Source organism: Rhipicephalus microplus, chromosome 2, assembly GCF_043290135.1.
Source record: "Rhipicephalus microplus isolate Deutch F79 chromosome 2, USDA_Rmic, whole genome shotgun sequence".
NCBI lineage: Eukaryota > Metazoa > Arthropoda > Arachnida > Ixodida > Ixodidae > Rhipicephalus > Rhipicephalus microplus.
This window is the reverse complement of record NC_134701.1, coordinates 288,858,176-289,002,354: the sequence shown is the minus strand read 5'-3', so window position 1 is coordinate 289,002,354 and position 144,179 is coordinate 288,858,176. Positions and strand designations below refer to the sequence as shown.

The window sequence follows — 144,179 nt, the reverse complement described above, 5'->3', positions numbered from 1 at the left end:
GGGTTTCCGCCATTATGTGCTGGTTTTTATTTTCTGGCTATTCTCACGTCTTGATCGTCAGGCGAGCCTCGACCAATCCTGTGCGATTCCCTCCTGTCGTCCTCTAGTTTCGTCCCTGCCCCGTTCGGTGACAGGACGCGTACAAAACAGCCCCCCCCCTCCGTTCTCATTGTGCACTCAAGCTTATCAGACAATTCAAAAACGATCTCAATGGTTCCTGAATACTTTGGAGTGCTTTGCGCAAGAAAGTGATCACACGTGTAACGAACCAGTCACGTAAAAATATAGAGAGAAGCGCACGCAGTGTTATCTAGGTTTACAAGAAGCAAACGTCAGTCAATTTTTAAAGGGGCCATGAAACACAATTTTAAAGTAACCATGGAATAAATTCACTAAAAAGCTTATTGCCTCATGAATTCAACAACGCAGAAATTTTAAAAATTCGTCCAGTACGAGCGAAGTTGCTAGGATTCATCGCACGCTGCAATCGCATTTGTTCTTCTCTCGTCCCGATGAAAGCGCTGAAAGCTAAGGAGGGAGGGATGTCATGGGCAGAGAAAATACGTCACGCACGCATCGTGACCTCCAGCATTTTTTTAATTTTCTTTCTTCGAATACGCGGCTTTTCAGTGTGATTTTGCGCGTATAGACAAGTCACGACCTCTCGCGGTGATCCCTGTAATGACCGAGCACACCATGTTTAAATCCGCCAATGAATGGTAGATGGCCTTCTGCGAGTAGTTTTTGAGCTTCCCGCGTCATTTGTCGAGAGAAGAGAAAGCAATTTTAGCTTACTTCGATAATTTATTGTGAATTCCAGGTCACGCGCTGCGCTGTAACATTCGGCTTGCATGTTCTCGGGAGTTTCTGCAACTGATCAGCAGCGTTTTCTGACCATGCGCAAGAAGTGTTGCATGGTCCTTTTAATCATTATTCAGTGTGTTGACTCGCATAAGCGCATGCGCCAAGCGCAGCGTAGAAGTAGGGAGGAACGACGCAGCAGCAACTTCCACCGGGGAAAATCACACCGCCTTCGGACTTTTTCGAGAGAAGGTAAAGAAATATGAGACTACGAAAGCCGCGACCAAATGAGACGTGCGGTGTTGTAATACTTACCTGAAAAGTCTTTGCCTGCACTTTTCAGTACTCCAGGTATTTCAACCCCCCTCTGGAAAGAATAAGAAAAAAAAGAACGAAAATGAGCCAAACGCATACGGTCATTGAGGTTTTCGAATGTGCTTCGCTGTTCACGCTTTTTTTTTGTTCGTTATTGTTGACAACTATTGCAGTAGAGCCACTTGCGTTGAAGCTCCTTCGACTAAGCTAGACCTCTTTGTTCTGAGAATGAAAGCAGTTGAAAGCTGCTATAGTCTGCCCAGCTCTCCTGTGCAGTGTGACAAAAGAAAAAAAAAATGATGCTTCACCGAGGGCACTTCAACTGCACTCCTCTTTCAACTGTCTCAAATGCGTGTCTTTTCTCCTGCTGAAGCAAGGTACGTCCTGCAGTCTTACGGGTGGAACTTCGTTGTTGCACCTTTTGTCGTCTTGAAGGCGTTTTACGTGTGATTGCACTGTTTCAATTTCTACACCGTGCTTCTTCCCGTTATTTTCTGTGGTAGAGTGGTCCCCAGCACGCCAAAATACTGTCAGCAAGAAGCGCTTTCTTTTATAAGTTTATTATGGCCTTCCTACCCGTCTAGGAATAGTGCACGTGTGTCCATTCGCGGGAAATTCAATCTAACGTGGCATTGAATGCAACGGAGAATTGAAAGACACGCTGGGAGCTTCGTAAACTCGCGGAGTGGCGTACTGGAAGCATCTCTATCCAGAGAGGAACAGAAACACTGTTGGTTCTTCTTCTTCCACTTCACATTTCATTAAGGAAGAACTTTTGCACAAACATTCTTTCATTTATTTTTTGGTGTCTTCAGAGTAGGCTGGTAAGAAAACTTCAAGCGTCTTCTTTTGCAAAGCACACATCCTGGCATGGATTAGTGGCTTTTGTGAGTCGTATAGCTCACCCACTCTTCTTGTGGAAACCAGTATATAGCTTCTTTTCAGATGATTGAAACTCGTCCTAGGAAAGATAATATCCTTTAAGTGTGTGTGCGTGAAGCAGAGCTAGGCATGCCTCAGCACGTGGAGATATTTTATTCATACATCAGGAAGAAAAAAAAAGCACTGACTCCTCGGGACATGTAGTATAGGCAAACATTCCTTGACTTGGAACTCCAATGATCGTTTTCGGGAACATTAAAACGCAAAACTAAAGAACGAGAGACAAAGGCCTATCAAACAAAACTGAGGTAGCTTCGCACTAATGGTGTCAAGCCTGAAGGAAGCGCGGTGGTGGCCATGTTCTTTTTTCTTCTATTTCTTTTTTGTTGTCTATTTTTTATTTATTTCTTCTCTATCTATTTATGTTTCTTTCTCTCGCTATTTGTACCTCTCTCTCTATCTCTCTGTGTCTATTTTTTTTCTGTTTCTCTGTGCATTGCCATCTGCGGTAATAGACAGAGGTCAAGAGCAGCTCTCGCCCTAGAAAGAACGAGACACGCGCGCTTCTTCTACGTTTTTTTCAAAAGCCATCGCCTCGGCGATACATTGAAAGAACCTATAGTACTTCCAACGACTCGGGACGATATATATTTCTCGCTTCCTCATCCTTTTTATCTCACTCACTATTGCCCTAAATCTCAATGTTGCTTTCTTTTCCTATCTTTTTGTTTCACTTTTTTCATATTTCCTACTGGTGAATGTTTCTTTCTATCTTAAATTCACTCTGTGTCTGTTTCCTGCTCTGCTTTTATATGTTTTCTCGCATTTCGTCTTTCTTTAACGCGGAAGTGTTTTATACCGAGATCCACCACGGCTCCGCTCACGTACTTCCATCACGGAAGTTACGTTAAGAAATATGTGCTGAGAGATTGCTTAGAAGAAATCAGAAGACAAACATTTGTCGCGCAGAATCTAGCCGACAACTTCTCGATTCTCAGCGCGCGGCACTAACCACTACGCCACAAAGCGTGCGTTGTCCAGAGTGCTGACGGCAAGCCATTTATATACGCCACACACCGTTTGGCAGTCCTCGAAGTTTCGAAACTTTAGCGCGTTTTCGTTATCAGTTGTCTGTCCTGCACGCGCGCTTATCAGACTCGTATTAGGTGGATAGCAAGATCATGGCTCACGCAAATGATTGTGGGCTATGGCACCCGCCTGCATCCACTTGTGATTCGAAGTGGCGTGCCGCCGCATGGGCATTCTTGCCAGCGCTGCCAGTTTCGGTGAGTTCCACCCCGCACTTGCAGGGTGCACTTTTCCCGCAAATTTGAAGTGCTATGTGGTTTAGATGAATAACGAATGCCACCACAAAAAAATCGTTATGTGATCATGTGAGTGGTCATATCTTCATTCAAATGACACGCATTTCCAGACACATGCTTGTTTTGCAGCATGCAAAAATTTTTCGGCACGTCATGAACTTACGAAATATCCGCTCATTTCTTTTCATGTGGCTCACACGTAAAACAATTACTTACTTCTGTGTGGCAAAGATACCATCCCGGGTTCGATAGAGTGAATGACAATAACTGTTTATTAGACAAAAATGTAAATGTGCGCTTGTGGCTTTCTGGCTGTTTGTACGCCCCACCATCTCCCTTTACATGAAATGTCGATCCCTCACACACGCAAACATTATGTTTCAATGCAATGCATGTGAAATATTCGAAGTCAACATGCATAACACAGCCTATCAGCACTTGGAAGTATGGCATTATAGAGACACCATTCCGTGCAACTCATTCCTTCAAAACTGACTTCGATCGTTTTACGTCCCATGATACCATTACTGAGCGGTCGTTTTGTCCCAAGGGCCTTTTACGCACTCAGATGTTTCCATGAGTGTTACGGACAGTTGGCGAAGCAGACTATTCAATGCAAATACACTATATCGTTGTACATTATCGGGCAGAGTACGCGTACTTATGTTGTCATCCTACGTATGTTAAGATTTGACAGCACGTACTCATACGTGTGACTTAATTGGAAGTGGTCAGCGTTTGTGCTCGAAAATACTGAATCGAGGTGTATCTGCACAAGATTACCGGAAGCTTCAAAGTATAACCACATGCTGCGCTCGAAACTCACCTCTTACCATTCTTCGTGTCTGCCCATTTCCACTGCTCGCTTCATTCTCTGAAATGCGTGAAATATTATCTCTTTATTCGCCAAAACGATTGACAAACACAATCAATGAGCAAGCGGGCACAAGCACGTCACAGAATTGTACGTGTTCCCTTCCTGATTACACGGCGCACCAACAGTAAGCACCTTGAAGCAGCGAAAAGATGGGCCTCGAACCGGGAGTACCGTAGCAGACGATGTGCCGTTTTGCTATCTACCTATTCGGGACGGGACGAAAGTCACTTCACAAGTTACCACGGCCGTGTTTACGAAAGTAAACAACTGACACACGACGGCAACTGACGCACGACGGAGAAAAAATTGTGGCAGTTTTTAGTCTGCGCTCGTCCTGTGTATGCTAATTTCATGCATGCTTTCTGCTGGAGGTGCACGCTGCAAGTTTTGAGCTGCTGCTTGTCGTTCGTAACGCGAGTTATAAACTGGTTGCTGTTTCTGAAACATTGCACAATAAATGCTCAACTACTTTTCTAAAGACACGTTTCACTTTCGTGGCATACCCATTCCTATGCTGGGGGATCAGCCACCTTTAATTTTTTTTTGCTTTTTAAATGCGAAGCATTTCTTAGCGATCTATCTATCTATCTATCTATCTATCTATCTATCTATCTATCTATCTATCTATCTATCTATCTATCTATCTATCTATCTATCTATCTATCTATCTATCTATCTATCTATCTATCTATCTATCTATCTATCTATCTATCTATCTATCTATCTATCTATCTATCTATCTATCTATCTATCTATCTATCTATCTATCTATCTATCTATCTATCTATCTATCTATCTATCTATCTATCTATCTATCTATCTATCTATCTATCTATCTATCTATCTATCTATCTATCTATCTATCTATCTATCTATCTATCTATCTATCTATCTATCTATCTATCTATCTATCTATCTATCTATCTATCTATCTATCTATCTATCTATCTATCTATCTATCTATCTATCTATCTATCTATCTATCTATCTATCTATCTAGCCGCCTACAACATTTAGCTCTCCTGGCCGTTTCGATAATGGTATTGGTACCATATTTGGTATGGCATAACATGACTGTATGAAGAACATATTTCATGAGTCATAACATGCAAATCATGACATGTATGCCATGAATGTCATGTTTTACATTCCATGGTCCTACAGCTCTTCCGGTGATTTCATTCACATGGCATGTTGCAAAACTGGTATGGTATGGCATGATTGCATGGCAAACACAAGCGACAAACTCTAACATGAAAGTCATGACATGCGTGCCATGTAACAACATGGTTACATGCCATGCTCATGATGCGCTCGCGGTCATTTCGCTAGCTTCACTTATACCAAATTTGGTTTTACGGGATGTGAATGGATGACAAAGGTATAATACTGGTGCCAAAATGATAAACATGAGATGCGCGTCATGTAACAACATGACTACATGCTACGCTCATGATGAGGTAAATCACACATCCAAACATGATAATCACGACATGCGTCTTATGTAACATGACTAAATGCCACACTCATGATGCTCTCGCTGCCGTTTCCGTTGCTTCACATATGCCAAATTCGGTATTACGTGACGACAATGGATGACGAAGGTATGTGACTGGTGCAAACATGATAATCATGAGATGCGTGTCATGAGAGAACATGACCACATTCCACTGTCAAAACGCCAATACATTTCGACGTGACGCGGTGCGCGTGCTCACCGGCGTTCATTTCGTCGCGTCACGCCGACGTTGCCACGCCAGGCGACGGTCCTGCCATTCACTCGCAGGCGTGCGCCGCGCTGCGTTGCTTTGATGCATGCGCGTTTCAGCGCGTCCAGGCGTCTCTTCGTCACGAAAAGAGAGAGACGCAGTGTTGTCTGGGTAACGGATCGACATAGAGTAATGTTACTCTATGGCATCGGCGCGAAATGCAGCATGTCGCATTTCGCGCCGGTGGCCGTCTGGCCGCGCCGACGAAAGCTGGTCGCGCCTGGCGTCAGACTATAGAGTGCTCACGTTTTGCTAACTTAGCGTCACTGTGCCCAACGTGCGCGCACGTCAACGCTCCATTGGAGTATATTGGGCCCTTCATGATGCGCTCGCGGCCGTTTTGCTAGCTCCACACATACCAAACTTGGTGTTACGTGACGTCAATGGATGACGAATTATATGACTACTGCAAACATGATAACCCTGACACGCGTGTCATGTAAGAACGTGACAACATACCACGCTCATAGCGGGCTCATGGCCGTTTCGCTAGCTGCACATATACTAAATTTGGTATCACGTGACGTGAATAGATGACGAAAGTAAACGATACATCTCAACATGATAATCATGACACAGAATTCATGCACGGCATCATTTACCTTCACCTCGTAAGTTTGTGCTTATTTTAAAGTGACATATCAACATTTCTCATTCATGCTTCGCATATCATCGATTCCCACTGTACGTGGGATCTGCCAATTTTTTTTCTATCAATTTCTCTTGCCCTTCCTCTGTCTTTTAATGTATTTCTTTCCCTGTCTCTCTCTCTCTCTCTGTATGTTCTCCTTCACTCGTCCATCAGAGTTAGTGCATCCCATTCCGGACATATTGGCGCACGTCTTTTGAGAGCGAAGCAACAGCGTAAGATGAGCACGAAGACAGCGTCTGTCAGTTCGTGAAGATCATAACTTATGTTCGCAGTCCCTGGTGCAACAAAAAAAACCTTAACAGCAATAAACAGCTTAAGCAGCCTGCTAGACCCATCAGACATTTTTTTGAATGCACAGTGAAAACTCCACGACGAAGGTGGAGCGACCAAAGAGCCGAAGTAGATTTTCAAAGCGGCGGGATGGCGAATGCACGCCTCGCCTCGCCTGAAAACCCGAACCATGCGGCGAGGAAGCAGGGCATACCGCGCTTTCGCGAACGCGTCGCCATCTCGTGGCGCTGCTTGTCCACCCGAGCCACCTCCGGTGGTGTGGTGCATGGTGTGGTGTCATTTCAGGGTCAACCTTACGTTTGCTCCGAAGTTACACCAGCTCCACCGCCGCATGGCGTTTTGACTGACAGCGGCAACGCGGAACGATTCAAAGAGTGCTAAACATCAGTCCCCAAGCGACGCGGCTCACCGCTATACGTTGTCGCACAGCCTTGTTTTCGGCCCATTTCAGCTGCTCGCCGAAGAGGATTCCTCCGCTTTCGACACGTCCACTTTTGTCGCACTGCCTAAGGGGTGAACGAGCCTTGAAATACGAACTATATATGGTCGGGTACAACTTAAGAAATGCGTTTGGTTGAGCTATATAGTTGTTCAAACACGGTAAAAGGTTGAAACAGCGCAAACCAGAAGAGGCGAAGTACGAAGAAATAACAGACAGGACGAGCGCTCGTCCTGTCGGTTATTTCTTCGTACTCCCTCTCGTACAGTTCCTGTCTTCCTCTCTTCAGCTGCTTAGGCCCCGCCCACATGGCTGAAGCGCGGCAGCCGATCACTTCAGCGACTAAAGAAGTGGCCTCACTCTTGCTCTCAGCAACGTTGTCCGCAGGCGCGGTCAACGGCCATCCGGCTCATCACGTCACTCTGAAGTACACGCCTATTGGGGCTGGATTGTGTGTGTCCGCCTTTGAGGAGGACCTTACAAGGCAGGAGCCCCTGCCTTGTAAAGTTGTAACTCATTATAGATGTTTAACATTTGCTAGTCTACACCAGAATTGTTATTTGTGCTTATGATAAGGGGGATTTCAGCTTCTTTTTCCGTCAAGTCGCTTGCCGCATAATTTGGGATTATTTCCGTTTTTTTCTAGCAACTACAGTTATATCCATGCTTGTCACGCTCAATAATAGTGCGTTTGTCCATGACTTGGAGTAGTCGAGTGTTTAAGTCAGGAATGCACTGAAGGAATCAAAAGTAACGTTTATTATGCACTGGCAAACGTACATTACACCGAATGGAAAATATCGTGGAGACAATGCTAAAAAGTGGTAATGTGTTTTTGCCCATAGTTTCGCATGTTTTCACTATGCGTATTAATTAAAGATATTATTTCAACTTCCCTTCGCACTTCGGTGATTTCTTTAATATAATTAAAGTGTTTTCAAGAATTAGAAAAATCAATAATTTTCCGCGTTTTGGGGTTTCTTTCGGGGATGATTATTTATTTGATTGTCAGCTCAGCAGAACCTGGAAGCTTTGGTCGGTGCTTAATTTTTGCTCTTTATTTCTTAACAGGTGTACTGCTTGCTGTGCGTGTCTTCTCTGTACCAGGAATACCGGCATAACCGAGGCAGAACGGTACGCTTTCTTGGACAGGTAGGCATGCCAAAGCGCGCCGGCAACAAACGTGGCCGCAAAGCGGGCCTATCGCGGTTGTGCTCAATTGTCCGCTTGGAACATGAATTTCAGATGAATGCCGTGTCGCTCCGCACGTTAGTCATTGAATGCATGCCCAGGACCCTTATAAGCACAGGTATTCACGTTGAAACTTTGTCATTGTGGATAGGAAAAAGAAAAACGCTTGCTGAAATGTCGCCGTGCTGGTATACCCAGTTTATCACTGCTTCGGTTATAGCTTATGTATCATTGCTTCATTGAAAAATTGATCGCTATTCATTAGTCCGTTCATTACCGTTTTCTTTTTCATACATAGTTTTAGTAGATTCATAATTAAAAGCAATTTTCAATTGTCGTGGTTTCGATTACTTTATTGTTGGTTTCACTGCAGTCTTGTAATTATTTTGTTTCAAAATCTGAATATAGACGCGTAGAATACTTTTCAATAGTGGCATTTAATTGCATTTTTGCTTTGAAGTTCAATCACTTTTGTTTACAAATGGTTGTTTAAAAGACATGTAATTACATAAAAAGTTACGAACTCCAAAAACATCGCTGATCAAACATCGCTGATTGTGTTTTCTTATGGAAAGCCTTATCAACACTTACAAGAAGTGGATGAAGGAAACACGGTGCTTACCAAAGTTGAAATATATTCTTATAAAGACGGTTCGGCCCCCGATTCAGAACACGGCTACCATGTGGGAGCCACAACACTTTTCTAAGAATATATTTTTACTTTAGTCAGCACTGAGATTTTCTCCCCTCATGACTTTCCCCGGCCAGGAGAGATTTCGCCAAACTCTTGACATCAATTACGAAAAGCCGTGTGGAACTGGTTGTCACAAAATGGGACAGGTTAGTTATGAATTCATAGGCGTGAGCCTAACTGGTTTTACTGTACCCGAACGATCACACAGAAACAAGTTGGCTATTTACCTCGGGTCTCACTTCCTAAAACCACGGCATTATCATGAAAAGTGGCATAAAGAAAAAAAAACTTCTGTTTTCATTCTGGCTGCCTGAGGTTCGGTAACATTCATTTGAATGTAATTACACGTTTTTTTCCTCTATCTAGAAGCGGTCACCATGTCCAGTAAACCTGTAGGTCAGTTTAGTTACGCAACCTTCTACAGGCGCAACTCCGGCGAGTTAAAGAAACACCAAAGGAAAAACGATGATTTTTCTGCAAATTAGTAAATCACAAATTCACTTAAAAATATACCGAAAACACCTTATTACCGCTAAAATACCCTTGGTAAGTGAGAAAATGCGGGAAAAGAACATTCAAATTCCTGCACCACGTGCTCTAACTTCATAGATTTTGAGGACGTCTCAATAGGCCATAGCCGAGTCCTTCAATGCTTTTCTCCTCATGAAACTCTGCCCGTAGTTTCATGCAGGGACGGAAGCCGCTGCTAGGGTCGCTGCGATCAACAGGTGGGGGGGGGGGGGGGAGGGCATGCGTGCGCGCACGTTGCTCTTGCCTGAATGTTTTGCCGGTTCGATGCAATGGTTAATCTTGCACCAAACTACACTATTTCAACTACCACTGATGCTTCGCCTGACATACAATAGAGTTGTTTCATTCACGTGTGAAAACTTATTTTCGCAAGTTTTTTTTTTTTAAGACATCAAGGCTGCGATAAATCCGTGTTGGATGCAGTAATATTCGCTGGATATATGTTGTTCCAGTGCGGTTACTTACCCTCAGGTGGAGCATGCGAGTACTTATTCCGAGATACATTATTTACTTAATTATCTGTCACTGTACAAGCCGTGTAAAGCCACCAACTCGCAAAATGACGTCTCACAGTGAGAATTGAACCAGTGTCAACCGCGCCAACCTACGGCGCGGTGCGGGACCACACTTCATAAAATAAATGTTCTACATCCCTGTGTTTCGAGTTTATAAAAGCTAAGCTGCTGCCTAACACACATAAATTTGGCAACACTTGAAATTAAGAATGACGAATCTTTCCCAAGGTAACGACCATGTGCAGCGACACAGGCTAAGTTCTAGGGTCTATAGCCAAACCTTAACTCCAAGGTTGCAGCCACGTACTAATCAATTCCGACGTGTAACTTGATTTGACAACGGCATGTTACGCGTACAGTATGGCATGAGCGAAACTGTGTCGCACTTTACATTGCGCCACGTAGCAAAGGCAGTAGAGTATGGTGGCACGTTCACAAATCACAAACTGTGTTAGTCTGACTGCTTTGAACTGCGTCTGCACAGTGATGCAACGAAATTAGTGATGAAGACTGCTCACAGGGTAGAGTTGATTGAATGATAGCAAGTCATGCTTCTCTAACCCAGAGAAATTAAGCACATGTGTTTACTAGCAAGGCTCTGTCGCGCTTTTCATATTATTCAGAACGTCAAAAACGCAACACGAGCAAAGTACTCACAAATGTACCCGGCTGAGAAAGCGCAGAGTCCACCAAGTCCACACTTTTGTAAAACTGCTTATTATTTCAATGCATAAGTTTAGGAACTTTACACTGTCTAGCCACCAATTTAAAGCAAACAAAACAAGAAGGCTACGATTGAAAAGGAAACATAAAAAATACTGAAAAATAACATAATAAATTGGATAGCTATGAAAGACAGTTTCTAGTGTAGAATAGTTTTGTGCAAGGCCAGTAAATGAAGGTAGCAAGCTAATGAAAAAAAAAAAGACAGACTGAACTAATGTACATTAAAAAAACCATTATTTTTTTGCTGAGACATAGAAAGAAAAAGAAAACTTTTAACAACTGCAAACAAGAAAAAAATGCAAAACACCCGATAAACTGTTAAGGCACAAAAAAACTAGGAAGCTACGACAGAAGCAGCTACGGCCTGCAACTGGCCTTTTCGCGTTACAAAGGGACCTTCTCCATTCACTACAAGGTCATCAGTTCGAACAAAATCGGTGGCATCAAAACGTTTTTGCACATTATAAAGTTTTCAGAATCGACGGTAAATCTATACTTCCTGTCGCAGTATTGAACGTTTCCATTCGTCCTTTTCGTCACCACCCCTCGTCAAACTGAACAACAACTTTTCACTCGCACCTCTGTTGCCGGAGTGACAACGCCGCACACAGCAAGTCTTTGGCATCATGGCTCATGTACAACACGCAGTTCCGACAGCCATCAGTCGCACAAATGTGTGTGTGTGGGGGGGGGGGGGATGCGGAAAACTGAATGCCGATTCCACCTAAGTCATCGAGTACTCAGCTCTCCTTATGCAGCGAAGCTCTACTCAATGCCCTCTGCACGCTCGTGGCGCCACCTCATGGCCGCAGCAGTGACATAGCAAGCTCTACCCATAGCGTTGCGGAGGAGTTTCATGACCCAAAAAAGCATTGAAGGACTCTGATCATACGCAGTTGCTAATCGGTAAAAAATCACACACATTGAACTGTGAGCTAAGGGGCCATATATATGACATATTAGGTTCCAGAAATTTATTTGAGCCAATAGACTCAAAAAACGTGGCTAATCCCCCTGTATAAAATTCGGTATAACACGAAAGTGAAACATATTTTTACAGGGGTCGTTGAGCCTTCATTGTACATTGTTTCAGCAACAGCCACAAATTGATAAATCATCTTGAGAACGGCAAGCAGCTCGAAACTTGCAGCGCACACCTCAAGCAGAAAGTACGCACAAAATTAGCGTACAGAATACGAGCGTGGTCTAACAACTGTCACAGCTCGACGCTCAATTAAAGCACGCTGTTCAAAAAGACGCTCGAAACGAGCGCACAAGTGTACACAGGACAAGCGTGAACAACTGTCTGAATTATTTCTGCATCGTGTGTCAACAGCGCGCTCTTTTTGTGCACGTGGCCGCGGCAGCGTACAAAGTGACCTTCGTCCTCTCCCGAATTACGAGTCTGATAAATGCTCGCGCAGGAGAAACCACGCTTCGTGCAGGTGACGACCTTTAGAGCGAGCTCAACGTGTGTCCGTCACGCCACCTTACCACTGTTAACGAAAACGCGCTAAAGTTTCGAAGCTCTGAGGACTGCCAAACGGTGTAAAGTGTATATAAATGGCTTGTTAACATTTCAGGCAACGTACGCTTCGTGGCGAAGTGGTTAGCGCCTCGCTCTGGGAATCGAGAGGTTGCTGGTACGATTCCGTGCTACAAATGCTTGAATTCTGTTTTTTTTTCTTTGCAATTTCTTAGTATATACTAACACAAAAGTGTTTTATGGCGGGGTCCACCACGGCTAGCTGACGTACTTCTGCCACGGAAGGGATATTGAAAAATATACACACCATACACCATTTGGTAGTCCTCAGAGCTTTAAAACCTAATCGCGTTTTCGTTATCAATGGCGAGATGGCGCGACGGTCTTGCGTTCGACGTGCTCTCAAGGTCGCCGCCTCCACGAAGTGCCACCCCGACGGTCCCACGGAGCGTGGTCTTTCATGCTCGGGCGTTTGTCAGACGTCGCAATTCGGGAGAGGACGAAGGTCACTTCGCACTCGGCCACGGCTGCGTTTACGAAACGAGCACGCTGCTCACGCACGACGCAGGAAGAATCGTGATGGTGTTAGTCTGCGCTCCTCCAGTGTATGCTATTTTCGTGCGTGTTTTTTTCTTGAGGTGTGCGCTGCAAGTTTCGAGCTGCTTGACGTTTTTAGCGTGACTGCAATTTGTTTCTGTTGCTGAAACAACGAACAATAAACGCTCAACTACCTCCTTAAAGAGACGTTTCACTGTCGTTTTATACTGATTTCTATATACAATTTTCCGCCACTTGTTTGCTCATTCAGATTCAGATAGCGCCACAACACTATAGACTTCTCCTTAACATGACCATTTTTCTGCTGTGACTTTCTGCAGCACTGCTCAACAACCGCTCCACGTCGTCTGCTCGGCGTTGCCGTAGCGTCTGCATGCACGTGAGTAAAAGCAAAGCAGACGCCTTGAGGACGTCGAGCAGATGACGCGACGTGGATCTTCAGAAGTGCTGCAGAAGGCCGCGGCAGAAAGAGGGCTACGGAAGAGAAAGTCAACATGGCAGCATTTTCGGGTGCAGTTTTCTTCCGCCTCGAACTTATCATGTCGTCGTTCTGCGCTTTGTGGCCTGTAATTTCGCAACGCAAGTGTTTATTTGTTTATTTGCTGTTTACGTCCTGAAGCTTCGAGATTATTGTATTTGTCGGTCTTTGTAGTGTTTCCCATATTCATTCTCGAATTCAGAGACAAGGCTTAGCAGGCATGACTGAACAAACACAGCCAATCTTCTTCATAAGGACAGTACACGCCTGATGTCTTGTCCCCAGCGTGGGATGACACGAAGCGGTAGCTGATTTCTCCATTTATTTACTGCTTGGACGACGGTAGGCGAGTAGAAAGCGTGAGTTTGGATCGAAGCGTGTGGTCACGTCTTCACGGGTGCCGCCATGTTGGCTTATAAACCCAGCCACCGGCGCTTACTGCCACGGCCGCTTCACTGGTCCACTGCATTCGCTTGGGCAAGGGGCTGGGAGAAGGCCAGTTCATGGTCACGGGATCAAACATGGCATCGCGCAGGCGCCGCTGCGGAAAGTCGTTTATATCAGGTGATCACCGACGTTTTTATTTTTCAGAATCACTTGCGTTACGGAAAAACGTCAGCGGAGCCGTGGTGGACCCCGGCATAAAACACTTTGGTGTTAAAATATGAAAAATACATTTGAAGCACGTGATATCACGCGTGGGGATTTCGGTGCAAAATTTAAAAATGAAATTTTGGCCTTGATTTTTGTCCTCTTTTAGGGAGAATATGATGGTTAAATTAATATCATTAGGGTTCTCGGTGTACGAATTTATCAGTCGAAGTTGATTCATTGTTTCTCTGTAGTCTACTTACTTTAAACAGCCTAGCTGTCTCTGTTTCACAACGAGATGCGCTGTAGCTTGACCAATCAGAGCATAATTGTGAGTGAATAACTTAGTGCTGCTTTAAGCGTTGTGTATTTGTCTTATCGATGAAATAACCTTAGAATTGAACTGTTCAGGATAGCTCAGTCTGTTACAGTTCGGGATTCTGAAATAATAACGTTGATAGACGACGCGTGACGTGGGGCCTACTTCAGAAAGCAGTGTCCATGGGCCAACTCTGCTAAAAGTTGAAAGTCGTGCTTTGTCCACAAACGCGCCCGTATCGAAATCTTACTTTTGTGGACGTGGTGGACCAACTGCTTCGGCAATCATGGCAATATCATTGATATTAGTATCCTTACATAAACACAGATAGCATTTTCATGATTTGACAAATCTGTGTTGCAGTATCTATTCGACGGTAGCGTCACTGCTTTGATTTACGGAATCATTTGCTTATTTGTTTTTGTTGGTTTTTATTTTCTTTAGGACTTCTCATGGTGTTGATTTTAATCGATATTTGATGGACACTCTGCATGCAAAAATACCTATGGTTCAGCTGTGGTCCCGTTTGAGCACGCGCAGGTCATATGCATGCGATGTTTCAATAGGTCACTTTGTAGTCTAGTAGAGACTTAGCGGACGTTCTTCGGAGGTAGTGGACTGGCGAACGTGACAGCCGTGATTTCGTACCTCCAGCAGTATCCCGACAACATGAAAAGGTCTACCTGCCGGAAGCGCGCCGACGCTGAGGGCAAGTTCTCTCCGACGAAGCCATCTGTGTTCATCGCCGATGACATGGTCTCGTCGTCAATCACAAAGCTGAGCACAAGTACAACTCGTCGATCTTCGGGTAAGTCAAGGTCGTGTGAGAATAGTGCGCCACTCGCTTGGTTGCACTGTTGGCATCAAAAACGAAAAACAAAAAAGCATGTTTGATCCCTCCTTCATAGGGATCGGTTATCACACGAAAGTAAAACGTGTCTTCAGTTATGTAGTTGAATGCTTACATCACACTGATATAAGACAGATTTCGATATATCTTTCTCTGTATAACGTGGATACACTCACGTTGGCGCTTGGTGGTACATCTTGAAAGAAAGAGAGAGAGTCTTTATCATAAAAGCAGATTTTTGCCAGCCTGTATAAATTGCCGGTTTGCTGTACAGGCATGGGGAAAGGAACTAAAAGGTTTGAGAAGACAGAACAAAAATGTTTAAAAAATATTAAGAGAAATATGTAGTGACCAAGTGAACTTGAAAAAATAACTATTTACAACTAGGGTATAATGTCGATTAAGGCTTTCTGCTTAGGACGTACCACAAGTCCTTGTTGTCATAACTATATGTGGTAGCATTTGCACACACATCTTCAAGCAGGTAACACAAACCTATGCTGAAAGACTAAATGATTAAACAGAAATTTCGTGTAGCTGTAGCAGTTTTCGGTGAAAGTGGAACCAGAGACAGCGGCGTGACAGCTGGGAGAGCGTCACTGATTGTCCGCAGAGCTAAGCTCGCGTACTCACGGAATACGGAACACCACAGCTCGACCCGAGGGAAATGCAACACGCGCCATGTCGCTCTTGTCGGGCTGCCGGATTTTTTTCTTGGGGCGAGCGTAAAAGGCGGACGTGGTGTTAAAGCTATGACATGCACACCACACTTAGATCTTGAAGGCGGTTCTTCGTTCTACCGCGTCCTTGGTCATGGATGCCATTCTTCTCCTGTTTTCTACAGCTTTTAAACCTTCACCCCGTTCCCCTACAAGCGCTGAGCCGTGATCCCAACTAGGGCTGCAGAAGTTGCATCTTTTCATTTGCCCAATCTCTCTCTCTCTCTCGTCGTATAGGTCGCTATTTTTCGTGTGGGACTAGGTTAAGACTTTGAGCTAAGCTGACGCTTACGCTGAGGTCGCCATCTGCCGTTCTTTAAAGCATCGGCAAATTGTATTTTTCCTACTAAAAACGCGTCGAATGATACGGACGCATTGCAACGATGCTTTGAAGATGCTAATCGTGGAAGTCGCCGTCTTCATCAGTTCCGACCCCGCCAGCCAACAGCACTCCTAGCGGGCAGTTAGATATAAAAGGCGCGTTTGTACGACCTTCACAGTATGTGATCATGACGCAGTGGCAAGAAAAAAAAAGATCTTGGCGCAATGGCCAGCGTGCAAGGCTTCTGCTGTGGCGGACGAAGAGGTCGTGGATTCCCCTCCCATTCACCCAAATCTTTTTTTTCTTTTCTATTTGATCGTTTACGTTTTTAGTCGTCATTTCTATGACAGAAATACGTCACTGAAATCTTGGTGAACGCGGCATAAAACGCCTTCATGTTACAAAACTCACCTGCTCCCTAGTGCATTCACCTAAGTCGACTCGAAGGTGAGAGCCATTGAGAGCCATCCTCTCTTGCTTCTCAGTCGATGCGTTGATCCTCCACCGCTTCCCTATGAGAGCTTTCTGCACTCAGCCTGGTTCTCCGCTGTCGCCAGTGTCGGAGGCAAGGCAGCTTTCTTCATGTGAATTTTTCAGTGCCTCCGCGCCCTTTGCTAAAGCGACGATGCCCGTGATGGCGTCATCCTGAGAAGTCGGGTTATGTTACGTCATTGGGACTTCATGGTGACGTCACACATCTTGATAATCTGTCAAATCATGATGACGTCATACGGTGACATCTTCCTATGGCGGGGATATTTAGCGTCACTTGAGTTGACACCGCCTACGTGAGACGCTGACACCGCCGGTCTATATCAGTATTTGACGAGACTTCTAAGGATGTCCCCATAAAAAAAAGCAGAAAGGCAGAAGTGGGCATAGCCAAAGGTTCAGTTCAAGTTTTAAAGGAAATGTAATACATTTCGGTCAGAACTGGCATTTTATGGGAGCTATTTAAATCGCGCCAAAAGTAACGAAGCAAAGCAGAGAACTATAGGTGCTGCGACGAATTTAGGTATCCTGTAGGTGTGGGATGAGGTAAGCTCGAGCAACGCATTGGTGTTTGCCGACCTTCATATCTTGAAAGGCTACTCGGTTCGTACTTAGTAAAACAGAACATTTGGCGAGTTGTTTAGGATCCATCTAGAAAGCAGTAAAAGCGATACAAGGCCGACCGGGACGGGCGCTGCTTCTCAGTTCGCTGCCTACTTGGTTCCTTATGGATAAATATCCGAATCGAGAAACAGTGCAACACGTGACAAGAGACAGACAGAAGCACCAAATGCACACTCCAACGGGTTTACTGCGCATCATCATCATCATAATCATTATCATCATCATCAATTCTGGTGTTCATTGCAGGACGAATTATCTTCGACCCGCCCTGCCATGCGTATGCTGCAGCCCAAATTCACAGGCGCGTGAAATCAAAAGGAAACTAAATACGGCGATATACCATTCCACCACGTGCCCTCAGAAGTGCCAGGTGCATATGACACTTCCAATAAAGCCATTTATGAACTAAGTTACGAAACCAGCGTGTTATTACCACTGGCGTCGTTTTTTTTTCATTATATGTATAAAGAGCGCTTACAAAGTCTCTGGGGCACGTGCGTTGTTGCTTCTTCATAGTGTCTTCGTAAAATGAAATTATGGTTCACAGCTAAAGATAGCGTCCTGAGCGAACTAATCAGCCTTTTTGTTATGTTTGACGGTTTTGTTAAGCAGATCGAATTTTTTTATTTTTTTATTTTTTGGTGGTGCTATGCATCACGTTCTGTTGGATTTGAGGAGACGGTATCCTTCTTTTGATCCGCATAAACCTTCGCATTAGAGCTGTAGTGCACACGTGTGATATACTGAGCTTGATGTTTCAATAAGTCGGCTGCGCAGTCGATCTCTATCCCTCTCTGTCTCACCGTCTCTTCTTAAGTAGTGGAGTGTTTCCTCACTTACGTATTTTGAAGAAGTCGATAAGATTTGAGAGCACTGGCTGAAACATTCGTCTAAATGAACATGGTGCTATTCGGGACTGCTGGATGTAACGTGCACGTCTGCGTGCTTTGCTAAAAACATGTGTCTGGAATTCGTTAGACAGTAAGCTTGCGCCATCGTTAAGTGACGATACTGTATTGCACGCTTCGTGGAACGATATCCAATGGGCTCTCAGTCTGATCGAGGAGCTTGCCTTCCTGTGGTATTTGCAGACCCGCTTTCAGTGAGGAATACGGGCTCTCCTGGGCGTATTGACTTAGTGGTGGCAAAGGAAGCACATCTCTCTGCCACTGAGAGCTAATAAAAGAGCTGCACTGGCGCGTCGCACCGGCAATGGCTGCTGCGTGCAATACTTGGTCAATGTTAGCGCACTGCCTCTCAACTTTGTCGCAGTTGCCTATACACAACGAATAACTTGTAAGCGGTCGAAGCACAACTTTCATGACGAATGAACTTTGTACAAAGTACACAAAATTACACCCATTTGAGCATGCGGTGTCATGCGTGAATGAAAATTGGAGGTATAATATTCTATTCAGCTCTTTATTTCCGACGAGAATGCCCTAGATACAAGGGCAAAAGGCAAATTTGCACGGCCTGATGGGTTTTCATAGCACCGGAATGCACACATTCAGAACATGGGCAAACAGAAATAACGTTATGCATTTATGATACAAAAAAAGCGCAGTTTTATACTATAGGAGAAATATGACAGCTTGATTTTTCTTTCCTTTCATTTCAATTAAGATTTAAAGGTGCCTGCAGTGTTAGCTTGAGCCGAAAATTGGGAATCAATGACAGTTTTAGCGCATTAACCATGTTTCATATTTCTGAGGTGATACATCATCCTCGCCTTTAACTCACTCTGCGTGGCATCGTCTCATTGTGACCCATAATTTTCGCGCGCTTAGGCGTCGGAGTTTGCCATAGTTACACGCAGAAATGGCTTGTTTGTGTGATTAAGCCGCCGCGAGCCACCCTTCAAATTTAATGTTGGAAAACAGGAGGCAATGATTCATCTCTTTAGTAAAGATGATGTTTTTTCCAAGCAATCAAACCGGCGCTGTGAATGCACGTTGCATTCGAATGCATCCATCTTGTAGAAGAATGCTTAATGGGCGTTAATATGAAGTTATGTTTTCATTTGAACGCATCTATAAAAAAATTGGCACCAATCACTATATGTTGCACGATTCTTACCTATATATTACAAGCGCTAAAACGACAGAGACAAAGGCTCATGCCATCGGTCTTAAATGTTGTGCTTTGGCAAACGGTGCACATGAGTGGCTAATAGGCAGGGATTTTAAGATTTCAGTAGACACTTTTTTTTGAAGCAATAAATCGTTCAGTTGCGAGTGAATGCTTGTGGTGTTGCCTTTCTTGTCTTTGCCGCTTGCGATTAGTAAGTACGAATCAGTATCAGCTCACTAAAAGGCTTGGACAGTTGTGTGGGTCTTAATTTTTTTTATTGTTCTTTCTTTGGTGCAGTTCATTTTCACCACTAAAACGAGAGCATTTCATTACCACCCTCCGTTTATTTGCTATATGTTTTCAAAACGTTGCTGGAAATCACCTGCACACTTAACAGAACTGCTAGCTTTGAGCCTGTAGCGCTTGCGACTCTTTCTGAGTGACGGTTCTACTGACAATGTTATCGATGCACTGACAAAGAATTTGTCGCATGAGAGTAAAACCAAGAATTCTAAGACTAATACTCTGTGAAAACCACCGTCATTATTATAAATTATATGTGAAGCTTGATTGAGAACGCAAGAAAACTGTGGGCTTTTTTACCGTGTTTGGATGGCTATCCGGTAAATTTGTGTATCAGTATAGGCTAATCTGGGTCTACTATGCCAGCTGGTAACCATTTTAAGTGCGGCATATAGAGGGCTGTCTGGAAACGGGTTCTATTTACGCAACATTATTTAAAGGCACTCTGTATTTTATGGGGACAAATATGAGCTTAACATTGATTTATTTGTTTTATTCTAAATCTCAATTACGTTGCAATTAAATAATATATCCTGAGGTCATTCAAGTTGTCAAAATGAGGTTATCATTAAAGTTGTCATTCAAAATGAAGAATGAGATCTTAAACTAGAAGCAGAGATCGATTTCGTTGTCGATCATGGTAATTTCGTGCAAAGAAAATTTTACTCCAAATGTGGGTCGGGCAAAGTGGCACGTCGCATGACTTCGAACATGGCACTTTCAAAATCAAATGTTTCAAAATCATATTGCCACGCGTATGAGCCAGTGGAGGCGACAACGAATCAGTGCGAGTGTGCTTGGCCGAGCGCAGAGACGAAGACGTTGCACTCTTTTCCATTTTCTATAGACGTTGCAGTCTTTTCTTTGATATCAATCATTTACTGCTCCATTAGTAGAAACTAATTGATCCAAATTTTCGTCAGGAATAACTTACAAAAAAATCAATATTTCTGTTAATATTCCTTGAGTTATATATATATATATATATATATATATATATATATATATATATATATATATATATATATATATATATATATATATATATATATATATATATATATATATATATATATATATATATATATATATTCCTTTTTGTTAAGCTACCCGATTCTTGACCAATCCCCAACGGTGGGTGTGAGCCACAAATTCAGGATCTACATCTTCATCTACATCTACATCTTCGTGTGCTTGTCGATCTCGCGTCGCAACACTGCTGGAGGGGCTGGGTTGTCTCCATACTTAGCACCCCTTCGCATAGCCGACAATAGATCCTGGGATGGCTACGACGGGTTGACAAACCGGTCCATCGTTTAAGTAGCCATCTGCTATGGCGTCCACGAGCTCAACCCCCTGCAAGAAAGTGCCAGCAATCGCTTGCCTCCTTCATCCACTATGGCCACTGCAACTCCATCGCACATGAAACTTCAGAATCCGATGATTCCTCATTGTTTTCGTGGTTAGGTTATGAACAGGTCCAAAACTGGCTAGACCAGTTCGAACGCTGTGTGAAGTACAACCAGTGGGTCACCTTAGAATAAAAACTTGCGAATTTGTACTTCTATCTGAAAGACAACGCCCAGACGTGGTACATCAACAGGGAAAAAAAAGCTTGGCTACAGGGGACGGCTTCCGCAAAGCGCTGTTTGACACCTTTACTAGTCTAGGCAAAAAGAGAATACTCTATGTCTCCAAAAAGCTCGAATTCACAAACCAAACAAGAGCGTCGCTATGTTCGCCAAGAACATGGCCCGTCTTTTCTGCTGGGCAGATCCCGAGATGCCGGAAGACATGAAGCTACGGTATCTCATGCGAGGCGTGAAGGAGCAACTGTTTGCTAGGCTTGTGAAAAAAACTACCAACCACCGTAGCTGAGTTCACGAAAGAAGACACAGCGATTGAACGGGCCCTTCAGCAAGAGTACCGCCATCATAACCTGGTCAACTTTGTAGCGAATATTCTCGTTACGGCTGCGGCGAGCCTCTGCGACAACGACAGTTCTCTGCAGGAAGTCATCCGGCAGATTCTGAGGGAGGCGTTTGAGCAGCTTGATTTAATTCCAGCAACCGAACCAACGCCGGCATTATCTTTTGTCGTCGATATTGCCCGGGATGAGGTCCGTCAGGCTGTCTCTTCATCCGGCTATGGTGTTGTGCCATGACATCTTACTTGCGCTTATGCAGACCAATTCTCCGTCCTCGCACCTTTGGCACCGCGTACTCCAATGACTGGACAACCACCAACCCTGCAAACACAGCCACTCAAAGCACCGGCGGCTTTCCCAGCCTCGCCGATTTTGCCGATAAAACGAACGCCGTATGGCCAACACGTGAACCCCACAACGTGGTTTAGAAGTCCCCGCTGACCTCCCAGCGTCGGAAAACAGATATGTAGCGTACCGCTGATCGTTGACCGTTATACTTTTATTGTGGTGAAGCTGGGCACGTCTACAGAGTTCGCCGTTATCGTGATGCTCAGTACTCGAGATTTTCTCGCCACCCTGATTACACTACGTAGGACAGTCGACTCAGGTATAACGACGCTCTTGTGAGCACACCACCGAAGAATCCAGTGACGCCCGGATCACGTTCTCCATCTCCTCCGTGGGGCACTTCACCTAATATTCGCAGTTTTGCTGACGTCATCATGGGCAGGTCACCTAGACCGCAAAGGGGAAACTAGACGCAGCGACTTCGGGGGGTGGGGTTGCCAATATTGAAAATTCTGAACAGCCCTCATTACATACAAACGACAGCTCGAAGCCACCGATGCCAAAGACGACGACAGCAACGACTAATTCGACGAATTAGACAACTGCCGACGTAACCGACGTTATCAGCGCTTGACCTCGTCGTTCACATTGACGGCCACCAAGTGACGGCTCTTGTGGACTCCGGCTCTCACTTTTCTATAATAAGCCTGTCTACAGATGGCCAACTGACTAAGGTATACGTGAAGATGCCATGGCACGGGCCCACTGTAAGAACTGCTGGAGGTCAGCTGATGACAGCGGTTGGAAAGTGAACGGCCTGACTCTTTATCGCTCGTTCCACCTTTTTCACCATCGTCGTCATTCCTCACGAGTGCTGTAAACAGCTTATATTGAGAACGAAGTTCTTGCGTGAATCCACGACAGAAGCGTAACGCTTGCTATGAACTCGGACACTGCTACTGGTGAGGAACACCAGCCACCTCGCTTCCGTATTGCCGGTGACGACGTCATAATACCACCACGAAGCTGCTTTCTCGTATCCGTGCACTGCGACATCTTGCGAAATGGTACTGATGTCACTGAACACAGCAAGGAGCTCGCATTCACTTGCGGTATTTCGGTTGCCAGGGCCTTCATAACTGTTATTGATGGATGGGCTGAGCTCTTGTGGACAAATTTCAGCAGAGAACTCTTACACATTGTTAATGGCGTAGTTATTGCCTATTTCGATGGACTCGCTCCCATAGAAGATTGCCATTTAATGGAGGAGACAGCAGCATATACTATCGCTACACCAACACATTTCAACGTTAGTCCGACGTTATTTACCATTGAGCGAGACTGCCATTTCACGCTGATCTACAAGTTCAACGGCTGCTTCTCATCCACTTCAAGAGTTGGTCAAACGCCACCGACAAAACGCCGCATCATCACGAATTCTGACGTCAGACCCATCCGGCAAGGTCCTCATCACGTCGCACCAAATGAGCGTGAGGCAATTCAAAAACAAGTGGAAACGATGCTAGAAGGTGGCGTTATTCGGCCATCTAACAATCCTTGGGCATCACCTGCAGTACTGGTCCAAGAAAAGGACGGCATGTTGCCTTTCTGCGTCGACTGCCGGAAGCTCAATCAGATCACCAATAGAGACGTCTATCCTCTGCCACGCATTGATGGTTCATTGGATAGACTACGAAACGCACGCTTCTTTTCGCCTATGGACTTGAAAAGCGGCTACTGGCAAATTTAAGTGGATGAGAGAGATCGTGAGAAGACCGCCTTTGTTACGCCCGATGGACTTTATGAATTTCAGTTACTTCCTTTCGGTCTGTATTCAGCGCCAGCAACATTCCAGCCTCTAATGGAAACGGTACTGGCAGGACTTGAGTGGCAAACCTGCTTGGTGTTCCTCGGTGACGTGATTACTTTTTCTGCAACTTTAGAGGAACACTTACGAAAACTCGAAGCAGTTTTTGAAGTGGGTCTTGCACTAAAACATTAAAAAGGCCCATTCGGCTGCACGAACTTCAATTCCTCGGTCACGTCGTGAGCATCCAAGGAATCCGACCGGACCCGGATAAAATTGCTTCTGTGGCGAATTCCCCGATGCCGTCAAATGAAAAATCAGTGGGACGTTTTTGTTTTTGGGACTCTGTATTTATTACGGGTGGTTTATTGCCGATTCTTCGTGCATGGCATTGTCATTGACACAGCTCACTAGAGAAGATATCCCCTTCACATGTGGCAAAGACCAGCAGCAGGCATTCTACGAAATTCGTGAAGTCTGCAAGTCGGGAAAACGGCACACCAATGCCGACTGCCTTTCTCGGTCCTCTGTTGAGACAGCACCCCAGGACGACGACGACGACGACACAACCTTTTTGCGAATTGTGGACAATGCCACCTTTTCTCAACAGCAGCGGGACGATCGCTGAACTGCTACCACTTGTAAATTACATAGAAGGACGAACGAATAGCGCGCCGAAGTTATTTTCTAGAGGGCTGGCGTCGTATTGCTTGCGCAATGACGCCCTTTATAAGAAGATCTTTTCACCCGCTGGCAGCAGCTACTTGCTCGTCATTCCTTCTTCGCTTCGAATCGAGGTACTGCAAGCCTGCCGCGACGAAGCTACCACTGGTCGCCTTGGCTCCACAAGAACATTGGCGAGGATTAGGCAAAACTATTTACTGGTCGAGACTTGCCGTGGTTGTCAAAATTAACGTGCAGTAATGCCAGTGTCGCAAGCCACCATCCATCAAGCCAGCTGGCTTGCTGCAGCCTGTTCCGAGTGCCGACGACGCAATTTGCCCAAATCAGCGTGTTTTTTTAAAAGAAATATGCTATCTTGCTGCGCAGGCAACGTTTCAGAGGACAGATCTATCTGTCTTCTTTTCGAAACGTTTCCTGCGCACTAAGAAAGTATTTTTTTTTGAAGAATGCAATACCGACTAGCCCAAGTAGCCATTCTTTTGCAATTGGCATGGATATGCTGTGTCTCTTCCTAACGTCTGCCATTGGAAACAGACGGATAATCGTCGTCACAGATTACCTAACCCGATACGTGGAGACAGGCGCTCTGCCACGGGTAACGGCATCTAAAGCAGCACAATTTTTTTTTATCGAAGCCATTGTTTTAAGACACGGTGATCCCGCAATAGTCATCACCAACAGAAATAATGCGTTAATGGCCGACCTTTTGGACACCATTTTCCAACTAATTGGTACAGCTTACAGGAAGACAACGGCGTATCATTCCCAAACCAACGGGCTCATCGAACGTCTCAACAAGACCCAGGCTGACATAAGCATGTCCATAGATGTAGAGCACAACAACTGGGATGACACCCTGCCCTATGTCACATTCGCGTACAACACATCAGGAGACCACTCAGAAGACACCCTTGAGTATCGTTTACGAACGTGACGACAACGTTAGACGCGATGCTTCCTCATGAAAATCATGGCAATGAGACGGGTGCCGAAGAGTTTACGCAGCGAGCAGAAGAAGCCAGACAGCTTGTCGGGTTGCGAATCACCAAACAACAAGACGATCATGCGAAACGTTACAACCTCCGGCACAGACCCGTCATATACAACGTGGGCGATAAATTGTAGGTCTGGACACCCATTCATCGGCGTGGGCTCTACGAAAAGTTGTTGCGAAGATACTTTGGACCCTACACGGTTCTGCGACGCATCAGGGACGTCAACTCTGGACAGCATTCAGTGTTCGAAGCGCCTCAGATGTTCACCCGAAATTGTCCATGTGTTTTCGATGAAGCCTTACTTTCTGTGACGTTTTTGTTTTACTTTGCTTCCCGAACGTTTAAGATCAGGGCAATGTTTTATTTTAAAGGGGGAGTAATGCTACGCGTATGTGCTAGTGGCGACGACAACAGAGCAGCGCGAATGTCCTTGCCCGAGCGCAGAGACGAAAAAGACGTTGGACTCTTTTCCTGTGATCATAAAACGTATTTGTTCATGGTTCTGTTGTGATCGGCTTCCCTGGCATGGCACCGCTTAGGCTGGACAGCGCTCCCAGAGCTGAACCAAAAGCGACAACGACACGCTAACCATACTTGGAATATTGAGGCGCAGACGCCTCCCCTCGAAGAACCCTTTTGAACGTATATACCCGCCTGAGTGACAGCCTATGAAGGGCTGCTTACAATCAAAGCGGCTTAAAAAATGTGGTTATCTTTGTACGTCTTTGCTCATAGGAGTGCCGCGGACAATGGGCCAAGTCACTAAGGTCCATGTTCGAGTGCGTTCTCAAGTTTTCTGTGGCGCCACCATGCCACCGTTTCTACAAACCGCGGCTTGCCTGGCACCGTTGACTCCTCACTGCAACGAATTACGCACTTGATTTCTACATAGAACCCAACATCTTCGCGCTGTGCTGTATCGTGCGCCTGGTGCAATGTTTGTGCAGTGTTTTCTTCCTCACCATTGTACGAACTGGGCGTGCCTCTCCCCTCTTTTCTTGAATTGGGAAGGAGGTCGTGTTTCGCCCTCCCATTTCGAGGGCGGAGGTGAAGAGGACAATTTGATTGGACCATCCTAGGTTTCATTGCTTCCCCTGCAAGGGATCATGGGAAGACATGGACTTTAAAAACACGAGCACAGAGACGCTCGAGGTATGCTAAAAAAAAAAACATTGTAGTATCACGCTATACCTTGAACTTGTATATAATGTAAATACACGCTCCAGTTGACCGCACGGGCTCTCTCCTCGACATCTCACTGGGACTTTAGCTGGCTCCGGTCTTATGGGCAGATTCCCGAATAAATCAGTTCTTCAGGTACTCGTCCATCCCGCGTCGTCATAATATGTTTCAACAGTTATCCCTCAAGTAGACCCCCACGCGTGCCAGATATGTATATATAATTTGGCATAATGCATGGGCATGCGCAGATACGTTTTCATGCCTTTATTTTCTACTGTTGTGCGGACCTTCATTTGTTAGTGGTGATTTGCATCGTCTTCACTCATTTCTTGCGTCGGTGTTTGCACGCCCCGTCTTTAGGATGAATATCGTAGCCTTATGGTTTTCGCGTTCTCGCAGCACTCAGTTCCTGCCGGCTCACTCCGATCAAAGAGGAGAGCCAGGCTCGGCCCACTGCACCCGCTGACACGCTGCACCAGAGCCTGGGCGCCACAGGCAGCGGCGAGAACCTATCGCACGTGTACCTGGTGTCTCCGAGGCCCAGTCCCGTCGAGAAAGAAGACGACGAGGATGACGAAGATGAGGAGGAAGCTGAAGAAGACGTTCAGCGGGACGCCATCGAGAGCCAGCAACGAGGACCTCTGCCTGTCACGGAGGTAGTCAGTGAGAGCGTCTACAAGTGGGCCATCTGACGGTAGGCGTGACTGGTTCGGATAAATGTTCATCAGGCTCGCATTCTCGTGCAACGTGATTTGCGGTGCACTACGATCCTTGAATATTTTACGCTTTAGCTTAACGATCGATCAGTTGTCAGTTAGACAGCATAGCAAAGACTTGCATGCTTTATATGGTCACGTTGTTTTAGCAGTGAGGAACATGACTGTGCCGTAGGTGTTGCTCGCGAACTCAGATAGAACAAAACAAAATAAGCTAAACTAGGAGATTTAATGCTCCTAAATAATTAGTTCTTTTAGTCGCACTAAAATGGAGGAATGGCCACTCGTGGCTTTGTGCTAACAACCTGTTTCATTTTTTCTTACTATATATATATATATATATATATATATATATATATATATATATATATATATATATATATATATATATATATATATATATATATATGTGTGTGTGTGTGTGTCACCACGCATTTTGCTACGTTGCTCCTACAAGGGCGACGCACGGATGATTACTATTAGTAGGTTGGCTGCTTGAAAGAAGTAAGAAAATTACATGCAGTGTGGAAAAAAATGTGAGCCGCCGTCCCCGTAGCAAAGTCCACCGTCGACCTCGAGGTGGGCTTTGTTACAACACTCTGATATGATCCTTACGATTATGACAGTGGCCACTCCTCGTCTTCTATACAATTTTCAGCATGCAGCGAAATGCCAGAGCAACTGAGCATCCAAAACATTTCGAATTACTGCGGCCATGCGAGAACGTTTGCAAATTAGAAGTTACTCATGAGTAATATTGACGGGTTCTTCGTGCATTTCTGACTTGATCCTTTTGCGATAGTGTTCGAAAGACTTCCTGCATTTTTGAGATAGCTAATGAGACATTTCGCACGATGCTCTTGTTCACTGCAGAATATTCCGCAATACTTAAGCAGTAAACCTTTGTTAAGTGTGAATGGGACAACTCACACTTAAACAGGAACGGTTATGGTGTTGCTAAGTTGCTACTGCATGGACGAGCACAGGGTATCCGGCAAAAGTTGTCGCAGCTTCCTGTTAAGTCGATATATAGGGCACACTTTGGGGTGACGGGACCATGAGGGGCGGTCACCCCGCTGCCTCCTAAATGTGTGCTATCTCACTTGCTGTATGCAATTACAAGCCCTGGCTACTGTTCTTGACCTAAGTTTGGTGCTATTATGGGTCATTCTCCTATTTTTACCTTTCACAGGTTGTTCCGGTGCTAGACAGTTGCACGGACGGAGAAACAGCTATCGCATCAATGACAGCCGTCTTGCAGCAAAAGAGGAAAATTAAAGTATAACAAGCAACAGTGGAAGCATATGTCTCGAAGGAATGCCAAATGCGAAGCAAGAAGATAGCCACGCCGTGCCTTATATGATTCCTCGAAAGACATGGTCTCGTAATCCTGCCGACGAAATCATCTCGAAGATTGCGTGCCACCTCCTGCGAACGACTGGTCAGCATGGGTAGCAAGTAGTGATGGGGTCATCCTTATTAGTGATGGGGTGATTCTTATTATAATGTCGCCGAAGCCGGCAACGTTGTTGTTTATTGTTGTACTGTGTGTCATATAAGCGTTTCAAGCGGAGCTCCTCTTTCATGCGAGTTCTCGTAATGTGCTTGAATGTCCTACCAGAATTTATTATTGCATTTCGATATAAAAAGGCGAATGAAATAAGACGTTCTGGTAGGAATTCTCTTGCTTAATTTTATACTATATGTTTGACAAAGAAAATAGGTTACCGTTTGCCAGCCTGCAGCATCATCGCATTGACATTTGAATTCCCCGAGAGTTGAAGGAGTGAGGATCTCTGACTGTACAAGTTAGCATCATATGTATGAGCATCGACATGATGTAGTCTTGAGGGTGTGAACCCGTGTTGAATCACGGTGGGGAATGTGGACGGGGAGTGTCCATTTAGCGTATGCTTCTCCACCCCCTGCCACCTAGAAGACGCCAACGATCATCGGCTACATCGACCTTTTTCACTTCAAGTTGCCACAAGGAATTAGTGTTGCGTGGAAGCAGATCGGCCGAATCACTTACCCGCAGCTGTATACCGACAAGCCACGTGCTCTTGTTGTACAACTAGTACTGTGTTATAGATGCAATATGCGCAGGCTCCTCGTGTTGATATACCAGAAAAACGTGCCAAAAGCGAACGAAGTTTACTACGACGAGTTTACCGCGAGAAACAGCCTTGTGTTGCAGATTCGCGTGTAAATAAGCGATTCACGGATGATATACGTTTCCTGTAAAGTAGAAAGCTTCTGGTGTTATGGGCCCATTGTCGTATTGTATGACCTCTACTCAAGACTGATACCAATAAAGTGAATGACGTTAACCTTTCACTTATTTCTGACATTTGCCTATAATTTCAAAGGGCTGAGCTTGTTGGTTAGCAGTCATTATAAAAGACTGGGTGTCCAAAGACGGACACAAGGAAGAAATCGACACAACACAAATCGAATAACTGATAACGCGCACAATGGCAAAGAGAAAAGAAAGCATAAGTACTTATCTGTTCATATACGTGCAATAGGCGAGCCTATCAATCCGGCATGCGTAGGGGTCTGCATGAAAATTGACTGTTAAGGCATTGAATTTCATTTTATGCAAGTTAATTGATGGTCGGCTCAAGATGCGCTACCACTATAATCGATACGCCGTGCCTCAATAATCAGCCTCATTCATCTTGACTTCTTTCTCCTGTCCGTGCCTGCAAGCCCTGTCTTTAATGATGACATCTGGTTATGTAGTTGTTTGTTCCATCAAATAAGCCAAGACTACGTTTTGTCACGCGGATTCAAGGCTCGTTTCGGGTTACGTCGGACCGGTTTAATATTCTTTACACGACAGCTACTCGGCATGACTGGTAAGCACACAATATTCGCATATCTGCTCAGTTTAGACGAAGACGTCGAACCACCTCGTAATGCATTGCATGTATTCGCAATCGCGAAATCCAGGTGACATGCTACTCACTGACGACTTCACATGAAATAGTATAAGCTCATACTTCGGGGAGGTCGGCCGGAATTTCCCTTAAGCGGTACGAAATCATTCTTTGTTTGAGTCATGATACAAACTGCTTATGAACATGTTATTTTTTCCACTGTAAACATGCCAAGAGATTGTAATATCTGTAGATCTACGTATGCGTACTTCAATAAAGGGCAGTTCACTTTTTGCCTGAATTTCACCTTTTAGTAGAAGCACCTCATGCCCTCGCTACAAAAATGCAATTAGAGATCTCGTGCGACGACAGGGTCTTATCTAAGAGGGATAAAGTAAGCCCCGCACTACGCTTTGCTTTCGTGAACTTATATTTGTACAAACACGACATAATTAATATACACGGGCCAGCTAGAACAACGAAATGTCATAAACCACTCGAGTAAGCTGGAGCACAGTTAAGTAATAGCAAGCTAAAGAAACTTTTTAGTGCTTAACTTCATAATTCTTTGGTATTACATCCTCGCAAACATGAACAATGAAAAATAGAAGTAGAGAGCAACGCAAGCATTCGAAAACTTGCAAGTTGCGTCGGCTGAGACGCGACTCAGTGCTGAGCCGTTTTTTATTAGGAAGACTTGCACTATCCGTGGCGAGTCCTCGTAATTAATCACCCCCATGAGAGAAGACAGGTGGTCCGAACGTTTAATTACGCACGTGGTTTGGCCGACTTCGCTTCATTCATGCAATGCTCTCTGGTGCCCTAGAGATTTTCGTTCATATTAAGATCAGACCTCCACCTACATGTATGGCTATACTCACGCCCTCTTGCGTATATTAATTTCGTTTGTGCGACCTTGAAAGTATCGAAAGTAAAGCCAGAGACCTTTTATGTTTTTCTGGCCACGAAACTCCTCCGTACCGCTATGGTGACTACTTGCTATGGCGCTACGGTTTCCCGCGTGGCGGCACTAGGAGCGCGTTGGGGGCTTGCAGGATAGCTTCGCTGCGTAGAGAGAGCTGGGAATCTGAAGAATCCGGCACCATCAATGTTCAGTTTTCATTGTTTCTCTAAGCTTGTGCGGCCGACGACTGGGCGAAGTTTATGTGAGGACACGGACCATGCACGTAAGAGACGATTCCGAATACATGCTGCGTACCGGGCTGCCGATTCGGCTACATAAACACGAGCGGAAAGCTGTAGTTCTGTTTACCGAGAGACGGCGATGATGGAGAGAAATAGAAACGTGTGATACCGCTACAGGAAGCTGGTTGATTTAACTTCGAATTTGAGCTCGTTAGAGCATGACAAACATTTTGACCACATGCTTGTTATTAGAATGGACAACTTCGTAGTGAATGGGGAAAATATGTTGTTCGAATGCGAGAAGGCTAAGGTGTGGTCTGGCACCGTTCCTCGCCTGTTCCAAGGATCGCTGGCGTAACACGAGCAAGCCGAGTCTGCGATTCTGGTCAGCGAGAATAAAGCTAGTTGCTGAAGGGTGTCGATTGTCCTCACCTGACTCTCAAAGAGTAGACATTCTATCGTTTCCAAGCACGGCCACATCCAATACAACCGCAGCTGGTGAGCAGGTAAGCTAAGTATCCTTGCATAACCTTGCTGCTCGTTTTGTCCATCTCTTTGCTGCTCCCAAAGGCCTTGGGTAAACAAATCGTGTTTTGTATCGCCACCTCAGATGCGACAGAGGACGTCGAACTGTGCACCACAGCCTGCCTAACAGATGAAGTCGTCTGCTCTTTTTCGGAGTTGCAGGCTGTGAAAGGCCAGCTCCGGAATGTGACAGTGCCGAATGAAACTATTGAATTCATTGAATAAAATTAATTTATTGAATTATGCCACGCAAACGTAGCCCATCCAAGCAGGCGGAGTAACTCATGTTGTGATTTGTGAAAGTGCCATCAGTGCATAGATGGCAGATGCCCGAGTGCCCTTGCGTATCTGCCCAATGTGAAGTGCGACACACTCTTGCTCGTGCAACGGCTATGTAACATTAACTTGTCAGACTAGGGTGTAGCAAATGAACAGAACGAAAATTCACGCGGCACACAGACGTTACCTTGCGAAAGTTTTGACATTCCTGATTGGAAGTGTCGCCGAAGCTCTGTGAGGTAGGCTGCAGCAAAGTCGATGAAGTTTTTTCAACTGTTTACATGAATACAAAGTTTTTTTTTAGCTGTGAGGTCGTATCAAACTTCCGCGGTGCATGCGGTCAGCCCTCGCTGTGAAATTTCATTTTGTGCAATTGCGGGGGTTTACAGGACTTGCCAAGTGTCATACATTTATGTGAATATAGTTTGCCTCAACAAATACTCTCGCGCTTCATTTCCTCAGGTAGCAAACTACGCCGGAACGACATATATAGCAAATATTGCTTCATTGGCACGACTTGATCCACTGCAGCCTTGCTATCTTTGAAAAATACGTGAAAATAAGTTTTTCATGTGCTTATGCATTAATCATAAAGTATGTCAGGTGAAGTATTAAAGGTAGTTCAATTATCACAGCTTCATGGAAGATAAGCTGTTGCCTCGAACCAGCAAGATATTTAGCTGAATGGAGCGCACACGCACGGAGGCCTCCTCGCTGACTACTGCGACCCTAGCGGGAGATTTTTTCCTTGTATGAAACTGCGGGCAGAGTTTCGTGACCAGAAAAGCATTGACGGACACTGGTGAAGCTAAATGACAACTTGTGTTATAGACAAGCTTCTTTGTCAATAGAGCGCTCTATTTTTATTGCTGAATGATCAAACTTGCTCATTTACTTTTAAGGTAGAAGGAGAACAGAAAAGGAGGTCAGCAAGACGCGTGCCCGGTTTGCTAACCTGCACTGCGAAGTATATCAGGGGAAGAAAAGATACGCAGATAATAAAAGTGATAAACACACGTAAGATGCCCGTCAAGTTGAGCCAAAGCACTGCGTTCCATGCACGCTGAAAAGTTACGCGACTGTCGAAACACAGAGTTGCCTCTATCAAGGTCTCGCAAAACAGGACAAGTTTTCATATAGTTTATTGGGCTCTATTTTATGTCCCCATACTCTTGTCAACGATCATAGCGCTGGTATAGATATCGATTTACGATGTTAAGCTGCCTGCAGACTTCAATGTGGGCATGACTCCACTGACATTTGGGGCAACGATGTTATCGCATACAAACTTGCACAGTCCCACACGATGAGGTTCTGCAATAGTTATGCACATTTCATAATGACAACACTATAAATAGCATATTATATGACTTTTTAGATAACTCGTGAAATTTTGGCTCAGCCGTCGTCTAAACGACAATAAAGATACCTCCATAAAACGATAACCGAGGAACAACTGCTGCTGCCCAAGAACACTTTCGCTGGATACTCGCTTCGCTGCCTAAAGGACATCCCCTCACCCAACGCCTGGTTGTGTGCAAGTGCAAATATATATATATATATATATATATATATATATATATATATATATATATATATATATATATATATATATATATATATATATATATATATATATATATATATATATATATATATATATATATATATATATATATATATATATATATGGTTCACAACTCTGTACTTGTACTTAGGTACAATCAAAGTGAATGGCGATGCATAGTGCGCCAAAATAATCGACTGATGTCCTTTCAAAATAAAGGTGCAAAGAAGAATAATACATATATAGAAAGGCACGAGAAAGCAAATTTATCGAGTTACAAAAAAAAGTGGTGCATAGTGACAAAGAAAAAAAACGTTAAGGTAAAGACCTGTACAAAAATAGCTGGTAAGGAAACAATAAAATCTAATTGCAGTGCGTTTTTAATGCAGTTGTGAGCATGATGCAGCTTTATAAGCCCCGAGAACAAACACTGGCGTCGCTGCAGTCGCGGCAAAGTGACGTCACGGCAAAGACTCGCCTGCTCCACCACCAACGCATGCCGACTAACGCTTTTTGCTGAGCTCACTGGGTATCCGCTCTTGAGCGATATGAGGGTGATTACTTCTCAATTTCAAGTAGTAAATCACTAAAGGTAAAAGACAAAGGTATTTTGATGTTTAGAGTTAACTGAGCAGCACAAAGTGCGAATCCGCTTCGAAAATGAAGGTGCAGGACATAAAGACATCGTTTGTTTTCACCAAGCACGTACTCGACGCAATCAATGCTAAAAAGATATTCGTGCTAAATGAGCCTGACTACATTTAAACTTGGCATAAACTGCGCGATTGAACGTTTGTATCGAAGTATTACAAATGATATTAGGACGTTGTCAGTTTAGGTCTGCCTCTGGAAATAATGTAGCTCATTAGACGGAATTCCGCTTTACGATGCAGGAGATTTAAGATGGATTTGTCTTTCTTTCATGGGTTCCGAAATTTTTAGACGTCGGTATACTCGGATCTCTCGTACGGATTTCTTCTCAACAGCCGTCAAAATTACGTAGTCACATAACCTGACTTACGCGAACAGCTGACTCGATCTACCACCACGTCATAAACAGTGATGTTCACTTGACGTCGGAGCACTGCTGATAGCCATCGTTTGCAAAACAAACGACAGAAAGTTAAAATGAACTGTTTCTATGACACACTATGCTTCGTGGCCCACGGGATAATAAAACGCCCGTTGCATCCCTGAAGAAACGATTGGTCTCGAACGTCATGTTCGTATACATATTGATGCTGTTCTGGGGTAATCAGCCGCGGGGAAAATTTATTCATCTGGCTATCTAAACGGGCATTTACAAGCGTGACTGCACAGTTGCTAGGATGTTGGACGTAGACACTATCTAAAATAAGTTGCAGTTTCGGCAACTAACTGCAGCTTGTTTTTTGAGCGAAACAGGGCACCAATATCAATCCCCCCCAAAAAATGAAGCAAAATAACGTCATGAAATATGAGAGACTACACACAAGAAAATTTAACGGAACAGCTGCGGCGGTATTCTTGCATGAGCGCATTCAAGATATTTTGTGACACTCGATCCTAACTAGAGCACGCACCCACAGGAAAAAAACAACAACTTTGCCCGCAGTTATTCTGATGCGTCCGATACAGATACTCATTGTGGAAGACAAGCGATCACATCTTTTCAAGGGAATTGCCCGTGAACAAAGCAACCCGAAATGCAAGTACGCTGTCGTATACGTTTCAGAAGCGAGACATGATTCTGAGGCACGCTGCAGAGTAGTTGTGAGCACCTTGCACTTTCTAACCTGCTTCACGTGCATTGTCTCGCTGTTTGTCCCCGTCGGAGTGCGGTTTCCGTGGCCGAGAAGCAAACCCATCTTCGAGGTAAGCAGCGTGACACCAGAACAAACGTCGTGAAAGCGTGTACCCTGGAGCGCAGGCACCGTTGGCAATTCTACTGAAAGAAATAGTTTTTCATTGTTTTACCAGGAAAATCATGGTTGCTGCTTTTGTCATTTATTTTAAGCGTGAAAAAAGCAAAAAAAAGTCTACGCTGGCAGCACAGCGGCGTTCAAAGCGATCTCTTGTTAAGTCTAGGCGTGCCACAGCAAGATTCGAGGAGTCCGTGCCGTGACGTCATGCAAGCCTCCCACCAAGTGGCGCCACTCCAAGTTCTCTGGGCTAATAGCGTGTTTGTTAATGCTTGACGGAAACGGTCTGTACCTCTGATGGCGACTAGTGACGGAGGCAAGCGATTCCACTCATGACATGTTTTTGGTAATAATGAATATTTGTGGTGACTGTGCACCGTGAAGGTAAGTGAACTTTCAAATAGGTGTTCGACACGTGGGGAGATATAAGATGCGGGTGCGATGTATCGGGATTCCCACTCATTGTTATGACAATACAGTGTATGAAAAAGCAAAGATGGGATAACCCCCTACGAGAAGAAAGAAGGGGAATGCCCAGTGTTTGTTTCTTGTCAGTGACGCAAGCAGTTCGTTCTCTCTACAAGTTGTGATGCATAAAGGTTTCTTAAAGTAGGCTCCGCCGCAATTTTGCTACAATAGTGGCAAAGCTACAGTTAGAGCCTTGTAAAAGCTATATAACCGACGTTTACCGCTTACTTTCACTGGATCCATAATAAGTCTTGAATAATACCGTCTAGTGTATATATATATCTTTTTATGAAGTTGTCATAGGCAATGTCACAATGTCAAGGCAATGTCATAACCAATATGTAAATATGGATAGGATAGTCGAGATGGCGGAGGAGTTCTACAGAGTGCTGTACAGTACTCAAAAGAATCAGGATGGTATAGTGAGAAACTATATTTGTCCAAGAAAATTCGACATCTTACCAGTAACGACAGGAAAAGTAAAGAAAGCCCTAGAAGGAATTCAAAGAGGCAAATCCGCTGGGAAGGATAAAGTAACAACAGACCTCCTGAAAGATGGCGGAAAAATTATGTTAGAAAAATTAGCCTCCTTATATACAGTCTCTCTTGACGAGAAAAGTACCAGAATCTTAGAAGGACGCCAATATCATCTTAATTCATAAGAAAGGAAACGCCAAGGGCTTGAAAAATTACAGGCCGACCAGCTTACTCTCCATTCTCTACAAACTATTCACAAAAAAATAATAATAGCATTCCTAACCCTGCCACGGTGGTCTAGTGGCTAAGGTACTCGGCTGTGGACCCGCTGGTCGCGGGATCGAATCCTGGCTGTGGCGGCTGCATTTCCGATGGAGGCGGAAATGTTTTAGGCCCGTGTGCTCAGATTTGGGTGCACGTTAAAGAACCCCAGGCGGTCGAAATTTCCGGAGCCCTTCTCTACGGTGCTTTTCATAATCATATGGTGGCTTTGGGACGTTAAACGACACAAATCAATCAATCGAAAATAATACTAACAAAATTAAGACAACATTACAGTTTAATGAGCCAAAGAATCAAGGAGGATTTCGTACCGGCTACTCCACAATAGACCATATTCATACTATAAATCAGGTAATCAAGAAATGCGCTGAATACAACCAACTCCCATACATAGTTTTCATAGATTACGTGAAGGCGTGTGACTTAGTCAAGATATCAGCAGTAATGCAGGCACTTACGGAATCAGGGCATCGAAAAACCCTACATAAATATACTGAAAGAAATCTACAGAGGATAGACAGCCCCCATAGTTCTCCATAAAGCAAGTGAAAGAATTCCAATAAAGAAGGGTGTAAGACAGCGAGACACGATCTCTCCATTGCTATTCACCGTGTGTTTACAGGCGATATTCAGGACAATAGACTGGGAAGAGTTAAGGGTAAGAGTTCATGGAGAGTATCTTAGTAAAGTGCGACTCGCTGATGACATTGTCTTGATGAGTAACTTTGGGGACGAATTACAGTTCATGATTACTGAACTGGACACGGAAAGCAGAAAGGTAGGTCTGATAAGTAATATGCACAAAACTATAGCAATGTGCAACAATCTCGGCAGAAAACAGCACTTTGTGATACGTGGAGAGACGCTAGTAGTTGTAAAGGAATATGTCTACTTAGGACAGGTAATAACCGCGGAGCCGAACCACGAGATTAAAGTAACTAGAAGAATAAGAATGGGGTGGAGGAAATTTGGCAAGCACTCTCAAATTATGACTGGTAGATTGCCACTATCCCTCAACAGGAAGGTATACAACAGCTGTATCTTGCCAGTACTTGCCTACGAAGCAGAAACCTGGAGGCTTACAAAGAGGGTTGAGCTTAAATTGAGGACGCCGCAGCGAGCAATGGAAAGAAAAATCATAGTATAACCTTAAGAAACAAGAAGAGAGCAGAGTGGATTATAGAACAAACCAGGGTTAAGGATATCGCTGTTGAAATCAAGAAGAGGAAATGGAAATAGGCTGGGCATGTAGCATGCACACAGGATAACGGCTGGTCGTTAAGGGTAACTAACTGGATTCCTAGAGAAGGCAATCGGGTGAGGGGGATACAGATAGTTAGGTGGGCAGATGAGATTAAAAAGGGTGCGGGTGTAACGTGGCAACGGAAAGCACAAGACCGGGTTGATTGGCGGATCATGGTAGAGGGTTTTGCCCTGCAGTGGGCGTAGTCTCGATGATGATGATGATGATGACGATGATGATTTAGCTGTAAGTGTAGCTTTGCCACTACAATACCACAATTGCGGCAGAGCCTACTTTAAAAATGCCTTCACGATATATATTTCTGTGTGTGTGTGTGTGTGTGTGTGTGTGTGTGTGTGTGTGTGTGTGTGTGTGTGTGTGTGTGTGTGTGTGTGTGTGTGTGTGTGTGTGTGTGTGTGTTGGGAAGAGGGGGAGGGTAAAACAGCTACATCTGGCCCCACCGCGGTGGTTAAATGCTAGCGTACCCGGACGCTGACCCACAAGTCATGGGATCGAATGCCGGCTGCGGCGGCTGCATTTTCGATGGAGGCGAAAATGCTGTGGTCCTGTCTGCTGAGATTTGGGTGCACGTTAAAAAGAACCCAAGGTGATCAAAACTTTTGGAGCCCTCCGCTACCGTGTCTTTCATAATCATAGGGTGGTTTTTGGCGCGTTAAATCCCACATATCAAACAGCTTTACCTGTCATTTTCTTTCAACACACTGTTGAAGCATTGCACAATCATGGTTGGTAGCCCATCGTTTACATAAACGACCTATTCCGCGACATTTATTTAGTAATACCCCCCCCCCCCCCCAAAAAAAAAATGGATAGAGCTGAGGACACTCTAAGAATCATGCTAACAAACATCAGCACAGCACCAGTACAGTGTCATGGGAGCGATAAAGAGTTTGTGTGTTAGTTCCCGGATCTGTCAAGTGACTCTTGCGAAGCAGGCCGATTCGTCTCTCATTAATTACAGCCTAGAATCATGAGTGTCTTATGTAGAGTTTTCGCTTTGACAGCACGTGGCAATGCCCAGCTTGATATTATGGCGCCACCTAATGGTCCGTTGAAGAATTGAGTGTGGCGTCATTCGTTAAAAGGATTCAAGGCGGCGCAAGATAACCGAGTCAGGTCTTGCACAGCGCATCAAGAAGTAATGTTTCTTTTAAGCCCTTCAGCAGGTACCTTGCTACAGTTTCACGAAGGTAGAAATTCAAGAAATTATTAACAAAAATGTGTGGCAAGACACATCACCGTATCACCAGTTCATAGAGCTAGGTCCATGCGCTTGAAAGAACAGCAGTTGTTTTAAATTTTTGGAGCCCAATCCTAAGTCGTGCTTCATAACAACATCATAGTTTTTGCATATAAAACCCAAATAATTATTAATGTAATGTAATGTTGTTATGATTGCGATTATTTCTATTATTGATGATGAATGTTATCACAATAACGCTGCCGTACCCGCGACTACATGGTCATAAGGGGCATAACCGTGTCATTAAAACGTAACTGTCTTGACGGCAGTGGGATGACCACAATGTGTAACGAGTACAAGAAAGATCATGATTACTCATGGTGAGTGAAACTTGTTTGCTTCAAATTTCTGGCGCTTTATGTTTTGCACTAAAGCTGCCATACCAACGGATCCACTTGTGCATCCTATGACAATGCCTAGGAGATATCTCAGTCATAGGTGTACCCAGGGATCTCTAACGCGGGAGGACGGCATGGTATCTCTCAGTCAATTAAGACCCCATGAAACAAGTCATGCTATCGATTGATCACCATAAGCTTTACAAAGATGTCTTCAGCTAGCCGAGATTTGAACGCATTAGGCTGCGTTTTAAGTACGTGATTTAAAAAAAAAATTGCTGATTTGCAAAAGTAAACCACTTTCACTTCTCCGTCTAACTTACTGAATTGTTTGATCAAGAGTACATAAGTTAATAAAGAAAATTTGGGATGATGTAGTTTTGAGCACGAGCGTACGTTTGATTTAGAAATATTAACTCCGTACTTTTAGTGCCTCTATATTCGTAATATAATAAATTTTCGAGAAGCAAAAAACAATAACATGCACACAAATATGCCTGCGCACTGATGTTGCAGTGTTATCAAACGATCCACGTAAGAAATGGAGCTCTTCTGCGTGTGCCTTGAGTATCCAAGTAAATTTCGCATTTTTGAAGAACACACATTGTCGACCTAAATAATCAGGAAATAAAGGAAGTATGAGCAAGTGATGAAAAAAAAAAAAACCTTGTATGTGGATACTGCTGACATGATGCTTGCTTTTGATAAACACAGCGCAGGTAAAAATTGAAAAGTGGCGTTGTTTTCTCCTTTCTCACCCTCTGTGTCTTAATGCTCAGGCTGTATTTACAATACAGCGTGCTCTACACGTTTCAATACTTCCCTTCTTTCAGCGTACAAAGCAACGTACGATGTGTATCGAAGCCTTAGAACTGTGTAATGAGTGGCGCTCCACATCACGCCTTCCAGTGAATCGCTCTGTTCGGCTCCTTCCTGAAAGAACGCTGCTCGCGTTGGCAACCCATGCCTTCACTTGACTTTTGCCTTGACTTTAGTGATTACGTATTGTCGCTGAGGGCCGCCAAGTAAGCGACTTAACAGATGTATTGTCGAAAAAGGTGGAAACTCGGACCTTAGTAGAGCAATGTGAAGGACGCTGTGCATGACACTTCAGATATTACGGTGACTACACGTCATACCTGATGCTGCTCTCTTGGCGAAAAACTTGTTAGGTGTATTCCTCGTATCACCAATACCGCAAAATAGACATCCGCAATTGTTTCGATCTTGGCAACATGATATTTGCAAAAATACGCTCGCAGCAAGACGTCATAACACAAGCCACAACACACACGCCTGCGCGCCGTTCTATTGATAGCGGAGCACGCGTCAGACGGTGTGCGCATAATCTCCCTCAAGCGCTCATGGGTATTCACGCAATTGCGTTGAAGAGCTCCTTTCGCACAAGTTCTGGGTGTCGGCGTAGTTGGCTGTGAGCGGCCTTCTCCGTAGACTTCTGTGTAAGAAGCAGGTGTAGTCACACTGTTGCATGAAACTGCATGAAAGGGCATGTACAACACGGTGTATTTTTAAAGGGGCCCTCTAATGCTTGAAAACATCGGTGCTGACTGCATAACTCGTAGTGGTGCTTGCCAGAACTATTGCGAGCGGAAATGACGCCGGATGATTGGTGCCTTATGATTGGATAAATGTAACCTTAAACGTGATCGCGGCATTGTATCAAAATAGGGATTACTATTGGATTTGTTTTTTCTTTAGCAAGGTTTTTCGCAGAGCGCAGAAGAAAATAAAGCTCTCGGACTTTTTCAGCTTGAAAACTGCAAAGCTGATCAAAAAATGCGCCGAACGCTATGGTGCTAGAGGAAACACACCGCGGACTTTCCGGACACTGTTGTTTGAAGAAAATAAAGAGAATAAATGTAAGAGACTTGATATGTAGACGCATCACAAAAATAAAGATCAGCAAAGCTACAAAACATTATAGAAGCGTTCGGGAGCTGCCTCATTTTACACGTGTCATGCGAGTTACTTGTACAGGGTACAAGTAACAGGGTACAGGCTGGCGGTAGGGTACCTGTACGGTAGAACGTCACAGGATGAGAAAAACACGGTAAGATGAGCTCGCGAAAATCGAGTTGAGGGTAAGCATTCATTTCATTGTGTTTGATATCTCTGCACTGAACAACTTTGCCCTGCGTGACCCTATCACGGCCATTCTTGCGGCACTTATCTCTTAAGCCTTCAGTGTATGCAACCAGCTAGAAAAACAGAAGATTATGAAATGTGTTAGAGGGCCCCTTGAATGCATCATATATTGCGTAGTAGACGCGTAAAATTGTGCCAGGTGTAAAAACATGTGAATAGCGCAATGAGTGGGTGTTAAAAAGGCCACCCATCACAAAGAGCTCAGACACAATTTATCATTTTCAAGGGCGAAACCTCAACTAAAGGAGCACCTGGGAAGGTTCGCGCGTTGCCTTACGGACGTGTTGTGGGCACTTCACTGGTTTGCAGAACGATAAATTATGGCACCGTGGGCTCTTAATATTAGCAGTAGGCAATGTAGGATAGTTTGAAACGGCCAATTTCAGGCGCACAGTCGTTCATTTCTTCACAGCACGGTTTAGGCATGCACCGAGTACCGAAGCCAGGCTAGCAAATCAGAAGGTGACGCGCACTGCGCCTGATTAACCTATCCCGTTCTGCTCTTCAAGGTGAAGCCGTCCTCCACGTTTTTTCTACACTTTAACCATGCCATGATATAGAGCTGGATCTGGCATCAACGTAGAAGATAGTTCTCTCTATACGATCATCTGGAGGTAGTGGCCCTCGCCACGGCTGCTTTCAAACGCCGCCGCACAGCTCCACATCTGCTATTCGCAATACCATGCTTCTGAGAGTTCGCCGCTCCGTGTGCTCAGATTTGGGTGCACGTTAAAGAACCCCAGGTGGTCGAAATTTCCAGAGCCCTCCAATACGGCATCTCTGATAATCAAATGGTGGTTTTGGGACGTTAAACCCCACATATCAATCATATCAGAGTTCGCCGCTGATCAAAGTGATGCAACAAGCTTAGAAGCAATCGTCGCCTTCTGTTCGAGGCATTTTCCAACCCTTATTTTGCTTCAACAGGCGTAGTACGCGTCAGTGCTGAAGATAGCACTAGTTTGCCACTTGTTGTGAAGGCGTGCCATCATGTATGCGCAGGCCCAAATAAAACACTGAAACACGCCACAATTCAAAAGTTTAGTGAAGCTGTAAAACTAAAAAGTAACTTCATCAGCATCCACAAAAGTTCACGTTAAAGCACATTACGCTAAGCCTTTAAAATGTATCACATCGGCGTCACGTTTAGAAAACAATGAACGAGTTGCGTGACATCACAAGTACTTTTTGTGATCAAACTGACGCGCCAAGCGAGCGAGCGCGGTTGATGCGCAAACATTTCAAGGGGATAAAAAGGGAGGAGTACCTCGCATCGAACTATTGGATGGATGGATGGATGCTATGAGCGTCCCCTTTATAACGGGGTGGTGACAAGTATGCCACCAGGCTCGACCAAAAAAAAAAAAAAAACCTTTTTTCCCTTTTTTTTTTATGTTGGCCTAATGCCTCTACTTCGATAAATTCTATCTTAATGGAAAAAAGGTAAATTTTCAGCTTAAGTTCTCTGCCATTTACGGCACACTGTCCATATTTTATTTTTCCAATATTTATTTTTGTCCTTTCTCTCTAATTTTCTGCCACCAATACTCTAACCTTCTCTTACTTATTTCAATCGCGGGTGTGTTCAGCTTTCCATTGTTGTCCCTAAAACCCAAGGCTTCCTGTAGGCTCGTGCCCAAACGTACACCTGGGTGGATATCTCCACATTCAATCAGAACATGCTCCGCCGTTTCCTTATCTTTCCCGCAGCATGTGCATTGTTCTTCTTCTTTACTGAATCTTGCTTTATAACTACGCGTTCTAAGGCAACCCGATCTCGCTTCAAACAGTAAAGCGCTTCCCCTTGAATTATCGTAAAATGCCTCCCTCCTTATTTCATTTTTGCCCTTTCGGTAGTTACTCAAAGCCGTTTTTTTCTCCATAGCTGCCATCCAGTAAATCCTCTCCGCCTCCCTGACTTTTCCCTTAACGCTCTTTGTTGACATATGGCTCACAATACCAGCCGTATATTTACTAGTGAGTCTTCTAGTTCTTTTTCTCCACTGTGTGTCCACGCTCTTCCTATACAAATAACGGAACACCTTCTCTGCCCATCTACTCTCCTTCATATTTCTTAGCCTTTCTTCGAACCTTATTTTGCTCTGCGCTTCCCTCGCCTCAAAACCTGCCCACCCCATATCGCCCTTTACAGCCTCGTTTGTCCCATGGCGACCAAGCGACCCCTATCGGCGATGGCAGCGCCACAGTTCGTCATTTTCACCGCGCCGCGGTGCGACTTCGATGCGAAGCACTCCGGAGAAAAAGCGGGTCGTGTCCCGTTCGCCCCGAAAGCTGGCTTCGCTCGGCGCGTTCCGACAGCGCTGCGGGCTGCACCGCATCCCGAGCCTGGCTCGCCTCCCTCGGGCATGCTGGCCCGCACACCGGGCTGACGACGGCTCGCTTCCGTCGCCCACCCTGATCCGTCAGCGGTGCGAGGTGCGTGCGACGGCGATTTTTGCGTCTTCGGGCATCGTTTTCCGGGAGCCTGAAACGGTCACGAAGCCTTATGTGGCGCCGTGGCGGTTGCGTTGGAACCGGGAGCAGGACGCCGCTGCTTGGAGAATTCGGAGGTGAGTGTACGTCGTAGCACAGCGCAGCGCGCGGACGCTTGCCGCCCGCTGAGCTACGTGAGACCCCTCTTGTGAGCAGCTCCTCCGTGTTCCAAGCATTCGCGGTTGCTGGTGGTCCCTGAGTCCTCTGCAAAAACCCAGACGCAGGACGCAATCTGCTTTAGTTAAAAATGAAAGAAGAAAATATCCTGAAATAGTTTGCCTTGCACCGACGGTACGCACTGTGAAGGCTTTCAGGAAAAAAATGTGCGTCCTATTATATGTCGAGACGTGGCCAAACCTATTTCCATGAATATCGAGATGTATATTACTTTTTGTAGGAAGCAATGTGCCACAATTGTGATGACTGGTAAAAATAAACAAAACAAAACAGGGCAACACTTTTGTGCGCAGCTTCAGGGCTCCCAATGCCTTGACCAGCACTTAGGTTGATAGCCATTTCACTTCTATCTTTTACGAGTCCTTTTAAAAGCCTTGCTGAAAACGCATAAACGTTAAATTGCTGAAGAGAAGGGCGCAAAAACCATAAGGAGGGACTACTACAGCAACAGTTGTGGTTTTATATTGGTTGTTACACATTTTGCACGTAATTAAGTCAACGCGCCAGTGTGGTACTTGTTTTAGATTAAATGAAGTGAAACTTATCACTGCATATAATAAACAAGAGTGTAAATGGAATAATTAAGTGTGTGGTAGAATTCATTGCGAAATTGTCAAGTTATTTCCTCTCGTAAACACCTCTTTCTCTCTCTCATGGTTGTCGACAGAGAACAATATGCCTCGAATGACTTCTCCATTAAAAAAAAAAAACTGGTGTTAAAAATCACACAGTCGTGTATCAAATCCTTGCCGTGCGGAAGACTAGGAAAAAAGTGTTATTTTCTACTGCATTATCCCTGGAATGTAAAATGGTACAAGCTACCACAAGCTAGCTCGATTATAAAGAGCACTCTGATATCAGTTAATAGTTAATCGGAAAACTGTGTTTCCCATTCGAGCTAGCGACGCCTCAACTCAAATCCATGCAGTACGTATGCAGCCGAAGACAATTCACTTAATTGTATAACCTTTGTCTCTGAGCTTGTGCGTGTGATAACTCCTGCTGCAAAGGTTGGGCCGCTTAGTTGTTATGCCGAGTTCACTACCAACACGTGTGTAAATTGATAGCACGATACATTCTGTCTTTATAAACCGAGCGGCATGCTATTACGAGTCATGTATTTTCTTGTTTCTTTTTTTAATGTGAACTACTGCGAAAATATCAAAGAAGGAAGCGGGAGTTCAAGAGAAGAAACTAAAATGCAGAAATCTCTTCATGGAAGCTCACCACCGTATTCAAGCAGCCGCACCAAGCACGTGTTGTCACGTTCACGGTCGTCACGTTCATGACCCTCTAACAGAGCTGCTGTTGGTAATTTCTTTCTGTCGCGTTCGTATACTGGCTGGCCAGGTGACCAACATGACTGCCCGTATTTCGTTTTTTTTGTTGTTGTTGTTTTCGTGTTCGCTTTCTTCTGAAAAGAAAAAAAAATAGTAACGGGTGCCTCTGCACCGCGCACATTTCACAGCAGGATGCCCTCAACGCCACTGTGTCTGCGTTTCCCGACCGTATTTAATGTGACGCCAACCGTGGAAGGGGCATATCTGCGACCACGAAAAGACAAGGAAAAAAGAAGTAACGAAATGTAGTGACCGCCGCATTTCGTTTCATAGGAAAAACCGTGCAGCGCTGCGGAGCCTATGAGAGTGGCTTAGAGGAGTAGTGACATGAACTTGAAGGATTTTCCCGTGTTCGCTGAAAAAAAAAAGACTGGTTTCAAGAACCCTAAAAAAAGAAAAATCGACGCAGCTTCGCACTATGGGGTGCCAAGCCTATAAGAACGGCGGAGTTGGGCAGCCTTCTTTGCTTCTCTTTTCGTTTTGTTTCCTTCTATCTTGCTTTCTTTTTCTTCGCTTTTTGTCTCTTTATTTCAATTTATTTCTTCCTCTCTATTTATGTATTTCTCTTTCTTGCTCCTTCTTTTTTCTTTCTACTTTCCCATTTTTTAAATTTTCATTTCGCAGTCGCTTCCTTTTTCTTTTGCTTTTACACATGCTTTCGCCTGCGCTATCCATGCGAACTAGTGAAAGTAATAAGTGATCATCATGAAGGGGCTGGAAAAACAATATGAACATTTTTTTCTTGGCCCGAGCACGTGCTAAATATGCTACGCGCGGAGGGTTATGCCAAACGACGACGAATGCACACAACAACATACAACAACCCGGCTTCATAAAATGCTCTGCATCGGAAGCACGGGTGTCGAGGACCTTGAAGAAAGTATTTCAATGCTTGGGACTGTAGCAAATATATCTTTAATACCGCTACCTTAAAAAAAAAAACACTTTTGGTATTGAGGGGGTGGCTTTTAAGTGACGTTTTATTCCGGTGTGACGTCACGGAGAGACAGCAACTCGCGACGTACTAGCGGCAGATGTGTCATCTTCCCGTGGTGCACGTAAACAGCAATGAACGAATTGTCGTTCAGGGACCCCGAAAGTGATTTATGCCTGCTTTGGCTTCATGCAGGCAAACTCAATGAACTGCGTTGATAATGTTCATTCATTTGAAGCTGGCTTGCTGGCGCTGATTGATCGATATGTGGGGTTTAACGTCCCAAAACCACTATGCCATTATGAGAGACGCCGTAGTGGAGGACTCTGGAAGTTTTGACCACCTGTGGCTCTTTAACGTGCACACAAATCTGAGCACACGGGCCTACAGCATTTTCGCCTCCACCGAAAATGCAGCTGCCACAGGCGGGATTTGATCCCGCAACCAGCGGGTCAGCCGAGCACCTTAGCCACTAGACCACCGCAGCGGGCATTGCTGACGCTCAGCGGCAAACACTTAAAAAAAAATCAAAGTAAAATGTTTTTATGCATGTTGTTCGATTCAGGTGTATAAAGACGTTCACATTGGATGCCAAGGAAACGAAATGAGTTCTTTTACGACGTCTATATATCGCAGGTCGCGGGATCGAATCCCGGCTGCGGCGGCTGCATTTCCAAAGGAGGCCCGTGTGGAAATGTTGTAGGCCCGTGTGCTCAGATTTGGGTGCACGTTAAAGAACCCCATGTGGTCAAAATTTCCGGAGCCCTCCACTACGGCGTCTCTCATAATTATATGGTGGTTTTGGGACGTTAAGCCACACATATCAATCGACGTCTAAATATCGTGTCCGCAATATTTTAATCTATAACTGAAAGCTAATATTGCGAAACGGCTGACTACTAAAGTTTATTTTAAGTTGATGCGATCTTTGCGAACTTTCGAAAGAAAGTTCCCGATGAAAAAATGGTATATCTGCATCCTAATGACTCGCGTTCTACCTGATGAAATCCGTTTCGAAGATCTGTGCTCCAATTCAGCTTCAGTTCCACAACGTGGCGTGTCATTGATTAGGTATGAATGGGCTTTGTTGTCACTTCTCACCTACTTTGTTTCACTCACTCTTGCTTGCGAGGGTTTTTTCCAGTTGAAAGTCTCGCATATTTTGTGACTGAAAAAAAGTAAGATTTATAGTCGATGCCTTCACGAGTAGTCCAAAGAGCTGGTAAACTTACGCCAAAAGTTACAGGTTCCTCCATTGAATGAATGTGTATCGGTCGGCACAGCAAAAGTCACATGACCTCATTGTCATCTGACGTCACCATGTCGTCACGCTTGTCATGTCAACACGCTTACACCTCCCCTACCGCTAAAGCCATGCCATCATATAGTAGAAGAGGTGTGAGCGTTTGGTCGCTACTGGTATTTGACAGAATTAAGTTTGTTGTGATGAAAAAGCATACACGTTGTGACAGCATTCTACACCGTTCCTTTACCTCGGCTGACATATTTAGGTATCCGACTGAAGCCCTCGTTTATTTCAATAAATGTAATGCCTAATATTTTCCCATGCGTTATTAAAAATATGTTTTTGATGTCATTACAGGAAATGTTTTTTTTTTTAGGTAGACACACCATTATAAATATATTATAACGTCAGAGAGAAGGAATTTGAACAGAAACTACATCGCTTCAGAGTCGCAGAGCTGATCTAGTTCAAAAGTACTCATTCTAAAATACAGGGCGTGCAAACACGCACACAAGAAGGCAGTCAAGGCACCATAAACGCCTACTAGCAACTAAAGATGCGCAGAGCAGCGGGAAAAAGGGCATGTCAGCTTATTTGCGCACGCCCATACGCAGATAAAGCTTGTAGTGTCTTGCCTTCCTTCTTGTGTCCGTACTTGCACGCCCTGTTTTTTAGAAACTCTGTCACGTATTGGTTGGGGATCGCCTTCACAAAAGCATATAAAACCCTCATCGGATTGACCGACAATGCGGAATGCGGCGTCTGCTGCACCGAAGAAGACATCGGCCGTCTGTTATGCCGTTGCCCTCGATTTGCCTATGAAAGACAGAAGCTTTCGGACGCATTGCGACAATAGGACGATCGGCAACTCTCTATGCAGATGCTACTGGAACACCATCCTCGCCTTTCGTCAGCTCAAAAAGCAGTCAAAGCCGTCTTGTGCTTTTTGAGGACTACAGGCCTATGTGAACACCTTTAACGTTTGTGTAGTGCCACCGCTGCATACGCATCAGCCCATTGACGGACAATTCTTTTTTTTCTCTCTTTCGCTTCTCTTTCCTCTCTCTCTCTCATCTCTATGCCCCCTTCTCATTCCCCTAGCGTAGGGTAGCAAACCGGGCATGTGCCTGGTTAACCTCACTGCCCTCTCGTTGTTCTTGTCCCTCCTCCTATCGCGTATTGTTATTGCAAACAGTAACGGCAAGAGCTGTTCCCAGTTTTATAGCTAACGCTATCTTTAGTTGGACGCTCGCATGGTCAGATGGTATGCTTCAAGGCATTTCTACAACATCACACTGCGTTTTTATCGCTTTTTCCAAATTCCGCGAATTACAACAATGTGCACTTTGTAATGCAATCCACCACAAGAAAAAGGGTATCCCATCCACCACAAGTTTTGGTTCATGACCCTGGTGTCATCGTCTGGGTTGTAGTCGTACAGCACTATAATATTAAACTTCATCTGTTGTGAAAAATCAACAAAAACTTTAGTTTTTCTAGCTGTACCTAAAAAAGAAAGATAAAAAGCGCAAAAATAATTACTTGGGTAAAAACAGACTGAATTTTTCGAAAAGTTTACCGAAATATGTGTGCGCATTTTCTTTTAATAATGGAGTTAGTTGTGCCCAGCCATGCAAGCTGGCCACCAGAAAACACGTACCTTAATTACACAGGCTTCGAGAGATTTAATATATGTAAATGAGCGAGTGAAATTACCCAAGTGGAGTGGAATGCAAGTCATAACAGCTAACGCTAAAATATTCTTTAATTTTTTTTCTTCCGAAACATTATGCAGATGGTGCGTCATTCCCGCGAGAACTGCAGAGTCATTCCGCAAATTATCCACTCGCCTTGAAGTAAACAAGAGTGGTTCTTCTAGGCTGCATGCAGCTTTTCTGGCTTTATAGTCTTTAATAGAGCTGAAACTTCTACTACACCGAAAAAGGAAATGCTCAGAAGCTACCTCTATTTATCAAAACTACTTGTTAAAGGGCCCTTTAACCACGCAGAGTTCGAAGGCGAGACGATCATTTTCTTTCTCGCAAAAGTGATATCGTCCCTTATTTCTTCATAAAACACGTGGAGTGTCCACACTAAGCGTTGAGTCATTATAGGATTTCGACTAGACTCTGCTATCTCCCCTTGCGCAGTCGCAAACGCACATCAAGTGGAATCAGTTTACAACGCACAATATATTCACGCAAGGCAAGCGGAACGGCAGTCATTGCCTGACCTAACAAGGCAGGCGACAATTCCCAGACGATACCTCTTGTATCTGGGGAACGGGGAAGGCGCGCTGCGAAAAAACCACGAAGCGATGGAGGGCCTACGCGAATGAAGGCGTGCCTATAGATCTCTGAGAGGGGCGAACGCTCGCTTCTATCGTAATTTTCTGTCTCTGTAGTATGGACATTCACCTCGTGTCTGCGTTTCAACTCGGGCCTCTCTTCGCTGGGAACCAACGCATAAACCAATCATCTCCTAGCTAAAGCCTAGTGACGACGTAGAAGCAAGTTATAAACAAGCTTCATCACCTTTCTAGAAACAACCGAGAAGGAAACGAGGCTATAGTATTCAGAATCATCCAGCTTCACTGTTTCAAGCCTTGCGTTACTTTATGCAAGCTTCGCCAATTTGCTCCAGCACCTGTGTTTATTAGCTTGCCTTCATTTCCCTTGCATCGAAGTTTACGCCGTTAATGTACTGCCGGTACGTGGTCACACTCATTATGAAGGGCTCAATGACGAGATTTTTGTTCACTGTTTTGTGATATAGCTGGTACGAGAATTTCCAGCGTTTATGCGATGCGTCGACACGCATAAAGTTTCTGAAGGTTTGCTCTGCGCAGCAATGCCGCAGCTGACTGCGCCCTCTGTTGCGTGTTATAATTGATTGATATGTGGGGTTTAACGTCCCAAAAACTACCATATGATTATGAGAGACGCTGTAGTGGAGGGCTCCGGAAATTTCGACCACCTGGGGTTCTTTTTACCTGCACCCAAATATGAGCACACGGGCCTACAACATTTCCGCCTCCATCGGAAATGCAGACGCCGCAGCCGTGATTAGATCCCGCAACCTGTAGCCAAGCACATTAGCCGCTAGACCCCCGCGGTGGGCCGTTGTGTGTTATAACATGAGTGACTGGAAAGATGTCACATACAAGTGCCCTACGTAAGGCTCTCGGCCCATTTAATTAGTAAATTGTGCATCTTTGTCAAAGTGAAATTCAGCTGTCTCCAGAACAAGAGTTTCTTGACACCTTGGCTGCCCAATGAGTACATCTTCAAGCCAGTGGTAATGCGGTGTATCGAAGCTCAAGTTCGTTGAAAGTATTAGCTCCATGTCACATAAAAAATTGCTCATCGAATATGTGGCTGCTGAAAAAATAAATTGTAGCATCGTCCATAGTACCAAAAGCTCTGCTGTCATGTAACTCTTCGTGCAGTATGCATCAATCTTAATGGCAACGGACTTCGCCAGCGAAAACTAATCTTGTCAAACTAGATCATTTACCAGAATCAACCAAAGAAACACAATGCTGGCTAAACAGCACGTCGTTCCATAGTTGTTACGTTGCTTATTTTACCAATGGCCACTACATTCAATTTTTATTTAAAGCCACATACAGTTGCGATGGTTATGAATACACACACAGAAGAAATAAGTCAATTGCAGTCGTTTAGCAGGTGCAATACTTGCCACTATTTAGTCGTGAGCCGGAATATCTCAGTGTTGTTTGCTAAAATGGTGTCTGACACGAAAGTCTTCAGTTGTTGTTTTTGTGCGTCAAATGAAAGGCCAAGCATTCAACAGCCTAGAAAATGTGCTGCTAATTGTGAGTCCATCATATAAAAAGTAATTTCAGGGTGTTTTTGAAAGCTAGTCTTGGTTTATACTGTACCCTGACGTCACAAGAGGGCATGAGCTTCTCGCCATGAGCTAGCGCAAGATGTCATCTGCACCGTGGCTCCGTTTGTGACACATAAGGGGTCATTTTGAGCGTTTTGGTGTATACGCAAGCGGCCATAATTGAAGTTTTGATACTTGACATCATCAGAACTATAACCAGACTGCTGCATAGTCAGCAGAATCACTACTACAGCCTAATGTGTAGCTAGGGTCGATGTCTGTATGTACTCCATGTGAAAAAAGACTCGAGTATCAAAATAAAGTATCTTATCAGCATTTGCTGCGATTCAAACTTGGTGAGGGCCGTTTCTATAAATGCAGGATATTTATATGTCGAAACAACCTCGCCTCCGAAAAGTGGTGTTTGCACTCCTTCAAGAAAAATGCACTAGCGGACATCCCTTATGATGCGAACACGTCCTACACCTACACCTATTCCAACATATGTCACGTCATCTGTCAAGTTACGTAAATATTACACCTGTGTGAGGAATGAAATGAGACAGAAAAAGAGAGACAAGCCGAGGAGAAATGCAGGCAGGTTAACCAAACACTGGCTTGGTTAGCTATCCTACACGTGGGCCTTGGGAAAGCCGGAATGTCAGATAATATAGGAATAACACGACAGAGGACAGCAAATGAGTTCTGAATTCCATGGTCATCAATAACTACTTAAGAAAATAAATTTAAAGAAGATTGTAACTTTAAATTGAGAGAGAGAGAGAGAAAGAGAGCTTAATTGAAAAGAAGGGAGGTAAACCAAGGTACGGTATATTACTATGCGAAAATATTTCCGGCAGCTTCTTTCGCGTTTCCATACCGCCTGCTTTTTGGTTCGTTTTTTGTAGATGCACGCAATAGTAAACAACACAATTTCTGATAAACTTGTAGGGGGGACAGAGAGGGAGAGCTAATTTTCAAAATGTGGATTCAGTCGCATACGAATTGAACAAAGTACCATAGGTGCGAAAAAAAGCGGAGTGATATATGAAATTTATATATTTATATACAAGCACTATTTTTGTATTTATTCTTTGTATTGCTCGTTACTTTCTTTTAACGCTTAAAGAAAACTGCTCGAAAGCTTAGCGATGTGCTCAGAAAGTTCGAATTTGCATCCCGAAAATCGCACTTGAATATCAGTTAATCGGGACCGCATATAATTTCGAAATCTGTTCTGTCCTGTTTCAACTACATGTTGCGGTGCAGAGTAATTGCCGCAGAATCCTCATGTTTTTTTTTTATTCATTTCCTCGCGATTTGGCGCCACGCGTCTCTAACCTTTCGCCTAAAATGAAGGCGGCCCAGAATCGAAGAGAGTAAAAAGCGACCCCCCAGTGATTAATTTCTCGCGTTGAGTCGGTGGTGCGACGGGGCGATTTTGGACAGACTCCTCCGCGCTTTGCGTGGCCGTGGCAAAAATATAAAGGAGCCCAAGCGTTCGAGGCATCTGTCGAGAGCACCGACTTCCTGTGACGTCATCTCTGACGTCAGAGACGTGGCGCCGTAATTGTTGGGCGCACGTCTCGACAACGGCATTCAAAATGGTCCGCTGCTCTCGCCCGTGTCAGCTGACGCGTAAGTGAAGGACGTTAGTTCTTTCCCTTTCAGCGTCGCAGCTAGCGTTAATAGGCCAGTACTATGACTCTTGGCCATTTCATAGGCCCACGTTGACATTGGCTGCACTTTTTTCCGCCCATTCACAGCCTCCTTATACCGAAGAGTGCATCAGACTGAGCATTATTTTATCAAAAAAGAGTGAGAAGAAGCCTAAACAATGCCCAGCAGTTGTTCGGAAAACCGCTCACTGCAGTGCCTTGCTAGTGATCGCAACATTAGGACCATCGACGCAGCTAAATAACGCCGTAAGTTGTTGCTGAATTGTGTCGTCCACAAGCTTTTTTGTTTGTCAGTGAATCGTACTCGCACTTTTCTAAGATCCCACACTTTTGAAACATATTTGGGCATGAAAATTAAGGCATCACCATTACTATTGCGAATAATATCTATAGCCTTTAACGTCCCAAAACCACGATACGATAGTGAGGCACGCTGCAGTGGAAGACTTCGCGAATTTTGACCACCTGGTGATATTTAACGTGCACTGCAGGTCCCAACTGCAGCAGTTTGCCGCTGCAGTTGGCACCCCTCGCACCTCTAGCAGTTGGCTGAAAGGCAGCTCTTCGAGCTTTCGCTGCGACTGTATACGCCGCGCAGGCCTGGCGTTTTTTTTTAAGATTTTGGGAACCTTCGACGCGAAAAGTTTGGTCTGTCTGTCTATCTGTACATTTGTCTGTTTGTCCGTGCTTAATGATACCTTAAACGGCACCAAAGTGACCAAACGATACTCTAAACGGCCGGCCCCGTCCGCAGTGCCCACCAATATTGGTCAAGATTCAGCTCATGCTTGTGCAGTTATCAATTAAAAATCAATTATTGCGCATATCTGAGACACCATAACAACACATATTCTGTCAGTGTGTATTTTTACTAGCAAAGGCATACATTAGTAATTCTAAGGGCTGTAGCATTTATGACGCTGCGCTGGCCATGCAACGCTTGAACTAAACGGCAAGTGTTTCCAACGCTTTGCTAAGACGACAAGGTGGTGGCATCTACCCGTCGCCTTGCGTTTTACACCTTATCACCTCAGAGACGGGGGCACACGCCGCGCGCTTAGTTTTCCAGGATGACTGCCAGATAGCGCTCATGTTTCACGCGTGACGTGACTTGATGCGCTCGTTCGCCTCCTCTGCACGCTCGAGGCTCTCTAACGCAGTGCCTGCAGTATACCATTCACCGATTTTCTTACGCAGAACATCAAATAAACGTTTTGTTCGATCTCTCCAGACGAAGACTGCCGTCTTTCGACGACATTTGCTATGTAACATGCAGATACGGGGCCAATTTTTTCTCTAGAGTTCACCATGGTTTTGACTCTGGCTCATCATGTGATACACAGTTGAGAGAATCAAGTGTATTCTTTTTTTTTTCAGGAAATGTTTGACACCATTCCCCTACGACTGCTAAAGTTGTTTTTTACAGCGATAGCGGTTACGAGATCACAACACGAGTCACGCCTTAGCTATCCATCGCCGCCGGGGTCCGTAACCATAATCGCACGAAATAAGAAAAAACAAACACGAATTACATAGTGAGATTCGAACTCGGGTATACTGCTTGCCAGCCCAGTATTCTGCTGCTGAGCCGCTCAAGTGAGTAGGACTCAATCGCAAACTTGCCTTAGGCAGGCCTGATGTCGGGAAAGCAACCAGGTTAATATGAGTGATATAACGTTTTCAGGACACACAATGCGAATTGCGTAACGACTGGGTCGTTCAATGCTCCAACATGTTACAAAAGCTTGTTTTTTGTGACCTATTAACTGTGGTACAGACCCACTTCAAGCGTATTCTTCATCACCATCAGCCACTGCATGAAAAACTAAATTTCCATAAATTTCGTTGCCAGTGTTTAACGGATACCACGCTTCTACGAAAAATGGTGAAGGTTGGCATAGTGAATGCCGGCCTATTAAACAATGATTAATGGCGTAGTAGGTACCGTGCAAGTGTGCTTGCAGCAGATGTCCAAAGAGTGTTAAAAAGGGCTGTTAGAAGCCGCTCTTCTAGCTTTCAATGTGACAGTGCTGAGCGTTCAGTGAAGGCCTGGGGGTTTTCTATTGTTCTTGGTTGATTGAGAGATTATTTGCCTCAAGAAATAGTGGATTTCTGTAAGTGTTTATTCTTTTTTGTGTGCCGACGTAACTTACGGGGCGCCTCAAGGTTCGATGTTAAGCCTTTATTATGCAGGTCTTTATTATTGAGATTTGTCAATGACATCGAACGTGAGGCTTTTCGTGAAATATTGCGCTATTTACAGATAAATACAGATAATACAGAATATATAGGCACATAGTTTGTTACTGCTGAGGCCAATGGGGCATTAAATTTTATTAAACGTAAATTTTGCTCTGCGCCAAGAAATTCCTAAAGAAGCTTTGGATGGCCCCGCCGCGGTGGTCTAGTGGCTAAGGTACTCGGCTGCTGACCCACAGGTCGCGGGTTCGATTCCCGGCTGCGGCGGCTGCATTTCCGATGGAGGCGGAAATGCTGTAGGCCCGTGTGCTCAGATTTGGGCGCACGTTAAAGAACCCCAGGTGGTCGAAATTTCCGGAGCCCTCCACTACGGCATCTCTCATAATCATATGGTGGTTTTGGGACGTTAAACCCCACAAATCAATCAAGAAGCTTTGGATGTCACTAATCCGCGTATTGTCCTTGAATAAGCCTGTATGTTGTGGGATTTCCATTCCCAAACTCTAATCTGTAATCGTGATCGCGTGCGAGAACGTGTTGCGCTTCGTCTACAACCATTGCAATTTTGATTCCAGTAAATTCGCCGTCAAGAGTGACTGAAGTTAGAAATTTCTTCAGCAGCGAAGAAAATTCTTTGAACTAAAGGATTTGTATTCTTTTTTTTGTTATAGTCATAATTATAAATGTTTATAAATGATGACCCTATAAAAACCGTGCTGTCCTTTGTGAGCGCCAATTACAATTTTAACTGCAGTATTAATCGCATTAAGAGTGACTTCGATGAGAAGCTTTATCGGCAGCGTAAAATATTCTAGAAAATAATGCTTTTATATTCCTTTTTTTCTGTTGAATTTCGTGTTAACAATAGTTTGCGAATGATGGGCACCTAGTATACGTATTGCATAGAAAGGATCACTTGAAAGGAAACCTGTGAAGTGAGCTACCGCACGGTTTTTCCGGTTCCCCTTGTTTACTTTTTTGTTTTGTTTTTCATTCGTGAATACAACAAGTTGGATACTGTCGATTTTCCGCAGACACATTTTATTTTTCATTGCAAGATACGCGCCTAGAGTGAATGAGCAGCAAGAATGTACGTCATCGTTGCGATTGTACAACTGATCGATATTTTCGAATCGCATACGATGATGCCCTCTTGGGCGATGTCGGCTACATTAATCAATAAAATATTCTAATGTAATGACAAATATTACCCTCCTTTTACATGAGCCGGATAATACAAGGTCCACAGTGATTTATTGTGAATAATTGTAGAGAATCCGGCTTGGGCTGACGTGGCCTTCAAGTGAATAATAATTATCTCTGGTGGTTTACGTGCCACAACCACGCTTGTACATTTATGAAGCACACCGTTTACACATAAAGGAGCGCTGTTCTTTAACGTGCACTGAAATCACTCCGTATAAAGAGGCTTCTAGCATTTGGTCTCTATCGGAGTGCGACCACCGAGACCAGAATCAAGCCCATGACCTTCGGTTCAGCAGCCGCGTACCATAACCGCGACACCGCCACTGTGGACATTCAAACGAATTGTATTGTCTTCAATGAAAATTGTCTGTGTATTCGCACTCAGCTCGCAGTTTTCCGGAAAGCTTATCTACAAGGAATGTTAAATAAATCTGTTACAGTCCTTATTCGGTTTTGCGTATTTACAATATATAAATGCTACCTACGTAGCCGACACGATGGGACTGATTTTCTGTCATGCTATTCTCTCACGTAGGTCCAATGTGCCCTTACGGATACGTGAGCTCAGAGTAACGAAAGAATCTTGTCCAAAATAACGCGAAAAGATCGTTTGAAGTCCCTGAGAAAGCTGCAGGCCACTCGCCAAAGTGCAAGGAAATCCGATCAACCGAAATAAAGATCAGAGTTTTCTGGTTCCCCTTATAAGGAAGACAAATCTATCAACTTGCCAAGAGGATACATAAACACCGTGCTCTGATCTCGACTAGGGTGACATAAAAACACCCAAATTCACCTCAATGGAGCGGCAGAGCTGCTGGCCGAGCATTCTGCAACAGCAATTTTGTGACTAAAAAAACTAATGAACGTGTGACTGGATAACTAAAATTCTAAAAGCTTACGTAGTTGATATACCAGACATCATTTAGACCTTCATTCAAATAGTACGCATTTTGTACATTCTTTGTCACGTCAGCCGAGTGCGTGAGCAGGCGCTGCCTTGACGTGGTTGTGCGTGGTTACTCAACCCGCTTTGCGAGCAGGAGCAGCGGGCCTGTTAATAACGCATACGAGAGCAGAGACATTCAATTGCAGATTGGGTGTAGTGGTTACAGTGCTCGGCTGCTGACCTGAAGGCCGCGGGTTCGACCCTGGCCGTGGCAGTTGCATTTCATTGGAGACTAAATGGTAGAGGCCCATGTACTGTAAACGCTCGGAAAAGAACACCAGATGGTCAAGATCTTTGAAGCACTTCACAATGGCGTCCCTCATAATCATGTCTTTGGGGTGTTGAATTTCGGATATTATAGCATACTGGCTGAAAACGTTTAACAGCAGAGCTTTTTTAGATCGAGCGATGGTCCGCGATGGCTTAACAGAAATGATCGTCACGAACCTGCACGCGCTCTCATCTCCGTCGCCTTCTTTTGCTCTGCTGCCAGAACGCAAGCGCTGACTGGACCGGCGTGGCCTGCAATAAATCTGATGGGCGCGTGAACGGGTGCAGTGAGAGTAGAAAATTGAGCAATTCTTGGCAAAAAAAAAGAAAAAAAAAAACTTGAAGAGGCGCGATTTGAACACACGTGCCCACGTTCCGAAGGCGAACATCGCAGCCACTCGGCCATACAGGCACGCTAGCCAAGAGACCCGTTAGAAAAGAAGATTTCGCCGTCGTTTATATACCGCTCGCATGCTATTTTGTACGAGGTTGGAGAACGGGATTAGAGGAGCATAACATAGTCTTGTATAGTACAGCATACTAAGGAAGGGAGGGGGGGGGGTGAAGTGAAGAGAAAAGATGAGAGATGTGAGAGTGATGCAAAGCGAGAGCAGGTGCAGAGAGCATAGCATTGAAAGAAAAAAGAATGAAGTAATATTGAATTGTGAGACAAGAAACTGAAAGAAAAAAAGACAGAACGAGTGGATCAAAGAAAGAGAGGGAAGTATATCAAAAAGATAAAAATAAAGGGAAAGGCAAGAGAGAGAGGAAAGAAAGATAGAAGGAGGAAGAATTAGAAAGAAGTGAGAGAAAGATTGGAGTGAAAACTAAAATACGCCTATATATGAAGGTAAAGAAATAGAATATAGAGACAAGAAAGACAGAATAATTAGAGAGAAAGAACGAGAAAGAAATATAAAAAGTAAAGAATAAAGAAAAAAGGCCGCCCAGCTCCGCTTTGCCGGCAGTCTTGGCCGCTCTACTTCAAGGTTGCTTTGATTTTTTCTTCTTCGTAGTTTCAGTTAGAAATTTGTTCCTAATGACTGCTTTTATTGACACGATGAAATAAAAGAGGATTTAGGTAGTACACCACCTCTCCCTTCTCGCTTAACACTCAAAATAAGGTATAAAAAGAACAACTTGTACTATACGCAGTGTGACACCAGAAGCGTAACAAAGCACAAACAGTCAGAACATGAACATAGTTTGGAACCGCAATTCTGATAGAAAGCACAGGTGCATATAAAGACGTACACAAGATTTTCCCTGACATTTCTGCAGAATCTGTTGACAACATTATCGCGCAAACGCTTGGTTGCATTGCACAATGCCAGTGGAACGTGTTGTGTGCTCCTTCCGGTGAAGCTGCAGTCCTTTTTTTTTTTCCTTTGCCCAAAATAGCGGTGATACGCATTTGAGCTCGTTAGCGGTGGTTTCTCCGGGCTTCGCCGTGCAGCGTTTACTGAAAATGTGCTTTGGATTCTATCGCACGTGGTGTGGCTAATGAGACGTGCTTTTTTCCAGCGAGCGAGAATAAAGCAGCTGTGCTAAAGAAAATCGAACTATGTGTCGTTGATTCTGGCCTCTCCGTTACTGTCCCGTTGCTACGACAAGAATCACTGCGACGCTGGGAAACCAGGTAGTTGGCAGCGATAAGCAGTTGTTTTCAGTCGATTTAGGACCATCATGTATTCTTAGCCAAATGGTTAGGGGTAGCATACTACAACAATTATTGCCCATGGCTCTTTTTATGAAAGCTAGTTATAAGTGCATCTTGTTGCAAGATGGTGCTCTTTGTGCTCTCTTAACGAGCAGTGGTGCCAAACTCCTGTAGAGGGAGTGAGCAAGAACAATGGTTAAAATAAACAAACAAACCATGGAAGGTGGCTAGAAAATGTTACGTTGCCATTTCTTCAGAAAGAGAATTTTAATACAAATCTTCACGCTCGTAGATTCTTGTGAGGCCTTAAACATCAGAACATAAAAATTATAAAACTTGTATTGAAATATAAATTTTTAAATTTAAAGGGGTAATTGTTTTGTGGAAGCCGCGAATGAATAAATGAAATATTGGTATGTGAATGCAATTCTGTCTCATTATATGATTATTAGAAGATTTGGAAAATAGTGTTGATTAGACTGACTCCTCCGAAAGCACAGATAAGTTTTCACATGGCAACTGAAGCGTTCCTGTGACTTCAAGGACGGCGCCTGAAAAAAAAACAATGACCGCTGAAGTTTGGATAATTCTAAGTTGTCCAAGCAGCATTATTAAACAGTATTTCTGCATGTAACAAGTCAGAGTTAAGGCAGAAAACAATGGTCAATAGTAAATATACTCAACCGCCCCCCCCCCCCCCCAAAAAAAAAAGAACTCCTTCAGCATTAAGCTTAATGAACGTTAACTAAACAGTTGGGGAACCCAGCGGCAGTTTAAAGACAACTTATGTTTATCACGAAGGGGGAAATGACTATTCTAGGAAAAAATACTAATGGCTAAAACCAGGAAACAGGGAGGTGGCAGAGAAAGAGACGATTGAGGGAGAGGCAGGGAAGTTAATCAGAATATAAATGGTTGGGTTTCTACTACATCGCCTCGCGGGTTCCTTATTTTTCACTTTATTTTATTTGGTTTTCACAAACAAAACCTGTCAGGAATGCCAAGAGCTAACTGCATCTCATCGTTCGAGAAGGTTCGTGATTATTGTAGATCGTTCTGTTAGTATTGCAACAAGACACGAACACTCGATACTGTTCCGGAGCTTGCGCGACGACCAGTGATAAGGCTGGAATATTTGAAGGCACATGTATAAATGCCGACGCACTTTGCCGCTTGTCAAATGATCGACGGCCGATGCTCTTCACGCCGCTATCAGCACCAAAGTGCATCGCTGTAATCTGAAATTCCGTTTACCGACCCCAAGTTCGGCCAAATAAACCGTTTCATTTTATCCAAGCCGTCTCTTCCTTCCTCAGCGTCACGACACACTGCAGGTTATTGTACTACATGCTATCCCTTTCAGTTCAATCCAAGCCCCATCCAAGTTAACTGATGCGTGGGTTGAATTGAGCGGGAAAACTCTATAGCATAACAATAATGAAGCAAAAATAAAAAAGAAGTGAAAAAATAGGAGAATCGCCGTCACCTTGATAGGCCACCTTTCCATAAAAGTTTGGTAATACTTCGGTCAAGTTTATATTCGATGGCTGCTTAGGTCGACACCTAGCGCCGCCCGCTCCAAGTTGCCTTGTCAAGGCAACAGCCTGCGTGCTCTGTAACAAAGGCAGTAGCAAGTAGCATGTCCAATATTGTTGTCGTTATCACAATGATTGAAAGCTGCACTATCTTACATCGCGATGTGTAAGGAGGGGTATTTAGCGAAAGTGAATTTACAGTTGTCTCGAGTCGAGAGTGCTCACATGGAGGACGAAGCCGGATGGTTCAGTTGATACAGACCTATCCGTACGGATATTATGACGTCATGTGCAGGCGCATAAATTTTACTAATTTATCTGTTCTTGAGACCGACGCGGATTACTGCAGTCTATATTTCTGTGCTGCTAGATCAGCTTCCCCAACATGTTCATGGATGCAGCGGCTTCACTGTATACCTTACCTGTAATCGATGAGGTGAGGAAGTAGCAACGATGCAGTACAGTTTGCTGTATCTTGAACAACCAAGGAATACGTGTACTTGCGCGAAGTAATAATAATTGGCTGGACGGAAGTTCGGGGGAATATGCATGCTTGTAGCCATCAAAAATTCTTCCTTTAGAGCCAACCGTGCGTCAAGAGGTCTTCATAGGGGCAGTGAATGCCTTCACTAGCGGGTGCTAATGTAAGTATTTCTTGTGTGGAACCGGCGAACTACTGGCATTCCTACACGACTCTGAGTGGATTGTTTTCGTGTGTGTGTATGTGCGTGTGTTGGTGTCTTGATGTTGTTTATTTTTTTTCTTTCTGTCTAGAATAGCATACCGGATTCAAGCATCTGGTTAACCTCCCTACCTTCCTCTTTTCTCTCTCTCTTCAATTTAAGTCGACACTCAGACGAAAATTCGTCTGGTCGTGAAAAAAAACATGTGGACAATTACGACGTGACAAATACTTCTCGCTTTTATGCGCACATTTGTGGTCGGTGTTCATCTTAATTGTCCTCCTTTCCTATTCTCGTCAAACCTTCAAACCCGCAAACACAAAAATTATCGAGTGTGTGAGCATACGGCGTGACAGACAAAATATCAAGGACGCCGGAAATTTATCTTTAAGAGTATAATGCGATAGTGTAATTGGTCCTTAAGCACATCGCCTTCTCATTTACTAGCCTACCTTAGGTTCTCGGGGAATGCCTCGTAAGAAAACGAACGACTGTGTAGGTGACAGGGGCTGGTTCAAGCTATCCTATACCTTTTAATGCAAGTACAGTTGTGAAGTCCCCGCTACGCCGAAATTATTTTTTTTGCGAGTCAGCTAAGGGCCTATGACGCGTCCGTGAGCCAAGATTCGAACACATGTTTGAGTTGTTTGTAATGGGTGGGCCTTCTCACACATCCTATCTTTTCACGATCCACGTGTTTTGACACCTGGAGTGTTTGTGCGCTTCTGCCACGTTCGTATTACGAACGTTAGAGAGACTCCTTTCACTTCATGACATTCGTATTGTGTTTTTTTCGAATTAATTTCAACAATTACCTCGGCACTGTGGTAGAGAACCTACTTTGCACGCAGACGACCTATGTTCAATTCTCACTCAGACCGAAGTCTTTCATTATTAATTTTATTTGCGTCCTTCTTGACTTTTGGTCACGGACGAGATCACCTTCCGCTCACAATCGACGACGCTGACGCCAGGATTTGTGGTGAACGAGCTTTTGGGCACCATCGCGTTAAAACGCATCCTCTCTCAAAAGCAATGAAAGTACGAGTAAACGTGGCTATTTGCTTTCAGTATTACTATTAAACTCATGATAGGTGTACCCTTCGCCTGTTGGCTCTCTTTCAATCAATACACGGCCGGGTGGGATGTTCGCAGTCTTTGCCCGACACGTCGTCCCTGAATGCGTGAGACGCGCGCGCGGGATGACGACTAGTATATACGGCAGGTCGGTCGATACGGTTTGTTTTCGGGGTCGTAATCGATATCGCTCAGACAATAAAAAGCGAGGCCGGTTAGTCTGCAGCCAATAAACGGAAAGCCCCGAAATAGACGAGTCCTTGTTGACTGTCGTGAGAACGCACTCCGATTAAACGTGTACGCAATCGCCTTGATCACCAGTTGAGTTGCTACTCTTGTGATATGCGACAACTTATGTTGACATTGGAGCGAACGTTAGGCAGGTGAGGCTTCCGAAAATACTTGTTACTCCGCAAGTGACACGGCAACTTCAAGCTGATTTTAGTTTTGCTCTCTCGCATCATAACGTGTTTAGAAAGCTACACACTCGAAAATGGGAATAAAAAAAAAAAGTCGGGCGGTTCAACGTACATTTTGGTGCCATATTACGAGTATATTCTTCTTTGAGAAATCAACAGCGTGTTTGGGCCCACCGTCTGAACTACTAAGTCATAGACGCCGTGCTTACTTTGAAAAATGGGTGCTTTCCGCTGGAGAGACGATAGACGTGTTTCCCACTTCAATATCATACGTCTTTCAGATAAGTTCCTTTTTACTCCTTCTTTGTGGCTCGAAGCAACGCCAGGCCCGTGTGCTCAGATTGGGTGCACGTTGAAGAACCCCAAGTGGTTAAACTTTCCGGAGCCCTCCACTACGGCGGCCCTCATAATCATATCGTGGTTTTGGGGCATTAAATCCCACAAACCAATCATCATCGTAGCAACGCCACAGCCGCATCACAGCGCATGCAGAGGCGTTTCGGTGATGCTTCCCCATTTGTTGCCCGCATAGCCCCACGAACGACAACACGCTGTCACTTAACAACGTATCTCATACAGAGTCAGCATGACCGCAAATATTGTGAACATGGGGGATGCGAGACACCGCTCCACTAATCTGTACACAACTGAACAAAAATTACTTTATATCGCTTCCCTAATGAGGCACTGCATGATGGACTCTCTCCCCCATGACTATAAGAATGAGTCACCACAGGAAAAAGTAGAGGAGAGGAGGGTGAACAGCTAGATCGGGCGAATCTGGCCAATGCCACATAGATAATTTCATGCCTGCTCACTATTTCTGCCGTGGCCTCTGACGTCATTCTGTTTAGACTGGTGTATTTCGTTGCACAGACGTGCCTACGCTTGCTCTCGTTGCTCGACAGACATCGTAGTGTGCTGGTGCGCTTGTTTGTGACTTGAAAAGACCGTCTTTTTCTGTGTCCGTGAACTGAAGCATGGGTATGTGATGTGCTTTGTGCACTGGATATTCGCAATGTGTACGGCTGCAAATTCGAATGGTTGGGCGATGCTGCGTGAATAGTCGCGGGAAAGGGAATGAAGTTGCGAGTGTTCTCGTTTTCTGAAGACAACCGAAGAACAAAATTGGAGCGTGTCGTTCGTCAAGCTGACGTCGGCATTCATTTTTTTCGTGACCCGAAGGTACGTGTGTCCATGGACCATGCTACATATATTTAAGTCTTTCCATTGGTACTGTCGCCACCATGTTCCGTTCTTGATCTAAAATAAAGATGTCATCTGAGCTTCTGACTTGTTGGCGTAAGCCGTGGCAATAATAAAAGCGCGTGGTGGTACCTTTTAAGAACAGGCGTTTTTCCTTCAGGTTCGGTATAAATTTTGCTACTGGTGATTACCGCCACGGACTTCTTGTATTACCTCTGTTTACTTGGTTGAGAAAATGGAAGGAATTATGTAGCATTGCTTAGTGCATTGGTTTTCTGTATAGTATTTTCTCGCCGGTGTTTCTACCACTTTATTGCGGTATTATAATTTTGCGTTAATCTCATCAGCACCTTACCCTGATATGTTTCCTTGAAATTTAGATGAGTGTAGACAACTTTACCTGCTGGCTCGAGATCTCACACGCACGTTCTGGTCGTCTACCAGCTTCCAAAGGTGACAATTTTATGAACTGTATCCTTCGCTCAAGCTAAAGCTACCATCACAACTTTCCCGCTCCGATGCGACACTGTTATGCCGCCTTTGGTTGGGCGTTGCATTTACAAAGGTGTACTCCTTTCGCATTGGTATGGCAGACACTCCTACATGCGACTACTGCGGAGCTGAAGAGACCATCGAACACGTCCTGTGCAACTGCGCGTGCTACGACACACAGCGATGCCAGCTCCGGATGGTTTTGAATCGACTTGACCCCGGACCATTTTGTGTGCAGAAGATACTAGGACCTTGGGCATCTGCCTCAATTGCGCAGAAATCAACTAAAGCACTGCTACTTTACCTTAAGTCCACAAACCTGAGCGACCGCCTTTAGACTGTGTGTGCTCCCCGAGTGTGCTCGTGATTGTGTGTACCTTCTCATTTTTCTGCAACCTCTTTTCTCCCCTTTATCTCTTCCCCAGTGCAGGGTAGCAAACCGGATGTGCATCTGATTAACCTCCTTGCCTTTCCTTGCATCTTTATCTCTCTCTCTCTAGATGAGTGTAGACGCTTACGGTAAAGCCACACTTGACAATCATAAAGGATTGTCAAGTGTGTGTTTTACTTCAAGCTAGAATATTTAAGAACCACTACCAAAAATATACCGATCCAAAAACCAGCAGTGCAGTAGAAGCACCTACGGGGCCATTAACCTAGACCCAGTACTAACATTTTTCCCGGTCCTAGCTTGTATGAGCGACTGCGCACCACTGTGAGAGGGGCCAGAGCAAAAAAAAAAAAAAAAGAACACCGCTCCTTGTGTCTCTCACAAAATGTTTTTGTGAAAAGAAAGATTTTTTCTCTTGGATCGGTCGTTACCCTGACAATGCGCTAAATAATATACTTGTAGCAGGAGCACACTCTCTCCTCCATAACCTTGTGTCTATTAAGGCAGATGTTGAAAGCGTACAAATAAAGCGGCAGAAACTTTGCAAAGGAATAGGAACAGTTTATCTGCATGCTCTAGATATTACGTGTGTGCACGCGTGTTTGTGTGAATAAATAAAGATTGAATAATATTTACCTTATTTCTTTTGTCACTTTGTTGGTCCAGCAATTTTTACTCTTATAGATCGACCACACGTTCGGAAGCGCACAGTCTGACATTTTTGTAATAGAAATGGCCCGCAGATAAATCTCCAAATACTTTAAAACGTAAAAAGTCTCAGCCTTGCCGCAAAGGTGAAGCAATGAACGCGCTAGCAACGAACTGGAAGGTCACGCGCAGAATGACAAGCAGATCGAAACATGTCCCGTGTTTCTCATGTACAAATGACGCACGAAACGTACTCACATGTACAGATGAACGCGAATAAGTGCCTCAGTTGTTACTTCACTGTGTCTAAAAAGCGCGCCCTTTTCGAAAACGGAGGCTGTGCAAACATTGCGGTGACCTTTGTGCTATGCACCCCGTAACTACAACAGAATCATTCCAGTGCAAGCGCAACGCCAGGCAATGCGTGCGATTCTCCCACCGGGAGATAAAGGTGCGCTAGAGATAGTCAACTCCACTCCTTTCCGCTCCGCGGGCCAAAGCACGCGTGAGAGATGAGAGCCGCCGCGTGCTCATTGCGCCATCCTGCTGATAATGCTTAAAACACAATAGCCCCCCCCCCCTCCCGAGATGCCCGCCAACATCACTAAGTGATGGATAAAAATAGCTTGCCGCTTGAGCGGTGGAGCATGTGTTCCTTGATGGATCAGTGGCTAACGCCTCGCAATCAGGGCGTGGAGGTCCCACGTTCGAATCCGCACGCCAGTCTTTTTTCTGGATTTTTTTCTTGCGTTTATATATATCTATCTATCTATCTATCTATCTATCTATATATATATATATATATATATATATATATATATATATATATATATATATATATATATATATATATATATATATATATATATATACGTATACGCTGCATGACATTGACTCCGGCGGCGAAGTTCAGCGCAGAGTGCCCATATAATTTCTATCGCAATAAAACACCTAAACCAGCGACTTTTTTGACGCAAAGGGCAGAATTGAAGCTGTTAAGCGTGTAAAACTCACCGCGAACGCATTATCTTTAAATGGAAGATGATGGTGGCAATGGATTCACAGCCTCGCGTTCTCACTCGGGCAAAACGAATGACGTAACGGGGGCAGTGAGTAAGCCTGAAAATATTTTTCTAGGTTTCGTTGGCCTGGTTCGTATTGATAACATTTGGATAAAAAAATTCGGCAGGTCCCACGTACTATCGTGAGCAATGTTAGCCTGAACACACAAGCACGTGGCGAATAGCCTCGAATTCTACAGCTGCTGATTCGCAGCGGCCACTCTCAGAATCAAAGTGAAAAGCGCGGCGCACTTTCCCTTGTTGTTGACCCTCTCCTCTCGATATTGTTGCTGGCGCCCCACGTTGGGTGCCAGTGTAATATAGACGTCAGACTCTGCCTAGGTGGCGCTGCAAAAAAACGCCGCCCCCAGCGCCTCCATCGTCGTGCCGGCCATAATTGGGTGGTGCACAGATAGCCCTCCGCATGCGAACGTGCATAGGCCCTGCTCTTTCGTTGCTCTCGAGGCGCGGTTTTCTGAAAATCAAGGTCCTGGCAAGCTTCTTCCTTCAATTCAAGCTCACTTCATAAAAGTAGAAAACTCATCAAAACGAAATTCCGGCAGAATGCAAAATATGTTCAATTTATTTCGGCATGCCACACCTGGCATTTCAAGTGCAAGCGAGCATTGCATGACATCGAGTTCGAGGCAAGCACTAAAGTAAGTGCACACAAGAACAATCTATGCGATCAGAGGTACGAAGCTCGCTTTATCCGGCACGAATGACCCTGGTGATTTTCGCTTTCCAGATGCATTATAGAGCAATTTATCGCTTGCTGTACATTGAAGTGCTTTATTACGCATGCTCGAATGCTCTCTTGACGGTTGTCTTCCGGGTGTATATACTGCAAATGGGGATACATGTGTGTCCACTTTCTCAGTGTACAAAGAAAGGCAAAACCCATGCCTCCGAGATAGCTCTGGTAATGCCCGAGTCCAACAGCAAGGGAAAAAAAAAACTGTTTGTGGCCGCGATCTTTTTGCGATTTACCTGTATGACGCACGTGTTCACATTTCCTAGTTAAAACCGGCACTTAGAGCCTTAATCCCGAGTGTGTGTAATGCTGTGTGGTGGCGATAACTTCAGATTATCGGAGGTCGCAGCGTGTGCGATGTTTATTGCAGCCGGGTGTACTGTTGCATGTCGCGCACCGTCGTCAGAGGGTCTGTTAAGCTTCATAATCTAAGTTACCATGATTCTCCGTCAAGGCTACTGAAAACAATAACAGGAGACCTACATTATAAGACTTATTCAAGTGAACGGCTGTGCAGAACGCGAGTATTCGCTTACCCAACACGTTCGCAACGGCCTGTATATTTTAGCGCTCTCGCCATTCTGCTTTGCGAAAGCTGCGGAAATCAGTAAAACTGTAGTCATCTACGTCCGTGGAAATTGTCAACGCAACAGCAGCGCAGACTGGGGTCTGTTTTCGTAGAGCATGGAGCTGTTGCGTCTGCTCTTGTTTTCGCCTTCATTCTGGGGAGTGCACCAGCAAGCACTTCACGGCGGTTCGTGGACGCGTCCGACTAGCGTAGAGAAATTCGTAGCTCTTTTTCTGAGTGATCAATGCGCAAATACATCTAATATTTAGCTCTATCGTTGTTTCGTACGCTGCAGTTGCACCTGGTTGCGTGGCAGCCTGTGCAAAGAAGACGGGCTTTGCACTACCCAAAACTGCGTCGACAGATGGCGCTGCGTGTCCGCGAAACTTCACAGTCGGACGTCTATAGGTGGTCTTGTATTGGGTGCCAGTGTAGCCCCACGTTGGGCGTCAGTTTATTGCACGCGTATCCCGAAGGAGCCCCGCCGTGGTGGTCTAGTGGCTAAGGTACTCGGCGGCTGACCCGCAGGTCACGGGATCAAATCCCGGCTGCAGCGGCTGCATTTCCGATGGAGGCGGAAATGTTGTAGGCCCATGTGCTCAGATTTGGGTGCACGTTAAAGAGCCCCAGGTGGTGGAAATTTCCGGAGCCCTTCACTACGGCGTCTCTCATAATCATATGGTGGTTTTGGGACGTTAAACCCCACATGTCAATCAGCGTATCCCGAAGGAGTACGGCCACTAGCGTTGGTCTGGTCATAGCGAGCCGCAGGGCACGTGTTAACCGTCGCCATGGCGAGAACACGATACTGCTCAAAGCCGCAACACTTTATTGTCTGCGGTAACACCAAAAACGCAGTACATAACCCGTTGAAAAGGCATGGCGGGAAAGCAAACGGGCTTATCCACGCCACTGGCGAGAAACACTAGACAGGGGTGCCGCGAGCACGTCTCCGTGGTAAAAGTGATTCACGGAGACACCGGGACTAAGGCCCGGTTGCTCGAGCGAGGGCAAAGACGCTCGCGTTGGCTTCAGAGATGTACGGGTCGGCGCAATTGGACCACGCACTAGGACACCGCACCGCTCTTCAGCCTAACGCTCAGAATGGGGGGCGACACAAGGTAAGCGTTCACTGCGAGTGCAAGGCGCTGTTGGTGAAGTCCGAACGAGCCCCAAACAAAGGGAGCCGATGGAAGGAAAATAAAAGCGTACTTACCCCCATGTCGTCCTCAGAGAGGTCTCTCTCTCTCTCTCACTACAGTGCCTAGAAGTATATTCTAGCCACTATATATGCTCTCACTCCCGACACGCGCGCGTGAAATGTCCCGAGAAACACCGCGCACGGCGCCACAGTTAGTTGACATTCGCTACCGGGTGAGAGGGGTTAAACGTTACTCCCAGCTCTCCAGCGCGACAGACCATGGAGGAGGGAAGTCATGTCGGGACATGATAATGAAGAAAGAGGCGGCAAAGCCCGCACAAAGGCGGCGGGCTGGCCTCGATTCCCACAACAAACAAAACAAAAATATGTTTGCAGTAAACTTCAAATGCTAATTTACAGTGTGGTGTCACGAGGTGTGGGTATACCTTGCTATAAAGCCGGGGTTGGGAAAGACGCCTGTCTGAAGCTTGCGCCACAGAGCGGCATCACGTCGAGGGAGGTCTTTATGAGCTGGGGGATAGCGGAGACGGCCTAGTCTGTAGTGCTGTAGAATGTATGTGTAAGTGACCAAAGGAGTTAATTCTTCGCAAGCCTGGGAGAGCCTGCGGCCACCCTCATACACATGGCATGGACGTGCCCACAGTACGCTGACGCTTCTCACACAGAAGATACATGGGAGTCCCTTCGGCATATCACTGGCTCGGCACAGCAACGCAGGGTAATCTCGCGCGCATTGGAAGCTGCGGTGTTCCAAGGGATCCCCGCTGACCTCCTCTAAGCAGCGTAACAGACCTCTCGGCCGGTCTCCTCTTTTGGGAGTAATAAAGTTCTGATCATCATCATCATCAAATGCTAATGACGCTAAGTCGAAATTGGACTGTCCTGTGCAGTCCTTTTCTAAATGCGTGTCTTAAGTATCTCGCCATAATTGCCCGTGGCTGCTTGCTCGCCGCTCGCACGGGTCGGTGCGCCTCGGGCTCCCTCGTGTCTTCAACGTGGGTCGGTACACGTCATGGGACAGCTGTTTTCCACATCCATGGCAGTACGGTAGCGATAGCTCACCAGCCACCACACTCATCCCGGCAGCACACCAAGGTCGTGCCAGCTACCTGGAACGGCAGCCGAAGCAGCGACTCACAGCAGACCGGAACTCGCAGTCATTTGGACAGCGGCGGGAACTGTGGCACCTTGCCTGAACCCTGAGCCAGTCGCCCAGCTGGACTGCAGGCCTCGTCCGTCAGTTGCCCAGCTGTCAGGAACGGCAGCCGGATCAGCAGCGAAACTCCTGGTCCCAGGGCCAGTCACCCAGCCAAATTGCGGGCACAGAACAGCACCCCGAGGACATCCACTAGTTCTCCGGATCGGACGTCCAGGCGAGAACTGCCTCGAACGCTGGCACGTGCTCTTTCACCGCCAGTGCATGCTTTCTTGTTTCGTTGTCAACACTATATCACAAGTATTGCCAAGGTCGCCTATTGAATGCCACTGCCCGATTAGAGGGAAACGACCCGCGCGTTGTGCTTTCTTTGTAGGTCAGCCACGAATTTTCGCGTGGTGAAGCTAAAATGTCGAATTGCATGCAGGTGAAGCAGGTGCGTTGCTCCATGCGTTGCAGTACTACCGGTACTACTTTTAGAATGGATAGATGAATGCTATTAGAAACGCCGACGCTTTGGGTATTGTCGCCACCTGGCAGTGCTAAGGCGTTGACAAAAATTAGGGAACCTTCAAGCTTGCCCTTCAGTGGTTGAACGCGATAGCGACATCCTGTTCCTAGTGCATACTTCAAACACTTAGTACACGAAACCTTTTCGAATTTGCTATGCACTTACTACGAGGCGTTATGGGAATAGGCGCGTGTGTACCATGTAGGGGCGTACCAGCTTTGAACTTCGGAGCCATTATGATAATCGCATATGCTGACGCCCGTTGGCAATAGACGCTTGTACCACGCATTGTTACTGGAATAATTAATGTTGCATTGTGAATAAAGAATGAAAGCTACTTTCACAGCATTTCCAAGCAGAGAAATTTCTTTTCATTGTTCCCACAAGCAGAGGTGTGGCTGTGTGGTAGAACATCCGCTTGCCATGCTAACGACCCGGGTTCGATCTCCACGTGGACCTATACAAACCTGGTTTGGTCCATCTCCACTTGGACCCATACAACCCTGGTTTGGTCCGCACTCTAATCTACCATTTTTTATCATTTATTTGTATCGTTTTTAATTCTTTTGGTCACGCATAAAAATGATTTTTCGCTCACAACCATCTACGCCGACGCCAGAGCCGGAATTTCTGCGAAACGAGCTCTTTAACGCTATCGCGTTAAAATGAAACGTGCCGAATGGTACGGACACGCAGAAGCGACGTACCAGCCATTGCCGATCAGCGCCAGAGCATGTGTTCAAAATTGAGTAAACCCCCCACACTTACTAATATAAATCTAAGCCCCGCAGTCCGGAATAATTTTATTCATGATGACCCGGTTGGGGTACGTCCGCGTCTGCAGAAGCCTTGATGTAACTGCCTGTGGCCTGTTAAGTGTATAATGCGGCAAGAGGAATTCCCTGCACTTAATGGCTGGTGCGGCTTCTCAGCACGGTGAACAGTGGTGGTAGCAAATGCTGCACAGTGACGCGCTGGCGGACCAACTCAGGGCTGTCCAGAGGGTCCGTGTGGCAGCAGAGGGGCATGTCCTCTCTGTCTCGACGGGGGAGCAGCCAGCATCAGTCCTAGACTGATCCTCAGAACTTCAATAAAGTTCTCCATACCATACCATACCACAGAAGCGATGTGGTGAAGGAACTAATCATGGATTACACGGTCATGATGCATTATTACCCGTTACCAAAAGTTCTGCGAGAGGTCAGTGTGAGATATAAAAGGCGTGTTTTTATAGCTTAGAAAGTTTGTGACTGGTGCGCAGTGGATATAGCGTTCCCGGCAGCTGTTGTCACCGACCGAGAGGTCATATGCTCGACTCCCATGAACGGAAAGAACATTTTCTTATTTTTAGACGTCATATTTTTAAAAGTCCTTTCTGTGATGGAAGTACGTCACTCAAATCTTGGTGGACCCCAGCATAAAACGCTTTCGTGTTAAAAGAGCCATCAAACTAGAAACAAGAGGCACCAGAAGGTGCTCTTTTCTCCCTGTTTCTCGTTCTTCATCTTTTAGCACTTAGTCCAGCCCGGTGGAGCAGTGGTGCCCGGCTCCTGCCCTGAAGGTCGTGGGTTTGATTCCGGCATTTCGAAGGAGGCGAAATGATAGGTGCCAGTGTACTGTGTGTTGTAAGTGCGCGTTAAAGGACACCATGTGGTCACATTTTCCATAGCCCTCCATTACAGCGTGCTTTATGATGATATGGCGGTTCTGGTGCGTAAAACCCTGTATATGACTATTATTATAAAACAATAGAGACGAAAAAGTTAGAAGCGTCTTGTTCCTGTTTCGCAGCATAAGGTGCTAGTGCTGTACTGATACAGTGTGTCTCGTAAAAATATTGTGGTTTTATCGCGTGAAACCCCGTATGTTATGATTATATTTAGCCCTGCTTCATTCAGGAATTGCATTTAGTATGCCTCGTAGATGAACATTTCGGCCTATATGAAATCTTTAACACATGAACTGAGGGCAGCCGAAGCTTGAATATCTGCTCCCATACGTGTGAACGTTATCTCAGCATTCCGTCATGTTCTCAGCCTTCCCGAGCCAACCGTCCATTAACTTGCATAAAGGCGAAATCAAATGCATCGACAGTTTTTCTTTCACGTAAACTTGACGCGTGCCAACTTTATAGGTTCGCATATTGCATGGGCATGCGCACATTAATTTCTTATGCGCCGTTCCGCGCATCATGAGTTGTTAGTCGGCGTTTGTGACTTTTGCCGTGTGTTTGCCCACTCTGCATTTTGGGATGAGTACATACCGACTTGCCCAGCTCTCCCCAAAACTGTCGTTCACTCGTGGCTTGTTTTATTTGTCCAATGGCGTACAGGTAGGGAGCGTGCGGTGAAGCCGCACTCGCCGTACATGGCGGCGTGTGGCCCGTGCTGCTGCTGCTGAGAGGCTAGGAGGGGCCGCCCTATGCGGCTGCGCCGTGAGAGTGGCGGTGGCGACGGCCCCTGCAGCCCCGAGGAGCTGCAGGAACGCCGCGCGCGATGCATCGCCCTCGAGAAGGCCTACGTGCACGACGTGTACGAACAGCTGGCGCCTCGGCTCGCCAGGCCCCGGCTGTGGCCACGCGTTCATCAGTTCCTGCGTGATCTCGAACTGGGAAGCCTCGTCGCCGACGTCGGTGAGTGCCCTGTCAACCAATCGATGGCATCGGTGAGAGAGAACAAGTGAAAGACAAAGAGGTCAACCAAAATTTTAACATCCACTTTGCTACACAAAAGAGAAGGGTTAAGAAAGATGCACAGGAAAGTCTAGAGAAAAGTATACGCGCCAAAAACAAATAAATAAACAAGAGAAAGATGTAGAGCGAGAGTGCTGTAGCATATTCAATAGGCCACTAGCACACAAAAACTTCAGTTAGGCCATAATTCATTCTGAGTGTTGAGTTATTTCTGTAACGAGCACAAACTACAGGAACACAAAGAAGGTAGGTGCAAACCTGTGCCTCCCCGTCTTCTGTACGCGGTGCAAAGTAATTGTAAACATTAATTCCTACCAACTCTCGCAGTTCTCAGTTCTACTGCAAAAGTCAGGACGCTTTGAAGGTTGAGAAGATATGAGCACTGCGACATAATGGACGCCAATGTGGCGCTGTCTTCGAAGAACTAAAAAAAATTAACCCGACAGCTTCACTTCGCGCACACTGGTGAAACAACAAACCTGATGGTCATCCATTAGTCATGCATTTCTAAGGTTTGCAAATCATTCAGATATGTTTTACCGCCGCTCTTTTATGAACAGTCCTTGTTAAGCTTTCAGAAGCTATCCACCACCGCTTATAACCACAAACTATTACGTAGTGATGGTGTGGCTAACGTGACGCGCACGCCATTTATTGGAACTGTTGCATCATTTTTTTTATCGGCAGTGGTGTGTAGCGGAATTTGCGCAGTTTTGTTGCACAAACACGTTATAATCGCGATATTTTCCCCATAGGCCGCACGTACTTGTGGCTGACACCTGTTTGTTGGGTCTTCTTCCCTTTTAGTGAACCAGTGCTGGTTACAGTGGGACTTAACCAATGTCTGTGGCGCATACCCACTTATGATGCCCACCTGCGTTACAATGAAAGCTTCGCTGTTAAAACATCCGCAACATTGTCGCTAATAATAATAATAATAATAATTATAATAATAATAATAATAATCATCATAATAATAATAATAATAATAGCAACTCAGATTCATCTATTTATTCGCCCGTGATGGCATCTTGTTGCTGTCGATGTATTGATTTTACACCCTCCGAAAACCTTTCTGTACCTTCCGTGTTTTGCATTGCATCATCAATCGGCCCACCCATGGATGACGTCATATGGGGAAGCCGTGACGTGATGATGATTTTTCGTATGACTCGTGTTCACTCCGACGCCGTGGGATACTCACGCCGCTGATAGTGTATTTTCGCATTTCATGGGGCACTCAAGGGTTTCGCCTGAATAATGTTCGTTTTCATCATCATTGCTTGCATCAAGGAAAGTTGCAGGAAAAATAACTGCTCTTCGTATGGAGGCAGCTTGACAGAGGGCCTCTGCAACCATGCCTCTAGTCCTCGCTTTTCCTCCAACTGTTAAACAAACGAGCTCCTCAACTAGTCAATACTAATATTACTTTATAGCAGTGTATCAAATAAAGCAGGTAATGCTTATTACTTGTGGATTCTGTGGAAGATAGAGTGGTGCACATGAAAGGAAGCCATTCGCCAAGCATCAATATATAGTTCGCCACGGCGTGCAAGGAGCGATGTTATATTTTTCGTATATTTCGTATTTCATTATCTTTCGAAGCCTTTCGTTGAGAGCTAGCACTCAGGCGACCCACAACCTGCATCTTCTTCACCTGAGGCCGTATGTGGCAATAACGGGATCTGGGGCACCCCGCAATTCATTCAGAATACGGCACACACAGCAGTAACACGGATGGGCCGCTATAGGTGCCCAACCGTCGATATACGCTTCAGGCTAACAAGCTTCCCTTAAACATTCCCATGAAACTAAACCATGCCTGAACAGCGGCTCCTTCTGGCCTGAAGCACGTCCGTTCTCACTTTCCACATCACTAGAATTCATTCGTATTGCGCAACAACAAAAACATGGCCCATCACACTGCCTGTTACTCAGTAGGTGAGATCAACTGCTCGAACAGCTGGTAGTTTGCAACAACCAAAAAAAAAAAAAACGGGATCTACTTAAGACGGTATCATAAAACCAAAAGAATAGACTGTAATTTGTTCCAGGTGCCAAGATATCGCGTTCTTACTCAGCTCTACCGTGTTTCGTAGCCGCGTCACCACCACTGCCTTCTGCAGTATACAGGCCCTCCTAATGTGGAGTATGTATTTACGCAGTTTCGGCATTCTGCAACGCAACAACGGCAAGGCCGGGAAGTTTTCGTTGCAGTTTTATTGACTTTCTCGACGACGCGAGAGCAACCGGGTTTTGTGTGTCCGTTCTACTTTTCCTTTCTTTCTGTGCTGCCAACCTTTAGCTTACCGCTCCCCCTCTGAAAGACGCCAGCGAACGCAAACTCGAGAAAAGAGAAAAGAAAAGAAAACAGAGATTCCATTTTATTGCGCCCCCAGTGAGAAAGAAAGATCTGCTCTGGGGCGCGTTATTCGACTCGCGAGGAACAAAAACAGAACTTTTTTCTGCTCAGCTCGACAGTTGGTGCCTCCGTTCTCTCCTGCGTGCTATACTGTGCACGATGACAGTTGTGTCCATGTGGAAAAAAATAATACCGCAAAGGAAAACTAAACTCAACGTATAGTGCAAACATGTACCCGTACCGCTTTGTTCATTCCCTTCGTTTCCTACTTCTCTCTTTCTTCTTGTCTTGATGACCAGCGGCTCAGCGGCGCGAAACGCGTGCCAACTGGGCTAGTAGCGCGACTTGACCCGCTATACGTATTGCTTCACCACTGTCTTTTTTTTCTCTCTTTCGGGGGGGGGGGGGGGGTATCAGTGGGGAGCAGACACAACTCCCTAACTGCAACGTTTCTTTCACAAAAAGCGACGCTATAGTGTCGCGGCGACACAAAATGCCCCTTCACAAAAGGTGACTCATCCGCCCTTAAAGCAATTTTCGAGGAACACATTTACGGCGTTTCTGTGGTGCAAAGAGAGATGACATCTATTATCAAGAAAGTACAAGTTGCAAACGTGAGCGGGACATTTCAGGCGTTTCTTTAGCGACGTTTCACATAACGTCAGCGTTCAGTGGCGCCTGTCGTGTAATGGAATAAGAATAACCGGCGTATATAGGCGGTTTGCCTTATTGATGTAACGCCCAATGTAACATCGAGGGCCGTATAGAAATAAAAGGATCTTGAACTTATCCGAATGTACATTGTGAAATTGACCTTATACAAATGGCACCATTGTTGAATCGTATAATCGCTTTGAGATCTTGCAGACGAGCACAATGTATGAGATCAATATATCGAAGTGGACTTGTTTGTACGACGCATGCATTCTGTTTCGTTGCGTAGTATTCGGCTTTGTTGTGTATAGTATGGCTTTTGTAGACTTTATGAACGCGAATCCACTGGAATAGCTGGAAAGAAGGGTACAGGAGAGACGCTAACTTGCAACTGCAGCTTATTGGATATTATTTTACATTAGCACAAGAGCGCATTATCTTGTATGTGCAGCCACCTTATGGCAATAAATACGTAGCGAACAGGAGGTGCACGTCACAGACACGTGATTCTGTAATCTCGAGTGTAAAGTTATTTCCAATAAAATGCAGTTGTAAATGAGTGTCTCTACTGTCAAGTTCTTTCCATCTATTCCCGTGGTTTTCCGCTCATGTAATCTATAAGCGGAATACGCTCATATAGCGTATTCTGCTTCACTCTGTGGTGTTCTGTTTTGCTGAGGAGTGTTATGCCTTGTCATGTAGTATTCTGTTATGTTGTGGGGTGTCCTGCCTTGTTATATAGTATTTTGGCTTTGTTATGGAGTATCCTGATTTGTCTGCATTGTTGACGGCAGAAAGGGTGTTTATCCCACTATGGTGGTGGCTCTTTTTTTTTTTTTTGCCAGCGTTTTGTTGAATCGCATACGGTCGGTTCCGAAAGTAATCGACTAACTTGACTTATTGGTCGCTATCTCATTCGAGGCTTCACCTTTTCGGTGAAACTGTCACTTTTTTTTTATTCATTCTGTATATTGAGTGCGGTTCTCGCGATTTGTCAGCAAAGAAAGTCGTTGAAAACTGAGGGAATTACCTTGTTCGACGTTGCAAAAAAGCTCTTCGAGACGCTCTAAAATTTAAGCATATCAATCAGATTGTGGTAAAAAGGCTTACTTGAAGTTGACTTGGACACCAAAACGCGGTTATGAACCCTATATACCGTTTATGTATCACTCAGTCAAAACCAAATGAAGAGACACCATAACTGTAGACGTTTTCACGGTCAACACAAGTTTACGCTGTTTATAGGAAATTTTATAGGAAATTCAATCGTGAAACATGTGCTTGTCTCCAAGCAACGCAAGACTTACGGAGCCTACGTTAATTTCCACTAGGCCTACACATCTTCTAACATCTGAGATTAACGCCAAAACTTTATATCTCCCTGTTCATGACTGTTCATTTGTGGTAGTAAAGGGCACGTTCTTCGTGGCGTAGACCATGCTTGTATGTAGCGAACAGTTCTGCTCATCATTCCCACGCGTTGCATAGGTCTCTGGAAACTCTCTTAGTGGCAAAGCACAGAGGAACACTTCAAGAAGCCACACTGCCCACCAATATTTGCTTTCAATGAAGGCGAAGATGCCAAGGCCCGTGTACTTAAATTTAGGTGCACGTTAAAAAACCCCAAGTGCTCGGCATTTTCGGATGCCTCCACTACGGAGCCTCCCACAATCATATCACGAATTTCGGATGATAATTCCCCATCAATTACATTATTATTATTATTATTATTATTATTATTATTATTATTATTATTATTATTATTATTATTATTATTATTATTATTATTATTATTATTATTATTATTATTATAGCGTGCTCAAAATGATCTGAAGTCATACGTTCATAACAACAGCATATTGACCTTCCTTGAGATTCATTCAAATCCCTCCGCATTTCGAAGCAATTAGCTAAATAGCGCCGCCGAGAATCAAATGTTCGCAAAAATACGCAAAGCGTGTGGTGCTTTAACGAGGCGCATCTGCGATACAAAACCATCTCAGACGTCTGCTTCTCATTCCCTGAGAATCCAAGCATACTTATTTGAAATATTGTAGCGCTACAATATTTTAAATAAAAGTGTATCACTAACTAGCTCCGTAACTCTTTTGTTCATTGTTTTGCCAAGCGCACTATTAACCGCGATTTTTTCTGCATTATAAACATCATCGGCGTTACTATGAATATTTTCTCGATGTTTTCGTGAACGGAGAGCGATCTTTTTACCCGACAATGCCTTTTCAAGGCCGGCCAGAAATAATTCATGGTATTACAGATCCTAGGTATAAAATATTGCATAGTTTCCCATCTGTTCTCTTGTCTGTGTTTGTTTTATTATTGCAAGATCCTGCAGTGGTACTGCTCGGAGACTTCCAAGAGACGCTATTCAAAGCAGTTTCGTTCTTAGTGGAAGCATGTTTTCTCGGTTTATTTCAAACTGGACAACAGTCGCGCAGGCTTTCTGCGCACCCTCCCTTGGATCTTCTGCTGGTCTAGTTTCGTCTTAACGAGTGCGCAACTTCCCTCTGTACTGAGCTCACAAAAACTAAAACAATAAGAATGAGACACCCGACACGCTTATAATCTGCCTTCAGCCATCGCGGTCTCTGCAATCCTCAGCTCTGGGCGAATTACTTCCGGCTCTGTGTGTGTGGGGGGGGGGGGGGGGCAAAGCCATTGTCGAGCACCGCTCGCTCACTTGCCGAACACACAGACGCGGGAGAAACGACGATTCTGATTATAGGGTTTACTATGAAATTAGCCACCATGTGGAGCACTCTAATCCCTCGTTAAGAAGCATTTGCACGCGTGGTGGTGATCGTGCTCCCAGGAGATGAATGAGGTATTAAAATTTGTAAAACTCCTTGTAAGAGCCGGAATAAAGCACACCGAGCATTTAAACCGAATCAGGATAAGGATAACGATGTTGTAGGTAGCCGGCGGATCTAGCCTATAGCATAATTCGCAGGCAATTTCCCCGCCCAGTTTCCGCTTTGCTACTTGTAGCTAATGTCCTTTGTTTGTTTTTTAACTAAGCACGAGCAGGCTCTTAAAATAAAAAAATCGTGCATAGCGTGACGTAAGCCTGCATAATACGACAGCCTCTGTGCTATTCCACGTGCAGTATTGTGCCGGTACTCTAGCTCGCTGCACTATACCTCAAACATAATTGTCACTTAACACCAGTCACACGGGAGATCTGTAGTATGCAAGAATTTCAAGAGAAGTCACGACCCCTGTTTCCTGAAGATCGAGGGACCACACGGAAACACAATATCAGTCACGCTGTCACACGGCGAGCCTAGCCGTTGCAGTTCCTCAAATACAGCTTGCCGTTCCTTCTGAAGTTCACGACACTTAAGCAAATAGTGTTCTATATCACCGGTTTCTTTGCACTTCGGGCACTAGGGCGTCGCGTAGTCTGATCTTGTGGAGTGTACGCGCTGATCCCGTTCGGATGCGATGAAGCAAGCAGGCCTCTTCCCTTGATAGCCCTTTCGTCACACATGGCTGGTGAGGCGTCTGCCATAACGAGAGAAAATGCTTATTGACAGCTTCTCGTAAGATACGCTGATTGTCTTTGGGAGCCTTCTTCGTTGGTGTTCACTCTAGAGCGCTCCGGGCAAGTCTTTCAGCTGCCTCGTTACCCGCTATGCCCACAAGTGATGGAATCCATTGACACTTAATGTTTATACCAATGCCATGCAGTTCTTTAAGTATTCGCAGTGATCTTTGAGTGCATTGATCCAAAACCAATCCATGTTTTACCCGCTGCAAAGCGGGCTTCACAGCGTGATTCACAGCTTTCAAGTTTATAAGCAAGCATAACATGTATCTGGCGTCTGTCGGCTCTGCCTTTCGAGCCCAATGAGGTTTTGGAAAATCAATGTTGTATTTTATCGACGCCTTGTAATGTTATTAAAATATTACTATTTAAATACTGAGAAGTCTATACCTAATCAGCGCTGAAACGTTGAGGATAATTATTAGGATTTAACGGGGCAAAACCACAATACGGTTGTGGAAGACTCCATATAGCGCAGGGCTCTAGAAAGTTTGACCCCCTGGGGCTCTTTCACGTGCACCCATAGATCTAAGCACACGTGGGCCTCAAGCATTTTGACCTCCAACAAAAATGCTGCTGCGGAGGCCGCTATTCGATCGCGCAGCCTGCAGGTGAGTAGTCGAGCATCATCGCCTCTAGACCACCATGACGGGTCAGCGCTGAAACAAAAAACAAGCATAGGCGTGCGCACGAGATGGGGGGGAGGGGAGGCGCAAGGCCAGTCCATACATTGGCATTATAAGGAGGAAAGGTGAGAGGGAGCGTGAAGACAGGCCATAGATTGACATGATGAGGAGGGGGAGGGTGCTGCGATGAAATACCCTCTACCCCTGATGTTGAACACAGCGCATGTACAAATGTCTGAATGTTTCCTGAAAGGACGCACTCATGTGGAGCGATTGCCGGCACATTTTTTTCAGGGCTGTACGACTGCAGCCATCAACATCTTCACTCCTGACATTAAGGGACATCCGCTTAGTTCTAAAAATAGGCATTTATGTGAAGTACTACAAGTTTTTTTTTTATGTAGCTGCTATCATAATCATATGGTGGTTTTGGGATGTTGAACCAGGCATATCAATCTATCGAAGTTTTTATGTAACTGGCCTCCTTTTATTTGCCCAACCTTTTAGCTAAATAAATTAGTTGCACGTGACGTCATTTCCGGCTTGAAAGCGAGCGACCGCCATATTTACGAATATTGAGTAGGGCTGCGCATGCGGCTCACTGCTGCATCAGAGCTTGTCGGCATCGTTCAATTTATTCTGCGCGACATAGCGAAAAGAAAACGTACACGCGCTTTGACGACCATACTTTGTATAGCCGACTCGGGTATACGCTGCTGGCATAGGCGCTTACAATCTTCGCATTGGCGAAACGCACGCACTTAACGTCAAACTGCTGCCTGCCGTGCACACTTCGACATTGCGAATTAATTGCTGCTTTCAACAAGTCATGCCACGTTGCAACAAATTGAGGACGGGACGGTGATTTCAGCAGCGGCCGGGAGAAGAGCATAGCCGAAAAAAAGCACCTTCTGCCGCAGCGTGTCATCGTTACAAGATAAATTGGTGGCGCTCTTTCAGATTATAGCTTGTTTTCTTTTGTCGCCTAGGATAAGAATGGTTGAAGTAAAACTTCGTAATTGTCCAGACGCGTGGGCGTCGACAGGAATTTGCCGCAAGAGACGCGAATCCATATTGCATCGTGATGGGGGAGGTGTTAGTGTTGCTTGGGGGCGCAAATGCCCCTTTTTTGCGCCCTCTTTTGTTGAATGCGTGCCCGCTACGACGAGTTTGCTCTTTCGTCGTTTTTTTACAGCGCTGAAAACGCGCAGATGCTGTGGCAGTAGTTTGGTAATGACGGACATGGTCCAAAAATAGGCTCGCTGCCCAGCCTGGGTTCGCGTCGTTCATTACATTGACAGGTTTTTTTTTAGAACCTGAGAACACTATCATAAATGATACACCATTTGGCCAAACTTAGCAACTCTAGACGGGAAAGAGAGATTGAAGAGAAAATGGCGTCTATACGTCGCTGTGAATATCTAGGCAGCATTCTGAAGACGCGATACAATAACGTCAGTAATTAAACGTGTTTAAACCTAGGCATATTTCGAAAACACCTTTACCTTTGAATAAGTGAGGACTGCAGACACGAATGTAATTCATTAATGCTCGCAAGACAATATCTACGTTGTTTTTCGGACATCGCTGTTCACGCGCGCTGGTTTGTTATAATTGCGGGCACGCTAAACATTTTAACGCCTGTCTATGCCTTGCCCTTCGAAGCACAGTTTTCATTTCTTGTTCTTCGTCCGAAAATAGCGCAAATAGGTCGGGTGAAGTCAGTGGCGTGTCTAAAGAATACGTCCCGCTGCTGCAAAGCTCTCGTCTGCCATTCCAGACGTTCTTCAATCCGGTGGATTTCAGTCCTCTTGTTCCCGGATAGGACGTCCGTGTAACCCGTGTGTACGGAGCGCCTCGAATACTTGTTTTGAGTGAGAGGAAGATCACGTTAGAGCACTCGCACATGGCTGTTCGTAGGGCACAATTATTTGTAATAAATTAAGACACAAGTAAGCGTTTTCCATGACAACGCTCGATGGCAAGATGGTCTGAGCTCTTATAGTTTTCGAAGCTTTCATTAGCATATATCAGATTACGATACAAAGCCTGCCAGAGCAAAGGCAACAGGGAAAGTAAGGCTCCCATAACAAGCACATGTACTCTCTTCAGTGCCTTCTGCACTCTCTTCATTTCACGTGCAGTCAGAGAATGGCCCGACACCCGAGTATTACTGCAGCCGAGGAGTCCCGCAAGGCGGAGTGCTAAGCCCGACGCTGTTCAACCTAACACTCATTGAACTAGTTGGCAAGCAACCAAGCAGTGTACGACTTTCCATTTGTGCTGATGACATCTGTGTGTGGACATCAGGTGTGACTCGACTTCAACTTCGCGCTCGACTTCAGAAGGCAGCATCAGTGACATCGTACCACTTACGCAAACAAGGGCTCGAAATCGCAAGTGAGAAGTGTGCAGTCATGGCTTTCACCAGAAAACCAATGTTGCTTACGGCATATCAATTAACGGGCAGTTGCTGTCATGCAGCCGTAGTCACAGGTTCTTGGGAGTCGTAATCGACCGAAACCTGTCTTGGACACCCCACGTAAACTACGTGAAAAAGCGGCTGACTGCCATTTGTCACTTATTCAGGTTTCTTGCTGGGAAAAGTTGGGGAATGTCTGTCGAGTCTATGTTACAGCTGTACAAGGTATTATTTACTGGATTCCTGCGGTATAGCCTACCTGTTATATCTTACACGTGCAAAACGAACCTGCGCACCATCCAAAATAATCAAGCCCAAGCGCTTAGGATATGCTTTGGTTTACCCCGCTGCGCATCGACAGCTGAAACAATTGCCATTGCACAGGACTACTCGATCATGACGCACATCACCATTAAAACGATGCGTACGTACCTCAGGCAACATGCTAGGAATCCTTCCCACCACTTGGCAACCCTCGCTACTGAGAGGCCCCGCACGAAATTTAGTGCAATTGTCTGTGCTCATCGTGCGCCGTTTACGTCAGGTTTTACGCCTGCTGAGAAACAGGTGTATCCTCCGTGGTGCCTGACACTTCCACAAGTACGTGTTTAAATTCCAGGAATACAGAAAAAATCAAATTTGCCTTCATCAGCCCTAAAACAATTGAGCTTAAGCCATCTGCACGAAATGTACAACAACCACGTGCACATATACACCGATGGTTCAACCACAGCGTCTGGTTCTGGTGGTGCGGTGGTGATTCCAGCTAGAGGAATCACTCTGCGAATCAAACTGACACATGTGACTACGTCCACAGCGGCAGAACTTGCGGCTTTGCGTGGCGCCCTAGAGTACATCAAATCCCAAAGACCGAGTAAATGGGCTGTGTTTTCCGACTCAAAACCAGCCCTACAGAGCATGCAGTCAGTCCTTCGACGACGTTGCCATGAACAATTAACTTACGAAGTTGTCAAGCTTGTTCACCACGTCACAGAAACAGGCCACGAGGTCAAGTTTCAGTGGCTTCCTGGCCATTGTGGGATCAGTGGCAATGATTCCGCAGACAACGTGGCTCGCACATCGCACCAAGAAGAACACACCCTTCCGATTCCGTTGTCAAGGACTGACGCTGCAAAGCAACTTCGTCACCTGGCACGTAGTCTGAGTCTGCAGGAGAGGAACACCCCAAGCATAAGACATACGAGACTATACCAAATAAACCCTCGGCTGGAACTTCGACCTCCATCCGGACTTCGTCGACGTGAAGCTTCACTTCTTTGTCGCCTTTGGTTGGGAGTTGCCTTCACAAAAGCATATAAAACCTTCATCGGATTGACCGACAATGTGGAATGCGACGTCTGCTGCACCAAAGAAGACATCGACCATCTGATATGCCATTGCCCTCGATTCGCCTCTGAAAGATAGAAGCTTTCGGACGCATTGCGACAATTGGACGATCGGCCACTCTCTGTGCAGATGCTACTGGAACACCGTCATCGCCTTTCGTCGGCTCAAAAAGCAGTCAAAGCTGTCTCGTGCTTTTTGAGGACTACAGGCTTATGTGACCACCTTTAACTTCTGTGTAGTGCCACCGCTGCATACGCGCCAGCCGATTGACTCACAATCCTCTTTTCTCTCTCTTTCTCTCTTTCTCTTCTCTTTCCTCTCTCTCTCTCTCATCTTTATGCCCCTTCCTATTCCCCCAGCGTAGGGTAGCAAACCGGCCACGTGCCTGGTTAACCTCCCTGCCTTCCCTCTTGTTGTTTACCCCCCCCCCCTCTTCAGTGCCGAATTAAAATGTGGTGGGCTTCATGTCTTCACTGTTTCAGATTCTGACGCATGCATCTATTCACTTTCATCGTTGAGCCCATTTTGTGCGAGTATTTATCTCAGGGTGTGTACTATACTGTAGGTGGCGTCAAGTTCTTCGCAGGGCGAATAGCGGCGGCTGTTGTCGGAGCGGCAGCCGCGCTCGCGTTGGCTCGCCCGCTTCGTCATGGCTAATAAAGAACTGTGACCGACTGCGCATCCCGGGCAGAGTGGCCCGTTCCGCTTATCACTAGCGCATTTGAACTTCGTTTTTCGCGTAATCGCTTTTCGCGAACTTTTTTATGGGGGAGGGAAGGCTAGTATAGGGATGGGGAGGGGAGGTAGTATAGGGACACCTAAATGGTGGCTCGTCGTGCTTGGTTCATACTCAACTCGGAATCGCTAGGCTATTCAGTGTTCAATGTTGTACTTTTCTGAACCCCCTCATGGAACGCCAAAACAAAAATTTTATTTATATTATTTATTTTATGTGAAATACTACAAGCCTATATTTTAGCTCAAGCAGGATGGGCTTCACGTACAATGCAAAATTAAATATACAAGAAACGCAATGGGCAAATACAAGAAACAAAACAAACGATGAAATTAGTACAGTCATTGAAAAATAGGGCCATCAAAACATGTAGTAGGAGCAAACAGAAACGGTAAAATGTGCTACACCTTTAAAACGTGACATTGTATACAGCTGACTATACTATTTGGCAACGCATTCCAATCCGCGACCGTGCGAGGGAAGAAACTGTATTGAAATGGTTTCGTGCGAGTGAAGATTGGCGCTAACGAATGTTTGTGATTGTGCCGTGTTGTTCTTGTACTAAGACGTTTAACAGATGCTGGGAGAGATAAATTGATTTTACCTGCTAGGGCAGTTGTGAGGGAATGAAAGGTGGTTAACTTTCCTCCAGCGCTGGTATGTTATTGAGCTTCATGAACGGGGGGGAGGAGGGGTGGTAACCTGGAGGTTTGTATTTTTCAAATATGAATCCTACTGCTTCACGCTGAATATTTTCTAGTTGCAAAATATCTTTTTCATAATGCGGATTCCACACAATTGATGCGTACTTTAATTTAGACCTTATGCAGGCATTGTACACTAGAAGTTTGATGCTTGTTTTCATGATGCCATGTTTTCATGAGTTCAATTTGTAACGGTTTCAAATGTACTTTCTAATTTTTTTCAATATATTATTTCGCGCTATGGCGATAAGCGATACGTATTTCTACTCCTAATTGTTTTATGCGCTTTGTGTGTGCCAGTGCCACCACCGCAGTAGTCATAGCCGAAGGGTCCTGTTATTGTTTGCTTTTGCTGAAAGGTTTAATGCTGTGATTTATTCTTGACGGTGGTCGCGCAGCGATGGTCGCCGCGCGACGCTGGTGGCGCAACAAGGATGGGCTAACGACAAGCCGAGACACGTAAATCGATCACCCACCAAAAGGGATACCCTCAAATCGAGCCTTCCCGACCCCCCCCCCCCCTCAACATACACACCTATTTTAAGAAATGGTGCTACACAATTTTTTTTTCTTTAATCTATAGCCTAGAGCAATGAAACTTTCGATTTTTGCATAGGTTTGATTTCGTGTTGGTTTCAAATATGTAATCAGTTTTCTTGTAAAACTTGCATGGTTGTCGTTTTGTGCTATAGCAATGGGTAAATTATAGCTATTTTCGGACACACTTTTCCTGCCACTCACCCTTTCCAGTTATTTACCATTAATTGTTCATATTGCTCCACATTAACTATAGAATTCAACTAACAAACATAAGTATGTATAAGTCATTATATTGAACAAGAAATATTGTAATGTGAGAATTCTTACAATGTTGAGCCTATCATAAGTACTTACTTTAGGTCCTTAATATTTTTGTGAGTGATATCACGTTTTAAAGAAAACAATTTCACACTTCAAAGTTATGGAATATGTGGGAAAAGTTTCATCTTCATCTTGCCATCAGAGGTACCAAAACATTATGCGCAGCCTCAAAAAGGTTCCCAGAACTGCATATTGAGAAATACTCATTTTAAACGTCAAAATGGAGGTTCATTCATGTAGCAAGAATATGATTTTTGGAATAATTTTTTGCCTTTACAAGAGCTTAGGACTGATAGTTATTTGGAGCATGTGTCCTTGATGAAACTTCTCGCGCAAAACGCAATAGCAGAGAGAAAGCTGACCATTTCCAGGAGACTCTAGACAATCAGCTCTCCATAGTCCTTAATAGCGACCTTGCGCTCTTTAGAAAGCAGTTTTTAATCTATTTCGAATTTAGTTTGCAACCTCAATTCTTGTCTTGAAAATACAGATACTAAGCTTGTGAAAAAAATTAAAAGCAAAAATTATGTGATTTAGGGAAAGAAATGCGTTTTTCGAGTAGCATTGCCCCTTAAAAATTTCTGTTCACTTATTTTTTTGAATAGCGCGCGAGTTCTTCGAAGAACTATCATAGGACAGTCCCTTGCATTGGTGGTAGTAGTGGTTAGAAAATGAGAAAAGGCACCTAATTTCTGCAACCCGGTGGGGAGCACGGCGCAGTGCCTGGTGCATTGGATGCAAGGCACAAAAAAACAAACAAAAAAACGAAGGGTGCGCATATGTCCCCCTCCCCCCTTTCTACTGTGACCATGGCCCATGCACTTTATTACAATAGAAAAGAAGCGCACGCGGCGTTCTCTTCTTGTCCTGCCCAGCTCAGTTTCGAATACAAGCGAAGATACGCGTTCTGACGTTGCAGCAGGAACTACGCATAAATCTGTTGTTGTTGTTGTTGCTGCTGTTGTTGTTGTTGTTGTTGTTGTTGTTGTTGTTGTTGTTGTTGTTGTTGTTGTTGTTGTTGTTGTTGTTGTTGTTGTTGTTGTTGTTTAGAGGGGGAGGGGTAGGGGGTGGTGGGTTACGAGATTATGGCCCCATCCTCAGAAGCGGTACGTATTTTTGAGGGAAATTTCGAAGCGCGTAAGCAAAGATAGCGGTCTTGCGGTCACCCTCCATGTCTGTTAGTTAACGACGCCCCGCAAGAAGGTATAGTGTATGACTCGTGCGCAGGGGCGACAAACGCTAATGAAATGCTTTGCGTACGCTGTTCTAAAACTGACTGTTCGGATAAAGATTCGTGCTTTCAGAGGCTGAGTCTAAATTGCCGGAATGGGTAGTGCTGGCGATACAAACAAAATATAGGCAAAACACTTTCGAAGCAATAATTGTATGCCGACTGAACCAGAAAAATGCCTTGTACGTCCATATCTACTTCACGTGCATAGGGCGGCAAAACAAATACCGTGAATTGAAGGATGACACCAAAGTAGGCAGCAAGAAAAAAAGAGCAAAAGCCCGAGAAAATAATCAATGACAGTATTCCTGAGCTTCAAAGAGCACTTACGCAACACTTTGCGGGTGAGATAGCCTGAGGCATTGATTCTTTTGAACGGGCATATATAATCTGTAAGTATCAGCAGCGAATACGGAAATGAAAGGTATAACATACGAAACCTCGTGGAATTGAAGAAACCCTCATAAGTGGTGGTGACTCCTCTATCTCCCTCACGTCACCACGCTGAAGCCGCTACAACAAGCTATGGTGACGTCGTAATCACCGTTACTAATTTGCCGCTCAGAAGAGTTGAAGCTAATACAAGCTAATTTGTTTTTGTTTTGTTTTGTTTTTTTTTGCCGCGTTTAATCCTGCTGACTAAATTTCTCGTTGGCGGCTCGCGAGTTCGTGGTCGAGGCGCACGCATTGAAAGTTTTGCGTTTGGCGACACTAAATTTCCGTTTTCTATTAGAAAGAAATTCTTGACGTGGACCATGCGTAAGTGGCTCAAAGTGTGTGTGCTAACATGGACGAGTGTTCCACACGCTAAGTGGTGATAGCTGCAGAATGGCAGCTTGTACTTTATGTAGCTCTTTCAAACTGAAACTCTGTATGGTCCTTAATGACAAACATGTAATTATCTGCCGCGCGCTGCAGCAGACTATGTTCCGTATTGCGACTAACAGGCTCCCAGCAACACACTGCAGCAAAAACAAAAAAAGCAAAAACGCAAGGCCAAACTTTTCAGTGTAAGCACCCTTTTAAAGTTTGAGTGAGCAATGACTAAGTGAATAATGGGGGGAAAAGGAAAAGAGAAAGGCTCAAGCACAAAATAGAAATTGTGGAGGTGGAAGCGCAGAAAGTTCCAGAGAATAACGAAAAGGTTGAATTCATCGCACGAGAATACTGCCACGAAAATATAGAAGCTTCGCGTCGTGAGTCGAAACTTTTTTCAGCTTTCGTGCCACCTACGCACCTATCTATAGTGAACGGGAAAAATAACTGAAGCGCTGGCTTCGATTTTCGGTCCATTTTCACTTTCTGGCGCCACCGGAACATAGAGCGGCTCTATAAGAAACTTTTTTTTTTGCTGTATTCAAGCTTTTGACTTTTAGAAAGCACACCCTGTGAGTGCGGCATCTCGCTCATGTACGTAAAAGTTTCCGATTCACTTTTCCGGTGGCATTTCAGAATCCCGTGATTCGTTTTACTTTCCAGTCTTGGTTACCACTATTGTTATTTCACCTTTCGACAACGGGTGCTGAATGCCTGAGCACCCGCAAATCAGTCTACTTGCTTGATATATGTGAAACTTGAAAGCATTTTTTTTTCAGGAACACGCATTCGCAGTTCCTCAAAATGTAAACCAATCAAGCATTCAGAAAACTATACATGGTATCGCTGTTATCATCGTCGCGTGTCATGAAGTCTGACAATTTGGTATTTCCTTTACAGCATCCTTTTGTTTTAGGTTTACAAAAAACACTTTTCCGAACTGTGAGTAACAACAGAAATACGACACAATAACAAGAGAGATTACTTTGAACAAGCGTCGAGGGTATACGTGTCAAGTTCTTTTGCGTAACCAATAGCTGAAGTAATGTCTTACACTAGGCTGTGAACACACTTTACCAGGAAAAAAGTAATTGAGCTGACACTGCTGAGAAATTCAGAGCTTTGATTGATTGATTGATATGTGTGGTTTAACGTCCCAAAACCACTGATGATTATGAGAGACGCCGTAGTGGAGGGCTCCGGAAATTTCGACCACCTGGGGTTCTTTAACGTGCGCCCAAATCTGAGTACACGGGCCTACACCATTTCCGCCTCCATCGGAAATGCAGCCGCCGCAGCCGGGATTCGAACCCGCGACCTGCGGGTCAGCAGCCGAGAATTCAGAGCTTTGATGAAATGCCCAAGGTGCAACTCTTGCTACATGCGCATGTTTGTGCAATGCTCGGCGGATACGCACCACCACCAATAGACATGTTGGACAAGCTGGGTGAACACGATGTCGATATCACACCTACGGTGCGGTATTATTTTTGTTTATTTCCCACCAATTTTCTCGCTTTTCAATGGGTACATTTGGAGCTTTAGTTGTTGATTTTTTACAGAGATCTTCCTATCCTCTAATTGTTCGGCACTTTTCGCAAGCGTTTGGCTTATATCAAAAGTGTTATCCTCTTAAGCGACCAGCACCTTCGAATGAAGAGTGACAAGCACGAGCACCCACTGCTCAACCGGCAGCTGGTGATGTGGGCGGACGGGTTGGCACCGCCGCGCCAACAATAAAATAATAATAATAGTAATAATAATAATCATTATGCAAAGACACATCACAGACACGGAAGCACGCAAGACAAGCGGTATACTTACAGCTTTAATAGAAAGATTGGTCGGAATTCGACTTTGGTGCAATCTGCCCAGCCTGCCGCATGTCACTTGCGTACCTGCCCGTTCGAATCGGTAATGTCCTGTATCTCGCCGATTCTCTATTACAGTTGTAAGCAGCGCCTGTGCTGTGTATTTACGTGCCTCTGTTTTATGTGCTTAGAATGTGGCGTTGTGCTTAGAATGTGGCGTTGTGCTTAGAATGTGGCGTTGTGCTTAGAATGTGGCGATAATTGATGTGATTTTTTCTGAAGAACTTGTTTTGATGTTACTCATATTCTTTCCTACTATATGTACCCCACTCCTGCAATAGCCCTGCATTGGGCTGCAGTATTTGAAAATAAATAAATAAATAAACGTGTCTCTGCGCTACACTATGGGATTATTAGCTCGCACCAGTGAGCGCTAAAGGACAAGTGCTTCTACGAATGCATGTTATCTCCACCTGCCCGCGTGGTTGTTCTTTGCTCACGACATGACGACGATGACCCGACGGCGCTCACCCACGGAGGGGGCTAGGTTCATGACTTTTTTTCCACTTCGTATTTCTCTCTTCTCCGCTTGGTGGCGCTTATTATGGGTATCCAGTGCGTGTGGAGAGGAAGAAGAAACTGCCGAACACTTGATAATGTTCTGTAAAGGGCTTCACCCTATAGTTCAGGATGATGGCGCAGAGTTTTTCAAAGCACTGTGGTTTAGGGACAGGGAGGGCAAAATAGACTTTAAGCGGGTAGAATTAACTAGAAGGAGGTTATATGATTGGTGGATAAAGTCAAGGCACGAGTGAAAATCAAACCCTTCACTGCAAAGTACGAATCCTCAACTTCACTATTTAAGGGAAAAAAATCGAGTTTTTGGTTAATTAAGTATTACGGCTTGTTGGCGCTAGCCACCACCCGATCTAAAGGGTACAGCCATATCCATCCATCCATCCACCCATCCACCCATCCATCCATCCGTCCACCCACCCACCCACCCACCCGTCCGTCCGTCCGTCCGTCCGTCCGTCCGTCCGTCCGTCCGTCCGTCCGTCCGTCCGTCCGTCCGTCCATCCATCCATCCATCCATCCATCCATCCATCCATTCATTCATTCATTCATTCATTCATTCATTCATTCATTCATTCATTCATTCATCCATCCATCCATCCATGCAAGGACACGCTCCAGAACATTGTTGCAGCTGACGGCTAATTGCAGCCGAATAGGCCACTTTACCAACTCTTCTGACAAAAATTTCGTGTTGGCACAGCGGCTACTTTTCGGCTACATCGAACGTTTATTTTAGCGCATTTAAAAGCCTTTTTTGTCAACATATTGTTAGATAAACTACCTTTGCTCCCAAGCGTTTCTGGGGTGTCAGACGACGCATACGCATGTCCTCTTTTCGCCAGCGATTTCACCGAGCCGCCTGAATGCAACGCGCGAGGTGCCTGCCAAGACAGAGTATAAACGAAGTTCGCCTATATAGTCTCGCGCCCACCGTGGAAGATTGGCTAAGAATTCGGTGTATTTATAAACTTAAAAAAATATTAGAGTGGAGAAGGTGTAATACATAACATGCAAATTAAAAATCTAGTACAGACTTTGGCAATCGCGTGCCTAGCACGCTGTTCACGCTACGCGTCATCGACGTCGACAACTTGACACTACGAGCCAGTTCCACTACTGATGCGTCATAACATGCTACTGGCTTTGATGTTGTGTTTCTACAATGTTCGTCAATAGAACTCTCAGGGTTCCTTGTGCATTGATTCCCCCAAGACGATTCGAAGGCGAAAGCAGTCTTCTTTCTTTCTTCTCACTCCCTCCCAACGCTTTCTGCACTTAACATGTTGTTGTTGTTGTTGTTGTTGTTGTTGTTGTTGTTGTAGTAGTAGTAGTAGTAGTAGTAGTAGTAGTAGTAGTAGTAGTAGTAGTAGTTGTTGTTGTTGTTGTTGTTGTTGTTGTTGTTGTTGTTGTTGTTGTTGTTGTTGTTGTTGTTGTTGTTGTTGTTGTTGTTGTTGTTGTTGTTGTTTCCTTTTCACTGCCTCCTTGACCCGCCATTGACCAAGTTATACGGTGTCATGTGATCCCGTCACCGTCAGAGGTTACCTTATGTCACCTCACTAACACGTCGTAATGACGTAGCATTTTTTTCCATGGCGCCATTATGACGTCATGTGGTGACGTACTCACGTGACGATGATTATCTGCTCCAATTCTACCCTACGCGGGACGTTGACGCAGACGGTCAATTTCTCTTGTTGATGAGCTATGGAAGGCTCTGGCTTTGTATATGACCCCAAAAACTTTTTTATAAACCATCTCCTAATGAAAACTTGGCCACTGATGGTAGGATTTGAAGACGACAATATCGAACTGAGAGAGTGAAAGATTAAGCTGATATAACGAAGCTATACACAGGCATCACGGAGGCAGCCTTACTCGGTGGGGCTTCCAGAGATGAAAGCACTCTGCTTGAACGGGTCCGCTTCCCCCCAGAAAGGAGAAAATGAACCACTGCGCCGAAGGAATCCCGACAAGGACCATTCTTTCCGCAATCAAGGTCTTCTTCATGAAAAACGAATTTGACGACGCTGCCCGTCTTCTCCTGTCGACAAAATAACCCACACACGTGGCGTTGGTCTCAAATGCCTGTGCTGCACCTTTCCGGAAAAGTAATGCAAAAATGTACAAGAACAAATCGCATGAAAGCATCAACGAGCAGCGCAAAGTGGGCCGGTGTGCACTGACTGAAAGGCGGGCCACCGCGATCGCGGGCCGCGAAGTGGATCCTCGCCGGGCAAGCGGGAAAAGGTGGAATCGCTTCGATGCTGCAGTGGCAGATGCGGCGCGGTCGATGCCAGAGATGGGCGTTAATCTGACGCACTTGCTCGCACCGTTGCCCCGCGCCCTCAGCTTGGGCGAAATCTGTCCGCTTCTTTCATGTCATTATTATTTGGCTCTAGGTGTCCTAGTTGCGAGATTTCCATTACAGACTGGCGAATAAGATGTCTTCACGAAAGAGTATGCGATCACCGACACAGAACTTTTCAATCTTATTTTAGCTTCGTTTAAGAATGAAGCCACACACACACAAAAAGCATATAAACCCAAGGAAAGAACATGAAAAGCCACAAAAGAATGCAATAAAAGAACATGAAGGTACAGAAAAGAACAGGCGATAACTTTGTGAAAGCCAAATGACGTATTTACGGTTGTGGCACGCTTCCCGTACACTGTATATTGTGAACACACATTTGCCCGGTTTGCTTACATGCTTTATTGTTTGTTTGCCTCTTTTTGTGTTCGTTTGTTTGTTTTTCTTTCGTGACGTAATTTGTAGACGAAGAGTATTTCATTGACGAAGACAATGGTAGTGTTGTCCTCATACCAATATGCTCTTTGCAGTGATTCCACAGCTGTCTACTTTGTTCTTATTCTGATTAGCGGTCTATAGTCATGTCATTGCTAGCATGATACAATTAAAGACACTGATCACAAATCTAAGTTTGGCACTTACAATCAAATACAATGAAAGCTCATTATCTCAAAAGTATGTGGCAGTGTCATACCGATTTTTCGTAGCGGGATAACATGAAAAACTTTTTAAATGCTATATTTTATGAAGTGTTTGCTGTAGAATGGCTCAAGGGTGGTGTACTACCTCCCACTAGTTTGCTTGCTCTTGTAAAAGCAGTGAGAAAACAGCAAGAATAGAGAGGCGACCATTTTTTACAAGTTGAGAAGTTGCAACAACACGAAGTCAACTGGCAGTTACTGTTAATCAAATCACGGCAACCAGCTCTATAAGACAGGAGATGAGAGGTAACCACACAGACAATGCGCTGGCTCCGAATTATTATTATAATACTAAGCTTTATATTTACGGACAAGCAAGCATAAATATAGCAAACAAGGTGGCAAGCTAGCCCTTCACTAGAACCATCCAAATTATGCGTGATACGAAAGCGTCTGAGAATACAACTCGCCGCAAGTGGCAGCCAAAGTCATTGCGCGTGCTTTGCGCTACAGGGATGCAGTGATGGCGTAGTGGTTAGAGCATCCACCTCGCATGCAAAAGGTTCGTGGCTCAAATCCCGGGGCCGCGCAGTTCCCAACCGGATGAAAAAAAGTCCACGTGGTGATGGAACTGCATTAAGAGGCCAGGGGTGCGGCTTCACCGGTAAGCACCGCCCGGAACGCACTCCCTCACCAGAGAAGAATTGGCCACCCTGGTGTAGTATATGGCCACTACCTCCCACATGCATACGTCAAATAACTCACGGCCCTCAGTCCCCAGCAGCTGCGAAGCAACTGACCACGGCGGCGGTCAGATCTGCCACGCAGCAGAGGGTGCTAAGAATCTCTGGATCCGGACAGGCCGCCATTGGAAAAAAAATTGACAAGCACTCTCAAATTATGACAGGTAGATTGCCACTATCCCCCAAGACGAAGGTATATAACAGCTGTATCTTGCCGGTGCTTAGCTACGGAGCAGAAACCTGGAGACTTACAAAGAGGGTTCAGCTTAATTTGAGGACGACGCAGCGAGCAATGGAAAGAAAAATGATATGTGTACCCTAAGAGACAAGAAGAGAGCAGAGTGGATTAGGAAACAAAGGGGGGTTAAGGATATCATATCTGACATCAAGAAGAAGAAATGGACATGGGCCGGGCATGTAGCGCGTAGACAGGATAACCGCTGGTCATTAAGGGTAACTAACTGGATTCCCAGAGAAGGCAAGCGAGTTAGGGGGAGACAGAAGGTTAGGTGTGTAGATGAGATTAAGAAGTTTGCGGGTATAAATTGGCAGCAGCAAGCACAGGACCGGGTTAACTGGCGGAACATGGGAGAGGCCTTTGTCCTGCAGTGGACGTAGTCAGGCTGATGATGATGCATCTTTTCGTCCGCTTTATAGGGAACACCTTTACTAGGAGTTATGGTGTACTCGGAGTGTTAGCCAATGCAACTCATGGAGTTTTGGTGGCTGGAGCGATGGTCGTGTGATGTGGTGAAACACGAAATGCATAATGCGGATTATGCTGGTTGAGCTACCACCTGCGGCTACCGTCGGCTGTTCTCGTTTCACTTTCATCTTGCACATATGGTAGAATTGACCGAGATGGAAAAAAAATATAATTCATCGGCTCTTCCTCTTCTCGGCTACGTACTGGTTTGAGTTTCACAATGCAGAAGAAGCAAAAATCAAAAATAAATAAATAATCAAATAAATAAATAAATGGACGTACAGACTGATGGATGGATGAATTACTCGTAATAATATGAAGACCTCACCGGCTTTAACAGTCGGGAGAAAACGGCCGGCATTATTTATGTACATTTATTCGCTCTGCTTTTTACATACTGTGTGTGTCTGTTTGTGTGCGTGTGCGCGTGCGTGCGTGCGCGCGCGCGTTTTACGTTAACCTAAAGTGATCGGGCCAACACGAGAGCCATCTAGGCACACTCTCCGGCCAGTGATATGGTTGTTCGTGCTGCCACGTAGACTGGCACTACAAAAAAAAAAAAAAACTAAACCGACCCTCATCCAACCAAGTGCGGCGGCATCGGGACGTTAAAGTGCAAGCCTTTCACCCGGACGTGCATATCCCGCCGGAAACTCGCGAGTGTTGTTTAGGCCCCCGTTTACGTGCAAGCACGCGTTTGTTCTGCCTGCCGGACTCAATGTCGAGGTGTTTCATTACGCGCTGGCCTGAACGCTGCATGCGCGCTGTCGTGCATACAGCGCCGAGCTGAGCCAGCCGCTTCGACCGGGCTGTCGCATCAACTGGCCGGGACAATAAGCACGCTTTCGACGGTCACTGTCCTTTCTAAAATCTAACGCTTGCCGACTTCCCTGTTTTGCGTTGTCTCGTATTCCCAAGCGACTCATAACTCAAAGTGACTGACACACATACTGGTTGACACACAACCACTGCCTGGAGAGTAAATTATGCCGTAACCATTCTCCACGGTTATTGCTATGACGATCACATATATGAGAGAATGCATGACTTGGAAGTATCTTACTTCAGTATATTCGAGGAGGTACTGTAGAAGGGTATCGTTAACTTGTATAGGGTCGGGTGAAGGACGACACGCCCTGCAGGACGCACTGCGGTCGGCGAAAATTGGCAAGTTCATTCAGACTCAGTCATGAAATACATTTTACACTTGTAGAACTCGCTTGGAAGCAGACGTATTACTCCCCCCCCCCCCCCCTCACAGCTCGATCTGAGTGAGTTGACTTGTGAGTGAGCTTGCAGACATATGATGCTAGCATGCGCGTTTGAGAGCGCACCACCCATCCTTGTGTTGAGCGGCGTCGGTGAAGTAACTGACAGGCATGAAAAAATAAATGAGGGGAAAAAATAACTCGCAAGATTGAATGGGATTTGTTACGTCTGTACAGCCGCTTGTGACTGTAGACGATTTATTAAAGGACAGGAAACGTGAACAAGTTCAAAAGCGTAGCCCAGGCGTTGGAGTCACTCCTGGCCAGCGTTCGACGCCAGGCTCGCGCTCGTGCCACAGCGCCAGTGCCCCGCGCGCACTTCGTTAATGTCGTCTTCTAAGGCGACATGTCACTCTTCCTCCCTTAGACGAAGTCTCCATAGCGGTCTGGAGGTCGCCTAACCTCTGGTGGTCGCAGTTGCCGAGTGGCCACTGCCTGTGACGTCGACGGTTGCGAGGGAGTGTGATCTTGCATCTCGGGCGATTCAGGCGGTTGAGCAGCTGAGCTCGATGGCGTCTCTTCTGGCGTTGCGTCCAAGAGATCGTCAGCTGCGCTCCAATCTGTCCGCGATTGGGTTGTTTGTCTGGTCTGACTCGTTTTCCTCATGTGATTGAGGTGACGCCGAACCTTTCCTTGGTCGCTTTTTACAAGCCAGGATCGTGGTCCGACGCGGCGCAGTATTTCGCCTTCAATCCAATCTGGCTTTTTCAAAAACTGCCGGATAAGCACTCTATCCCCTATAGCGAAGCGGCGTGATTTTTGCAATGCCTCCTGGCTCTCAGGACTTCGCTTATCCGTCTCCCGCTTAAGAAGATCGAGAGGGCAGAGCAATTCTCGTCCGAACATCGCTCTCGCCGGTGTCATACCTGTGGTAGTGTGTATTGTCGTGTGCTGCCGATACAGAAATCTTGCAAGTCGGCACTGTATGGACTTGTCTGCATCTTTCAACAGCGCTCTTTTCAGCTCCGCCACATAGCGTTCTGCCTGGCCGTTTGTTGCCGGATGATATGCTGGTGAGGTTGCAGCCTGTATGCCGTTCGACGCATAGAACTGCTTGATCTCGTTGGAGATGAATGCTTTTCCGTTGTCGGAGATGACCTTTCGGGGAATGCCGAACGTTGCAAAGAGGCTTCGGAGCACGTCGATTACAGCCGCGGATGTTGCTTGTGTCACGTGCCGGACTTCCACCCACTTTGTGTATGCGTCCACAACAACTAAGTAGGTGCGTCCGAGTAGTGGCCCCGCGAAGTCAACGTGCACCGTGTTCCATGCTGTCTGGGGACGGTCCCACGTAGGAATAGGAGCTTTGGGTGGGCTCTTTTGCGTTGCTTGGCATTCACGGCACTGTCGCACCGTTTCCTCGATCACCTTGTCCATTCCGGGCCACCATACGTAGCTCCTTGCGCACTTCTTCATGGCTACCATGCCTCTGTGACCCGCATGCAGAAGTGCCAGAACACGGGATCGTGCTGAGCTCGGTATGATCACTCGGGATCCAAGTGTGATGCACTCGCGCTGTAGTGCTAGTGCGGTCGCTCGTCGTCGGTAAGGAGCAAACTCATCTCCAGTGAGTTTCTCCACTGTACCATCCTGCACTGCCTTGTACAACCTCTGCATGATGCTGTCTTGTTGTGTCAGGCGTGCTATCTCGGCAGCAGTCAACGGAGGTCTCGATAACGCTTCGAACAATAGTACGTCACCTGGAGGCCAGGGTTCATCGAGACGTTCTTGTAATGGCAAACGGCTCAACGCATCCGCGTTTTGATGGTTCTTGCCACGCCTGTAGATTATGCTGTAGTCATACGCCGATATGACTACAGCATAATCGTTCAAACAATCGTTCAAGCGTTCAAGCTCAAATCCTGACATGTCGCCTTAGAAGGCGACATGTCAGGATTTGAACTTGAACGCTTTTCGGAGCCGTTGACTAATCTACCACAAAACTAAGCTGGTGCTTGAAATAATGTGCAGAATGATCCTGCACTCTAAAAAAATCGAGTATTTAGATAGTGCTTCTGCCGCACAACAATAATCATCCACTTCGAGTACTTTCCACGTGTTATCACCACAGTTCCGGTAGTTCGCGGTCATGAACGCCACATGAGTTATGAATGTGACACAGAATTTTCGACAGGAAAGTTACCAGCGCCGGCTTTTCAAGAAAGGCAACTCGAGCAAGTCAGATGATGGTCATTGTTGTCTAGCAGAACTATACGTCCCAAAAGCTCAATTTTTTCTTATTGCATACAGGCGTCATATCGGTAAAGGATTAGCGCTGGCCAGTGTAATGTAGCGTGGCAGAATAGTAAAATAATAGTCATGACACAATGCCCAAGGGTAAGCTTTATGTCACTCTGAAAAAAACTGGGTAAAAAAAATCAGTTGTCGGTCCCTTTAACAGCCGCGGCCGAATCTCCCCTTTTCATCTTACAGGGGCTGGAAAGAGGTAACGTTCTTGTGGCAGCCGGTAATTGATGCGGATTACTGGCACTGACGACGATGGACACTGAGCTACCTGCGCAGCCACTCGAGACAGCTGCTACACGCACCTCTCCAGATATGTGTATGTCTAAGTATAGGCAGCGCTGACAATGCTATACAAATCACAAATAATCGAGGCCAATTTATACAAAGAGCTGTAACGTTACCACGTTCTGTAAAAGTTAAGTTGCACCAATCGTAGTTTTCCACATGTACGTACTTAGTGATAGCGGCAGACTACTCTCAGTGACAACTTTAACGCAAATATTGCTGTGAATTCGCATCTCCATATAAATTTTCAAAAGATGTTTGAACGAAAGAGCAATATAGAAATGAAGAAGGAATGCACAAAAGATGAGACAGGAGTATTAACCAAACAGCATTGCATAAATTAACATACGTATAATGATAGTGTGATCGCTAATGACGAGTGCTCAATGAGTGGAACCCTCGATTTAAACCTTGACAAGCCATGAACACGAAAAGTTGCCCGTTATTGCAGTAGCACGGATGATTGGGCTAGTTGGTATTGGTTCATCTTTTAACAGAATAAAGGCACGCACTCACGCAAGGACACTAGAACCGGAAATTGGACGGACAAAGAGCGCTCTTGGTCTGTGCAATTTCCTGTTCTAGTGGCCTTGTCTGAGTGCGCACCCTTATTCAGTGAAAAGTTGCCCGCTATTGTTTCAAACGTGTTTTTTTTTAGTCGTGAACGCACGAGCCGCCGTAAAGGGAGACACAAAGATAATTTATTGACAGAAAGATAGAGAAGTCATATTAAAAGAAAAGCGGTGCACAAAAAGACTTTTTTTTTCTTTTAATATGAATATACACCAACTCGCCCAACTTTCTATTCTGTTACGATAGAGAGGTCAGCCTGAGCTACAGTTTGCGTTGGCCTGCTACTCTACACTGGAGAAGGGTGATAGGGGATCGAAAGAGTGACGAATGACGATGGTAAGCCGCAGTAAACAAGTCTGTTCGATAGAGGTGCAGATGTTAGTTGACCGGTGACTCGACTAAACATCATGCAATCAGTTAATAACCACTTCCACTGTTTGCGAAATGACACGTAATTTTGGTCAATTTTCTCTAAAATAGAAAAAGTGCACCGTCATCGCCATATTATCTCTGAATTGTCAGCACCGGCAATACGTACTCGTTTCGAATGTTCTGTTTGGGACAATTCTTCTCAATGCCAGCAATATTTTGATATGTTGTATCTTAGTGGCTGTTTCCTTTCCCAGAGAAATTGACAAAGCGCTGGTTTTGCAAATTTTCTCATTTTTTGTTGCTCATGACCCCAAGTTCTTCTTCAGGGATGTGACACAGGCCGCAGCCGCCGTGCGTTGTCGCTCTACAAGACTAGAGAGTTTTAGTACTGCGTACGTGGCGGCGTTACGTACGTAAGGACGCCACGTTCTGCATAGTGCGCATGCGCAGACCGCAACGCGCACGTATCGCGTTACGTACGCAGCCGCTACGTACGCACGCATGAGATGCGTGCGTGCGTACGTATGAGCTGATCGCGCCGCTCTCGAACAAGTTCGCGACAGCGCGAGACTTCGTATTGCGAAATGGCGGCATCGAATGCAAGCACCGACCGGCTCTGTGGCTTAAAATATGGCCATAATCTGGCTATAACACTTGGATTGGCTCACATTGGCTGTCATCAACACGTGCTTCTATTTTGATCTACCAGATGGCGCAACACGCTTCACGCTTGTTACGTACGCGGGTACTACGGCGTACTAAAAGCCGATTAGTGGCAAACGACGCCACGTAACGCAAGGCGCTTGCGTGATGCGTACGTAGCACCATTCCGCAGTACTAAAACTCTCTACTGTCTTGCTGTAAAACATTTTGCTGTGACTGTTTCTTCACCGCATCAGCACTGCATCAATGGAGAAGCCTCCTTTTCAACAGGGCGCACGTCTGTGGTTTGCAGGTTGCGGCAGTGGCCAGTACCTGGAGTCCGCGGGTCTCGGGGCTCTGGGCTGTGAGAGAAGCCAGGCGCTGGCGCGTGCCGCGGCCTCCTGCGGTGGACACCAGGTGGTGCTGGGCGACGCCCTGGCGCTACCGTTCCGTGACGAGGCGCTGGACGCGGCGCTGTCGGTGGCCGTGCTCCACCACCTGGCCTCCACCGAACGTCGCGTTCAGGCGCTGCGGGAGCTGGCACGCGTGCTGCGCGTCGGCGGCCGCGTTCTCATCACCGTCTGGGCCATGGAGCAGACGCAGAGGAAGGCGAGTGTTGGCACAGGTTTTATTCGTTTTGTTTACCGTGTCGTATTATGTAGTGCTCACATAACAGCACAAACAAGTTCTCTGCGCTGGGTACTTCAACATGGTGGCCACCATGACGTCTTGTCTCATTAAATAGTGCCAGGGTAGGAGAAGACACAGTGTCACCCCGTCCACGGGTTGTTTTTGTGCGTTTAAACACAAAAGAACCTGTGGTCATAGACACCTCGATTTGTGCGTTTAAGCACAAATTGAGATCTATTCGACCGAAAACAACCACGCTGGCAGTACGGGGAGGGAGACGACATAACCACGAAAAAAATTGCAAAATTTCAAGAATACCTACATATACGCCCTTTATGCTAATCGTTTCACCCAACTTTCTTTCTTCATATTCACATTACGATTCGGTCTGATATCTTCCCTTATACTTTCCTTGGCAATGTTGTCTGTTAGATCTCAATAATAGTGTGTCAAAACACGGAAAAACGGGCATATATATATATATATATATATATGAAACTAGATGCGCTTTCACATAACAACTGTTTATTGTGCCGACGTTTCGACAGGAACCCTGTCTTTTTCAAGGCATAATACTATTTACACATGTTCCGTGCCTTTTTATATCCTGTCGAGACAGGAGGGGAGGGGTCAATTGAGAGAGAGAAAGAGAGGAAAAAAAAAAGAAGAAACAGCGAAACGGGAGGACAAACATTAAATAAAATATAGAAAATCTAGGAGAAGAAGCAAGACCGACACGGCGTAATTAGAAAGGGGCAGCATTTCAACAGAGTAGGGCAGAGGTAGATGAGGAATGTCATCATTGTCAACAATACCTCCCCCGCACCCACACTTCCCCAAGTGGGCAGGGAGCCGCCGTTTTTGTATTTCACCTTTCCGTGTAGTCCGCTGGCGGCTCGTTCCTCTTTGAAGTGTATGACAAGTTAATGGGAAGTTAATGGGGAGGGCTTAAGCGCTTTAAGTGCATGCTGGTGGCATCGGGACGAGCGAAAAAGCCGGTGAATGAGGCACCGCCATCGATATTCATTATATGCATTGGCTCCTTGTCAGTGAAGGAACAGAATGTGCGTTAAAGGATTAACGAAGGGGAAAAAAAAGAACAGGGGGGGGGGGGGAGACTGTACCACTCCGGGACAGTCACCACACAGTTGCGGCGCACTGGGAAGATATGCGCGCATGTAGGAAAAAGTTAACGAAACCACCTAGCTGTCAGCTCCTTGTCAGTGAAAGAACATAATGTGCGTTGAAGCTTGACGAAGAAAAAAAAGAAGGAAAAAAAAAGCAAAAAAAAGGGGGGGGGGACCGTACGACCTCCGGGACCATTTATCTGTGCGTTCCGGCTGTGCTTGATGAGGCAAATCATTTCTATGTTGTCAGATGCATAGGCCAAAAGCTTTGTTAGCGGGTAATATTATTGTCGTAATGAAACCGGAATGATTAGAGAGAAGCGTTTGCGCCTTTTAGCGGTCGTGACGCAGACAGAGTGCCTGGGTGTTCATTTATTCCGTATTTTATCGTGTTAAATTTGTAGATAAAATAAGATTCCCGTTGTTCCCGTTCTCTGATTGTTCGAAAGTTGTTTTCTAGTAGTGTAACTTTGATGTCATCAAAGCTGTGGTCTTTTAATGTGCAGTGTTTTGAAAGTGGAAGGCCTGGAAGAGATCGTACATGTGCCCGATGGTTGTTGAATCTAATTCTAAACGAAGTGTCTGTCTGGCCCACGTATTGCTTGTTACATACCCCACATTCCAGGAGGTATATGACATTGTCTGAGTCACAGTCTAGTGCACCTCTTATCCTGTGCTTAAAATCCGAGTGGGTGCTTTTCGCCGCTGTCGTTGTCTGCATGTGTTTGCATACCCTGCATCTGCTTTTTCCGCAAGGGTGACACCCAATTTGAGGTTTCACACCTATCTTTGAATTTATTAAATGATCCTTTATATTTTTCGGCCTTCTGTATACAACACAAGGAGGAGAAGTGAAAATTTTGGATAGTCGCTCGCTCAGTTCCAATATGTTAAAGTGTTTTCTTAGGACCTTGTTTATGTTCGGTGGGTTGCTCGTGAAAGTTAATAGCAAGTTTTTGTTGCGGTGTTGGTCGGCGTTTCTCTGGTGGTTGAGAAGAATCTGGCGGTCCAGATTTTCAGCTTTTTTGATGGCGTCATCGATGATAGCTGGCGGGTATTCTTGATTAAGGAGTACTTCGCGCATATGTGTGCTGTTTTTGTGGAAGTCCTCGGTGCGGGAGCAGATTCGTCGAAATCTGTGTGCTTGGGAATAGGGAATGCTGGTCTTGCAATGTCGCGGGTGGCAGCTTTTGAAGTGCAGGTATTGTTGCCTGTCTGTAGGTTTTCTGTATACGTTAGTTACCAACGCACCATCGTCAACTCGAATGAGTACATCAAGAAAGTTTAGTTCAGCGTTAGAGTAGGTGTGTGTAAAATAAATGCTGGGGTGTACCTGGTTGAATGCCTGTATGAATTTGAGGAGCTCGTTTTCCGAATGTGTCCAAATTATGAATATATCATCTAGGTACCGTTTATAGAGTAATGGTTTGATATTACGCCGTGTCGGTCTTGCTTGTTCTCCTAGATTTTCTATATTTTATTTATTGTTTGTCCTCCCGTTTCGCTGTTTCTTCTTTTTTTTCCTCTCTTTTTCTCTCTCTCTCTCTCAATTGACCCCTCCCCTCCTGTCTCGACAGGATATAAAAAGGCACGGAACATGTGTAAATAGTATTATGCCTTGAAAAAGACAGGGTTCCTGTCGAAACGTCGGCACAATAAACAGTTGTTATGTGAAAGCGCATCTAGTTTCATATTTATAACCTTGCGGCAACCGAAGTTATTCTTCTGCATATATATATATATATATATATATATATATATATATATATATATATATATATATATATATATATATATATATATATATATATATATATATATATATGTATATATATGTATATGTATGTATATGTATGTATATGTATATGTATGTATATGTATATGTATGTATATGTATATGTATGTATATGTATATATATATATATATATATATATATATATATATATATATATATATATATAGGAAATAAGTGTACACTTAAGAGCCCGTTTTTTGGTTTTTTGACACAATATTAATGGGATCCAACAGACAACGATGCCAAGGAAAATATAGGGGAAGATATCAGACTGAATTGTTATGTAAATATGAAGAAAAGTGGGTGAGAAGATAACTTGCCGTGGACAGGAACCGAACATGTGACCTTCGGATAACGCGTTCGATGCTCTACCGCTGAGCTACCCCAGTGGCTATCCTTCCAGCCATTTTATGAGGTTTATATGTGAATTTAAGCGCGGGAGTGTCAGTCAGCGCCATCTTTAGCAATGGTGGCGAGTGCGGCACACTTTTTATGAACCTGTAGGGCGTCACGTGGCACGTGAACTTATTACGAGCTGGCAGCTGACCAATAGTCCCTCGTATACAACCTAAAGGCACCAAGTCTGCCAGTACGAGACCCTCGTTAATGAATAAGGGAAAGAAGTGTATACCTAAGGGCCCAATTTTTGGTGTTTTGACAAATAATAATGAGATCTAACAGACAATAATGCCAAAGAAAGTATAGGTGAAGTTATAAGATCGAATTGTAATTAACGATGAAAAAGTATATATATATATAGTGTGAGTGCAGTCACCGACTCTTCTTTATCAGTTGGACGTGTCATCATGATTTGTATAATTTCCTCATATGTAGAGATCATCATCAGTGTGTGCCAGCCAGAGCTCGCCTCGAATATAGCTCTTCCTCATAAGTGGTGAACGGTGCTTCTCGATCCCCAAGTCCTCTCTCGCACGCTACCACTGGAGCTCCACTCGGGTTGTCGTCTACTACCACCTGCCATGGCAGTGCAAGACAATCCTGGTCCATCCAACACAGCGAGCCCAGTGCAGCCTCCGCCGTCGACCCTGGCCATCCACAGCCACCAGCGTGATCCGCCAGTATTCTCGGGTCTCAAAGGGGATGACGTTGAAGAATGGCTACACACCTACGACCTCGTCAGCGAGTTGAATAGATGGGATACTCTACACAAGTTGCGTACGGTCCCTTTCTACCTAACTGATGTTGCCAAAACCTGGTTTTGGAACCACCTCCAAGATCTTCCCGACTGGGACACATTCGCACGGCAGCTCCGTCAGATTTTCGGTTCCCCCAGTGTTCGCGCCGAAACAGCAACAAAGAAGCTTGCTGAACTCCTTCAGTTAGCGGGTGAATCATACACCTCGTACATTGCGGATGTTCTTGCCTTGTGCAAGCGTGTAAATTCAGCTATGCCTCAAAGCGAACAATTACGCCATATAATCAGAGGCATAAATACCATCGCATTCAACGCCCTTGCGTCGCGAAACCCTATGACGACTCAAGAAGTCGTCACCATTTGCCAGAGACTAGAAGAACTTCAGTCTCTTCGTCTTTGCCATGATGCTTCAGACATTCGTCTTCCTGTGGCCCTCGACATCCGTGCCCTGGTCCGCGACATCGTCCGTGAGGAGCTTCATGGGCGCTGCTCTTCCTGCGCCCCACCGTCTACTTTAGCCTCAGCTCCAGCCAACTTGCGGGACTTAATTAGGCAAGAGATTGCATCTGCGTCACATTCACCTTGTTCCGCTGAATCCAGACCTCGTCAGGTACCAACGTACGCAGAAGTCGCGGCGCTCTCAGCAACCACCACTATCCCAGCGGCTACACCAGGTGGCCATGTACCTGTGGCGTCAGGGTCACCACCGATGCGCCCTCAGCCGTATTACGCCATGCCGCGTCCTCAACGCCCAATCTGTTATTATTGCGGCTATAGGGGTCATATATCTCGCTTTTGCCGAAGGCGTCAACAGGACGAGCAATGTGGCTACGCTCCAGAGGAACGCGGACGCTTCAGTCCACTCACGAACTATCAGCGCACGCCTTACCAGTCTTCTTTTCAGCGTTCGCCCTCTCCACCTTACAATAGTAGTCTGCCTGTGAACTCCCGTGAGTCTCGCCGCCGCTCACCGTCTCCCAATCGCCGTTCCGTGTCACCTCTGCGACCCGCCTCCAGTGTCCTGAATGCCCACTCGGAAAACTCCCCAATGCAGTTTTAGGAGAGGAAACTGCATCCACTGGACAGCCAGCAATTCCTTCAGACAGACCATCGAACTTGTTAACAGTGTTAGTCGAAGGTATACGTGTCGAAGCTCTAGTGGCTACTGGCTCTGCTATTTTCATTATTCGCTCTGACTTTTGCTCCCGACTCCGCAAAGTAACACCTTATTGAGGCCCGGCTCTCCGTGCTGCGACGAACGCCGTTTGTCGTCCACTCGCCCAGTGTACAGTTCGCGTTTTCATAGACGGTGTTCGTCATCATATTGCTGTTGCAGTTCTCCGTGAGTGCACCCACGAACTCGTTTTGGGGTGGGATTTTCTCTCGTCTGCACGCGCTTCTATATCTTGTCGTCAGCGCCTCATCCACCTCAATCCCACCGACTCTTCTGTATCGGAACCCGAACAGCGCATTCGTCTCGTCACCACTTCAGATTTTGTTCTTTGGCCATCCCGAGAAGAAGTAATTAGCGTTGATTGCAGCAGCATTGTGGATGGCGACGTGCTTCTACTACCTTATGGCCACACGGTACATCGAGGCATTCTGATCATTCCAGGCCTTGTGCGTTTTTCTGAAGGATCTGCTTTTATTACTGCGTTAAATCCGACCCCCGAACCCTTATTGTTGTCCTGTGGATCAACAGTCACATGCGCTATTGACTCGCCTCCCGTTGCAATTGTTGCCCTTCCAAGTCAAGAAGACCTACCAGAGCCAAGCACGCCGCCACTCAACTCTCCCACTCCTCTATCGGCGACGATAAGCCCTGATTTGACAGCAGCCCAGAGTCAAGAATTGCTGAATTTATTGAACAGACATCTCCCTTTGTTTGACGTTCATTCCGCTGTCCTTGGTATGACAACTTCTGCGACTCACCAAATTCAGACTGACGGCTCCATAATAATTCACTGGCGCCCATACCGCATGTCTCTCGCAGAAAGGAAGATAATCGAGGAAAACATATCAGACATGCTTTGGCGAAATATCATACGTCTTTCCTCGAGTCCGTGGTCTTCGCCAGTTGTGTTGGTGAAAAAGAAAGACGGAACGGTACGTTTTTTTTTTGTGTTGATTACCGGGCACTGAACAAAATAACACGCAAAGATGTTTACCCTCTCTCACGAATTGATGACGCACAAGATTCGTTGCATGGCGTAGAGTATTTTTCGAGCCTTGATTTGTGATCGGGCTACTGGCAAATACCAGTGTCCGAATCTGACAAAGAGAAGACGGCTTTTACCACCCCACATGGGCTATATGAATTTAACGTAATGCCTTTCGGACTTTGTAACGCGCCTGCTACCTTCGAACGTATGATCGACAGCGTACTGCGTGGCCTGAAGGGGAAAACCTGCTTATGCTACCTAGACGACATCATAGTGTTTTCGTCTACCTTTTCGCTACATTTACTACGTCTCGAACAAGTCCTAGGTTGCCTTGCAAAAGCTGGTTTACAGGTGATTACGAAAAAATGCACCTTCGCAAGCAAGACGATCAAGGTTCTAGGGCACTTAGCGAAGATGGTATTCGACCGGATCCTGAAAAGCTTGCCGCCATCCTCGAGTTTCCCCGTCCGTTGCGTCAAAAAGACCTGCGCAGTTTTCTCGGCTTGGCATCCTACATTCGGCGCTTCATACGCAATTTCGCAAGGCTTGCCTCTCCGCTTCATGAACTGCTCGCAAGTAACATGGCATTCGTCTGGTCTGAAGACTGTGAAAAGGCTTTCTTGGCGTTGAAGCAAGCCCTGACATCCGACCCGGTACTATGTCATTTTGATCCAGGTGCATCCACAATTCTTCACTCTGACGCCAGTGGTAATGGTCTCGGTGCCGTTCTATTGCAGCGTGACAACACCGCACGCGAACGTGTCATCGCTTACGCCAAACTTGCTTTGACTGCTGCCGAGAAAAATTATACAATAACCAAACAAGAGTGCCTTTTACAAGAGTGTTGTATGGGCGGTACAAAAATTTCGTCCATACCTCCACGGCCGCCACTTCACAGTCGTCACCGACCACAACGCATTGTGCTGGCTTTCGTCGCTAAAAAACTTATCGGGTCGTCTTGGCCGCTGGGTGCTTCGTTTACAAGAGCACATTTTTGACGTCGTCTACAGGTCTGGTAAGAAGCACCAAGATGCTGATGCTCTCTCTCGCAGCCCTCTACCCAACCTTAACAGCCCACCGTCACCAATTTCCACCGCAGCAATACCCATCGCAGGTCTCAGTTGGCCAAGATCCGGCCGCCCTTCTACCCCTTGTGTCGCATCAACGCGTTGACCCTTACTGCTGCTCCATAATAGCACGGTTAGAAGGATCATTCACTCCACCGAACACCTGACTTCGCTGACAACTGAAACAATTCAAGCTTCACGATGGTGTTTTACATCGCTATATTTACCACGTTGAAGGAAACAAATGGGTCCCCGTTATACCACGTTGTCTACAACGTCAGATTCTTGAGACATTCCACGATGATCCTACTGCTGGGCATCTCGGCTATCACAAAACGTACGACAAAAGACGCAGTCAGTTCACCTGGCCTGGCCTCTCATCCGCGATTGCCAAATATGTTTCTTCGTGTGCCTTATGTCAACGGCGGAAACGACCCACTACTGCTCTTTTTGGCTTTCTCCAACCTCTTCCTTGTCCCGCTTTGCCATTCGAAGTCGTCGGGATAGACTTGTACAACCCCCTTCCCGTGACCTCCAATGGAAATCGTTGGATTGTAACGGCTGTTGACCACCTCACTCGTTACGCGGAAACCGCCTCACTGCGCGCTGGCACAGCCACTGAAGTAGCTGATTTTTTTCTGCGTAACATATTTTTACGCCATGGAGCTCCACGTGTTCTGCTCAGTGACCGCGGCAAGGTCTTTCTTTCCTCTATTGTTGCTGAGGTTCTACGTGCCGCCAACACCATCCACAAAACAACTTCTACTTATCATCCTCAAACAAATGGCTTGACGGAACGCTTTCATCGTACCCTCTCGGACATGATTGCCATGTACGTTAACCCTGACCACACGAACTGAGACGCCATTTTGCCATTCGTAACGTTCGCCTACAATACAGCTACGCAACGCACCACCGGCTTTTCTTCCTATTTTCTGGTCCATGGCCGCTCTCCAAGTGTAACTCTGGACGTCTCCTTCCTTTCGGCTCCTGCTACCTCAGCAAGCTCTTTATCCACACAATTTTTGTCTCGCCTCGAGCACTGCCGTCATCTGGCCCGAATCAACGCCGGCATCTCTCAGGAAGCTCGCAAGTTTCGCTACGACTCAACACACCGTGCTATCACCTTTTCCCCAGGAGACGAAGTTCTTCTGTGCACTCCCGTGCATGTGCCCGGCTTATGTGAAAAATTCCTCAGTCGTTTTATAGGGCCTTATACGGTGATTGAACAAATGTCCCCCGTTAATTACCGTATCTCACCACTTAACGCTCCCTCCGACCACAGTTGCCGTGGGACAGAAATCGTGCACGTTTCTCGGCTGAAACTGTACACCCGACGCAATTCCTAAGATTGTCTCTCGGGCGGCCCGGGGGCCGCTTCCAGCGTGACGGGTAATTAGTGTGAGCGCAGTCACCGGCTCTTCTTTATCAATTGGACGTGTCATCATCATTTGTATAATTTCCTCATCTGTAGAGATCACCATCAGTGTGTTCCAGCCCGAGCTCGCCTCGAATAAAGCTCTTCCTCATTATATATATATATATATATATATATATATATATATATATATAATGTTTGATGAAGTGCAGCCCAGCCCACCGTACAACACTCGTCCAACTCTTTCTATATGTGAATACATTAGCTGATTTACTCTTAGAAATCTTTAAACAGAGTGCATGTTGTTTGGTGCAGTTCGAGTCTCAAGATGTGCTCGTCCCCTATCGCCAGCCGACTAAGAGCAGCAGTGAAGGTAAGCTTATTTATTTGTTTATTTATTTATTTATTTATTTATTTATTTATTTATTTATTTATTTATTTATTACTACCTCGCATCCCCCGAAGCGACATATGGTGAGGGGCATACAGTACAACTAAATACGTAACATATTGTATGCATACGTGCATCAAAAACTGTCGCAGTCAAGAAAATTAAAAGTTTGCAAGCTATATCAATGATAAAAAAACGCCAATAACCTGTGAAAAAAATAGAAGATGATCTTAATTTTAAGTCTGGCGGCCCCATGCCATGAATTTATCAGAGAGCGGGTACCTTCCTAATTACTCTTCGTTTTGGCGAGCACCAGGCCGCAAGTGGGCTTGTTCCACCGGTACGTGCACGGTGGCTGCGAATCTGTGGGTGCCACAGCAGCGGTGCATGCTCGACTATTCCGCCAAGGCTGTGACATGCTAAGGGGCAACCATGAGACTTTATAGAATATCATGGCGTCACCTTTCGAGAAGCGTTCTTTGGAACACTGCAATGAAAAGTTGGGCGAGTCGATTCAGATTCGTGATGAGAAAAGGTGTGACAAAAACGGCACATATCATCGTCCTTTGTTGTACTTGTAGGTGCCATTTGCGGTTTTAGTGGCACTCTTTCACATCATACACAAGAGCAATCGAGTGCGCGTGAGTTTGGTGCATTTCTAGTAAAAATCAGCTGGTTTTGAATAGGCAGTGGGAATCGAATCTTGTGCCTGCCACACTGGCTACTTCACCGCACAGCCTTGGTAAAATAGTCAGGCATCCACATTGATGCTGGAGGCAGAGAATTGCTGCCGTTTGAGAAGGAAGAGGAAAGAAATAAGCGAAATGAGGTTAGCCAAATCTTAGACCGGCTGGCTACCTCCAGCTGGGGAAGGGGAGTAATAGAGATGAGATGTTACAAAGAAAAAGAGAAAAGACAACGCAAGAGGAAAAGCGAAATTCAAGAGAATACAACACAAAGTCTACCGCTAAGGCCAGTTGTCCTCCAAAATCGTAATAAAGCTTTCAAAGCCTTCTGGGCTGATGATGGGCTCGGCCAATGATCCGGAATCTTTTGTTCTGACAAAGGGCGATCATCCAGAGTATATCTAGAGCTTCGGTTAGTTCTTGTCTTGGCGTGTTGAAACGGGCACACTCGCACAGAAGATGGGAGATTGTTTGTTAGCAGCTGCAGTTATTGCATGTAGAGAGAGAAAATTTTAATGCGGAAAGGCAGGGAGGTTAACCAGAAAACACATCCGGTTTGCTACCCTGCACTGGGGAAAGGGTAAGGGGAAAGGGAGGAAGAGAAGCACAAACACACATACACACACTCGCACACAGTAGTGTCACAATCGTTCTACGAGGCGGGTCGCTCGCAGAAACTTCATCAGCGCCTTCGTTGCTTTCTGGCGTGAAGCTCGATCTTTCCGACATTCCAAGATTGACTGCTCAGAAAATGGCTGGTCGTCGAGGCGAGCAAACACTGCTGAGAGGGACTGTCGCTGAGAGCTGTACTGGGGGCACTGACATAAAATATGTTCAATTGTTTCGTCATTGTCGCAATGGTCGCATGTAGCGCTGTCTCTCATTCCGATGCGGCAGGCAAAAGCGTTCGTGAAAGACACCCCAAGCCACATACGGCAGAGAAGGGTCGTCTCGGATCGGGGTAGGCCAGATGGAATAGTAAGTCGTAGGCATGGGTCCAGGCGGTGAAGACGGGTGTGGAGAAAACCGGGCGTATTCCGCATAGACCTTGCGACATCCTGCGCAAGCGTATTAATCTTTGCTGCTGCGTCGCTTCTTGATAGTGGAATAGGTTCCATCACTCCATTTTCGTGAGCATTCTTAGCTGCATTGTCGGCATGCTCGTTACCGATGATGCCGCAATGGCCTGGTAACCACTGAAAAGATATGTCATGTCCTTCGTCTATTAGGTGATGGTACAGTTGTCGTATTTCGAGCGCCAATTGATCTTGAGGTCCACGACGTAGAGTATTGTGTAGACATTGGAGAGCTGGTTTCGAATCAGTAAAAATGCTCCATTTTTGTGGTGTCTCTTGGTCAATCCTGCGGAGTGCGCTGCGGAGTGCCGCGAGCTCCACGGCTGTCGATGTCGTCTTGTGTGACGTTCTGAACTGGATGGTTTCGGCTCTTGCTGGGAAGATCACAGCTCCTGCAGATCCTCCAACAGTTGTCGAGCCATCCGTGTAAAGTTTGACATGATCTTTGTATTCTTCGTGTAGCATGAGTAGAATCATCTGCTTTAAAGCTGGCGCCGAGAGCTCCGCCTTCTTGCGAATCCCCGGCACTGTCAAGCGCAGTTTTGGTCGGTCCAAGCACCAAGGAGGTGTTAGTATCCGTTCCGGAGGTGTGTAGACTGTTGGAAGGCACTCACGGAAAGTCAATACTCTCTTACAGAAGGAGGCACTCGGTCGATCTTCTGGAAGCGAAGCTAGGTGGTGGGCAGGGGCGCGAGCAAGGTGTCTAATATGAGCTCTAAGCACCTCCAAAGTAATGTGCACTGTGGCCGGATGATCTTTGGCGATTGCGATGGTTTCCGCTGTTGATGTACAGCGTGGTAATCCAAGACAAACTCTGAGTGCCTGGCCCTGGGCGTTTTCTATTGTGCGTATACTGCTTTTGCAAGCGTTCGTCAGAACCGGCAAGCTATACCGCAGGTACCCCAGAAACAGCGTTTTGTACAAATGCAACATCGCGTGCACTGATGTGCCCCACGTTTTGCCTCCGAGGAACTTGAAAAGTTGTGCGATGGCCGTTAGGCGCTTCTTTAGAGTGGCCACATGGGGACTCCAGCAGAGATTTCGATCGATCGTGACCCCCAAAAACCTGTGGGTCCTGGCGTAGCAGACACTGTGTCCATTGATGGCGATGGGATATGACGTCATTGCCTTCCGCGTGAACGCGACCAGCGCCGATTTCTCAGGAGAAATCTCGAGGCCTTGTTCTCTAAGGTACGCCGATATTGAATTCGCTGCTTTCTGGAGTCTCGCACGTACCTGAGGACGTGTTACACCTGATGTCCAGGCACAAATATCATCTGCATAGAGAGATATCTGCACGGAATCTGGTATGCGTTCAACGAGACCGATCAGAACCAGGTTGAACAGTGTGGGGCTCAATACACCACCTTGAGGAACACCACGGTGTGTATAATGTTCAGAAGTCGGCCCATCATCAGTTTGCATAAACAATGATCTCATATGTAGGTAGCATTGGATCCAGCGGTACACTCGCCCACCCAAACCAACTGACTCGAGGGCGTCAAGTATGGCTTCGTGAGAAACATTGTCATATGCTCCTTTGACATCTAAAAATAGTGCGACAGATAACCGTCTGCTCATTTTCTGGTGTTGTACGTAGGTCACCAGGTCAATGACATTGTCAATGGAGCTCCGAAGACGACGAAAACCGGCCATGGCGTCTGGATATATTCTATGGCGTTCTAGGAACCACTCGAGTCTGGCAAGGATCATTCGCTCCATCAGCTTCCCTACGCAACTAGCCAGCGCTATTGGGCGGTATGATGTCAGCTCTAGAGGCGATTTTCCAGGTTTGAGAAGTGCAACCAACCGGCTTGTTTTCCACTCTCTGGGGACCGTTCCATCTCTCCAAGACTCATTGAATACTTCCAGCAAAGCACTTCGTGCTCGATCACCGAGATTGCATAATAGGCGGTATGATATGCCATCCGGCCCAGGCGATGACAATCGATTGCATGAAGCAAGAGCCACATTCAGTTCTTCCATTGAAAAAGGCAGGTCCAGGTGCGGGTCAAGTGAATGTGGCGTGTAATGAGCAGTAAGGGTTTCTGTGCAATTTGGTGGGCCCGCAATCTTCCTACAAAAATCTTCCGCTACCTCGATATCCCTTCTATTTTGGAAAAGGGCCAAGGCTTTAAACGGAAAACGTTGTTGGGGAAATGTGCGTAGGCCTCGCACGGTTCGCCATATTTGAGAAAGCGGTTTGCGAGGGTCTAGACTCGCGCAAAATTTAGCCCACCGTTGAAACTCCAGTTTGTCTATACGACGCTGGATCTTCTTTTGCATGCGCCTGGCCATCCTTAGATCTTGAATGGATTTTGTGCGTCGATATCTACGCTCCGCACGCCGACGAGTCGCACGGAGTCGCTCTAACTCCATGTCCGTTTCTGAGGGCTTTGAAGAATATGCCAGCGTGCGCATCGCACTCTGCGCTGCTTGTTTGATCGCTTGCTCAATGTCAGAGGTTAAGCCTTTTTCACAAGCGTGTTCAATGTTGGTTTTGAATGCTGAAAGATCGATCTTCCGTACGGTTTTCGGCGGGTGGTCGCTAGCAAAGCCTTCGATGGTGAGATAACTGGGGATGTGATCGCTACCATGTGTCTCGATGTCTAAAAACCACTTAACGTTTGTGGCGAAGCGACGTGACACGAACGTCAAGTCCAAACAGCTGCTGTACGTTGATCCTCGCAGAAATGTAGGGCTCCCATCATTAAGAGGTGCTGACCATTCCTATGGGGTGAGCGTTTTGAATTCCATCGAGTTCTACTAGGCCAGTATAAGGTCACGTGCCTACCGGTAAACAAGCCCAAGTGCACTTTCGGCATGTTGCATGCTTGGCAGAACGATGAGCTGCTTTGGAAGGCACCCACCCTGTGGGATATAGGCGGCACGGGACCACTGGACCAAAAATAAGGTCATGGTGTTTTTATTCACTTACAGGTTTCAGTAGAACGATAGCGGTTGAAAGTAAATGACAGATGAAACGTCTCAATGAAAAACAACTGATAAGAAGAAATTGTGTAAAAATTATGAACCATTTCCCCGAAGGAAACCCTGATGGGATGCGAAGCAGGCGTGGAGCGGAGGGCGTTGAGTGGTTGAAGCGGGCGTTGACGTGGGGTGCTTGAAGTGCGGTTTGAAGCGAAAGTTGGTGTAGCGTTTACTCGAGCTAGCGCTTGTTCGAAACGCAAAGACATGGGAGGCGGGTTGAGTTTCGTGTAAGTTTCATCGCAGATAGACGAGCCGAAAGAGTGTTTCCACTCGACGTGTGGTCGAGCGGGCGGTAGAGAAAGTGAAGCAAGAGAGAAATGTGTTGCGAGCGGGTGGAGGAGCCGGCAGCTGCGGTGAGCCTGCTGCGGGTGAGAGAGGGAATGACTTTGGCACTCACCTGCGAGAGAAGCGTGCGAGGGGAGCGTCACCTACTTGGCACCACTCCAGCATCTGCAGCAATGAAATCGCGTTGCGTCGTGTTCGTACGAACGAACGTACGTATGGCGTTACGCACGGGAGTGAAAGAGCTGCTTCGCATCTTAAAATAAATGCGAGCATAAGCTTGCACTTATCTTTTACGGCTTCAGGGCATAGACGTTGAAAGAACACCTAAAAATGGTTGCACGCTTTGAACGCGACGATGTGCGCGTATTACGACTGTACATAGTGACGGCAGAAAACAGGAGTACAAGAACCTTTTACGATGCATTATTGCATAAGCATCTCGCCGAGCTGCACAGCTCTTTGTTTCTCCTCATCTTTTATGTTAGTGTGCAGATGACGTGTACCGAAAGCTAACTACTTCGTGCAGGATCAGTGGCTTACCAAGCAAGAACACGGGCGAGTTTTTGTTCGTATGAATGTTTACATCTAGTGGGATCAAGGTCGATGAGCACAATATTGATTGATGTCCAAATCACTATAGCTCACATGACGTCAACTGGCACTGCATCATTATTCTATTTGCTACAATGCCTTTTGTGAACCGTGTATCGTTATCACACTCTGAATCACGTTGTCAATGTCCTTTAAGAAATGATATGCGCTCATGCACAAAGTTACGGGTTACACATTAGCCACAAGGCGCTATTCAGCCCTACGTCCACGCTGACATGCAGAACCATGACTTATCACGCAGACCGCGGCTCGTCAGTGGAACGCGAGATGACGAGCACGACGACGAGTGAGGACGACCTACTGGTGTACCAGTCGTACAATCCGCCAGCCTCAGACAGTGACACGGCGGCGCCAGCACGATCGGGCCGTCGTCGCCTTGGCAGCGTCGACGGCTCGGAATTGTCGAGCCCCAGCGAGACGTGCTACAGCTTCATGCGCCGCGCGCTGCGCAAGTTGTCCTCCAGCAACCGCCGGTCGCGGCCGTACTTCTACAGCAGCTGCCGTGGAGGATGGTTCTCAGACTACAACGCCGCCGCTTCCACCGACAGCAAAGTCACTTCGCCACAGGTAAGCGCGCACGCACTATTCGTCTCGACCGTAAAGTGCTCATTTACCAAGTAACCGCTGGAGGACGAGAATGGTCTAGTCCGAAGAACTTGAGACGTTACATGAACGCGCTCGTCTGGTTGCCCCACCTGCACTCCAACGCAATTCCTCGTTATTGCTGATGGGGAGAAATTTATGATAAACTTGGGCACGACAATAACTAGAACTAGCAGACAAGATACGGAAAGTATGGCGGATGGTATGTATGATTGAAGTGATGAAGAAACGAAAAAAAGTGACAGTTTTGCCGTAAAGGCGAAGCAATGAACCCGATAGCAACAAATTGGAAGGTCACGTGCAGAATGGCAAGCAGATTGAAACATGCCCCGCATTTCTCACGCACAAATGGCGCACAAAACGTACTCACAGGTACAGATGAACGCGAATAAGCGTTTCATTTGTTACTTCGCTGTGTCTGAAAAGCTCGCCCTTTTCGCAAACAGAGACTGTGCAACGAATGCAGTGACCTTTGTGCTCTCACTAACTACAATGTAATTGTTCGGGTGTAATCCCAAGGCTAGCCAACACGCACGATCTCCATAGCGCGTGATAAGGGCGAGCGAGCGAGCGAGCGAGCGTCCACTTTCCTCCTCTCCGCGGGGCAAAGTACGCGTGGGAGATGAGCGCGCACATCCGCGTCGTGACGATGTGGCGACGCGTGCTCATTGCGCCATTCAGCTGGTAATGCTGAAAACACGATAGCTACCCCCGAGATGCCCGTCAACAGCGGTAAGTGGTAGATATAAATAGCTTGCCGTTTCAGCGTTGAAGGACGTGCCTCTCCGTGGCTCAGTGGTTAACGCCCTGCTCTCTCGTTTCAGAGGTCCCAAGTTCGATTCCGTGTGCTGTAGTTTTTTTTGGTTTATTTTTCTTTCTTGGGTTATCATATATATCGATACGGATACATATGAGGTGGGTGATGGCGATGCCGACGTCAACGGGAAAATCCAGTTGAGCGTGTTCATATATTGGCTATCGCAATAAAGAACTTGCCACTGACAGGGATCAAACCTGCGAATAAATGCTCTGCCAAATGGGCTACTACGGCGGTCATCCGTCCACTTTATGAGGTATACTTGAGAATTTAAACCCGATGATCAATTAATTTATTGATATGTGAGGTTTGACGTCCCCAAACCACCATATGATCGAAATACGCTGTGGTGGAGGGCTCGAGAAATTTCGACCACCTGGTTCTTTAACGTGCACCCAAATCTGAGCACACGAACCTACAGCCTTTTTACCTCCATCTAAAACGCAGCCGCCACAACCGGGATTCGATCCCGCTACCTGCGGGTTAGCAGCCGAGTACCTTAGCCACTAGACTACCACGGCGGGGCATATTTAAACCTGGGAGTGTTAGTCACTACTGCTAGTAGCTATGACGGTGAGTACGAAATACTTTTTCAGCCTGTTAACGTTATTCGGAGAGGCGTGACCACAGGTCGCGGGTTCGAATTCCGGCCACGACGGCCCCATTTCAAGTGGAGGTGTAAATGCTTGAGGCCGGTGTGCCTAAATTTAGGTGCACGTTAAGGAACCCCAGGTGGTATAAACTTCTGGAGTCCTCCACTACAGTGTCTCTAATATTTATATGGTGGTTTCGAGACGTTAAATAAGAATTATTATTATTATTATTATTATTATTATTATTATTATTATTATTATTATTATTATTATTATTATTATTATTATTATTATTATTATTATTATTGCAGAGGCAGGATTAGTCGCGATACTTTGAAAAAAGAACAAGCTAATAAATTTCAGTGAGCTAAGCTTTAATATGCGACCACACGTTACACATCATGGTACGCAATTCTAAAAATCCTAAACAATCAGGAGCCCCGCAGGGGCGCCTGCGCAAGTAGGCGTTTGGTGTGTAGCGACACCACGGACCCGAGCTAACGGGGGAGTTTCTACTCCCCCCCACGCCTAGCCGTGCGTGGCTTTGCCGTGTCCGGGGAAAAGGGGATCCTGGGGGTTGAGCCGACGCTGGGCGATTGGACCTTTAAGGCCCCCCGGCAGAGGCAACACACCCCTTTGGCCCCGGCTTCACGTAGACGGCACCCCTGGGCTGACCCACCGAGGGGAAATCGGCAGTCGCCTTTTCCTATCTCTGTCTTCCTACATCTTCGTCTTTATCTCTACTTTTTATCTGTCCTGTCTTCTCCTCTTTTCCGTTTACTTCAGAATTTCCTGGCGGCGAGGGTTAACCCTGTGTAGTTACCCAACCTTGGGTAGTTATATTCGGTTATAGCGGCGATGCATGGCTGGCGTCTCCAAGTGTTCACTAGTCAACCTTGTAGCGTCCCCTTGTTGGGCTCGGTGGTGGGTGGCCACCATCGCCGCCGAACTTTATTGTATTTTATGGCAAAATCTTTTCCCCCCCTTCCTGATCGCTCCCTAAAAAGGTGGCGCACCGAAGATACTTTCTTGCCTAACACACCAAAGCCCACATTCCCAAAGTACCATCTAATTCACAGTCAAAACGAAAAGAAGACAGTCCGAGCTATTTCACCTTTCCTCGTCTCCAAAACTCTCACAGAAGCAATAGGCCCAGGTTACAAAGTAACAAAGATGGGAAGTGGCGATCTTCTTCTGGAGGTTCGTGACAAAGCTTAGTATGAAAAGCTGTCTAAGCTTGTGGCCTTTGGGGAAACACCTGTTTCGGTGGGCCCACACAGGTCCATGAACACTGTCCGTGGCGTAATTTCTGATGATGATCTTACTGAGCTTTCTGAAAGTGAGCTGCTCGAAGGTTGGCAGGACCAGAACGTGGTCAAAGTCCAACGAATAACAATAAGACGCAACAACAAACTGACCCCTACAAAACACGTAATAATTACCTTCGGAACAAGTGACCTACCAGAATCAATCGAAACCGGCTATTGTAAGCTTCGTGTAAGACCATACATTCCCAACCCTCGTCGATGTTTCAAGTGCCAACGTTTCGGTCATGGATCGCAGAGTTGCAGAGGGCGTGCCACTTGCGCAAAGTGCGCAACCATTCAACACATATCAGACAACTGCACCTCAGAAACAACTCATTGTTCGAACTGTGAAGGAGATCACGCTGCCTACTCACTATCATGCCCCGCATGGAAAAAAGAGAAACAAATAGTAGAACTTAAAGTTAAATTTAATCTCACATTCCAAGAAGCGCGCCAACGCTTCGCAATACACAACCCATTTTATCCCTCCTTTGCAGATGTGACGCGCCGGGGCGCCGCGCCACATGCCTCGGCACCCGCGAATGCCACACAGTGTGTGGCCGCGGTCGTGCCACCAGTGCCCCCGGCTGGAGCAGCCTGTACTGCTCCGCCACCTGACAAACAGGGCCGGCAGACCCTAGTGTCTGCTGAACCTCGGACCACTGCAGGCGCAGTCAGGTCCGAAAGTTCAGTGAATGTGCCTGCCCAGCAGGCACCATCCACCACCTCACACGAGGTGATGGATACAAATCCCACTCCTCCGGCGCCTCAGACGCCGAAGGATAGGCGCAACTCCTTGGAGCGCGCCAAAAAAGAAAAACCTCGAATCACAGGGCCCTCAAAAGGCCCTGTAAACTAACGCAACACCTCTGTATGCACAGCACCACACTAAATTAAAATGACACAAATACTACAGTGGAACGTCAGAGGACTGTTGAGAAACCTCGACGATATCCAGGAACTTTTACACAAACATACACCTAAAGTGCTGTGCGTACAAGAGACACACCTGAAACCGAAACACACCAACTTTTTACGTCACTACATTATCTTTCGGAAAGACCGGAATGATGCCATTGTGCCATCCGGTGGTGTTGCCATTATAGTCAATCAAGGGATTGCATGCACACACCTAACATTACAAACATCCCTTGAGGCGGTGGCTGTTCGAGCAGTTCTATTGAATAAGATCGTCACCATCTGCTCTCTATACATACCTCCACAACACCGTCTCGAAAACCATGAATTCGAGTCCCTCATAGACGAACTTCCAGAACCTTATATTCTTCTGGGAGATTTCAATGCACATAGCAATCTGTGGGGTGACTCTCGCTGCGATGCTCAAGGTCGCCTGATTGAACAGCTTCTTTTTTCTTGTGGTGCATGCCTTCTGAATCGGAAAGCGCCAACATACTACAACATTGCCAACAATACGTACTCAGCAATAGACCTCAGCATAATATCCCCATCACTCCTGCCTCTACTTAAATGGGAAGTTATTAATGATCCATATGGTAGTGACCATTTTCCTATCGTTATCAGCTCATCAATAACAAATACATGTCCTGCACAAGTTCCAAAATGGCTCACCGACAAAGCTGATTGGGGAAAGTTTCAAAAAATGACTTTATTATCTTGGACTGACATGGCGGCATTGAGCATAGAGGATGCTGTATGCTACTTTACAGCTTTCTTGGTTGATGCAGCAGCAAAATGTATTCCCCAAACATGTGGACCGTCAAGCAAACGACGAGTCCCATGGTGGAATAATGAGTGCCGTGATGCTCGAAAAAAACAAAATAAGGCATGGAGGTTGCTTAGAGACTCGCCCACAGCCGAGAATCTTGTAAACTTTAAGAACGTCAAGTCGCAAGCAAGGAGGACGCGCCGACAGGCGAGAAGAGAAAGTTGGCACAAATTCGTATTGGGCATTAACTCATACACAGATGAGTCGAGAGTCTGGAGCATGGTTGGTAAGGTGGCAGGACGAGAAGCACATTCGCTTCCTCTAGTGAACACACAAGGGGAGAGTTTGGAAGACCAGGCAAACACTCTCGGAGCGCACTTTGAACAGGTCTCCAGCTCAACACACTATAGTGAAGCGTTCCGACGATACAAAACCGCAATAGAAAAACAGAGATTAGAGCGCAAGCCCAGAACACATGAGGCATACAACGAACCTTTCTGTTTTGCTGAACTGCAGGCCTCACTTGCCTGCTGCAATAAATCTGCCCCAGGCCCGGACCGTGTGGCATATGAAATGTTGAAACACCTGCCCACTGAAACCCAGAAAGCTCTCCTCTCTCTCTATAATGCGATATGGTCTTCTGGCGAGCTACCCTCAGCCTGGAAGGAAGCTATCATTATCCCAATTCTAAAACAAGGCAAGGACCCGGCCTCAGTTTCCAGCTACAGGCCAATAGCATTAACCAGCTGTATTTGCAAAGTCTTTGAAAAAATGATTAACAGGCGCCTGATGCACTTCCTTGAAATTAGTGGCCTACTTGACCCATACCAGTGTGGGTTTCGAGAGGCTCGGTCCACCACTGACCACCTTGTCCGTATAGAGGCACAAATTCGCGACGCTTTTGTTCATAAGCAATTTTTTTCTTTCTGTGTTTCTCGATATGGAAAAGGCATATGACACTGCATGGCGCTTCGGCATATTGCGAGACCTGTCACATTTAGGTGTGCGGGGTAGAATGCTGACAGTTATCGAAAGCTACCTGTCCAACCGTACATTCTGTGTTCAAGTTGGCACTGTCTTATCTCGAGTATTTGTCCAAGAAACAGGAGTGCCACAAGGAGGTGTATTGAGCTGTACACTTTTCATAGTTAAAATGAATTCCTTGCACCTGTCTCTCCCACGAAATATTTTTTACTGCATATATGTCGATGATGTGCAGATTGGTTACAAATCTTGCAACATCTCAATGTGCCAACGTCAAGTTCAACTAGGGTTGAACAAGGTATCTCAATGGGCAAACGAGAATGGTTTTATACTAAACGCGCAAAAGAGCACTTGTGTCTTGTTCAGCCGAAAGAGGGGCCTCCATCCTGACCCCGACATTGACCTGCATGGTCAACCTCTGTCAGTGAAGACCGAGCACAAGTTTCTCGGTCTCATATTAGACACTAAGCTAACTTTCAGCCCACACATCAAGTATTTAAGGGACAGGTGCTTAAAAACAATGAACATTTTGAAAGTGTTGTCACACACTACATGGGGAAGTGACAGGAAATGTTTAATTAACTTATATAAAAGCCTCGTACGGCGCTATATTACGGCGCTATAGTCTATCACGGCGCTATAGTCTATCACGGCGATTACGGCGCTATAGTCTATCAGTCGGCAACACCATCAGCCTTGAAAATTCTCGACCCTGTCCACCATCTAGGCATTCGCCTCTCTACGGGTGCTTTCCGCACCAGCCCTGTGGAGAGCCTGTACGTGGATTCGAATGAATGGTCGCTCCACCTACAAAGATGTTCCCTGTCCTTTTTGTACTTTTTGAAGGTGAAGGCAGACAAGAAACATTCTTCCCATTTCACAATTAATGATTTGTCTTGTTCTGGCTTGTTCGAGAACCGACCTTCGTTTAGGCAGCCCTACGCGCTGCGTGTAAGGAGCTTGGCCGAAGGAACAGGTGTGCCTCTTCTTGAACCCAGTTTGATGGCTCCTGCAACATATCTGCCACCGTGGCAGTGGCAGCTTATAGACTGTGATGTTTCTTTTGTTGATGTCACAAAGCACGCACCACTTGCACACATACATACATACTTTTTAGAACTACAACATAAATACACATGCCCTGAGTTCTTTACTGATGCGTCAAAGTCAAACACTTCTGTGTCATAGGCAGCAATAGGCCAATCCTTTTCTGAGGCCGGCGTTCCTCATCCTAATGCAAGCATTTTCACAGGAGAAGCTTAAGCAATACTGGCGGTCGTAAAACACATTAAACAGATAAAATTACAAAAGGTGGTAATATACGCAGATTCCCTAAGCGTGGTCAAAGCCCTGAAAACTCCTAAAAAACACAAGAACCCCGTGCTGGTGTCACTCTACTCACTTCTGTGCACACTCTACGCATCAAAACAGCATGTCGTTGTCTGCTGGGTTCCAGGGCACCGTGAAATACAAGGGAACGTTTTGGCCGACAATCTGGCTGCTTGCGCCAATGTCACTACTGCCAATGCACCAACACCAGTCCCTGCACTTGACTTAAAACGTTTTATAAAACGAAAGCTCAGGGGGTATCAGAGCATGTGGGATAAACAAACAGATAATAAACTCCATGCTATTAAGCCGCAACAAGGTTATTGGCTGCCACTATCAAAATCACGACACACGGAAGTAATACTAACAAGGCTTAGGACTGGACACACACATTCTACACATTCATTTCTTCTGTCTACCTTTGATCCACCATATTGTGAGAGATGTGGAGAGCCCCTTACGGTTCTCCACATTCTCGTCCAGTGCAATGAGCTAGATGCTCTAAGAAAAAAGCACTTTTTACTGCCCTACCGACAGCAGCTCCCTCTACACCCTGGGATGCTCATCGGTAGGGATCCGCTTTTTAAACTGCAAACACTTTTTACATTTTTAAAAGAAGTGCAAAGCTTTCACCCGATATTTCGAGGTCATCCGTAGCACGACCTCTATAGAGTGGTCGTGGATGCGGTGACTATGTCTTCATCATGGTTTTATTATCATGACATTTTGCCATCAGCTATCACCACACATATGTCACGCCACTGTCATGGTTTTATTACTTTCATGTTTTAACCCGCGTTAGAGCGAGGAATTTTAAGGCCCCTTTACAGCCACGCACCATATCATTGTTCATATCTGTAGTCAATTGAAATGGCGCTCTTTGGCCATCAATTGGCCCTTGCGCCACTAATAACTACTCATCATCATCATAAACAATCGGGAGTGCTGGTATTCGTCTATATGCTCTGATCTAGGAAGTAAATCATTTGTTGAAAGTTAGTCAAGTTTACCTGTGAAGTCTGATGTCACTCGTCAGTGTAGTGTCGATGCGCTGCGTTTGAAGTCAGCATCCTAATCTATTTTTCTCTGAAAGGAAACGTGGCATATCTTGAGTTCGTTGCGATGAAGTTCTTTTTTTTTTTTGGAACTACTTCTTTCCTGACCACCAATTATTTTATTGAGGCAAAACAACGCAGATGGCGGTACGAATACGCAGAACCAGCGCCGTGTCCTGTGTATATTCTTTTTCCCGTCGTCTGTGCTGTTGCGTCCCCGATGTTCATGAATCAACTAGCTCCTCTAAAATCCCTTGTGCAACTATTTTAATTTTGTAGATGAGCCTCTGCTTTCTGCAAACACAGCTGCATGAGGGTGTTTGTCCATATACGGTGAAGTTGTCATTTTTTTGCTATTGTTCCTTTGTTATCACGTGAAACGTTAGTTTTAGGCTACTCGTCAGCCATTGTGTTCATTCATGTCACTGGCGTTGCACTCCGGATTATTGTGGTGTTGGAAGCACGCCTGATGATGCGTAAGAAAAGGTCCTCTTGAAGTTGTTGTAATATTTTCTATCTCCTGGGTGCCTATACCAATGACATGCATTTAATAATCGTGAACTGTTGATAGCATTAAACCGCTGGCCTCTGATCTGAACTTTTGCAGGGTGCCGAAAAAGAGTCACAGCCCGACGCGAGTGCCGCTGCCGAGGCGCCTGAAGAGGAGGATGAAGAGGAAGATGGACTTATCGAACTGCGTCATCTGGACGCAGAGTTGCCAGTCGAGGAGACTGCTGCAGCACGAAGCAGGCCACCTTCGGGCCTCGACGGCGGCGAGAAGTTCCTTCGAGGCCATGGAAAGTCGCGCTCCCTAGGTGATGTCCTTAGCATCATTCCCGCCATGCTCCGTGCAAGGCGGAGGAAAGATGGCTCGCACGAGTTCCAGAAGCGCATCTCGACAGCTAGTGACCCACGCGAATACCTGAAAAGGATAGTGGAAGAGAGGAATGGCATCGTGCGCTCGAAGTCTACGGCATCCTGCTGCGCCAGGTTCGAGCATCTACGCGAAGACTACCAGATGCCTACGATGGTAGAAAGCCAGGAGTCCCCCGAAGAGATGGAGAAGAGTGAGAAGCCGGATAACGGGAGCATGCCCAGAAGCTGTGCTGGTGACGACATCGACTCCACTGCCAACGTGTCAAGCCAGCTCACCACGTCGGACATAGCAAACGGAAACAGTATTTTGAGCGACGAGCAGTTGTCCACGATTGTCAAAGAACAACTCGGTTACCTGCAGTCACCATCTACGGGCTTCAATGGATGTCGAACAAAGAACTGGTTCAACTCCTTCAATAACAACGCGAACCTAGAAAAGTGCCTCATCAGCGCGACATCAACGACCACTGTCCACGACTACATCTCGGCCAAGGCTAGCAGGACGGGCGTGGCGCAGCTCACTCGGAAGCGGATGCGCCTGTGCGGTCAGAGGCTACAAGAGAAATCACTGCTCAAGAATTTCTACAACCAATGTTCCCTGGGTGAAGTAGAAAATCGGCGTTCCAGTGTTGACGAGGGCAATCAGGACGCTCCCATGTCGACTTACTATTCCATGCCAGACCTCCACACCCTCTCGGAAGAATCGGCCGAAGTTTCAGAAGGAACTTCTGTGAACTTGAGAGTTCCCCTCGTAAAAATGGAGCACCAAGACCGTTCTAAGGACTCATTCGATTCTGACATTTTTGTGGAAGACGAAGATACCTGTCACAGAATCCGAAACAAACGCAGGGTTGTAAAGCGAAGCATGAGCGTCGGTACGAACAATGGAGCCGAGCCAAGAAAACAGCACAGGCGGTTCTCGGCCTCTTCGGCGTCGGCTTCGATGTGCGCGTCTCCCACAACGCCCCGAAGCCGGAACGTCTCGGAAGACTCCGAAGAATCTATAATTTCTGTCAGATCACGAAAATGCAGCAGCCTGCAAAGCGACACCAGTGTGGACAGCGAGGAGTCAATCGTGTCTGTGATACAACGAAGTAGCAGTGAAATAGAAGCTATTATGCAACGGAAGGAACTTCAAAGGGCCACATCAAATAGTCTCAGGGCTTCGCCACTCAGCATTACTGTGGGAACACAAGAGGCGTCGTCACCTGAGTTCTCACCGACACTTAAGTTGGCGCCCAAGAACTCGCCGCCTCTCTTGGGTGCATTTCCGCGGCAGCACTTGGACAAGTTCTCCGACTGCGAGGCCGTAGTCATTCGAGACATAATAGGCGCTATTGCATCCTTCGCCCAATGCACAGATACCATATACGTGCAGCAGTGGGACAACTTGGCGGACTCGCCACAACAACCAGAAGCTGCGGAGTCGATTGGAGAAATCGGAGACAACGACAGTGAGTCAGGAGACACGGAATCATACATGTCGAATCCCGACTGCACCGCCGCCGGTGGGGACGCCAGCTGCTGCGAAGACGATATCCCGCAGCTCGAATTTGACGTGGCAGATCTGGACGATCCGTATTACACAGCGACCGACACAGTGCCAGAAGAAGAAAGCTTCGCCACAAGCAGCGAATCGCAGCGAACTCAAACGTTCTTCACTTGTTCCGGTACCGACGATGCCAGCTCCTCCAGATTTCCGGACAGTACAACATCCAGCTCGGAAGGAACCTTAGAGCCGGAGACCGAAGTCCTATCGTTGGAAAACGAACCTCAAACATCCAACGTTTGTCACCAGCATAGCTCTGCAAGTCCACTATCACCAGAATTTTGGATAGAGAAAACTAGCGGCGCATCACCTACACTGTCTAACGTTAGTCCAATAGACGAAAAAGCTGACATAGATGAAGACTTGACCAAATGTAGATGTGTTACCGACAGTGAAGCTGGCCTTATCTCGTTCCTTTCGTCAGCTGGTGAAAGCATGCCAGAGAGCACAGACATAACAGACAATTTTGTGTGCAAGAAGAGCACAGAGATACAAACTGAAGAAAAAGATGTTGACTGCAGTGAAACAGCCATTAGGCTAACTGTTATCAATAAAACATTGCCATTCACGCAAATCAGTTTTGGAAGCGTGTACCAGTCTAAGACTGGGGAGAAGTACTGGGAGCACTTGCTGCCATCTGTGCTTTCAGTTGATGCAGAGGATAATCCGGAAATTATGGACGTCACAGCGTCGATAAACCAGCAATGTAAAGCGCCTGAGCCGAGTTTGGATAACAGTATTAACGCGAGCACACCTTTGCCCAAACCGACATCTCGGGACAGCTCTCCAGACGACTCATTAGAAAGCATAGCGGAGTGCAATGAAGAAGAACTGCGTGACGACTTCGAAAAGGCCGATGTACCCGGTGAACAGCGAAATTCGACAACAGAATTAAATCAGCTGCATACGAACGAGAATTCAACTGAATACTTGGCATTCGAAGGAGAAAATGTCGATGAAAGTGTGGTCACTTCGGGAGTAAATGATGAACCTCAAGTTGAAAAAGATGAAGATGACACGCCTCCCGCATTCAACTTTATTGTGGAGGATTACAGCGAGGAAAGCGATTCCTGCAACGAGCCGGCCGTCGAAGAAATAGCGGTGCCGACTTGCGACTCTCTGACCGTTGAAAGGTTAGTAAACAGTACCTCAAACGGCTCCAGTTCAACCGCTAGCTTTCAAACCGTGCTACAGTGCCCAAGTCCAACGGCCGGTACAGCTGAAGAGAATGACGCAGAAAAGGAAGACATAGAAGAAACTGAGACTTCAGAGATCGGTGGCCATGGGATAGATGAGTCAGCTGCGGATTCCAGGGGAAGCCTGAACCGAAAGGAGTCTGCTTCGCTATCGTCATCTCAAGAGTCCCTGCAGGACACTGATGGCGGAGGGAGCTCGCTCATGCTTCACCGGTACTATCACGTTTTTCGAGAGGGAGAACTGGACAGCTTGATTGACAAGTACGTCGAGAACCTCCACATAATATCTTCGTACTACGATAGAGCCAGTTGGTGTGTGATTGCTGAGAAAGTACAGGTGTGGACCATATAGAACAAATGGGTCCAGTCGTTTTGCAGTGCGTTCTCTGCAATGGCGACATTCAGAAAGGCCGGTAGTGTGCAGCGTTGCTCGCCGTGGTGTGCCTGGAAAACAGTGTTCGTTGTGACGTCGAAGTTGACGGTTGCCTGTTTTCTATTGCACGTGTTGGTTTTTCCTCTACGTTGAAAAAAAAATTGTGTAGGACGGTGGTTGTAGGGGTAAGGAGCCTAGAGTGTTTTCAGCGTGGGTAATACAGCCGTACACACACTTAACAGGAAAAACAAGCTTTACTATGAAAGCAGTTTTACGCAGCAGGAATTGAAGGAATTAGTCATTTGCGTGTTGTAACAGTTGTGCAACATCAGTCGTATTGTGCTTATATGAGCAGGTGAGAGATAAGTGGCTTCATACGACAAAAACAGTCATATAGCTTGGTGAAGAGTTATGTCTAGGCAGCTATTCTGATTTTTTTTCAGTGAGGCCGAGCATATTAAGAGTAAAACACAAGACAATAAAAAGTCTCGAGCATTCTCATTAATAGATGATAGTGACTCCTATGACACACCCCGGTAATTTTGAAGTGGAGATGCTGAGCTCTCGCTCTTGCAGGGGTTATCGCCGCCTAATAAAAAGCCTGACCTTTCAAATATGACAACCAATATTTTTAATTTATTTAATGGACAGAACAACTAAAATAAATTAAGCAAAAGTAGAGAGTTGGGTGAAGTTAATACGTTTGATGCCATTGCGTGCATTTTCCGAAACTGCATCTTGTTCATTGCTATTGAACGCACACAACGCGGAAGCAATTGGAGTACCGCCGGCGATAATGCTAACAATTTCGGCTCTGCAAAGAGATGAAAGTAGTGTGAGAGGCTTTCTCACGTGGGCTTGAAAATCTCGAAAGTTTTACGGTAGAAACCCCATTTCGTTGGGATATCAACAGTGACTGTGCAAATTTGCACGAAATGGGCCGGGTTTTATTTCACGCAGCCAGTGTACAAAGTATATACACGGATCAACAATGAAAACAACTGCATACCAATTGGCGCAACAACTGTGCGAGAAAGGAAATGGGTAACTATCTTTACTCCTTGAGGCTACCTCAAATGCAGAAAATTTTCTCGTTCTTTGCTAATATCCCTTGCGTGTCTTTCCCGGCGGTTGTTTGACGTTCTTGCTTCGTAATTTATATTGCTTGTTGGTCGAGAACACCAATCGTTAAAATCTGTTGATGTTTGTTTTGCAGCATTCAAATAACTCAATGCATTTTAGTGTGTACCCGCATATGGGTCTGCAATTTGATTATCTACAAAGAGGTCAATGTATTTCGAGTTGTCCGCAATGCGACCAGTAGGTAATTACGAAACGAAGAATTCTGAAAAATCGGCTAAATGGGCTAAACTCGATTTAATGAAAGAAAGGAAGGATGTATTAAAGAGGGAAAAAAGCGGATAGAGGCGGGAAGACTAACCAGACGCGCGTCAACTTTGCTACCCTGTAGTGGGAGAAGATGCGATGATGTAGACAGAAGAAAAGCGAGGGATGGAGAGAAACACTTGGGGGCGCATATCTAGTCTACAGGTGGTCGCACAGATCTGTTGACACTAAGTACGCCGGTAACAATCTATTTGCCTTCTGCGCCATCGAGCCACACAAAAATGCCCTTGATTCCCGTCGGTCATCTTACAGCCTAAAATGAAATTCACGTGATCGTAGCGCGTAGACAGGATAACCGCTGGTCATTATGGCTAGCTGACTGTATTCCCAGAGAAAGCAAGCGGGTTAGGGGGAGACAGAAGGTTAGGTGGGCAGATGAGATTAAGAAGTTTGCGGGTATAAATTGGCAGCAGCAAGCATAGGACCGAGTTAACTGGCGGAACATGGGAGAGGCCTTTGTCCTGCAGTGGACGTAGTCAGGCTGATTATGATGAGGATGATGATGATGTGATCGTACAAGCAGCAACACAAGCACGTAAGCTGATGATGATGAACAAATGGGAAAAGATTGACCGAGCAAACGCAATTCTATAATCGCATGATGAAGTTGTCAGAACAGCTTTTTTGTTTAATAGGCGTTTTATTATAAAATACTATGGCCAGTATATTTTCTAATATGAAGTCGCAGAAGATATATTCGGGAGTATGAGGTTCGTAGTTTCACTGCATACGACGAGACGCACTCTGTATTTGCGTGCTCTGCACTTTCTTTCTCCTTAAACTCCCCCGTTCTTTTCCCCAATGTAGGGTAGTATACCAGTCCTTCTATACTATATATTAACATTCCTGCCTTTCCGTTCTCTCATGTTCCTTCCTTCTTGCCTATTCACACACAGCTCTAAAAATAAAATATTAGTGACCATCTATCGCTGGCCTTTCACGCTGCAGCGTTCTCTTTAATCGGTCGTTGCTCTCAATTTTTAATGGAGAGGTTTTTGTTGTTCACAAAACTGACACGCGTGCAACGCGTAACAGGTCAGTTTCGATGCGAAATTTCGGCATTAAAAGAGAATTCTGGTCGCTGTGGGATCCAGCACGAAACTCGTAGGATGGAGCTCGATTTGTTCCTCGCTGACCAAAAATGAGTAATGTGCTGTTAGCGTATTGATACGCGCAATTTAGAAGTTCAACTTACAGCCACGGCCACGTCTGCGTAGAGCACGCAAGCAGCCGGTTTTCGCTCTGTGGGGTGAAACCTTGAGGCAGTGTCGGGCTCTGATGTGGTCAGCCTCAAAACCAGGACACGAATGCTTCTGATACACCACTTCAGAGCCCGAAACTGTCTCAAGGTTTCGCCCTACAGAGCCAAAGCTGGCTGCTGGCGCATTCTGCACAGACCCGGCCGCGGATGTACGCTTCAATAACAACATCACACTGCGTAAGTTTGCGTGGTTTTTCTGAAACCAAACTTTGAATAGTTATATTTCCGATCGCTAGTAGAAATTTTTATAGAAGCCGTTCCCCTGCTGTATCTAATAATAGCTACGTAAGTAGGTGTTTTGATTGTCTGATGCTATTTTTATATTCCACATCAGTGTTTACTGCAGAAGCAAACTTCGATTAAACAAGGCAGAAAAAGAACTCCAGAGGGCTATAGCCACAAGTTTGCACGCGTGATTGAGAGGGTGGGGGGATCTATTTTTCGTATTTTGTTCATGTGCTTGTAAGTGTGCGCGTATGTATACAAATACAAAAGGCGGAAAATTCGGGGAGAAGGGGGGAGGAGGTTGAACCCCCAAGACCACCCAGCTGGCTATACGCCACTGAAGCATTTCGTGCATTTTGGCGTTAAGTGTGTGTACGATTGTATAAGTGCGTGGCCAAGTTCAGTTTTCGAGGAGTTAGAGGTGAACATGGGTGCCCTTATAGGCACCTCCGGTGCTTCACTTTCTTCCAAATCATACTTCAGACAGAGGTAGCACTCATCTATTATACTACCTAAAGCATGCCTTCAAAGGGGTGCTGAGACACTTTTTGAAAGTGATCAGACGATGATGCCGATTGGTATACGAAGAGAACATGCGAGCAAAATATTATAGTACAACAGGTGGCACTGAATTTATTATTAAATTTTGCAGTCAGCTAGAAATCGCTGCCATAGCCAAGCTCAGCTACGGCCGATTTGAGCATCGTGCAGCCACCGCGGTAACTGTACAGCTCTTGATCCAGCTTCTTTGCTCGCTCGTCATCTTGACCTGTGCAGCTTTCAGTGCGCTTGCTGGGACAAAAAGAGAGAGAAAGGGTGCTTGTAGCACGCAACAAATTCCTGTAGCTTCGCTACTACTCTACGCATTCTGAAACTTTTTGCGCAGTCTATTCGTGAGGCAATAAACTACTATACTGAGGTCATTCGATGATCACTTGAAAAAGTGTTGCAGGGCCCCTTTGAGATCAACATACGCAGTGATCAACTTCTTTCCAATATCCTACTTCAAGTGAACTACAGCGAGAAAACTTATCCTGTACAAACCAGATCTACATATATAAACATACTAGCTGGAAAGCAGAAATGTGTATAACTGTCATAACTCATTTCATATTTCATACAAGCTGTACATGCTTGTGCAGCAGAAATACCATGATCGTTAATAAAACGCCTAAAACCAGCCGTTTTTTTTACAAAAGTGCATGGCAGATCTTTCTTCCCTCTAAGACAGTACTTTCTTTACTTCTGTACGATACCACATGTTCCCGTTTATAATCATGTTAGTTGCGCTGAAGCATAGAAAGCAACAATGCACGTTATTGCTGATTCGTTATCTACCAGAGTGATCACAACAAGGTTGTTTACATTGTTTCAACAAGGTGTTGTTGTAGTGCTCATGATTTCTGTCTTTTTCACCCTACTCTTGGGAATACCCAGGAAACGTCATTATCTTCATTCACGTGACAATATTATGTCATTGAACCTTGTGAATAGGGTGTAAATAAAAATATGTTATTTCAGACTTCACAAAGTTCCAGGGATTATTCTGCATTGATGCAAATAAGCACTTCTTTTCTCTCTTATCTTCAGATTTGCACGTGCAAGTTTTCAAGCACAATATTCAGTGCAAAGGAACCACCAAGCGATACCTTGTTCAAGTAACCTTCGTGTAATCTACGTTTCCCATTTCATATTTACTAAAGGGAAAAATTATTTTTAGTGCAAACTAATGGCCATAATGCTCTCGGAGCCCAATTCTTTTATAGAGAGAGAGAGAAAAGACTTTAATAACACACAGAGTACGACAGTGGGCCAGCAGTTTGAGCTTGGTGGCTTCCCGTGGCTGCACCGAGCCCTCGGACTCGGTCGGCCTCCTCGGCCTGCCGGGCGGCCCAGAGCTGGGCGTTCAGCTGCGAGCTTTGGAGGGCCGCCTCCCCGCCGCGGCGGCGCCGACGAAGAAGGTTCCCCGCGGCTTCCGCAGCCGGGGCGACAGTGAGTACGAGCGAGCTCGAGGTTACCTATGGTCCATGGAATATACAGCCGCTGTATAGGCGCATTGCGACCGGCATCGTTTTCACGACAATTGTTACCGGAACATTTCCAGAGTATGTGGCTGAGCGTTGCTCGGTGCCCACTTGCTTTACATGTATCGGTGGGGTATAAGTTCTGGTAGCAGTGGCGTAGGATGGCCGGGCTTGGGTATGAATGGGTTTGAAGTAAGCGAAAGCTTGCGGCATCACGTCTGTTTAATTTATCGTGTGGTGGCGGGAACTTGCGCCTTTCCAGCCTGTATTGCTGGGTGATGTCTCGGAACGTTGTGAGACGATCACCCCATGACCGTAGTGATTCTTGTTGCTGTGTGCCTGTCAAAATGCCTCGATCCAGCAGACCCAACACCCCGTTCTTGGAGTCGGAGGCGGCAATCATGTAATGGGCCGCGGCTCGGCGAGTGAGACCTCGAGCCGCAGCGTGGGCCTCCTCGTTTCCCGCTAGCGGGACGTCGGTGTGTGCCGGTGTCCATAGGAGGAAAACTGTTGGAACCTGTGTTTGCGAGTGTAACGCCGAGTCGCCATCACCGCACATTTGAAGAATGTGGGCCGCTTCCCGCAAGACACGGCCGCGCGCGAAGCCTCGGACTGCCGGGTGCGAATCGCTTATCACGATCTCTGCATTCGACACCGCGGTGAGGGCTAAGGCTATCGCGGCTTCTTCGGCCGCCTCCGTGTGTCCCGTGTTCACCGTGGCACTGGAGAGGCATTTGCCTGTATGGTCGACGACCATAGTTGCGTGCGCGCTTCGCTCTTCCCCATATCTCGCGGCATCTACATGTACAACGTTCTTCGTGTTACTGTACTTTTTTGGAGCTCTCTGGCGCACTCGTTACGTCGGCCTTCATGGTACGTCAGGTGTATACTCTTAGGAAGCGGTGGAATGATCGGGCGGTCGCAGACCTAGGCAGGAACATCCGCCTTTTCTCCCTGCTGAGTGTGATACCCGATACCCAGTGACTCAAGGATGTGTCGACCAGCCTTTGGTTTTGACAAGTATTGCGCAAAATCATGGGCCTCATCAACTCGTCAAGTTAGTTGTGAAGTCCATGGCAAGCGCTAGAAATCTTTCAGTGCTCTCGTTGAGTGGTAGACCGATCGCTTTCTTGAAAGCTTTCCATATCATGCTTTTGATTTTTTTTCTGAGCCTATTCAGTTGAGGTATATATAGTGCGGCTTATCGTGTACGCCTGTGCAAGACGTGTTGCGCAGTGTTCACGCAGACCAATACGTCTTTTCGTGATACGACGCAAGAGTCGGATAGTGTCGTCTACCGAACGACGGAGTCGGCGTACCGTCTCACCATAAGACCGTTTGCCTGCAGGTGCAATCCCTAAATTCTGATTTTATCAACGCGTAGTATTGGTGTACCGTCTGCTAAATGAACGCTTATATTGAAGCATTCCCTTTCGTCATCACATGCAGTCTTGCGTCCTCTACTTTTGGATTTGTAGATTAAAAGATCGGACTTGGTTGCTGAGCACTCGAGGCCGTTCCTCGCAAGTACTCCTGAACTTTGTCTGCTTCCGCTTGTAGCGTTCGCTCGACTTCACCATCACGACCTCCTCCAGGAACCCAGAGGGTGATGTCATCCGCGTATATATTGTGATACAATTCACGTATGTCTTATAATTTCTCGGACAGCCCCAACAGAGCTAAATTCAATAGTAACTGTGAAATTGCAGAGCCTCGCGGCGTTCGAAAGGGCTGTGCGCCAAGATCGCGGAGCAAAAATCGGGGTAAGGACGGGAGCGCAAAAACATGCGTCATTCTTAGTTGAAATCTCATCATTGACTAAAAAACTCGAGTGTTTCGTTGCCAACAATACCCTCATTGAGTAAGCAGCAGTTACATTTAAAAAATAAACGCCAGGCCTGAGCGGAAGGCGCAGCGCAGTCACAGCAAAAGCTAGAAGAGGGGCCTTTCATGGGACAAGAATAGATTTAGCAGAAGGACAGGTAGGTTAACCAGTTCTTAGACCATCAAGCTACCCTCATTGGGTAACTATACTGCAAGCACACTTGCTTGATACCCACTAGGGCATTAATAATAAACTTTTGGGTAGTTGGCTGGCATTCGTTATGCTATTTTTCATAATTCTTCTGAGAGGCGTGGTATGCGCTAAACACTTGCAAGGAATTTCGTGCCAATTGTTCATGCAGTGGCAGACGACGATGAGGAATTTCGCTAAAGTGTGTATGCACCACAGTTCATTGGAAAACAAGAATAAGCTTTTGTAATGGGTTGAAGCATTGTACAGCCCACTCGTAACGCTATTCGCATTGTGCGACGACTGGTTGTTCTTTCGCTGTTTTAAAACGCTTTATAAGTAAGTATTAGCGCGATTTCTTTTCCGACATCAAGCCTGCCTAAGGCAAGTTTGCCAACAAGTCGCAAGCACCAACGTAGCTCAGTGGTTATTATTAACTGGGCTGTTACCCGGCGCACCCTGGTTCGAGTCCCACTATGTCTTTGGTGCAAGGTTTGCCAACAAGTCACAAGCACTGGCATATCTCAGTGATAGAATACTGGGCTGGCACCTAGAAACTCAGGCTTCGAGCCCCACACCAGTGGCGGCGGCGGACAACTGCACGTGACCCAAGTTGTGATCTTTCTTTCCTTGATTGCTTGCAGCATGCAAATGCTTGACCCTGAGAACAAAGATAGTCTGTAGCTTTACAAGGCATGACACAACTTTCACTTATGGCCATACGGTGTGGTCAAACGTCATAGAGTTATTACTGGTATTTGTCTATATGCTATTCTGTACGCTGTAGAACTGGACCGTCAAATTATGTAAAACTGTCGTATTTTCAACCAATCAGAGAAATCATAGCTGCCATGTGAATCAATCAGAGTTGACAAGATGGCGAATTGGACATGGCGGATTTTTACGTTGTTTCCAAAAGCATTTCAAGATGTTCCAGCGAACTTGTGAACAAGGCTGCCGCGTAGCCGTTGCAAAATTTTTTCCTATCGAATTTATCACACCTTCGTACCGGCTAGGCAGGCTCCCATCATACCGTGTACTTCACCTGTGCCGAAGCCAGCCGGGTTTATGACAGAGGCCTGTTAACGTTATGGTTACCTGTTCCGCATCCAAACCAATTTTTTCTATAGATCAGCTTCTAGTCTATCAGTATCAAAAACATTCCTGTCAGCTGTGTCGATCAAGGAAAACACTAATTACTTTGAATCTCGAATTTTATGTCGCATATTACATTAGAGTTTTGAGCCTCAGTGGGCAAAATGCTTTTTAAGAACGCTTTAACTGCTTCAAACGCGTTTGAATGCTCAGTGTGGTGACACTTCAGTGTCACAACACTCAAAATAAATCTAGGACATAGTTTGTAAAACAGTTAGGGTAAGGTAACTTGCAATTTTGTGAAAATATGTGTCCTGAAGTTTGAACACACCACAAAAGTTTACTGCTTGGAATGATACGCTTTGGAACAGGCGGGGGGTATAGAACCACGTTTAGATCTTTTGCTGAGCACACCTTTATTTCATGATATGCACTGGCGAATTGCAGTCAAACATAAGTGACGGTAGCTTAGAAGTGCACAACGATATTTTATTCTGCTGAAGTCTAAACGCAATGTGTCAAGCTATTCAATCACCTGCAGTATTTGGTCAAGCGCAAATTTTTTGTCTCGGGTAGAGAAGTTGAGTTGAACGAACTTTATTTGTCCAACGGTTGTTGCTGTGCCCAAGGCTAGGCTGCCAGGGACACATCGTTCGAGGAAAATCTTCCGAGGTCCTCGGCGACGGCCCTGGCCTGCTTTACAGCCCACATCTGGTCTTCGAGGGCCTCGCTTAGAAGGATGGCTTGCCATTGCTCAGCAAGGCACCCCATTTCGGAGGGTCTTTCAGTGGACGCCGTCCTTTCTCGTAGCCTATATTCGTTTCTTGCGCAGTGCCATATCGGCTCGTTCGTGCGCACACCACGGGAAGCCAGGCGATGGGTGCAGCGTGGGCCATAGTGTCGCGACGTGAAAACAGAGGTCGTATTTGAAGAAGCTGAGAAAGCAGCAGCGGGTTGGTCTTTTTATTTACCGCGCGCGCAAGAGAGTTCCTCGTCTTTCTCGTTGTTGCGTTCTGCGTAAAAGCGTGCAGATGCTCGTATACACTGTCGCCTTCGTCTTTATCGCAGGACGCACGTGACATTTGCCTCCCTCCGAAAATGGCATCGTCTCGATGAGCAGCCAAGGCACTCTACTTATAAAGGCATATGCACCGGCACCCACAGGACAAGCGAGAGTTAGCTGGACAAGTAGGGTTTCATCCGGATGACATGCAGGATCTCGGGTGAGTGGTTTCGGCGACTGGAACTGCAATCGCCGTCGGGAATAACTTCGTCGTTGGTGTCGCTTAATCGTCGGGTGACTTGATATGGGCCGAAGTATCGTCGTAATAGCTCTTTTGAAAGTCCACGTCGACCTATTGGGGTCCAGACCCATACCTTGTCGCCTGGTGTGTAGGTTGCCAATTTATGTCGTAAGTAGTACCGTTTCGCATGTTTGTGTTGCTGGTGTCAAATGCGCACGCGGGCTAGCTGTCGGGCTTCTTCGGTGCGCTGACCCCATTCTTCGGCGTCAGCATGAGTGTCGTCAAACTCGTGCAGCAGCATAGCGTCCAACGTTGTAGTGACTTCGCGCCCGTGTATTAAACTAAACGGTGTCATTCCGGTACTTTTCTGCCGGGCGGTATTATAGGCGAAGGCCACATAAGGCAAGATTTTATCCCAGTTATTGTGTTCTGTGTCGACATACATGCAGAGCATGTCTGCGAGGGTCTTATTAAGGCGCTCTGTTAGTTCATTCGTTTTGTGGATGGTACGCCGTTGTTCTCCGGTGAGCTGTGCCGCTGAGCCTGAGAACCGACTCCAAACGTTCTGCCATGAACGCAGTTTCTCTATCCGTGATGAGAACTGTTGGAGCACCGTGCCGAAGCATGACGTTTTCTATGAATAAATGAGCCGCTTCTGCTGCTATGGCCCTCGGCACGGCTTTAGTTTCTGCGTAGCGAGACAAGTAATCGGTGGCGACAGTGATCCATCTGTTCCCTGTGGTAGAAGTTGGGAATGGGCCCAGGAAATACATTCCAATTTGGGCGAATGGCTTTGCAGGTACTTGGACGGAGTAATAAGCATGCCGGCCTGCCGAGGGGTGCTTTGCGTTTTTGGCAGTCGGCACAGGTTTGAACATGATGTTTTACAGCAGCAGGTAGGTTCGGCCAGTAGTAACTGTTTTGCAGGCGGGACAATGTTCGAGTGTAGCCGAGATGACCGGAGGTGACTTCATCATAGAAAACTTCCAGAGTTTCTTTTCGCAGTGATGCAGGGACGACGAGCAAGTATGGGCTGCCGGTAGGAAAAGTTTTCTTGTATAGAACGTCGTTCCTTAAACAAAAAGATCGCAAGCCTCTGGTAAAAACTCGCGGCACGTCTTCAGGTACCCCTTCTAAGAGGTCAATAAGCGGATGCAGGTCAAGGTCACTGCGCTGCTCTTGGAAAATAGTGGCCGCGTTGATGATTCCCAAAAATGCGGCGTCCATAGACTCGTCATTAATAGCGGCAGGCTCGACGGGTGACCGCTTGAGACAGTCTGCGTCGGCGTACTTCTTCCATGATTTATAAATTATGGCCTTATCAAACTCTTGAAGCCGAACGCTCTAGAGTGCTAAATGGCTGGATGGTTCTTTCAAGTTAGTGAGCCAGCAAATCGAGTGGTGATCGCTGACGACCTTGAATGAGCGGCCGTACAGATACAATCGAAATTTGAGAACCGCCCAGACCACGGCGAGGCACTCTTTCTCGGTAGTCGAGTAGTTCTCTTCCATGCGAGGCAGAGCTCTGCTGGCATAGGCTATTACTTTCTCGGAGTTATGTTGCCATTTTATCAGTACGGCGCCCAGGCCTACATTGCTTGCGTCGGTGGAAGTGCTGATGGCGCTTCCTGGTCAAAGTGCGCAAGAACCGGAGGTGTTTGGAGGCGTTGGCGTAATTCGTTGAATGCAGTTTGTTCCTTTTCTCCCCAAAGAAAGGGGACATCCTCTCGTGTGAGCCACGTCAAAGGCGCCGCAATAGTCAAAAACTTGGTGATGAATCGTCCGTAATCAGCGCAGAGGCCTAAGAAGCATCTCACTGCTCTTTTGTCACGCGGTGTGGGAAACTTTGCGACAGCTTCGATTTTGCCCGGGTCAGGTCGAACACCTTCGTGGCTGACCACGTGACCTAAGAAGCAAAATTCGCTAAAATCAAAATGGCACTTCTCTGGTTTTAAAGTCAGGCCAGCCGAACGTATTGCTTGTAGAACTGCAAATAATCGACTTAGGTGTTCCTCGAATGTAGCTGAGAAGACAATAACGTCGTCTAAGACCAAGCATGTCTGCAACTTCAGTCCTGATAGCACAGTGTTCGTTAAACGTCGAAAAGTGTCTGGCGCTGAGCATAACCTGAATTGAAGCACTTTAAATTCATAAAGACTATCGCACGTCACGAAGGCCGCTTTCTCACGGTCTCTCTCGTCAACCTCTATTTGCCAATAGCCGCTTCGCAGGTCCATCGATGAGAAATAGCATGCATGCCGCAGCCGATCAAGGGAGTCATCTATGCGTGGCACTGGATAGACGTTTTCCTTCGTGACTTGGTTTAACTTGCGGTAATCGATACATAAAGGCAAGCTGCCGTCTTTCTTTTTAGTCAATACTACGGGGGTTGCCCAGGGACTTTTGGAAGGCTGTATTACGTCATCTTGGAGCATCTTGTGAACTTGCTTTTCGATGTCCTCGCGTACTTTCGGAGCCACACAGTATGGGTTTTGCCAGATCAGTCTAGTATTTTCCTCAACAATGATTCAGTGCCGGGTAAGAGGTGTTTGCTTGACTTTCGGCGTGCAGGAAAAAAAATTTGTGAACTGGTGTATCAGCTCTAGTAGGCGCTGTTTATCCGAGGGTTACAGGGTAGAGCAAATGTTGACAGACAAAGGTGTCGAGGCTGGGACGGTCGCGTCGTCTGGTTGCAAAGCGAAGCAATCTCTGGCTTGGTCCACGTCATCGTAGTATAGGCAATTGCGGTGCCCTTCTGGATGTGACGGCACTCGTTGCTGAAGTCGTGAGGAGTACTTCTGCCCGCCCATCAGTTAGTGCCAGAATGCCTCTCGCTATAGAAACGCCTTGCGTGAGCAATAGCGTGACTATTCGCTCCGCTATCATGTCGTTACGGCACGGCCGTTCACATAACACCGACACAAGGCAGCAAGACTTCGGCGGGAGGATCACATCATCGACTACATGTAAACGTTGCAGTTGTTCTTCAGTGACGGCGTCGACGTAAGAAAGAGCGGAAAAGGTGACGATACGCTCTGGAATGTTAATGACAGCACTGTACTCTCGCAGAAAATTCATACCCAAAATCAGCTCTTTACCACAGTCTGGTAAAATGACAAAAATGGCGACGAGCTCGAATCACCGATTACGAGCCGAGCGGTGCATTTACCAGTTGGCGTCATTAGCCGTCCACCAGAACTCCTTATGCTCGGCCCACTCCACGGCGTCTGGACCTTCTTAAGGCGGTCGGCGAGCTCTTGTCGCATAATAGAGAAGTCAACACCAGTGTCAACCAGTGCTGTTACATAGTGCCCGTCTATAATAACGCTAAAGTTGGCACGTACAAATTCATCGGCATTAGTACTCGTGCTTGTCGTCGTCTTCGTCATCACCGTCGTCATGTCACCGTCGTCATCACCGTCGTCATCACCATCATGTCGTCTTTGTGTAGAGGCAAGGGGGTCTTTTCGGCGTCTCGGTAATTGGCAACCTTGCCCCTGGAGGTCGCGGCAGTTAGTTTCCCTCGCACGGGCTTGGGAGCGGTTTCTGACAGCGTCAGCGTAACTTTGGTGATTCGGGAAAGTGTGACCTCGCGCAGGTGAGGGAGACAGCCAGCGACAACGTGGGGAAGAAGCTCGATTGGTCGGCAGGTGATCAGCACCATGGTCACGAGGGTCTTCAAAATAAAATGAAGCGGGACGAGAAAAATTTCCAAACCGGGCTTCTCGATGACGGCAGTAGCGCGAGATGTGGCCTGGTTCGCCGCAGTGGAAACAAAGGGGTTGACGGTCGGCAGTGCACCACAAGTCGGTCCGGCGTACTGGTGGTCGTCGCACAGGTTCCCGCTGCCACCAAGGCAAGGTAACGGGCCGTGGCTGAAAGGGTGCTTCTTCTGGGGAAGGCAGATGACGGCGGACGGCATCAGCATAAGTAAATGTACGTGGTTCAGGTGGTGGCACCGGTGAGGGAAATGCTTGCCGTAGTTCGTGGCGCACGATCTCCGCAACAGAAGCAACTGGAGGCTCGGTAGACGGAAGGCCGAAGGCCCGCAGCTCTTCCCGCAGGATTTGCCTAATCATTTGCCGTAGAGAGCTTTCGGAAACAGCAGAGTTTTGAGCGGCGGCACCAACAGGCGCTTGGTCGGGCAGGCGGTCAAAGTGGCGGCATCGTTACCGGAGCGCCCGCTCTGTGGTAGTCGCCTCTTGGATAAATTCATCCACTGTTGTTGGCAGATTTCGTACAAGGCCGGCGAAAAGCTGTTCCTTAACTCCCCACATCAGGTGACGAACTTTCCTTGCCTCGGGCATGTCAGGATCAGCGCGGCGAAATAGACGGACCATATCCTCAGCAAACATGGCGACGCTTTCGTTCGGCTTTTGCACGCGGGCTTCGATCATCTGTTGTGCGAGATCCCATCAGTCCGCACTCTGGAACGTCTCGAGAAGCTTTTGGCGGAAATTGTCCCTGGTTTGGAAAGTGGGCTTCCTGTTTTCGCACCATATGTGAGCGCTATTTTTCATTGCAAAGTAGGCACGTCCAAGTTTCTCTTGTGCGCTCCACAGATTTACCACAGCGGTCCGCTCGAACTGGTCGAGCCAGTCCTCGACATCTTCATACGCTTCTCCACGGAAGAGTTCGGGAACACGAGGAGGCTCAAAAGTTACCTGGGCAGGAAGAGTCATCTAGGCAGGAGGAAGATTCGCAGACGTTGAAGGGGCCGGCAGGTGGGTAAGAGGAGATGCAGTCAAGAGTTCCAGACTTAGGCCTTGTAGGCGCCAGCTGAATCGGTGTGCTGGAGTCGTAACAAGATGTTGAGGCTCCGGACTGGGTGTACGGTCCCTAACGACGCTTTCCTGCATCAGGTTGCAGGCCCCAGCACTTCCACCAGTGTCGCGACGTGAAGACAGAGGTCGTATTTGAACAAGCTAAGAAAGTAGCAGCGGGTTGGTCTTTCAGGGGCGAAGCTCCTTGTAGCGGCACCCGTTTGTCCCTCGTAGCTGTTGTAGTAGTGTGTAACAAGTATTACATTTTGACCTCCAAGGTGGTGCCGGTGAGAGATTTCATCTGTGCGTTGTTGAACAATAAAAGATAGTGCTCAATGTGCATGCCAATGGCTGCTAAGGGGGAATGAGAGACAGGAGAATTCGGCTTTTGGTTAACGCGCAGGCTGCGAATTTTTTATTGTTCAACAACGCACAGAAGACAAGAAAGGGTTGCTACGTTATACTCGCTGGGCGTAACCTCCTAGGTTTTAGAAAGGTTAAGCGAGTGTTGGGCCGCAGTGCCATGAATACAGTGAACTAGTATATACCATGAACTCGAGGTGCTTAAAGCTGGGAAGTAGACACGAAGCGCAAGCCGTAA

The 144,179-nt window shown here is 46.0% G+C and overlaps 3 protein-coding genes across 7 annotated transcripts in view; all 3 read left to right on the top strand.

Annotated features, from left to right (window-relative positions):
* Window positions 1–29,759, top strand: part of LOC119177839 (uncharacterized) — a 355,504-nt gene extending 325,745 nt beyond the window's left edge. For all 5 annotated transcript variants that reach the window (XM_075882235.1, XM_075882234.1, XM_075882231.1 and 2 more), the window contains 4 exons: window positions 8,423–8,503; window positions 15,095–15,248; window positions 27,106–27,362; window positions 28,615–29,759. In XM_075882235.1, coding sequence (XP_075738350.1) covers window positions 8,423–8,503; window positions 15,095–15,248; window positions 27,106–27,362; window positions 28,615–28,707 — 585 coding nt within the window. In that variant the 3' untranslated portion in view covers window positions 28,708–29,759. The remainder of the gene's footprint in view (window positions 1–8,422; window positions 8,504–15,094; window positions 15,249–27,105; window positions 27,363–28,614) is intronic.
* A 14,446-nt stretch (window positions 29,760–44,205) lies between these two features.
* On the top strand, window positions 44,206–133,969 carry fid (class I SAM-dependent methyltransferase fire dancer). Its single transcript, XM_037429019.2, has 6 exons — window positions 44,206–44,530; window positions 73,958–74,257; window positions 102,133–102,428; window positions 111,451–111,508; window positions 117,418–117,743; window positions 126,159–133,969. The coding sequence occupies exons 2-6, from the start codon at window positions 74,047–74,049 to the stop codon at window positions 129,522–129,524; spliced, it is 4,257 nt and encodes a 1,418-aa protein (XP_037284916.2). The 5' UTR covers window positions 44,206–44,530; window positions 73,958–74,046; the 3' UTR covers window positions 129,525–133,969.
* A 4,663-nt stretch (window positions 133,970–138,632) lies between these two features.
* The window catches only part of LOC142781969 (basic helix-loop-helix ARNT-like protein 1), a 16,102-nt gene continuing 10,555 nt past the window's right edge, over window positions 138,633–144,179 (top strand). The window contains exon 1 of the mRNA XM_075882230.1: window positions 138,633–138,794. Within this exon, the coding sequence (XP_075738345.1) occupies window positions 138,776–138,794 (19 nt within the window). The 5' untranslated portion in view covers window positions 138,633–138,775. The remainder of the gene's footprint in view (window positions 138,795–144,179) is intronic.

Bases quoted from the DNA above. Each gene is read 5' to 3' on its own strand.
- fid (XM_037429019.2), top strand. From the start codon at position 74,047: ATGCGGCTGCGCCGTGAGAGTGGCGGTGGCGACGGCCCCTGCAGCCCC. The intron at 102,429-111,450 runs GCGAGTGTTGGC...TGTTTGGTGCAG, and splicing joins TGGAGCAGACGCAGAGGAAG to TTCGAGTCTCAAGATGTGCT. The intron at 117,744-126,158 runs GTAAGCGCGCAC...GAACTTTTGCAG, and splicing joins GCAAAGTCACTTCGCCACAG to GGTGCCGAAAAAGAGTCACA.